This window comes from Electrophorus electricus, chromosome 16 (genome assembly GCF_041902795.1).
Source record: "Electrophorus electricus isolate QZ-2024a chromosome 16, ASM4190279v1, whole genome shotgun sequence".
Classification (NCBI taxonomy): Eukaryota; Metazoa; Chordata; class Actinopteri; order Gymnotiformes; family Gymnotidae; genus Electrophorus; species Electrophorus electricus.
The window spans coordinates 16,900,412-17,044,590 of NC_137512.1; the positions used below are offsets into that span (position 1 = coordinate 16,900,412).

The 144,179-nt window shown below is 40.1% G+C and overlaps 1 protein-coding gene across 2 annotated transcripts; it reads right to left on the reverse strand.

Annotated features, from left to right (window-relative positions):
• Window positions 1-21,625: 21,625 nt before the first annotated feature.
• Window positions 21,626-114,041, reverse strand: fstl5 (follistatin-like 5). 2 transcript variants are annotated; one of them, XM_026999290.3, is made up of 16 exons: window positions 113,727-114,041; window positions 101,773-101,914; window positions 95,678-95,711; window positions 82,510-82,758; window positions 65,581-65,777; window positions 63,703-63,823; window positions 51,394-51,560; window positions 45,648-45,768; window positions 41,715-41,876; window positions 40,600-40,734; window positions 34,718-34,744; window positions 34,386-34,504; window positions 31,876-32,025; window positions 29,174-29,281; window positions 28,514-28,638; window positions 21,626-24,120 (listed from the first exon to the last, which is right to left on the reverse strand). In XM_026999290.3, the coding sequence occupies exons 1-16, from the start codon at window positions 113,747-113,749 to the stop codon at window positions 23,418-23,420; spliced, it is 2,583 nt and encodes an 860-aa protein (XP_026855091.1). In that variant the 5' UTR covers window positions 113,750-114,041; the 3' UTR covers window positions 21,626-23,417. The 2 variants fall into 2 exon arrangements, with proteins under 2 accessions (XP_026855091.1, XP_026855092.1); XM_026999291.3 differs by having other exon boundaries at window positions 95,678-95,708; window positions 113,727-114,040.
• Between the last annotated feature and the right edge of the window lie 30,138 nt (window positions 114,042-144,179).

Sequence of the window (144,179 nt, forward strand, 5' to 3'; positions counted from 1 at the left end):
ACAATGCATAGGAAGGTATGTACCATACATAGGAGAATATGTACCATGCATAGGTCATATTTAAAATTAGACAGACAAAGACAAACATAAATTGGAAATGCTCAGAGAGTCAATGACATGTAATTAATTTAAAATAATTTCATTCAGGAACTATTGATGGATCATTGGAGGGTAAGGAGCTAGATACTGCTTTCCACCCACATGTATCGAGGCTCAATGGACAGCACTTGACCTTAAAGCAGGGGGATGACATGGATGTTTTCCAGCCAAAAAATGGAATGTTCTTGACTATCCATGTCAACCACCTGACCTGAATCCAGTCGAGCATTTGTTTCAATTAGTGAAGACAAGAGTGAGTGAAGGCAAAGGATCCCCCAAAGAGACAGGCACTGGATGAAAATCACAGAGTGAAATGACCAAGAAAGTGCTTAATGTTCACTCACAGGCTTTAGGCTATAAAATGTATACAACTGAACATGACAATTTTATTTAAGAGTGTGTTATCATCCCCTGAAATTGGAAGGGAATATATATAAAAGAGCTGCAGTTCTATATGGTTCAGTGTAAATAAGATTTGAAATACAGCTGATGTTCCATACTTTAATTTCAGTTTCATTTTAATCTAATGGACTAAGTGCTCAGCGCTGTGTAAGTTACTGCTCTGTTTGGGAGGAAGTCTAAAAGACAATGTGCTAAACATTTGCTTGCTTGAAAATCATCCAGCATGAACTTGGCTTAAAGGAATGTTTCGATTTTTTAATATATATTTTTATTGAGAAGAATCGTATTAGGTCTACATTGTGAAATGTCTCAAGCAGACAATTTGGCAAACAACGTGCATGCATTTTATGAAAACTAGGAAAAAACGAAAGAAAGGAGAACGATAAAACCCTACATCGAACAATTGAAACCCATCCCAGATGAGGCATCTGAACGGTCTTCTAAACCATCATAGCCTTGAGATAAGAGATCAGACATGTTTTTATTTTACATTCATTATTTGTCTATTTATTTATTGACTGATTGATTGAGTGCAATCAAGGTTTATTGTAGCAAATGAAAGCAATGAACATGTGAACCCTGAGCCTAGAGCATGTTAAAACATTTAATTTCAGTCTGGATGAGTTACTGGTTCAGAGGTGTCTACTGCAAACCTTGTCACTTGCATAAGATTCAAAGGTTATATTACTCTGTGTTATCAAACAGTACATATCAACACAACTCTGTTCACATTGCTCTCTCTCTATCCCTCTCTCCATCTGTTTCTCCCTCTCACTCAATTTCTCTTCTCAGAAATGAGTCCCTTTCGCCTGTTAGTGCTTTCTTTGATGTTGTCCTTTGGCATGACTGAGTCCTCAGAGATAGATTTTTCTCACAACAAGCTCCACGTGTAAGGGTTTGTAGAAAGATCATGTCCTGCCTTTGCTTTGTGCATTCTCCATGAGGTCCCCCCTCGGATTGGGCTTTGTTCCTTAGAGGCCCACTGTTATGGCCACGCCACCTCAGCTCAGCCCTGTGCCCACTATCGGCTGGCATTTGCGATGAGCCTGGAGACCTGCGAGGTGGTGAGGTGGAATGAGACATTGCACTGTCAGCATGTTGCGTGCACATTGCGAGCTCAATGCGAGTGTGGTGCGGTTAGGTCAGTGCTATCTGAAGGATCGTAAAAGGGGCTAAGACAGGCATGGCAGGAATGGGCCACCGGGCAGAGTGGAGGAGGATGAGGGTCAGAGCCTTCTGCCTGTTGTGCTCATAAAGCAGACAGGGGAATTGAAGTGCAGATTGTGTCGGAGATAGTTACTTTCACACCTGGGCGGCTGTGTGGAGGAAAATCCAGACAAGGCTGAGGCTCCAGCTGCCCAAAAGCATATCATGTCTGTTAGCTGTGCAATGCAATAACTGACTGTGTACTTGGAGGCAGTAATCAACATGCACACATATTCCCCACACCTATACAATCACACATAAACACTCCCAACATCCATGCTCTACACACACACACACACACACACACACACAAACTCTCCACATCCATATTCTACACACACATACACTCCCCACACCCATGCTCTACAAACACACACACACATACACTCCCCACACCCATGTTCTACAAACACACACACACACACACACACACACACACACACACACACACACAAACACACACACACATGTCCCTGCTGGCTTTAAGACTGAATGACTTTTCTGTTCATTAATATTTCACTGGGCAAATGAACAAACAGTCTTCTGCATAGTTTACTTCCCCAGCTTTCAGCACATTGTAAATGATTTGACTCTAGCAGTAAATGATTCAGTATGACCAATTTGTGCTCCTTAAGCACTTGCAAAACTGAAAAAGCATTTGCAAGACATTGAACTAAACCATTTTCCTAAAGATTGTAACAAAAGGAACCCTCTTACCAAATGAAACATAATAGAACTGTTATACCAGTGCAGTGTAGAACTTTTAGAATATGTATGAATGATTCAAAACTGTAGTCAGCTTGCAGCAATTTTATTGCCCTGTCTCCTAATGCATGCCGTAAAGAGGCACATGGCACACTCTGTGTTTCCTTTGCCAGCAGGCTGCATGTGCCCTTCGCAACTTGTTTGTAAGGCTATAGTCACGTCCTCCTGTAGGGCTGGTGGCTGTTTCATGACGAGAAAGGATTTGCATGTTTCGTTACCTGGTTGTGATTATAACGGGAGACCATTTCCATTTTACAACTGAACAGCTCAGTGGATAACCAGTGAGAGAGAGTGACAGAGAGAGAGAGAGAGAGAGAGAGAGAGAGAGAGAGAGAGAGAGAGAGAGAAAGAGAAAGAGATTCCTCTTCTCTCATCATCCCACTATTCATGGATGATTCTGGCCACCTGTTCTTTAACTCTAACAGTCATCACAATCATTAAAACAACACCCAGAAGCTAAGACTCAAACATCAACAAATAACTGGTGGCTTAATTCTCATGACTAATTCTGCTTTATTGTGAATATAAAACAATTATTTTATATTCTTACTGGTTTTAACTGTGATCAGTGATTACTAACCAACTGTTGCATAGGGGAGCATTCATTTTCTGAGTACATGGAGCTGTCCATGGTCCTAACATTTCAGCATACAGATTCTTAGTCTATCCCCACTTTTGCTTCTGCTCTCATTCTGCTCCCATAATACAAAGCTGTGACAGATTATCCATATAGTCCTAATAAAAAGCATGCCTGTAACAAGTGAAAGCCAATAGAAAATGAGAAAGTAAAGAAAATTATAATAAGCTACAACTTTATTTCATTTTCCAAAGGAATGCCCTCTGCAAGAGCAGAACACAGAAGTGGAGCCTGGAACATGTGAGTGCTCAGAAGCAAGTATGGCAGCCTTCGTCCTGCTGTTAGTTTCCTTCGCTGGCAGATCTAATTCCATCTGGAAATTAGCCTGTCGATGGAAGGCCAAGGCAGTGATTGCACCTTGTGCTCACTTGTCCCTTTAGCCATTCATTTCCAAGAGCATGTTGCCTTGGGCCTTAGCAAATGTGTGCTGCATTTGTACCAGTGTATTTATATGGTGCTAGGCACATACATGGTTTGTGTATGGGCGTGGGTTTGTGTGTGTATGTATTTGAGACAGAGAGACAGAGAAAGAGGGGAAGAAAGTATGGTGCAGGAAAAATGAAACAGAAATATGTTTCATTCATTTTTTTAACATTCAAGTGTGAAATGCAAAATTACACTTGTCTGGAAGGTACTTTAAAAAGAAAAAAACAAAACTACCCCATTTAAGCCTTCAATGTGAGACTAGTTCAGACCTTTGCCAAGCAGATGCCATACCAATCAAGAGCAATGACTCATCAGAGGACCATTATGCTTTGGAACAGGCAGAGAGGCAATTAGCTGACAAAGGGCAAACAATTACAGCAAGAGCAGAGGTACTCCAGAATCTGGCAGCTGTATAGGTTGAGCTCCTCAGTGTCTGATGCCCTGCCCAGGGTCGCAGCTGGAGATAAGCAATAGCACTGGTCAGCCACAGCATCACACTGTTTTTATTTATTATAATATTTTGTCCCTTCAGAATTCTTTAAGACTGTTTCTTGGTACCATGTTACATTTAGACATTTTTGTTGAAACATTCATATTTTGTCATAAAGTCAAGGGAATATAATATTAAGAATTTGTATATAATTCTAAGGTTATTAAAGGTTCCCTTTTTTGCAATCACTGAAGATTTGTTTATAAAAAGATTTATTTATATATTAATTTATAACACACTCTCTGCTCACACCTAAAATGAGAACTTGCATTCTTCTACATACTTTTAAGGGTGAATCAGAAGAAAAAGTGCACAAGTGTAAACAAGCAGCAAGGAAGCACTTGGGATGGTGTGTGGTTTGCCATCCACAGATGCTTGAAAATATCTGGGAGCAACGTGTCAAGCCCGGTTGGATTCATTTGCTGATATTCCCCATCCACATAGCAGAAGAGATAACAGAGCTTTGCCTCTGGTTCTCTGCCACTACCTCACAGGCTTGATCCAGGGCCACACTTGCCGATTCACCTGATCATGGCTGAGAGAGGTGTTGTTGAAATACGTGGATAGGGGCCTACAAGTCAGCAAGCTACTGGTAACACTTGCCACAGGATAAATGATGACCCTGTCTTAGCCTTTACCAGGAAAATTAAAGCACAAACTTGCTGAAAGCAACAGAAACACAACACTGGATGGCAGAATTGGGGATTCACAATCATTAAAAATTAGCGTTTTATATAAGCAGGGCAAGAATGCAGTCAGTTAGCTACATTTGAAAAAAAGATTCTAGACAGTAACTTTCCTTGCATATAGTACATTAGTTTTTTTTATTTAAAACATTTTCTTTTTATAATTGGTTACATGCTTAATGTATTGTTCAGTACGGAACAATAACGGCCTCCATGCTAACGTCCTCCTTCGTGTGCTGGTGATCATCATGTGGTCCCATGTTTTTGTTATTCTGTTCTCCTCTCACTTTGCCTTATGTTTATTCCATTCCCCTCATGTTGCCACGCCCCCTTACTGTTCCAGATCACGCCCCCTTACTGTTCCACACCAGCTGCACCTGTGTCTAGTCCAGTCCTTAATTCCCATGTGTATTTACACATCTCTGTTCCTCCCTTTGTAGTTGGTTTTGTCTGTTGTTTGTGTGTCTGAGTTTAAGCTCAGTATTTAATTTAGCTATTATATAAAAACAATGATAAAAATGAATGCGACACACATTTGCATCGTGTCCAAGGGCAACGTCACAGAAGTTTTGTTTCACTTTTTTTCAGAATTCTTTATATAGTTTGCTTTACCAGCATGCAAATGCGCACACCAGTTATTCTAATCCCCAAAATGCACTAAATACAAAATATAATATTCAAACCCATCTCAAAACCAATGCAGTCCTCAAGAACAAGAAAAAATGTTACTTCCTAATAAACAATTTAGTCACAAGCTCTTATTACATTGCATTTTATGTTCTCTTTTGCAGTACATTTGGGATAAAAATATTCATATTAAGGAGGGACATTTGATTATGTGGATGGTCATACTCATACACCTTCCACCTTCATGAGGAAAGGAATAATTCTGTGGGGTTCAGGAATGGAGAGTATATTGGGAGGAAAAAGACAGACATTCTATACAATACTTGTCAAAACTTATAGATTGTACACGTGCAAACATGAAGTAGTATCTGCTAATTCTCAGTCCTGAATTTCTCTGAATTTTATGTTATTAGTGATGACCATATCAACAAATACAGTTTCTTGTTCAGCAAAAAATCTACCTCTTCATCCAGTGGGATGTAACTGTTGGGTCCGGATACAAAAATATAGAAAAAAATCATTCAGAATTCAAAATTAATTTTAGAAATCTGCTGTAGTTCAATGTATTACTTAATGTACATTACTTATTGGTTTGTTGGAAAATGCTCCCAGTAGAAGCAACTGTACAGTAAGGCAGATGTGACTGCACTCTCAGACCTGCCTCTCTCATTGTGAGCCCATGATTTATGATGTCATCAATGTCCATGTTGAACATACGAATAATATGAAACACTGTTTACCGAGATCCTAGTGGCACTGGATAGAAACCACCTGGATAAGTCTTCATCTACATTTTTAATCAGTTGTGAAATAGGCATTTGCACTGAAACAAAAATGTAAGATTTTACTATATAAATGAAGAAATCCCTGTCTCACTCAATTTTACCGTATGTTTGATTTTGAACTTAAGTTGAATATCAAAATGGGGATGTACATTTAAAGAGTTCTGCTGGTCTTTGAGTGAGAACAATCAAGTCAAGTCAAGTTATTTACCTAGCACTTTTTTTTTTAACAACAGTTGTCATCACAAAGCAGCTTTACAGATGTCCGATTCCAGGCCCTCAGTGAGCAAGCCAAGGGTGACAATGGCAAAGAAAAAATCCCTAGAGCAAGAGAAAGAAACCTCGAGAGGAACCAAGACTCAAAGGGTGGCCCATTCTCCTCTGCCCGACAAAGGAAACTACAATAGTAACAATATAAACAATAAGGAGCAGAATAAGTAGTGAAAGAGAGAGAAAAATAAATAAATATAAAAATGAGAAAATAAGCAATGTCTAATCTGGTTTTCTAGAAGTCCTAGTCCAGTTCAGACGATGTGCATGTGTCCGAAACCCATCCCACATGAGAACGTCCATCAAGGGCAACAGAGAAGTAGTTGGCTAGGGTGGAGGTGTGGTGGGCAGTATGGGGCATCGGGGGTGGAGGGAGGAGCCATGGCAGCTGAGATGGGTTGAGGCTCAGCAATATCATGACATCAAGGGTAGGTGTACCTTGGCAGAAAGAGTGAATAGATTATTAGACATGTCCTGGTACAATAGGTGTTAATTTGGGAGCTATAATGTGCAAAAATACACTCTGGCAGATCTCTGCCGCTCTCAGTCAACAAACCTGAGCGACAAAAGAAAGATGAAGTGACAGCATAATAACACCCCAGTTTACCAGAACTCTCAGTGCCCACAGACCCCCAGATCTACACCTTTACCTAAGATGGGACATAGTTAATAACATGCCTGACTGTACAGATTTCAGCCTAGCTTTAAATATTGAGTGTGTCTGAGTCTCAAACATTGAAAGGAAGGTTATTTCATAGTGTGGGAGCTCTGCCCCCTGAGGTAGATATTCTTATTGTTGGTACTAGTAAAAAGCCTGTACCTTTTGATCTAAGCAGACGTGGTGGATTCGTAACTAAGGTGCTGTGGGGAAAGACCGTTCAGTGCTTTGTAGGTCATTAGAAGTATTTTAAAATCAATATGAAATTTTAGTGGGAGCCAATGTAACATAGCTAGGATAGGAGTGATGTGATCAAATGTTCTAGTCATAGTAAGAACTCTGGCTGAGGCAAAAGTGATTCTTGAGACAAGTAGATATTGAATGTATTTTGTATGCAAACATTTTGTCAAATGATCCACAGTTTGGTCTACTTAGTGTAATGTCCAGTGTAATGTCAGTTGTGTGAAGAGTTTTGAGAAAGTAAAAAACTGTAAAAAAGTATCAGCAAGTCCATCAGCACTTTCATCACATATGTTTCCCACACATACACAAAAAGATGAAGAGCAGTTATTAACATAATGGTATGTATGTATTCTAGTATAAAATTCTGGTTTACCAGGAAACAAGACAACTAATTACTTAAAATCTACATTTGCAATAATGTTAAAATTTTGCTTGCTGGGGAATTCATAACTGACAGAAGGGTAATGAAACATCTGGACAGAAAGTGAGTTCTTCTGCTCAGATTACAATTTTTGCTGTGCAGCAGTTTGAAAGCTTCTTTATTTTGAACTGATTAGAATTCATCTCTGAACTGACCTCTGGAGGCTAACCAAAAAGGCAACCAGGGGATCAATTTGATTCCCTCTAAATGGCACGACAGATGCTAGTGGCTGCTTCTGTCCCTCACCATGCAGTTGGTGATGCTAAAATTTCCTCTCGTGTGGTTCTTTAGGAAATTGGGTGATGTCTTCCCCTAAGTCAATGTGATCTTACTGGTTTTATTAATTAACAACTGGTTCATTCAGTGAGCATTACAAATAGAAGATTTTCACGTAGGGCATATACCTGTATACCTGTATCAATCTTAGTACACTGAACACAAATTTGATTCCATCTCAATGGGATTTTCAATACATTTTTAATACACTAATTTAGAATGTATATCATCTACCTCAAGACCAATTTAGCCAGAGGTCCTGGGAATAAGTCAAAACAATCAGCAACAAAAGTAACTAAAAAACATTCACTAGCTGGATTTGAAAATAATGAAAATAATGGGTTTGCTGAGATTGCTGAAAAAGTTTTGCAAATGTAATAACTCTAGCTTGATTACTGCTATTCATATATCCTTGCTGAAAGCTGTTTCTGCTGTGTGGTGTTTTCATAGTATGTTTCACAAGTGATAGTTATGAGGAAAGGACAGAATCTGTGAAGAAGTGTCATTTTTCAAATAGTCAAAATCTGTATTTTTCTTAATGAAGATTAATTCAACATATTGTCATGTTTCATTAGGTTTGATGTACTGCTAGTCTTACAGATTAAGGCATCTGGCACTGTTATTATCCAGACCTGAAATGCACAGTCAGATTTAATAACATTTTTCTTGTGTGTCAGTGATTTCTCATGGTCAGCCCTGCTTAAAGACGTATGAATTGTTGTCCAGTGCTGAAACTGTTTTACCATTTTACTAGTATTTCTAAATCCATTTCAATAGTTCCTGCATAGAAATGTGTATAGATGTCATAGACGTCCATTAAAGCCTTTCACTTTTTCTGTATAAATCACCAAACATTTTACATCTATAAACATCACTGTACCATCATTTTATGTTATAATGAGTTGGACAATAAATAGTAATTGCATACTGCTATGTATGGAAGGGAGTATGTATGCTTACATGTAAAGATCCTTCATCTTCACTACAGGACTCTGCTGTGGTCTACGCTCACAAAATTCACTTCATTTTGTTGTGTTTGACAGGTCACCTGCATCACGTCTCCCTGCCGGCACCTGCTCAGTACTGACCTGTGTAATTCTGCTGATCATAGTGGGCAGCCGATGAGACACAGAGATGTAGGAAATGCTTTGAAATGCTCATATCAAAAGCTCTGGCGAAGATTGCTCATGCACTAAATTACACTGCCAGTTACCTGAGTCATATCCACCTACGGCTCCACAGGTAATGCCAGAAGTCAGCTCTCACAGAAAACATGAAGAATAACAATGTTGGAATTCAATTACCAAACCATATCAGGCTCTGAGTTCAGTAGAGTAGAGAGTGTTTAAACTGTGGTTACACTTTATGAAATTCATTCCACTAAGCATGCCAAACAAGACTACCTCTGTATCATATAACCTGTTTTAGCCCTTTCTCCAGACTTCCTAGACATGCTGAGGTAAAGTTATCATATCAGAACAGGTTAACAGAGAGAAAATGCAATAAGAAGCTGAGGGGGAGATACTTGGATGGACTGGAGCTGTTTGTGGTGAAAAATAAGGTAACATCTGAAGTGTTCTGCTCCATTGCTGTTGGATGAACATGCTGGTCAAGTATTGCTTGAGAGAGAGAGAGAGAGAGAGAGAGAGAGAGAGACAGAGAGAGAGAGAGAGACTGAAAGAGAGAGAAAAAGAGAGGGTGATGGAGCATGCAAGAGAAAGAGAAAACAAATGGGAGAGAAAGATAAAAAGACAAAGAGAATGAGAGAAAGAATGAGACAGAAAGAGAGGAAGAGAGAGGAACAGAGAGAGAGACCTTGATTTGTCACCTGTAGAGAGAAGGATGGATGCAGGCTGAGCTTTGGTCAAGGTCTGGAACATTCTCTGTCTCTCTTTCACTTCCCCATCTCTGTCTGGGTGTGTGTTCTCTAAAGAGTTGAAATTGCTGGAGGCCAAAGGGTCACCAAAAAAGGAAGAAAAGTGATTCTGCATTCGGCAACTTTTTATTGATTCTCCTTTAAACTGAGTCAAATCACAGGCAAGCCATTTTCTTCCTTTGTCTCATTTTGTTCTCGTATCCCCCTCCCTCTGTGCTCCCTCTGCTGCTGCTGGATCAGTAAGCCAGTGCCCCAGCCAGTTTGGACATCTGCATGGTTGGATGGCTGAGTCAAGAGCCTGGCCTTCTCCTCTGTGCTCGCCGACATTCTCTGCAGTGATAGTGCGGCATGGTGCTCAGAAAGATGCAAGGGCATGCCCAGATTCTGCCCTCCCCGAATGGTACCTCAGACATGCAGGAGGGAATCTGCTGCAAGTACAGATTCATTCCAGAAATATGTGACATGGAAATGTCTGGCAGAGTCAAAGAACTGTCAAATATCAGCTCAGCTGAGGTTTGACTAGCAGCGGGGTGGCAAGGCTGTGCCGTCTGTTCAGTGCAGGGATGATTTGACTTTGGGAATACAGTATCAGCAATAATATTACAGAATCAAAGTAGTAGTAGAGTGTACAAAGGACAAAGAAGCAAATATGAATGTAAAATGCTCACTCCAATTGTCCTAGTTACAAATACATTCTAAAATAATATCCTTTAAACATTATCTTTTACATTCTGTTACTGACTTACTATTTGAGGTTCTGCTACCTAAAATTTTAAGGTAGTTATTATTTTTTTAAAAGTTATGACCATTATCGTAAATGATTTTTACAGCGTACAGTGTAAATTCACTCCAGCAGTTTGGCAGAGTAAAAAAATCAGATAAATTTAGTATATACATAATGATCCTATCAAATGGAAACAGTGTTGGCCAGTCACAATCAAACATGTAAAAGTGCAACCGAATAAGACAATTCAATATGAAATGACTATAAATGACTCCTTGTAAACAAACTGATATCTCTATAAGGTTGATGCGAGGACACAGATGCATTGTATAACAAAATACAAAAAACTCTTATCTACAAGCAAATATCTAATGAAAATGTATTCTTTTTTTTGTACTATAATTCTTTACGAGGTTTATTGATTCCACGACAAGACTGTCAGAAACATTCTTTGGAAACTACAACAAACTGAATGTGAAAAGTTTTATGCGAGGCCAGGAAACCCACATCCACATGCTGTGCAGTGAAATGAACAACAGACTATAATGTTCAAGGCCAGTCTTTAATTTACTGAGCTCCAATTCAGTTCTTCAAGCAGATATCATTTGTAGGAAGTATTGTAGTCTTACTGCAGCTCATTGTAGTGTAGTTGCATGCCATGATTCCTGAAGAGTTTTTCATCATTTCATTGAGCTGAAGAGATGTCCTCAGAGGAGCACCTAGATGCAAATGCAGTCATCACAGAGGAAAAGAATTTAGGCTCATTTTGAAGTCTTAAATTATGCATATTTAATCCAGTCATGGTTTATTCATCACCTCACTATGCTTTTAGTCCAAAACAGTGCAGAAATTCATCTTAAGCACAGCTTCTAGAGTTCTCAGTTAAAACTTTATAGCACATACTTTCGTAAGTTTTGGGGTCTGACAAATAACAATAAGAATAAGGCCATTAAGGAAGCAATAGAAAAAACAACAACCACTAAAATCTTCCAGGAGGGTTACTAGACATAAAAAAAGTTGGCACAGAAATGTGATTTTACACTTCCTTCATCTTTACATAGAGAGTCTAACATCTAAAGCAGTGTTATTAGCAGTTTTCCCTGGTCAGGATACTGGTCAGAATGACTACCCTGGAGGGGTTAGGATGCTAGTCAGGATTGCTACCCTGGTAGAGATAGGGTACTGGTCAAGATAACTACCCTGGCAGAGTTAAGTTACTGACCAGGATAACTATCCTGGTAGAGATAGGGTACTGGTCAAGATAACTACCCTGGCAGAGTTAAGTTACTGGTCAAGATAACTACCCTGGCAGAGTTAAGTTACTGGTCAGGATAACTATCCTGGTAGGGTTAAGGTACTTGTCAGGATAAATACCTTGGTAGAGATACGGTGCTGGTCAGGATAACTACCCTGGTAGAGTTAGGGTACTGGTCACGATATCAGAACAAAGTTGCAAAGGCTGAAGAGGCTGTATTGAGCTTTGGTTCTTCTTTAAAGATTTAATTCAACAATTCCTCAGACTAATAGCATAAATATTTCCACAAGAAATTTAAAATGTACGTTGGAAAGAAATGTACATGAGAATTGTACATGAGAAATGGGAATGAGAAATGTAGAAAGAGAATTTTCTACTAGATTAATCACTTTCATTTGCATGCAGACTGAAGCATTACATTAAAATACCATAACTCAAGACATGGATTTATGCAGAGCCCATTCCATAATCTGGTTTAACTTTGTTTTCACACGTCTTATCTAAGAAAAGTTTTAAGCCTTTTTGTGAAGTTTGTATATTATTTTAATTTTGTGGACCTGCAGATGAACTATGCCTCATATTTCTTTTCATTAAATGCTGCTATCACTATTACGCCCATAGGCTCGACATGCAGTTAGTCTTTGGGACTGAAACTTCAGGATTTCAGCTGAAATGAAAAGCAATTTTTACAAATTTAAGAGAGAAGAAATTAAGTAGAATGTGGCAGGGCTAGGTCACTAGGGCACTGACCCCCTTTGATGAATATGCCTATTTCTTTAGAGGATCATGTGACTAAAATTAGCATATAGACCTCTGTGTGTATGTTTCTATGCTCATACAGACATCTTTCTCTCTCTCCCTCTCTCTCTCTGTGTGTGTATGTGTTTGTGTGTGATATAAATGCTCCAGGGAAGGGTGATGAGCCAAACCAGTTCATTGGCTCCTTGGCAGCTCAGGGCCACAGAATGCAAAGTTATGATGGAATACACAACCACTTCCAGCGTGATATACTGTGGTAGGATGGAGCTGCACTTGAAAGATGTTGTCATTGAGAAGATAATATACTGACTGGTGAAGAAGATTATACCATCTCTGTAGTGGAATCAGCATTGTTGAGTGAAATCCAGCAAAGAGAATGGGATTTCTCTCTGAGCATATTGTAATATAAACCCCATTACATAAATGCAGGCAAATGCATATATCTATTCAAATGTGTGTGTGTGTGTGTGTGTGTGTGTGTGTGTGTTTGAGAGGCAAAGAGGCAAGGAGACAAAGAGATCTTGCATATGTTACTCCTTTCTAGAAAACGAGTGAAAAAATCATGAGCACACTTCACTAAAGCCTTCAAACCTTCCTGTATCTTATCTTATTATTCTCATATAGAGAATCCTTATGCTGAAATATCGAGACACGCCTTAGTGACAAATGAGCTCTATATGACAAAGATCATCAATTAGTACATTTCTGATACAAGCAATCATCTCTTTGTTCACCAGTTGCTTATTCTATAAGTTAATGATAAAGTAATAACTTTATGAAGGAGCTTGTCTGTCCCTGTTCACTACAGCACTAGTTAAACTACTAAGCACCTTTTGAGAGACTGAATCTTTGAGAACAACTTCAAATATAGCTTGAGAAAAAAATCGCTCCCTCTTTGAGCTTGTAAAAGTTTGTATAATGAATTTCTCGAACTCACATTAACTTTGTAGAGCAAGAAATGACAAGACCCCTCAAAGCTAACTCTACTTTGTAATTTTTCTGTCTATATGATGGATAAGAATTTGCAACCTTATCTAACTCTCTAGGTGCAATGCATTTAATAATGCCAGTAGTCTTCATTGCCTTCATCGCGCAGTGTTATGCCCGTGCATGGACATGTGTTCAACTTCTTTAGCAGATGGTGTATTTTATCCAGTCTGGGATGTAAAATGGATGAAAAGCAACATGTCAGGAGCACATTTGACTCCAGGGTTATGCAATGTGTTTGACCAGTGGAGAGTGTGTGTGTGTTTGTGTGCATGTGTTTTGCCCCGGAATAGTTTTTCAAAGCTATGTGCATATTTGAATGCCTGCCTGCACTGCATTGACTGACTTTAGCCAGGTGATGTTTAGTTTCACACAGACAGATTTTGCAATTCTGCATGCTTTTGTTCAGCTCTTCTGGAGTCCATCATCCTGTAGGCTCTTTCACTGGTGAGAAATGAACTTCCACAGATGTGGAAGTAAATGTAGAAGATGTAAGTAAGATATGGAAATAAAACAAAGAACACAATTGTTGCTGTGCAGCTGAACTATTTAGACATAGCAAAATGTCTTTGTTTCGGGCTAGTAATACTGCAGTGCTGAAGATCAGCAGGTTGTCTCCCTAGTGACTCACTGTTAGTCAGTTTGTTCAAAAATAGGTGTCCATCCAAATGAAGCATATGCACTGCTGAGAATGTAAACTTTTTGGGATTTAGGATAAATATGCAAATGGTGGTTGGGGCAGCTTTGATGTGACTCGATTTAGTACATGTCTGAATTCCCTGAAAATTGCTTGTGCCACAGCAAGCATGTTACAAATGAGTTACAAAATTAATTCCGTTTGGATGCATTGTATAGCAGGGCTGAGCTTTCAAGCACCATTATCTATTCACAACTAAATGTCCAGAAACACATAACTTATAAAGAATTTTGCAGACAGTGTGAGGATGTATGTGTGTTTCTGTAACAATGTTTAACTGTCCTTCATTTAGGCATCTCTCTCTCTCTCTCTCTCTCTCTCTCTCTCTCTCTCTCTCTCTCTCTCTCTCTCTCTCTCTCACAGAGTGGCCAAGGATGGCGTGTGAGACAGTTTCTGGATATCTGTCTGGCTCTGCGCACACTGGCGTGAGTGGCAGCTGAAGGAATCCTTCCTGACCGACGCCCGCCTGGCATGTGCCCGACCCAGACTCGCTATGCATGAAGGGCCCTGTTTGCTCTCTCTCTCTCTCTCTCTCTCTCTCTCTCTCCTCTCTCTCTCCCTCTCTCTCTCTCTCTCTCTCGCTATGGAAATTCTATTTGATTTGTGAGCCAGTTAGTGCATGGCTAGCTTCTGTACACAGCCATGTTAAGAACTGAGTGATGGTGCAAACGTGCACTCTCTCATCCATCTCCCTGGCCACCCCCTGGCGAATGAGAGGATGGATAATTTGTAACCATGACGTTCCACTGCAATGCAATGGAAAGGGGACACGTGGAAAAAACAAAAAACTGAAGGCTCCTGTCACCACAAGTTTGATTTGCCCAAGGTTGTTAGGAGGGTGTTAGCATACACCCTTTGGCCAGGTAGCTTGGTATGAAAGCTTTTTGTTTTCTTTAACTTTACTGGCATCCAATTAAAAGCCCGTTGAGCCCATATGAGCAATGCTGCAATAGGGAGAAACAAATATTTCCCCTCTGGATTGTCCCTGACAGGTGCTTTATAGCACTGCCTGCCTTTAAGTGCACACAAATAAAGACAACTTTGAATTGACATTAATCAGTTTGTATATCTAGGAAAGGTGTACATCTGCCTCATCAGCTCCTACTCCACAGGGCTGCTCTCTGCTTCCCACTGTGATGATTGGTAGTACTCTGTCTGCACTGCTGCTAGATCCTCACATACTGTGAATTCCATGCCACTAGCAGTTTCACTCTATTTACCCAACACACCACAGCTACACAGACACACTTTAACACCTAACACTATTTACCTCCCTGCTTCAGGATCCATGTTCTATTACTATACATATTCATAGTATTTAACTTAGAATTATTTACATTGGGACATTGCTCAGGGAAACTTGGCAGTGGTGGGGCTTGAACCAGCAACCTTCCAATTACAAGTCAAGTATTTTAATCACAAAGGTACCATTGCCACTGCCCAGAATTATTGTTGTTTGTAACCAGATCTTTGTCTTATACAGTGTTAAACAGTAGTCTGTTTTATAGGGAGTTTTTTTACCTTTACCACTTGTGGAACCAAAATTTTGATTACGATGTACATTCGCATATATATAAAAGAAGAAAATTGAAATTAATAGTATCAGTTCACCTTGTTGTTTTCTCACATACATCATCTTAAAAAATATTTAACATCTGATACTCCAGAGCTTTTGGTTCTAAAGTAAAATTTAATTATAGGCAACTTCATGCTAGTGACCAGACTGGAAAGTATCTTGAAGCTTGTCACTGTAGGCCTGTAGGCACTGTTCATTTGTTCCTGGTTGACTCTGACAGGCTGGCTTCCACACCTGCATGTTCTTCGGCACTTTTATGTGTGATGAACAAAGCGGCAGGGCTGGGTGGGGGGGGGGGGGGGGGGGGTTCTTTTCTCCAGAGCTTCAATGGTGTGCTGGACGTCTGCTCCATTACCTGCTCCTGATTGGATCGGAGCTCACCTGCAGATGGCCAGGGGCTCTCAGTACACCAATAACACATGGCACCCCATGAGGAGGACCACTGCAGGACTATCCCCTCACATACGCATGCACAGATGCACAGAGACACACACATACACGCACACACACACACATGCAGCCCATCATGTACATGCACACAGCAGGCAAGGTGTGTTACGAGAACGTGGAGGTGAGTGCTCCAGGGTGGCTAGCAGCCATTTCAGCAGCTTTGATAGCACTGCGTAGAGGAGACATGAGATAGCATTTTGATAGCTCTGTATGGAGGACATATGAGAGACAGAGATACAGTTGCAGAAAGAAGAAGAAAGGGAATGGAGTGAATTCAGGTTTGGCCCCTGGTGACCCTCCTCCCCATCAAGATGCTAAAGAAAGCGGAGTGAGAGCAAAGTGCGGTTAAAGGGGCGATGTGTTCTCAGGTGTGTCATTGAGACAGTGGAGAGGGAGGACAGAGACACAGTGCTGATGTATGAGCAGAAGCAGACGTTTAGACACCATGTATATCCCATAGACAGAGGGCAGCTTTATGGATTAAGTGCCAGAAACAATCAAACCTAGTGGGATCTGTTGGCTTTAGTCAGTGAAAGCTAGCAAATCTCACTATGTTTGAGTTGCCCATGACCAGTCTCGAGAACGTAAATGAATGGTCTTGGGCTCAATATCATTTGGACTCGGTCTTCTCTTGGTCTGAAGTAGGCTTGACACCTTTTCAACAAGTCAAAACTAGACTCTCTTATTCCATTTGACTCACCATCAATGTTTTCCACCTGTACTTTCATTGAAAAACAGCAAGCAAATAGACAAATGGAAGTCCAAAACCACACACCTGAACATATAGTTCAAAAATGGACTGCCTGGTGAATCTTGAACTTTTATACTGTCATTATTGGATGTCAACCCATTAAAACAGAATAAAACAGTCCTTTCTCTAAATGCTTAAATAAAATCTGCAACTGAGATTGGAAACAGGGAGCAAGAAGTCACTGTTATTCTTTCATTATCCAATCAATGAACAGGGTAACAATAGCTAACTGGGAGTTGAAGGTTTGGTATTTGGTATAGCTACATTGTTGCTAACTGAATTTTCAGTAAATGCTAGGTTATCTGGCTATCTATGAGTGCTATCTAGTGAGCTGACACTAGAATAACAGAGATGCCAGCATCCTACTGCACCAAAACCCCAAAATTTCTCAGATTGTTACAGGACAGTTTATATTGTTTCCTCGGTGTACAAAATGCGATTAACATGCTAATCTCTTGATATACCAAAAAACTGTACAATGGTTATTGATGAACTTAAAACTGCTATTTACACACCTCTGTGACACAAAAACAAATAAATGCAATAGATTAATAAAAAAAATGACTATTAAAAAAAAATTACTTTTTCACTTGCTGCACCACTTCTGTCCACCATCTCTAAACAAGCAGGGTGCTGCTATCCATCATGGGAATGCATCAGCATATTTAAGGTATCGAAGAACTGAAACAGCCTTCTTGTTGGGGGTCTGCATTCATTGATGTAAAATGCTGTATGAGTGCTCACTAGGTATTGAGACAGATCCCATATAAATAACTGACATAACATTCAGTGCAGTCATTGAACAGGGCTCCTTGAGCATGGGTATGCATCAGCATCTGTGTGTGTACTATAAATCTAAACAGTGGCATTGAATTTTTGAAACTGCATTGCATGAGACACTGTATTCAGTGTGTGGTGGCCTTTAGCTAACACCTTCATATTCATTACAATCTTGCAGTAAATTCAACTGGATCATACTGAAATTTCCCCAAAATTTCCTTTGACCCTTCATCATATAACATAATTTTATTTATCATAACACGTAAGTTAACACGATAGTCTGCTGTGTTGACATGACATTTTGAATGCCATAGCATTGCAGCAAATATTTGATGCCACATTTATTATTCTGTCTTTTCAAATGATAATATATTTCATGTAATTTAAGCCATGTTATAGTATTCGTATTATCTTGTAGATGCGTAACTATATGTCCTCAACAATGTTATTATCTTTACCTGCCACCAAAGATGTTATCTGTAGCTGCTTCATACGTGCCTCTTGGAGGAGTATTTAGTATGGGTGGGCTTCTACCTCAGTGACTGTTTAGGACAATATTATTACTATTATTTATTATTATTATTATTATTATTATTATTATTATTATTATTTTATTTTTTATTTTTTTATTATTGCTGCATGTTTTATAATAGAGTTTGGGCAGCTTTATGTAGAAATTACTAGTGGACATAGGCAAAAGACACACTGTGTATTGTGTTAACTACTCTGAGGCTGGACATGGTGTACTCTGAAAGTAAACATTTTAACAATTCTATTTGAGGAATTCATAGTGGATGTCATTATTATTATGTATTGTTCATAGTGTTGTTATTCATAGTGGATGTTATTGTTATTATGTATTGTTCATAGTGTTGTTATTCATAGTGGATGTTATTGTTATTATGTATTGTTCATAGTGTTGTTATTCATAGTGGATGTTATTGTTATTATGTATTGTTCATGGTGTTGTTATTCATAGTGGATGCTATTGTTATTATGTATCGTTCATAGTGTTGTTATTCATAGTGGATGTTATTGTTATTATGTATTGTTCATAGTGTTGTTATTCATAGTCGATGTTATTGTTATTATGTATCATTCATAGTGTTGTTATTCATAGTGGATGTTATTGTTATTATGTATCGTTCATAGTGTTGTTATTCATAGTGGATGTTATTGTTATTATGTATCGTTCATAGTGTTGTTATTCATAGTGGATGAAACTTTTGAAAGGAATAATATGAAGTATGCTCACTTGGTGGCTGAGGTGAGACAAAGTGTGTGGCAGGTGCATATAAGACCAGTAGAGATTGGTGTTGGAGGATTTGGAGCCAAGTCTGCCACATCACTGCTTGTGCAACTCTTAGAGGCTGTAAATGAAGGGTAGCTGTGAAGGAGTTATCAGAAGTAGCAGAAAGGGCTAGCCAGTGGTTGGGGATCAGGAGAGCACAGACTATTTGGTGTAATGCACCGTAAAGGTGGAGTGGCTGAGGTTGTCGTTTCATTGTGTCATGTGGTAGATCCAGATGGAACCAGTGGCACTGCATTAACAGTGCCAGTGGCTTTAGTCACTGGGGAGGCCAGGATGGCTTGCTAATATAATAGGTAAAATCCATGTGGACTGGCAGCGCTGAGTATGCATTAACCGTGCCAGTGGGGCTAGGTACAGCCTTAGTCACTGGGAAGGTCATCATGTATTTTATGGGTTGTGTGTGCTAGTGGCATAGTGCATAAAGCCCGTGTGGAAATGGTGGCACTGAGAATACATGAACATTGTCACCAGGGAGGCGAATTTGAGTTTACATTTAAAGAGGTGTGGCTTGGTTTAAATGTGAGCTTTGAGGGGTTGAAGCTGGGTGCCAGACCTCACTGTTAAGCCTTCTGGAGGTGTCATGGGCTTAATTCAGCAAAACAAAGATGAAGGGAAGTTTTTAAATGATGACCTTGAGAAGAGCTTGCAATATTGTGACTGCTGGAATGAAGAGAGTAGGCAGGCCCTATGTGACGCTCTAATGGTTTAACATAGGATATTTTACATCTTATCCCGCATATATGTACAGTTACAATTATTATTATAATTTTTATTATATAGCTCACGCTATGTGTGTCTTCCAGTGAGAGTACGCTAGTGCAAGATGGCTGGTGCTATGTGTCAGTTTTATTTGCTTTGCTTTGGATTAATTTTTTTTTACTGTTTGGTTGATTTTGAATATTCATTCGTTGTCTGGGGAGTTTGACTCTCACTGACAGAGAAAGTTGGCTAGGGACTTTCTCTGCAGCTCAGAAGTTAGTTCACTGCTGGTTGGGAATCTAATTGTCCCTTTACATTATGGCTTACATGGATAGTTTTAGAGGGAAGATTGAAATATTACTGCTATGATTTCAGTTAATAATAAAAATGGGTGTATGTTGGTTTATATTCAATTGATTTTATGTGGTGTCTTCTGAAGGTTTAGAGAAGAAGGGTCACAGAATAACCTCACCATCATTCCAAATATTCTAAGACCATATAATAATAAGTAATAATTTTAGGCTATTTATTATTTAATGTTTTAATATATTTTACAAAATATATTATAATGAATGTGTCACGGACTGCTCCTCCCCTTAAGCTACGCGGTACGGCCCACCGCGTGTGGGGGATACACGTGTGTATTGTTTGTGTTGTAGCCACCAGGATTGCACACACGTGTACAGGATTATGTTAATGTATCACATCTATTTAAAACCCTGTCCGTATGTGCTCCCATCGTTGGTCATTGTCGCTATGTGTGTGTGTGTGTGTGTGTAATTAGATCTGTGTAGAGGTAACGTTGGTTTGTGTAGTTTCTGTTAAATGTACGTATGTCTTCGTTGAATGTTGAATGTATGGTTATGTTTATTGTGATTGTTGTATGTGAGTGCCACTTCTGTTTCTCATGTCTAGCGTCAATAAATGCTTTGCACAAAGGAGGAAGTCTGTGCGTCTTGCTTCACGCCCATCGGCACTCGGGCCAGATATAACGTTACAGAATGTACATTGAATTACAAACTTTTTTCTTTTTCAAATTATTTTTTTTTATTTTATGAAAATTTTAATCTGAAAAAATTTAGACTAAAATTTAGTCTTGGTTTTGACATGGACTCAACTTGTAAAAGTCCTGGTACTGACTCAGTGTCCTGTTCTTAGTCTTAATTTGGTTTTGACAACAATGCCATTTCAAAGATGCACATTAAAGAATATTTTAGTGCTTTACATTTGGTCTTAGCTTTAATTTAATTTATGATAGTCCACAATCTAATTTCATTTCACCATACAAACCTCTGTATTATAATGTTTTGCATTCACTGGACTGACATCTTCATGTTGGTAATGATGTAAATGCTGTAATTGAACCTAACAATCTCCTTGAGGCATAAGAAAGCGGTGATCTGCAAAGCAAGATTCAGCTTCTCTAAATAATCCTTGTTTTTAAACAATACAATAAGTGATCACTTGGAGTTTTCAGTGCAGTGCCAACACCAGTTTACACACTATTTTCCAATATAGGTCTTTAAAGTCAGGTCTCATTATGTCAAATAATGAAGGCATAATTAAACCATTGACCAGTGGAAGCAGTTCCCTAGAAAAGAAGTGAGCATGCTCATTAAATTTCACAGTGTTATGAGCACATAAAAAAAATCACATTTGTGGATTTAAGATTAAAATGGATTCACTTTATCAGTTACCATTGATTATTTAATTTGAATTCTTTCTCAACTTAATTTGTTCTAGTTAGAGAAAAGAGAAACCTCAGCCACTATTTCAAAGTTATAGGCTTTATTTAACTGCCAAAATGTCAAGCATGACTTCTACATAAAGAACAAGCACACGAGTTAACATACATGTGAATGTAATCTCTGAATGTGACATCAAAATGTACTGGTTTATTTGTGAAACAAATGACAATGCAGTTTTATTTTGTTTAGAAAAAAGAGGCAGGAAACTCAACTAATTGAGGCCTGCAAAGACAGTTAGGAGGGGAATTACAGAACTGAACTGGTGTGAAGACACACACACTTCTGCAATCTGGACACACCCTCCTGGTGTGTGGATACACCCATCTGGTGTGAAGACACACCGTTTGGCTATGTACATAACATAAATAAAGTCATTGAGGGGGTTCTGTGGGTGTATGAAGAAAATAGGGTCGAACAGTGAAGATGGTTGCCCAGTGTTCTTTAAATTCGAATATAGAAAAAGTGAAACTTCACAGAGAAAAAGAAATCATGTCCAGTTACTAAAGAGGACAAAGAATAAAGTCAAAGAATTGACAAAAGCTCAATCCAAGCTCATCCTCCTGGTCTGAGTGTCAGTGAAAATGCATAGACTCTTGCAGCCGAGGAGAAGATTTAATGTCACGTGCATGTGTGTTTGCACTTCCTACTAACTACACTAAGAATATTCCTCTGGCCAAGCTGCTGACCTCATTGGGGCTGGAGACCCCTCTCTGAACCTGCCAAATTAAGGATCACCACTTATACAAACCTTGCAATGTACAAAGCTTGTCTAATACCACACCACACTAAATAGCACACTGTATGATTTACTGAAAGCCAATCCTCAAGCACAATAGTTATGTCTCTTCCTCAGGCTGTTCCCTAAATCCAGAAAACCCATTAGATTCTGCTATCTTCTCTATCAGCCAGTAGCTTTAATCAAAATGATTTGTCAGACTAGCCTTAAAGCCAGCCTTAAAGTTTCTTCTGATTAATCTTAAATCCAAAATTGCCTGTATCGACAGACTTTATATCTGTAATCGAACAATTCTACTGACATCCCTACCATGCCCAAACCTGTAGCAGTTTAAAATAGTCATGCAGGATTTTAATGGACATTTTGGTCTCCACTTCAAACAAGGACAATCTCTTAGCAAGAGGCCAATTTAATAATCAAAAATGGCTGAGGGTTGGTGGGATTTCAAATGTATAAACAGGTAGAATTTATGTTTTTCTCTCCCTACATGCAAAGGCCATGGGGTGGGGGTGGGGGTCGGGGGGATTATCAACAGTCTCAGGTAAAATAACTGATTTTATTTTTGTTCTTGTTTTCAGTGAGTATTCCTTCAAGGCACAGGAAAAACATTGAGCCCAAATATATTGTAGGATTTGGGTGGGAAGGATTTACTGAACCAAAGATGGTTTATAATGTACCAAAAATGGTTAGCCATATATGTCTTTTCTTTGATATCAATTTTTCTAAGTAATATCATGAATTTTCTATCATTCATATTGATTTACACATCTATAACCATCCTGGTGTCTCAAAATAAAATTATGTTTTACTAAATTTCTTTATAAGACACTAGGGCTAATTTAACCTAATAGCGGTGTGACGAATTGTTAGCTGTTTTACTCTGAAACCTACCCACTGTATACAAAAACAAGCATGTCCCGCTCTACTTTTGAATAAACATCCCTTGTCTGATACAGTGTTTTTAAAACAGTCAATTTGATAATTTCTTAAGGTTATTTGAAATTTATTTTCTCTCAGTAAATTAAACACAGACCAAATTCAGTGCAACTGTTTTTCCATGATGCCTCTTCACATGTGCCCTATGCCTCCCCCACCCACACTACAGTATTTCCCATGGGCACATCAGTAATTTCACAGTTGAGCTTGTCCAGACGTGCATCCAGGATGAACAGGGAACTCTGTGAAGGGGTCATGAGGTACTGTCCAAAAAGGCCACTCCCGGTCATGACCCTGTTCCGGCGGTCCCAGTGCCACTGTGCTGCTGGTGTGGGCTGCTTTAGACTCTTCATCATTTTGACGTTGCCGGTGCTGAGCTCCACAAACAAGGCGTCCGTCTGCTGGCCAGAGCTGCCGAACACGTTGTACTGGTTGACCTCGGTGAACGAGGGCATGAAGGCCAGGTCGGACAGGTGCAGGTTGGTGTGGATGTCAAAGGGATGGCCGATCTCGCCCCGGACAGAGATGCGCTGCAGGCGCATGAGCCCATTGCGATCATCCACGCTGACGAGGTAGTGTCCGTCGGGTGAGACGTAGGGTGTGCCACTCACATCCCCGTTGGGGCCTATCACGCTGTCTGTCACGCCATCCACAATCAGCTGCGGGCGCATGGCGCCGGTTGAGTCAGGCCTGCAGTTGATGAAGTAATAGCCACCCAGGTGGGAGTAGGCCAGAGACTGCGGGATGCAATCGTAATCCCACAGACTGATGTTCTTCACATAGGAAGTGGTCTCAAGATCAATCTTATGCAGGGTTGGCTCATTCTTATGGATGATTATTCCAAACCTACAATACAAAAGATATTACTTATATGAAGACATTCCTTATATCCCTCTGTTAATGTCATTTAGAGTTGACAAAATTTCAAATAATGTAAGTTTTAACTGGCTGAACTGTTTAAAGCTAAGATCAAAATCTGCCTTCAGGCTGCATGCTGCACTATGCCTTCCAAAAAGTGGCTCTGTAAAGGTATCTAGTTCTAGTGGGACTCTTATTGATCAAATCACACGTTGAGACAGACCAGGTTTAACCAGTAAGTTTTAAACTTTTGGTGAAAAGAAAACCTCAGTATTCCCTTGTCTTCAGGGGACTCACAAGATCAGACATGTAAGGGACTTCAGGTCAAATCTCAATCATGCACATATATTAAAACTGCAAAAAGGCAAACAGCTAGGGCCATTAGATACCTCTCCCAGAAGAATGTGTAAAACCTGCGAAGCAAAAGTTAGCGAGAGAAACGTCAAGGGGTGACAGGTCTTACGATACCCTGAGGTCAGCTCTGCCATGCACAGTGAGCCTGGTGTCATTCATGGGATTTGCTGTGCTTTTGAATGTGGCTGATAACTGGGTTAGGCTGAGCTGACACAAGTGTGCGCTTTATCATTCGTGGTGATGGGCTTTATTGATTGGCTGAGACTCTCTGTACCTGGATTCCACTGGGTGTCCATTATTACAAAGAAAAGGATGCAGTTATAGGGTGACTGTAGATGTGCTAATGCAACACATGCCATGTTACACTAGTAGCCAGGCTCTGGGGTTCCCTTGCTCATATGTCTTCAAATATCAACTAGTCACTCGCTATATGAGAATATACATCATGCTGTTTGCAGAATCAAACACCAGATGCATAGCATGAACCATAAGTAACCATGGGTCTCACAGTGTTCTTATCTTCTAGGTAACGTTTTTTCAAAAGTTACTCATGTGGAAGTCCACTGAATGAACTAATATAAACCTTCATGCAATACAGAAGTTCAAGTCTGATTGTCCCCAGGTAAACATGCTCCAAAGTGTTCTGCTGGGACACCATGTATTACAGTTTAGCTCTGATACACTGAAGTTCCTTTCTGATAAGCCCTTTCTCTAAAGCATCCTCTCTGGTGAATAGGAAGCATGGAATTATCTGAGCCACCAGAGCAATGTAGCAGGAGCGCACCTGAAGCACGAATTGCTCCTGCATTGTAACCTAATGTTCTACCAAGAGGTGTGAAAGTGGTATTGCAAACAGGTACACAGTCTTGTGTATCTGCTTCAGTTGGATAACTGAGTTTTCTTCTGACAGCCACCTAAGGCCGCCAAGGCAGTTTCGAGTGCCTATAGCTCAGGTGTCAGAAGAGATAACGCCTTTTATTTTGTATCACCATAAAGTCTGTCTATTCACTGAAAAAGGTTATAGCAAAGAATAATAAAGCTAGCTAACCTCTTTGCACACCTTCTTGTGTACTTTAAGCATCGCTATTGATTCTGCTGTTTATAAATCCCTGCAGGAGTGTAATTAATGAAAGTGATGTCCTCCCCTGCACATCAGAGAGCACTTTTCAGATGCAAAGAAAGTAAAGATTGCCTTCCTTTGCTGCAAGACCTCTGCTCAGACACCTTGCTTTACACATTTCATCAAGCCACTGCGGAAAAACTAATATAATCCTTAAAAAAAGGTTATTCTTAAATTAATCCATATGAAAATGACTTTCTACAATTAAAAGAAATCAGACAAAAAGACTTCTGTACAGTCTACAAATGAATTTCCCATTCACATAAGTCCTGATAGAAATATGACAGGAACTCCATGAATATAAAGAATGAGAGTTCTGCAGGGTGTTATTGCTCACTGTGTTAGGGAGAAGGTTTGGGGATCCTGGAGTAATCTGACAACCTGCCTGTAATTGCAGCACAGTTTTCCTTTGGTATATAAATTACATTTATTCATTAAACTGATTATATTTACATGGGCATATTTATATGGGGGCAGTGGTAACTCAGTGATTAAGGTACTTGACTTGTAATCGGAAGGTTGCCAGTTTAAACTCCACCATTGCCAAGTTGCCACTGTTGGGCCCCTGAGCAAGGCCCTTAACCCTTAATTATTCAAGTTGTATTCAGACATAATTGTAAGTTGCTCTGGATAAAAGCATCAGCTAAATGCTGTAAATGTAAAAACATGGGTTACATCATTCATAAGAAATTGAGACTGAATGAGCATTTGAAATTAACACCTTTTCTGAGCCTCAAAACAGATGAAAGATGGAAGGTTTCTAGGATTAGGGTTACTGGAATTTAGTCATTTTCATTGTAAAAGTCCTCTGGTGTTAACAGGTACCTTGCTGTTAAAGTATTACTATAATTGTTTTAACAAAATGCAACATTAATCATTATCTCAATCTTACCATGCAGAGGGAGTTGAAAAAGAATTTGACATGCCTTATGTGCTAGAGTTTTGACCACAAAGAAACTCTCCCAACAGTTTTTAGTCACATCTTTGGTCAAAAACACATTGGATGACCTTGCATATGTAACGGTGTCACCCCTTTCCTGCTGACAGCTACCGGCATTCGGCAGCGCACGTGGACTTATGTTGTGTTCTTGTGTTTGCTTCATCACATCTTCATCACATCTTGTTTATGTTCAACATCAGGTGGTGCATGTTCTATGTTAGCTGGAGACTCACGTTTGCTTCTCTTTCTTTCTTTTTTATCTGCATGTTTCTTTGCCTGTGACAACATCACCTTATTGACTAGAAACAGAATATAATGTGAAGCAACAGTTGTGTGGAAAGTTATTTGCTTTGTTTGGATTTTTAAAAATATTTATTTTTATAATTTATTTATTTTTTACCGAAGATACATTTGAATTCCTCAATAAAACAGGACTGGTTACTTAGTTTTGACAAAACCACTTAATAGATTATTCGAGTTCATGGAAACACAGCCAATAATTACTTATCCATTTAGAAATGTAATAACTTTACAGATGTAACTGAGTATAAAGAGTGCTAGTCCTTATCTGGAGTGCACTGTGATGCCTCTGCTACATTGCAGTGCCCTCGTTTAACATGGGGCTGTCCTGCATCTCTGAGACGTCCATGTTACCACACTGGGGGATGGACAGAGATAGCACGGCACTGCTAAATAGCATCACACGGAGTTGAAGTGTACTCCCAGGCTCTCAGGGAGATGTAGTTCACAGAGAATATGAATGAGCAGGACAATCTGATCAATGAAGAATCACTGGAAATTGTAGCCATTCCAAACTTTCCATACTACCTGCCTCTTGTGAATTTCTATGAATTTCTATTTGTGAGACTGTGTTTGAATACTTCTACAGGGCTCCTGTGTGTGTGTGTGTGTCTGTGCAAGCATCTGTGTACACATATGTGTGTGTGTTAAATGATTTTTAGGGGCCTGAGTTGAACAGGGAACTAAACTGGGCTTGTGTGCGATGTGCCACCTCACTGACACGAGTCCCTGATTGTATTCAGAAGCAAATCTGCAGCTCTTCTTTGGGGACCTCCTAACCTGCCCCAAAGCCTGCCACCCATTGTTGTGTTTGACAATCTCTCTGAGCCAGAGAACAAAAAGTAGGGGCTTTTGTGATTTGATCTGTCAGTCTCCTTGAAGCCATTGATTCATGAGGCCTAAGACCAGGGTTATGACACATCAAAGCTCATTTTAGCACCTCACAAAAGCTGATACACAGAGCAAAAATCAGGAGGGAAGGCCATTGGCATCAAGCCAGTAATACTCTACAAGCCAGTAATACTCTACAAGCAGCCCTGACCCTTGAGAGGCCATGGCTGCTTCAATTGGATTGGTCTGAAAAGATTTTAAATTGGCCATTAGTGATCCAGACTTAATTTATACCTTCAGTCAGGTAGGGGTGTGTGACTTATATGTAAACTATATAGTGCAGAGAAGATTTAAAATGTAATATCCACGACAGGCCTCAGTGGCTACAGGCCTCAGTGACTACAGGCCTCAGTGGCTACAGGCCTCAGTGAAACCAACCTTTTTTCACCAGTTTGGCTTATTTCTTGTTAGCATAGCAAATCAAAAGCAAATATCATCTGCCACCATTGGAAAAAAAAAGAAGATCAGAGGTACATGCTCAGTAATCTTCAGTCTGGATTAAATCAAATCAAATGAGATTTCCTTTTCCAGTCAGCTTGTCTTGTGTTGTTTATTTAGGGTTTAATCTCACCACTCTTGTCTCTGTGAGTGCTAAAGCTACTCCAAAATGCAAGTGACTGTGAATACATTACATGGGATATTAGGGCCTAATGTCAATCCTCTAGCATGATTCATGCAGCTCAAACCAGCTCGGCCCGACTTGGACACAATCACGGCTGCATTTTTGCAAACATGGAGGGCTGCTGTGATGCATGCCACACCTCTTTCTGTCCTACCTGATGTGTGTGACGGTGAGGCTTGAGGAAGGGATGAAGAAGTCATCCACGCTGTCGAAGCGACGGCCGACCAGCTGTGTGTGGATGGTGTGATGGGGCGTACTGCCGCTGGCCTGCTTGATCACCTGACCCACAGAGAGAGGATCACACATTCAGCACAACATTACAAAAGAGCGCGTTGTGTTGGTGCTGGGTTGACACTTTGCTGGCAGTTTGCAGTGGCGCAGTGGCCATAGTTATGAGAGCTGTCTTCTCAGCGTGCGCTCACAATGATGAGGTTGCGTCAGGGATGCCATAGCTTAGAGCTTTAGTCAGGGCAGTTATTTCAAATGTGCCTCCATGGGGACTTCCTGCTATGCTAATTCAATCACAGTTCATCATTTGTGGCCGGCCTGAAAATGTCAGCAAAAATCATTAGGGGACTGGAGGAGGATATTGGGAGTGCTTGACAAGAACATTCTCCCACTCATGTTTGAGATCAGCCTTTAACAAGATGTGATATAGACTCAAATGGCGCTGAGTGACAGATGTGAGAGCCAGTAGCAGATGTGGGGATTAAAGTTAATTTATATCATCAAGAGTACGAGTATGGGCAGGTGGGAGAGGTAATCGTCTACAATGTGCAATATAATATGGGATAATATACAATTTCTTCTTAACCTGGAGGGTTGGGAAGTTCTTCTCCAGATCTCCCCAGCTCAGAATCCATACTTGGTCATGAGATTTGTCATAATGGAGCATCACTGGGACCTTGTCCGTATTCACAGTCTACAATAAAAAAAATTGAGTCAATCTCTGCAATCAAGAATACATTATTCACTGCAATGGAGCCATCTGTTATCAAGAAAAAGACAAAGTCATAGAATTCGATTAACAATTAATTGTTGACTGTTCATTAAAAAATGAGTCATATCATGAAAAGTAGACCATTGACCCTCATTCATTCTGAACACGCAGTTCTCAAGGACTTTAGATCATTACAAGGCACAGAGAACCTTGGCCCCTTGTGTTTTAACATTCTTCACACCTTCCATATTTTTCCATGAATTTAGGAGGCACTCAGCCTTGACACAAAGAAAGCATTTAAAAGAACAGATGGAAGTTTTTTTTTTTTAATTCAATGTGTTCGGTTATGGAGCCATGTTTTGTAACAGAGTGCTAACAATTACTCTGAACCCATACTCAATCACTCACCGGTGGATTTTCTTCACAAGAATGTCAAGCCAAAAAGCATTTTGTGTGTGTGTGTGAATTTCAGACACCTCTGAACATATACACACTGACACTAGAAAATCCATGCTTTCACACCCAGAACCTAAAACAGCATTCTGCTCTTTTCACTGCCATGAACCAATTGCCATGAACATTTTTGACAGTTCAGAAAAGTGTTAAACAGGAATTTAATTTAAAACACCTATGGGGAAATGCTTCTAATCAAAGACAATTTTTACAAAGACCAATTTGACAATGTAGGATGGAAAGGACATGGGGAAAGTGATACTTCCTGTATAGGCTGAAGGAAATGAAAGTGTCTTGACTCAATGTGAAATCCATGCATGATCCACTCATCAGTGGATCAGCAGTTCCATTACATCTTTCAGATAGATTAGACTGGAGCCCTCAGAGATGGTCCTCTCTGAGACTTTCAGCAAGTCTGCTGAAATGTCTGGAGATTTTCATATGTGATATCCATATCACAAAAACCTGAGATATCCAGACATTTTCAGACATGTCAGATCCATATCACCAAAAACTTGAAATATCCACAGATTTTCATATATGAAATTAAAAAAAAATTGAGTAAACCTATGACTGCTACATATAATGAAATTCAAAGATTTTAATGTTATGTGCTCAGTCTTTGATTGTTTTGGGCAAGTCCTCGAAGCACCCCCTTCTTTCTTCCATCTTTGCTGGATCAGGTGGCTAATTAGCACTTGCTAATCTCAGATAATGAAGCCAAATCTCCAGGTGCCCAAATAACAAGCCCAGAACTACAACAAAAGGCATCCTGAGGCTTCCTGGGCAAAGCTGTCAGGGTGAGAGACACCTGCTGGCACCAATCAGGACTGAGAGAGACAGCTAGATTTATCCACCTGGCATACCTGCCAGTTTCCTGCCAGCCTCCTCCCTGCTACTTCTATCACAAACACACTGGCAATACCTCTAAGCCAAATGATGTCATAAGATACAGGCTTGATTGATATTCTAAGACAGACCTACTGCTGTTTCTGCAAACCAGAAATCACATGCTTGGCCAGTATAACTCCACCCCTTTTCAGCTTGTGAGTTTTTACTTAGGCCCACTCAGGTATCAAGATTTGCCAAAGGCTTTCAGTCTTTAGGAAACGTTTCCGTTTAAAGGTTTCACCTGAGAAAAGTCAGCCTTTTCAGTCTGATGCTGAGATTAAAAGCCTGCCAATCCAAGAGCAGACACGTTTCCAGTTAATGTGATCATCAAGAAATGGTGCATCTTTTGCAAGGGTGGAGAAGAAATCTATTGCTACAAAGCTGACATTCATATCACTGTCACATGTCATGTCTTGACAAGTTAGGTCGACTCTAGCCACCAGCAGACTCCGTCTCAGCCATGGAAGCAACACACATCATTCCCAAAATGCAACAATAGATACAGATACAAACAGTCAACAGAACAGAAGGGTTCCACAACAAGTAAAGCTTTCAACACAGCATGTCTGAGTCTGAGTCTGATACTAAGATTAAGTAAGCAAACATAAAGCATAAAGACTAGGGTTTCCCACCTGCAACACAAGCATTTGTTTATGTTATAAGACTTGAGGAAGAAAAAATCCAAACAAAACAACTGTAGCTACACAATCCTCTAAAGATTCAAAGACTCAGAAAGAACTTAGACTTGTGTAACACTTTTATGAACTCGGCTAAGTTTGAAGGCTCTCACTTAGGACTCAATACTGAAGAAATATGTACTATGTAAAACCAGTGATTACTTACAGTTCATCCAAGCACATCTCTCTGTCTAACTGAGAGGTGATTTATGGTTCTCACTGACACTGACGATACAATGATTACCATGAAAATCAGATGCTTGTGTTTACAAGAATAAACTAAAATTCAACTGTTTTTGTAACCATACCATGAGCTATGTTGTAATGGGTAAAAGAAGCCCATTAGATGTTAGAATATGTCTGAGAGAGTTAAGCAAAATATTATGTAGCAACAGGCATACACTTCAAGTAATCATCACACATGAATTATCCAAGAAAATATCACTTCTGTTGTCAGTGGACCAGACTCCCAACAGTATCATTAGACAACTGGAGACAAGATATGCTCCCAGTCCACTGTTAGTAGAAGTAATTATCATTGATTCACTGGCTTACTTGGACAGCCTTCTGGGATTGGATGTCTACAATCAGCACCCTGTTCAGCAGCGGCTGGGTGGCATAGATGAACTTATCCTTCACATTTACGGCCGACGTCCACACACACTTCTGTTTGTCTTCCCCCTCCACTTTCGGGCAAACCTCCTCCTTTACAAAACAACAAAAGTCAGAGAATCAGAGAATTATAAATAATGTGAACACTGTTGAATCTTAAGGCAAGCAACTCTCCTGTGGAGAAAGACTAGCCCTCACAATATTTCTGTGAAACATATGGCAAGGTGTATTCAAATTCTCCATGGCCTCTGTTTGGGTACTGCTGAATTAGGAATGGTGCTGTGTGGAACTCAGGGGAGACCACCTGCTCAGATTTTAGATATTTAGCTGAACTAGAAATTTACTTTTAAATGGCCTAAAGTTGCTAAAAGAAACTGTAATTATCTGCTACTCAAGCTTTGATAAATTGCCAAAATAACAAGGAAGAGAATCAGTGTGTAAGGGCATCGGTACTGCTTTGCAGTAAGTTGATGCAAAGCCTAACTTCAGTGTTCTTAATTACTGTTCTACTGCTGTTCTTAATTACTGTTCTTGTGCTGCTTGTGAGTTATGTAGTATCCTTTTGCTTTTTTAGAGTTAATATGATTACTGACAGCAATCAAAATTGCCTATCAGCTTTTTTACTAAAAATAATGGTTCTTCACAACCCCTCAGGTCTTTGTATAATGTGTTATATCAACTGCTATTGTTCCAAACTGAAGCGTGCCAGAATTACACTGGCCCAGCCATGACTTAGCCTGACAACACTTATGTAATCCAGCAATTCTAGTAAACAGATGCTCCATCATGCTCCTGTGGTCATCAGATGAGTGAGTTCTCACCTACTTAGCAGAGGAGATTTGTACCCCAGGCACCTCCAGTAATTCACCAATACACATCAGCATGGCTTCCGCAATTACGACAGAGCTCCATGCGCTTAATCAATGCCCTACCTACTGATACTGCACTGGCCTAATGGACTTGAAGAAGCTTGAGGTTTCTGTATTTATGTAAAGCTGATGCGGGATACCTCAAGATGCTATTGTCTTCAACACTAAATAGCAAGTAGAATGGCTTTAAATGGTACGATCTGAGAAAAAAGCTTAGAAAAAAATAGCTACTGTGATGTTTTGTACCAGCTATTCTCCAACAGCTCCTCAAATCTTGATATAAATTACAGAAGGTTTTTAAACCACAGACCATCACCAATTTCTATGGATGGCACTTCTGTACTTCCCCATTCACTCACTGTGCTGCTGTTAACAGTAATGAACTTATCCATCAGCATCATAATCTATTAATGCACACGTACTTGAAAGTGGGAAGTGGAGAAGGAAACATCAAAGTCGTGGCCCATCGGCAGTGCTGAAGAGGAACACCATTGTACTTCTCCTTCAGTGTTCCTCCCTAAATGCCATTTTTGTGTCGGCCTGACATCATGGCCTGACGGGTGTTTCATGTCCTAATAAAGCCTGCAGTCCCTCTCAGGAGACTGGTGATCAGCATTCACACAGATGAGATCCACAACACCACTGCCGCCTCATCATCAACGAGCGTCCTGATCAAAACGCTCATTTATGAACATGTGTAACTCTTCTAGTCATTACTACCTACCACAAAACGATGGAGACAGCAGAGGTAGATGCAAGGAGAGAAAACTCTGAAGAGTCAGAACTGAAGAGCCATGTTACTACCTTGCCACGTGGGAGTTAATAGTATGTCATCTTACAGTGAGCTCGAACCTAATTAGATTGAGCTGAAATCATGACAGAGGAGAAGTTGCCATCAGATTATTGCGTGTAAACTTGGCCAAGATAGAGAAAGAGCAACATGATTGCAGAGACTCCAGTTGGACTGAAGGTCTTTGAACACGACTCTACATGAAAAAGACTGGCTGCTCCTGTGGGCCTCCAGAAAGACAGATTCGAGAACACTCTATGTTTTCTTGCAGGACTTACACCTTTCATTTTTTTGTCCTCAGCCTCACTCTTCACCTTGCACCAAGTATTTTTGTTTTTGATGCTTGGCATCTTTAATTACCACAGCTTTTAAAATATTGTAGCGTGTACTGAACAATTCATGTTCTAATAGAAAATAAATGATTGGGGAAAAAAATCTTAGGTTGGGTTTTTTAAACACACAACTGTACTCAAGGTGAGGTAAATGGATTACTCACCATATTAATGCACTTATAGCTCAAACTGGAAATTAGTGACATCAAAATGTAACATCCTCAAACCCATCACTGTTACTCACTACCTTTTCGTGTATGAAATATTACAAATATATATCACACACAAAGTTTCTGTGAAATGAAAGTGGTCTGTTTGTAAACAGCCCAGAGCAACACCCATAAAGTTAGTTTAGTAGTTTATTCAGAGGTGATCCGCACAGAGGACGAGCCAGGGGGTTCCTTCTTCTCTTTGCAGAGAGGATTTAAATTTAATGTCTTTTTCTGTTATGTGAACACTCACCTGCAGGCTCAGGAGCTTCTCACTGGGTTTGATGTGCCTCTGGATCTCACATGCAACTGGCTGAATAACTTTGATGCCATCTTCATAAAAAACATAGAACATATTCCCAATGCCTAGACCTGGTGTAGGAGACAAGTTACTGCATTAGGCAATTATAGCAGTAGCATCTCAGAGCTGCTCCCACTAGGAGACAGAGTAAAAGCTGAATGTAAGCCACTTATTTTTATAATTGTTAAAAATGCAAGAAATTAAACTTTAATTGGACATAATTGCTTGTGGAGAAATTACAACATGCAGTGGAATGATCAAGCTTAAAAAAGAACCTTACATACCTTCTTCCCTCCACAGAATATTTGCAACTACAAGAGAGGAAAGAGAAAAGCATGAGAAGGACATGAGATAAAAGAGAAGAACAGAAGAGAAAAGAAACCATAAAATCTAATGTTGGCAACCTTCACCCTTACATCTATATAATTTTTTTTCTCCAGATCTCTATCTGGGCAGGACAAATTATTACAATCATCTAAACCTTGCAGACTACATTGTTTCACAGTCTGTGTGATTGCTAGCTCCACCCACCAGAGAGCTGTATTTTATATGACAGAGGTAATTATATGCTGCATCCTGACGTGATGCATTCAATCAGTGTACCCTCATGAGCTCACAATCAATACAGTGCCATCAATACCATGGTAACAAATGCAGTGCTATCAATGTTTTATACAGAGGTTAGCATGCTGAGACCTTAAACTCACACACACACGCACACACACATATATTCACAAATAAATAATCTTATTTTACCCCCTATTCATATACTGTAACCAGTATGAAACAGTTTTTATATTAAAATTAAAAACTAGAATTACTCATTTAAAATATATCAAATTGGTTTTCATGGTTCAGGTGGCTATGAAGAATGACATCAAACTCATGGCACAATGACCCATAAGACTAATGAATTGTTCCTATGGAAATCTTTCCTCATAAAGTAAATAAAAATAAAAATGCCAGAGACAACAATGGCATTATATATGGACAATACATTTGTCCGTAATATTCTGCTAATGAATATACCTCATTACCTCATTATCAAAAAATGACCACTACATTACAGCAAGAGCAATAATGGATAAAATCTTGGTTTGTGTCATTGTGGTGTCACACTCTTCCAGACTATAGCCATGTGACCTCAGATTATTTGTCTCCTTCTCTTTTCTGCCTAATTCTCTTTCTACTTCTATCTCCCAACTGTTTGCAAAGCAATCTTCCATAGCTCACGATTCTTATCTAACCCATAGTACTCTCTCTCTCTCCCTCTCTCCCAATCTCTATTCCTCTACAGGTGTTAAAAGAACTGAATTGCTACTTGAATAAATTTCAGGTTTCAAAAGTGCTGATTCATTGTCTATATTACATATCTGTGCATCCATTTCCACAACGATGCTCATTACAAGTCTTATGAGAGCACAAAAGCTAGAAGGGAGGATATTAACGGCATATGAAAGAGAAAAGTTGTAGGGAAATAATTGTGTTCTTCCCCATTGACTAACCAGCAGAATGGCAGATTTAAGAAGATCAGCTCTGTGTAGTCCCAATCCTCTCCAATAACACAGGGTATTGATGCTATTCATCACCAGAGATGGAGACTGAGAGCTCTGGCCATATACACAGCTCATATATCACAGGGCTGCTCATCCGTATTTGGACAGCAACAACAAGGGCACCTCTCTGCCCAACCTGCTCTGAGTTTTGGAGAAACGAAGCCCAGCAGCAAAAATCAGCTCTCTCAGGCACACACATTCTGAACACCAGGAATGCACCGGACATTTGTTTATGCAATGCTTTGTCAAAGGTACCAGTGGTCAGGAAGTCAGTAGGGTGAGGCACCCTGCCACTGCATACCAGTCAGAAGCCAGTCAGATTGCAATTAGCCCTGCAAAACGAATGGAAACTGAATCATGGCAAGTGTCTAAGGTCTGTCTTTCCCTTTCACACTAAATTGCACATTTGACTAGTGAGACTGAATGAGTAAATAAGGCTGCTGGTCTTACATCAAGGAATGCAAAATGTCCTACTTATGTCTACAGTTAACAAAAGAAGAACTAGCTCCACTATGTGAAGTTCTGGGTGGTTTCCCTGGGAAGATATAAAAATAAAAAATTAAAGGTTATTTGGTTATATATTTTCAAGCTTAATAAACAATGTTAAGCTACTGTTGGCTAGATTTGCTTTGGGCACAGAAATTCTGAGATGCCAAAGACACAATAGAGACATTACATGGTAGCTACAGAGAATTTCTACTGAGAAATTTTACAATTAATGTACAGTTGAAAAAGACTTGTGATTGAATTCTGATTACATCTGTTCAAATCTCCCCACTATTGCTTAAGGTCCATGTGTAAATGTACCAGTGCTTGTTTAGGGGGTAATTTTACTTGAGAAGCCTAACACACCACCACTTGAAGCCAAAATAAGCTGTCTTAAGAGACGTCCAATCCTACTGAGTGCCCGGATACTAGAGAACTGAAGAATCTATATAAGGAGCCCCTGATTTCCGTAGAAATGCCCAATGTGAAGCTGTGCCAAATGGATCCTTCTCACCGTCTGTGACACAGAGTGCCGTGTCAGGTAGACAGAACGAGTGAAGGTAAGTAATGGTATTCTTAGCCAGCAGTGACAAGCTTGCAACTTAACCAATGAAACCTGCACATCACAGAGGAAAAAAAGATTCCAGTGTGTTCGGGTTGGCTATGCAGGTTCACCTAGGTTCTCTGATGCACTGAGCAAACTGAAGGACTGCTTTAGAGCAGTCATTTGAACCCACTCAAATTGGTGATATTCAGAAAACACTTCAGTTCTTTTGATTTAGCTAGCGATTTCTTTTACCACTGAATTGTATATGCAGTTCTGTGTTTTGTGCTTCTTACATCATACACAGAACATACACTCAAGACAACTAAAAATAATTTTTGCAGTTTTTGGCCTGTAGCGCCAAGCCAGAGAATCCCTGACCCTACTTGGTCCTCAACACAGCTTCTTAAAAAGGAACAGGGGCTCTTCCGGCTGTCAGGAAGCCTGGGTTATGACATGGGGCAGTGGAGAACAGTGGTGGGTACATCCAGCATGCCATGGTGGGTGACAGCATGAAACCCCAAATTATAGTGTGAGGAGAGATGATCTTGACAGCAAACCTACAGCCAGAGAGGAGAATGACAGTGAGGGCCAACTAGAAGACTGTTCAGACTTCGGCTGTGATAGGTTGACAAATGACTGGCGATCTTATGGATTTTGGGAAGACAAAAGCCATGTGGGAAAGAGAATAATTCAAATGCGTACTTTAGGGGTAGTCTATATATATATATATATATATATATATATATATATATATATATATATATATATATATATATATATATATATATATAGTTCTGTGGGGGATTATTAAAAATTTTTCATCTGCCCCTTTTCTGTGTTTCCCTCTGGATTATAACTCACCTTGGAATTCTATTATTCATCCGCCAACTCAAGTGCTATGTTTTTGTTGCTGTTGTTGTTGTCTGCAGCTTTTGAATAAATGATGTTTACCTCACTGCCTTGAGGCCATGGAGATTTGCTCTGCAAGCTAGGGCAGTGACACTTCCTCTGCTCTTCTGAATAGATGAGCACAATTGCACCTCATTTCAAATGCACCTCATTTCACCTCATTTCAATCATATCAAATTGTATCGCGTGTGTCTGCTAATGAGCAGATAAAAGCAGATATAAACAAATCAAACTATATAATTTTTTTAAATCTAGATCACAGCAAATAAGACTTTAGGAAGAAACATCTATTTTGCCCTCACAAAATAGATGTTTTGTATGTGACTTTATAACATTTTTTTTTTTTTAGCATGTGCTGGTAGTAAGGATGAAAGAAGCAGAAATGCTACAAAATGAGCTAAGACATATAATATGATGTGTTACTGTCAATCTGGTAAGTCTTTTAAAACTGTCCACCACATTTTCCCTGGATACATGCAAGTATACTGAGCCTGTAACTAAGGCATTGGCAGTATATTACAGAAGAAAGGCAGTCCCAGAGTCCCAGAGTAGTGCACTGTTCACATCTGTTTGCCACCACAATTTCTGGTATGTAATGCGTTTGATCTCTTCATGTTATTGCTCTTCAGAGATCCACACAATACTCACTTGCTGACCACAAAGTGTACTTAAATAAGAAAAAGATACAATTTGCTTTTTGCTTTTAAGCAGGGACTATCCACATATGTAATATGGAACTCAGAATATTGGCTGTTGAGCAATACTAACATGGAAAATTAGTGGGCTAAAGTAAACTTTTTACTTATAATATCTCCATTTATTAGTATCAAATGATTGTCAGCTGAAGCCCACTTTGGATAGAAGTTGATAAACATTTTAGTTAATAAAACAAACTTATGTGTTTATTTGAAGATATCTTATCTGGGATGTTGGAAGTAGCTTGCATAGTATTCACAGCCATAATGTTCACAGGAAAAGATCCAACCATATTATCTGCCTAAACGTGAGAGGTAATACATGATGTATCTCATCATCCAAGATAGGGTTGACTGAGAGTCATATATTATCCTAGGCATAGGCTCTTGTCTTCACACATTAGAAGTAATGTGTAAAATTATCTTCAGTGACAGTACTGAAACCCTCTTCTTATCCATAGAGACAGTCAAAGAGACAGCTATATATCTATTTACACTCTATATCTATATATAGCTATATATCTATATACACACTACAAAAACCATAAACATTATGTGCAAAGGTACATTTTAGTCAGTGCAACATCTAAACCTTTGTAATAGTTATAAAATGACATCAGAGAAGTGGCCAGTGATGATGGCAGTGTTATTAACAGAGCCAGGAAGAAACTTGTGTGGACCAGCTGGAGGGGGAGTCCTTACATCAAAACAGACATCAAAGGGCAAAGATTAGCAGGCTTCAAATGAGAGGGGCAGGGATTGTAAAGGGGGAATGATCACCCATGCATTATGCATGCAGGTGGAACATGGGACATGTCTCAAGCTGCCTGGCCTGTGTATGAACTTCCTTCTGTTTGCGCATTATCAGGTCACAGCTCTCACATCCTCTCACATCCGCTGAACTACAACACCTAACCTTCTGAACTCTGTCCATGGACTACATCTCCCAACTCCCTTGCAATGACAACCTGAGGGAGGATGGTGTGCCCTTTGACTAAGACCAGGGCTCCTGCAAAACCCACCTACATCACTAAACACTTCGCATAACAACAACACCCTTTGATCTGGTCTTTGGAATACATGTCCTAAATCCAATAAGCTTAAAAACACTGTTTTACCAGTTAAAGCGTATTGGCACCCACATTACTTCTCTGACTACCAGGCTGCCTCCTTGTTCTTGCATATGTGTTTTATAAGCTTTTAAAAGAAAGATCCACAGTACACCACTGAGTGGTAATGGCCTGTATGCCGGCTAATGTGTACAACACATGGGACAGTGTACATTTGCAACGCATTGCTCCCTTCAAGGTTCAATAGAGACCGATACATAGACTAATTACATCGTAAATACTGCACCTATAGGAAAAGAAATCGCACCTGTTCATTCAAGAGCCATCTGCTAGGAAGAGCTTCAGTACTTAAGCAGTGCATAAATCCAACATTAGCGCTAGACTTAAAGCACACCCCAAGATAAAAGACACTCATTTGAACAAAACCTGACAACAAGAAGAACAGTTAGGGATACTCAGGCGACGAAATTGCAGTGAACGTTATGCTGTGACCTTTCACACATTCCTTACTTTACTAAAAGCTTTAGTTTTTAATTTTTAGTTTTTAGTTTTTAGTTTAGTTGAGTTTAGTTTAGTTGAGTTTTAGTTTAGTTTTAGTATGGCTCTGTATGACTCTTAGCATGTCTTTATCTGTGAATGCCCAGTGGTAAGCAATTACTTTAAGCATGAGGTACTGATATTTATTGCTATTATCAAATTACAGTTAGAGCAACCACCACTTGGTCTGTATCATAGGTCATATGAAAGAGAATATCTGATCACTGGGCTTACTTGAATTCCTGTTCTGTTACATTTGAAGCACATCAACTATTAACGCACAGTTGGCTAAATAATACAGAAGCACAGTAAATATGAAGCTCCTTTATAGGAAGAGTTGGAAAGCACATCATGACTTATACATACGTGTCTTCCGGGCAGAATCCTCAACGAACAGAGAGGAGATGTCTTCATCCACCCCTGCTTCATTCCGGGCGATGCAGGTGTACGCGCCCGTGTCCTCAAAATGAACGTTGCTGATGTGAACCTCACTCCCATTGGCTATTTAGTTTTAAGGAGAGAAGGCACAAAAGTGAGAGACTTTCTAGAGATGACTTAATGAAGAAAAAATGTTTTCCTCCAACATCTCTTTGGGATGACTCCCATGCCCACAGAACTGAAGCAATTCCATTTCAGTAAACCCCTCTAATGGGATAGAGAGTGCAGTTTTGATAGCACACATAGACTTCATGCTGTTCCCAAGTTGTTGCCCTGGGTTTGGTTTGATTGGCTGGCTTTGTGGAGGAGTACCATTTTCTCCTAGCTCCACTGGGAGGATTCTTGGCTTGAGAAAAAGTGAGAAATATGTCACAATATATAATGCTTTATATATAATGTTGTGCAAATAATGCTGTATATATAATAGTGTATGTATAATGCTGTATATATATATATATATATATATATATATATATATATATATATATATATATATATACAGCATTATACATACACTATGTATCTTCCCTGGAAATCTGGTGTACTTGTGTCCTGTGCCTCTGGAAACCTTGTGTACTAACCACAGATACATATATATTTACACTCATGACTGAAAATAACATAAACTTTGTTGGTACAGCATTTCCTGTGTTGACACAAACAAAAGACACTTGTACAGTAAGGCAGATCCATTGTATGCATACACGAATGGTATATGTAACGTATGATTTTTGTCACTGCAGTGCTGGTGCAGGTCCTGGAGCTATGGGTGTGGGGGGTGGGTGGAGTTCACATCTAAATTCTGAGGAATCCTGAAGGAGGCAAAAAGCCTCCTATTTAAATAGTTGCATGCACAACCCTGTCTGATTAGCTCTATATAAGTAGTTACAAATTACTGGTGAATTAACTAATAATAAAATCCATAAAAAGCATTTATTCATATATATGGATGTCCAGTGGAGAATTGTTTCTTTAATTTTACCCAAAACATGATTGCTATAATTAACATTAATAGCAGTAGTAAGAGCAACAGTCTAGTTTACCTTGTAATGTGAGTTGCTTGGAGAGTTTGGTGGCAATGTCCATGCCATTCTTAAGCCAAGACAGGTGTGGATCAGGAATGCCCTCTGCATGGCATCTCAGGCTGGCAGTGACTCCAGGCTCTCTGGCCTGGCTCTCAGGATACACCCGGATAACAGGGGGAACTGAGGGAGAGGGCGGAAGATAGCGATAGGATAAAAGTGTGTGTGAGTGAAAGAGTCTGGAGGTGAGTGAATAAGTATGTGAGAGTGTTGGGTTAGATACAGGAGTGAGAAGTCTCTAAAAATATAGTTAGGTGAGTGAATGAATGAGTGCATGAGTCAGTGATTAATTAAGAGTGTGGGATTAATTCATTGAGTGAATGAATTAACCCATGAGAGGTTATGCTTAGATAAACAAGAGAATGACTGACTGACTGAGTCTGTGAGATGGCAGGGTTTTTTTGGAGTGTGTTGAGTATGGTGGAGTATGTGTGGATGAGTGAGTGAGGACATGAATAAGGCCGTCTGCCTCTGCCCTCTCATGGCCTCCTGTTTACAAAGAATGAAAAGAGAATGAAAGCCTCTTTTCTGCACTATATGCCAAGTCCGTTTGAAATTCTTGTCACAGAGGAGCACAGTATCAATGATGCACCGAATGCTCTTCTCTGTCCTTTGTGTGTTACCAAATCGGCTCTGTGTGCACACTGGCCCAGCAGCAGACAAGCAAATGAGCCAGATAAATAGAAGAGAACACTGTTGTTGAGGAGCCATTGATTTTTAAACCAAGAACCATCGACTTTAGGAGCTCTTTTAAAGGAAGAGAGGTGTGTGGGGGAAAGGTGGCAAAAGAACCAAACAATTAATCATCTTTCCTTCATTTAGGTCCCTTTCCATAGAATCCTTCTCTCCAGAAAGAGAAAGGTGCATTTGGGAGTTCATGGGAGGTTGTGGTTGCAATAGAAAAGCAGGAGGAACCTGGCATTCATTTAATGAAAATGTCGAGTACACAGGCCTAAAAGCAGGAGTTGTGAAACGGTCTATTGAGTAAGTCACCTTCATCTGAAAGCCTGACCTCCAAAGCTGACACACACAGTGGGAAACCCAGAGAAGGGCCAGGCCAATCACGTGAGGACAGCTAAGCCTGGCACGGGCAGGAGGTCAGCGGGGAGGACGCACTGGTACGCAACAGACCGGCGTGTGTGATGCTTGAACGTAATGTGTAACATTAGCATCCTGTTCACACGTGTACCAGTGCCAGCTATAATTGAGGCCAGCCAGGAGGAATGAGGCAGAATGATGTATTAGACTGAGGACATTTGGAGGGGGGTGTGTGGTCCTTTTTTTCTCTATGTGTGTTAAATTGGGACAGTAGGGGGTGGGTACATTTTCTACCATCTGTTACTGCTTCCTGTCTCCAAAAGGTGTGTGTGTCTATGTGGATGAGGAGACAGACAGAAGCAGAGACAGAGACTCAAATAGATATATACTCTATATACCTACCGATAAATACTGTATATAGACTAACAGACAGACAGACAGAGAGACAGATACAAACATACATACATACTGTACAGAGACAGACAGATAGACACATAAATACTGCACATAGGCAGACAGACAGATAGACAGATAGACAGATACGTACGTACTGTACAAAGACAAACAAACAGAGAGACAGACAAATAGACTCCAAGATAGTAGCTGTGTCTGACGAGAAATTAGTAGCCATCTTGGGGAGCATGTCGAATATATCAAATCATTTATTCAATGATTCAGTCACTGACAGAAACATGAAAACCAAGACTTTTTAGCATATACATTTTGTATTATCAAGGCAGTTATGAAGAAAATTTTCAGATTTTCTAAAGCATGTAACGTAAAATGATCAAGCAGCCCAGTGATTCAGTGAGGTATTCATTACATCACACTTCAGTTACCAGTCATGCCATTGAAGTTGCTTGTGCAAGTATGTGCTGAAGGAATTAAAGCAGCTACCTATTGGCTCATTAGCTGCACGGCTCTGTCTAATACAGGAGGCAGTGGGCTATTCTAGTTTTCATGCTTCTCCTTGTCTAGTTGATTCAGTAAGGAAATTCTTTACAAAGTCTTGATCTGTTAAAAAACTACTTGTGATTAGGCCACGCTTATGAGTTTAGGGAGAGAAAAACAAAGAGAGGAGAGAGAGAGAGCGAGAGAGAGAGAGAGAGAGAGAGAGAGAGAGAGAGAGAGAGAGAGAGAGAGAGAGATTGTTTTGATTATGTTTTAGCTATGGTGCAGTGACTTACTGAAAAAAAGAACTGCCTTATTTCTCATTGTTTATGTTTATCATTCTTCAGTCTGGAGTTGAATTAAAATTGATTATGCTTCATTATGTTTTTCAGTTTGACAACAGGGCTGTGAAAGATGAGTGCGTCCTCCTGAGTGAGTGTGTGTGTGTGTGTGTGTGTGAGTGAGTGTGTGTGTGTGTGTGTGTGTGTGTGTGTGTGTGTGTATGCGTGTACATGCACGTGTGAGTGTGTGTATGTTTATTTTGCATTTGGCACCCTGCAGTCTCTGACCCCTGCTGTGACGCTGATTTTTTATTCTGATGAATGTTTGTGTTCCTCATGAGAATGTGGGTGTATTCTTATGGCAGCACGCCTCGTTGTGCTTTCACGTGGCTGAATTGCTCCGCTGCACAGCAGTGTTGTGTGGCATGCTGCTGCAAACTACAGACTGCTGCTGACCACAGTCACTACACATTAGGTCACTATGTTCTCGTCCCAGGCATTAACCTTTTTTCCCCCCATGCTGTTACACTGGTTGCTGTTTTCAGTGATTTAGCATATTCATAATGTAACACTTAAGGCAAGACTCAACACTAGGCAACTATTCCACGTTAGATGGAAAGGGTAATTGTGTCAATTGTTTAAGCTACTAGGACGAACGTCATGAATTATTCAGAACTATGGATCAAAAGGTATTCCTCTGCAAAGGATTTAAGTTACTGCTTTAAGACTAGACTAAGATACTCCAGCATACATTATGTAACAGTTTCCATAGCCAAACGGCTTTGGCAAACTGGTGCTGTAACAGAAAATGACCCCCTTGGTATATGTCATGACTCCTGCATGTCATGCGGTGCATAATTTAGTGCGACACTGGCGGGAGACCTCAGTTCCCTCCCTGGCACTCTGCACAAAAGGGGGGGTGACACGTGTCATGCTAATTAACTTTTCCTTCCCTGCGTCCAAAATCAATGGCCTGACAACGGCTCCCAAGGCTGGCTAATTTGCTTTTCGGCCAATTAAAATGTGATCTTAGCGTTAAGCCCACTTTGATTGGCATGAACATTATAAGGTCATTAATAACTGGAGGCTGCAGCATGTTATGGGATATCACTGCATGCTGACCAGGCAGGTGGAATTTTTAAGTGACAAAAAGGTTCTTTATAAAACTTTTTGTACAATGTTGTAGTCAGACACAGAACTGCAAATATTTATCTTTTTCTGTTTTCGCAAGCTTCCTTAATTCAGGCTGTTACTTTTTAAAAATTTGAATATCACATCATTTGTTATTTTGTGGTGAGATGGAAGTGTTTTAAATTCGACATCAGGTGTGGTTCTGCAAAGAATGTGAGAGAATGAAGTGATCCACTGTACGTCTCAGAACACACAGGTGTGACAACACAACCCAGTCTGGGGTTTACTGATGCCAGACATACAGCTCAGTTTCTCTGCTATGCTGGATTAAAGAAAATGCCATTTTAAGCAGTGGGCTACTTTGATAGCAAGCAGTAGGCAGCAGTAACTACCAGTAATAATATTCAGGGGAATTGAGGGTGCTTTTTCATCATTATAGTCTGCCTCGTCTTACCTGTCAGTTCAGCTACCTGAACATGGAATAATGAGCTCTGTGAGTTAGTTTTGGCTATGTGCTTTTGTATTTCTGTATGTACTTATGTGCTTTACCTACCATTAACCTGCAGGGTGTGTGTTTGGAACAGCTGTTCATATCCATCTGCATGGCAGGTATAGTTGCCCATATGAGTGGTGGTCACCTTGGTGATGTAAAGACTTCCATCATCTCCAAAGTCCTAGAAATAAAGCACATCAACCTAAATGAAGTCATCGTTGCACAATAGCTAGCAGACAAGATCATGCCTCAGTACAACAAACAGCATGAACAACAGTAAGATAATCTGCACTTCCAAAACACTCCTGTAATCAGACAGATAAACAAATGGAGACAGACACGGGCAGCTGCAACACATACATCTGCATAAATCTGGGAACAAAAGTGCACAAGCATAATCAAGCATCTTAATTATGGGGTGCAAATATGCGAAAAAATGGATGTTGTTTTCACGGATATATATATATATATATATATATATATATATATATATATATATATATATATATAGTAAAGGATAGGCTTTAAGAAGTTATCTTTGTACAGAAATTTTATTTTGTAAGTTGTTTTGTGTGGTGCAGTCAATTTCTCCTATCTGATAAAGGAACAAAACCAGCCAAGAACAGTAAGAGCAGTAATAACAAAATGCGTGCCATTGTACAACCGCCAGCCAGGCTTTCGAAACCCCCCCAAAAAAACAACCCTCCCTAGTTTCTTCACAGGACAAAAAGCACAATGAGACAATGAGCCCTGAGAGCTAGATCATACAGAATTTCTGTGATTTAAAAGACAAAGAAAATTCAGTGGAACGAGTGGAACATTGCATGCAGCTGAACAGAATCAGAGAGTGACAGCAAAGAAACTCATTCCCTCAGAAGAAGACAGCATGAGTCCAAATGGCACCTAAAGCCCCAGAGCTGTTTCATTCATATGTACAAAACCCAAGTGCTCCCGCAATGGGTGCTGTAACGCGCAGCCGTCGGGAAGCCATTCAGCCATTTTCTCGGATAACTACTTTCCTCATTCTCTCCCCTTTCTGATTAGATCTGGATTTGATTAGGCTGCAGCACCCCGAGAAAACAAGTATGGAACCGCTAGATTGAAAATCTTTTGACTGTTTCATTTTTCCCTCTATTCTTCTCTTCATTTTCTTCCACGGTGTGGTAATTGCAAGCAGAGATTGAGTTCGGCCCAATATTGCATGCAATTCCATTAATTTAATACTGAACTTTTTTTTTGTGTGAGTATATACAGTCCCAGAGGCAAAATGCCACACACACACACACACACACACACACACACACACACACACACACACACACACACACACACACACACACATACACACACAAACTCAACAGCCACTTTATTAAGTACCTACTGTTTACCTGTACCTTTTATAGCCAATTGTACCTTTTAGAGTCAATTTTACCTTTATAGCGATTTGTAGCTAAGCTTTTTAGTCCTTTTATTTTAAACACAATATACTGTAATTAGCGGTAAACTACTGTTGTAGCTGCAGTAGGAGTTTGAATATTAGTAAAACTGTGGAGCATTCTAACATTGACATTTTCAAATCAGTGTCCAAGTCAGTTCTTTGTGCCAGATTAGGTCGGCATAGTCAGCAAAATGACAGAAAACAGTAATTGAGTAGGACAGTGGTGGATGTAGGGAAGTGGTAGGTATAAATATAGTGCAGAACAGGGGTGGGTGTAAGATACAGAGCAGCACTGGTGGATGTAAAATACAGAGCAGGACAGTGGTGGGTGTAAATATAGAGCAGGACAGTGATGAGTGTAAGCTACAGTGCAGGGCAGTGTTGAGTGTAAATATAGTGCAGGACAGTGATGGGTGTAAATATAGAGCAGGACAGTGATGGGTGTAAATATAGAGCAGGACAGCGCTGAGTGTAGATATAAAGCTTTTTAATGTGCTGTGGGTTTGGCCTTAAAATACTGTGGGGATCTGATGGTCTATTTTGTCAGCAGCTCAATGCTTTTCTTTTACCCTCTTAAATGGAAAAAAAAACATGACAAAACACTCTCTCCTCTCCTCTCCTTCATACACACTACATTACTAGGTGGGGAAAAAAGGGTAAGCTGGCTGAATATTAATGGATGGCAAGCTCACTAAAGACCAACTATGGCCTCAGGCTGTCCTGTCTCTTTCTTTCCTCTCTCCTCTGCCTGACCTAAGCAGCACTGACAAAACATCCACGCACTAATCTACAATAATGTGAGTTTAACACGTGTAGAAAGAGAAAACATGTGGAAAGCAGGTATCTGCCCTGACCCTTGCACCCCCACAGATTCCCCCAGGCCTCAGGTTGTGTTTCAGGCTGTGGGCCACAGAGGTCTAACGGAGCCTTGGGGTTTTGTAAACTCGCAGGCGTGCAGACCAGCGGATGGGAGATTAGACCTACATGTGAGGGGATCTGTGGGGAAGATGGGAGGACCACAGCAGGTTAACACAGATCAGGTTCACAGTCCTCCTTCAGCACTCACACAGGACAGGGTGAGACCTGTTCTTTTCTCACTCAGAGCAAACTCTCTAAAGGTCATGGCAGTGAGGTTATTTTGAACAAATCGATAGTCAAGGCTTTCACCACTAACATCTAGTCTACTGTAAGGCTCCTTTTTACTTCTGTACTTGCAAGCAGAAGACACATCAAGTCCCAAGTGCTGGACTTTGAGTCCTAAATAAATTTAATGAAATTTCAACAACAGCCAACTATCAGTGGTTTATTAAATTTACACATACATTTTTATGCTTTTTAAAATGCATTTTAAGCAAATTATCTTTGGGATCATGCCAACCCTTTTTGTGCCCACCCAGCATGGACACCTCCCATATTTCTCACAGATTATCTGGCTGGAGAACTTTGCTGGTTGCTGGGTAATGCAGATAATCAAATTAGACTAGCATCATTTTCTGGTGGGATACTTGAATTATTTTATGTTATATTGATGTTATGTTATTTTAGCATATAGCTTCCATGCTCCTGTAAAACCAAAAGTATCCCAGCACAGAAACGAACATAGTCCATCTTTTTTTGAGGCCAGCCCTGAGGTGAGTAAAGGTAAGGTAAAGTATAGGACAGGGATATTGGCCAACATTTCTTTTGGAGTGTCCCTCTTAGATGGAGTGTTTTCCCATATTTCCATGCAGGGATTTGCCTTGTGCCTCTGACAGACCCTTGCCACTCATCATCCTGAGCTGGTTCTTGTTTCAACCTCAGTTGGCTTGTATAAATATATATAGTTCTTTCTCCCTGTTGCATCAAATTGCTATACTTGTTCATTGCATTTTTTGGCCTTATCCCTGGTTTGTCTTGAGTGTCTTAGTCTGTCTATTTTGTGTGTCTTTTGGGTTTTTTGTGTATAGAAACATTTGTGTTGAAATTATCTGGCTGCTCAGTAACCTCTACTTGATGATCATGCTTCTTAGAAGGCCAGTTTAAAGAGCTTAGCCACCCTAAGGAAACAACCATTTATTAAAAAAACAAAAAAACAAAAAACAAACAAACAAAAAAAACCCTTGCTGTCACTGACAATAAATTCCAGAAACTGTGAGACCAGGTTGTCTGAAAAGGGAAAACTGAAGCCGGCTGAATTGCTGCTCCTCATTAAAGTCCATTGATTTCCTCACAGGTTGTATAAAAGTCATGTTGTTTATACAGCCTGCTTAAATAGTCAGCTCCTGCACATAAGTTATCCTGACAGAGCATAATGGAAGGGGTCCCACATTCCAGAAACACAGTTTCCCAAAGTTTCTGGACTTTCAGTGAGCGATCTCGCGCTGTGTGTAAAGCAGTAGAGACCATTTTGAATATGGTTTCCATATATTGAGCAAGCAGGTCGAAGCAAGGCTGTGCTGTCCCCTGGTGCCTTCCTGAGTGGATGGTAATGGGCCCAGCTGTGCACGGTGATGCAAGATTCCGCAAGAGGCTCTGCTTTGGCGTTTAACGTGCTTAAATGGCTTTCCCTTCAAGCACTGTTCAGGATGATCTGGAAAGCCACTTGTTCTTTCTGGGCCCTTCACGTCCTCGGAGACACATGGACACTTCAATCATCCCCGGAAGCACATGGACACTTTCGTTTTTTAAGGAGCAGCTGTGCGGATCGATGTGAGAGAGAGCTTCAGAAGAATGGCGTAAGAGCAGAGGTGTGTTTCTCCTGCCATTGCAGACTGTAATCCATAACAAATGTGTCATAATGGCAGGCCAACCCAAATGTCTCACAACAATTCAGGTCATATGGGAAGTTCAGAATGATAAGTTTATGACAAGGGGTGAACTGGTATTTCTTATAAATTCCTTCACATAAATTCGACTGCACCAAATGAGCCAAATTGCTCATTTCCTAGTGAGATCAGGCTGTCTATACTGTATTAATTACAAATCAAAATGGCTGATGGATAAGCGAGAGACTGACTGAGCATGGCCTAGCTGCAGCCTGGAAAAAGGAGGGTCTGCATGGCAATGTAAAGCACTATAAGATGTACTTCAGGGCCTTGAGGGTTTGTTTCTCCTCAGTGACTGATTCCAGACCAGCTCAGCCTGACCCTTTGGCATGCTGGATGGAGTTTGCAGTGCTTTGCACTCCCCAAGATTTCACAATTTCATATTTCAGCATCATGTCTAAGGCTTTAGATTATTTGCAAGCAAGGGTACAGGAAAAATAGGAAGAGTGTTAAGCAGCTTCAATGCTCTTTCTGTGTGTGTGTGTGTGTGTGTGTGTGTGTGTAAGTGAATGTTCTCTGAGGGCCAGGGTTGAGGGGTGTGATGGGTCCAGAGACCACTCCATCAGTGTGCTCCTAACAGAATTTAGTGGTTTATCAGCAGGAGAGGACTAGTGCTACCTCTGACTGCAGTGTTGACTCACACACAACAAAAAAACCCCACACATGCTAGAGCATGCACACACATACACATGCACACACATACACACACACACACACACACACACACACACACACACACACACATGCATACACACACACACATGCATACACACATGAGCCAGCAACACTGACACAGCCCCCCCCCCCACACACACACATTTAAACAAAAATGAAATCCTTTACATGAACACCAAGCAGAGCAAAGTCCTAGAGTGCTGTGACCCTTTTACTGGTCTCACTGGAGCATCTCTGCGGAGCTCTCAGCAAGCATCGGTACTGCACTGGCCTAAAGCTTTCTTCTCAGTGCTGGGTCCTGGCAGTCCAACTCAGCCAGAGTGAAAGGCTGCCAAAACCACTCCACTCTCCTTCAGCACTGTCCAGGAAAGCTCTACTCATTTAGTGCACTCCTTTAGTTAAACAGATCCCTGGCGAGTGTCACGAGTGCACAAACCTGCACCCTTGTTTGTACATTACACTGACTCTCGCGGATGCTCGCTAATGGCTGTTCCTCAAATGGTATTTATCTACCCCAGGCATTCTTGCTGCACTGCTTTTTGCTGACCCAGGGAACACTGCAGAATGGTGATACATTTTGTAATTTTGTATCTATTTTCCCTTTTTATCAAGGCTTAGGACTTGGGTTTATTTATTTATATACAGGGTTTTATCATTATAATAGTTAAGTGTATCTCATAGATATGGGTATGTATAGAAGGTGTGCAGTATTTTGTGGTTATGTTATATATCAACGTTAATAAATCATATGGTGACACACAGCGATTAATGAGAAGCTGCCAGAAAGCCTGTCCTAAACACCTTGCCCTTAACAGATGCCTGCGTAAATCCGCTGCTTGGTACTCAGTCCTAGAGTGTGTGTAGTGTGAGTAGTGTGAGAGTCACCCACGTTGATGTCCTCCAAATGCAGCTGGTTGAGGGTGTGGTTATTGCGTCTCCAGATGATTGATGGCCGATGTTCTCCCATGATGGCACATGTCAGCACGACACTCTGACCCACTGTTACTGTGGTGATGCTCAGTTTCTGCTCCTCAGCCAGACTCAGCTGATATACGTCTGAAGAAACAGAGGAAAAAGGACATCAGGGTGTGTTTGTGGGTGTGAGTGGGTGCTTCAACACTAAATCTGTTTTAGCTTTCAGTTTTGCTATATACATTAGTTCTTAACATGACACCTGCTTTTTTATGTAAAATAATTATTAGCTACTCTTCAGGTTTGTGTTTATAGCTAGAAGGCAAGGCAAGATAAGCATCATGGTATGTGTGTCTGTACCACTAGCTCTGTGTATGCTTGTATGTGTTTGCATGCATGAATGTGTGCTACTAGCCTTTTACAAATAAAATTACCTCAAATGGTCATTTAGTAATCACACAGTAGCTCAGTTTACTGAGATACAGAAGAAACATGGAGCCTTCCTCAGCTACTGAGCTTTTGGCAAAACACTAATCAAAATAGTCAATAACGAAGGTAAATTATCACGATTAGTCCCTCCCAGCTTCCATGCTCTGTGTTTTCCCTGTCTTGTGTATTTTAATTCCATTCCATAGTTTCGTTTTCTCCGGCCCTCGTTTGATTTTCCACACCTGTCCCTTGTGCCTAGTCTTGTTAAGTTCATGTATTTAAACTCTATCTTGTTGCCTGTGTCTGGGCTGGTCATTGTTTATGTCATTGCGTTTATGTGTTTATTTGAATGTGTGTGTTAGGTTCGTTGGGTTTGGTTGTATCGAATGTTTGAATGTTGGTTTGTACTCCGTGTATCCTGGCCTTCATGTTTCTTAGACCCGAGTTTTCCTAGCATCTTTTGTTAGAGCCTGATTCCCCTGTTTGCCTTCATGTGTTATTGTTTTGTAATTTGTTCTCGTACTCTCTGTGTTAGCTCTCTATGACGCTGGACTACCCTAACGACTAAGACTCTGCATTTGCCCCTAATGAACCTCGCTCTTCTCCGCACATGCGTCCGCCTCCTTAGCGCTCACCGTTATATAAATAATCAAGTACAGCATACACCAGACAATCAAAACAGAGTACAAAAAGGTACATAAGTTTCAACTGTCACTTTGCCATAAGCATAGTAGAGGTCTTGGAGAGTTCTGTTAAAGTAGTTCTGAAAGCATTTAATGGCCAGGCATGATGAGAGTCTTTGGGATCAAGACCCAGGGTGACATTATGAGGAAACAAACACACCTGCAATAACTTCTCCACCAACTGCAATGACTTCCCCACCTGCAATGACTTCTCTACCACCTGCAATAACTTCTCCACCACCTGCAATGACTTCCCCACCTGCAATGGCTTCTCCACCACCTGAAAGGGCTGCTGCAGTTTTAAATACCTCTGCATATCTAAAGAGTACTCCATAAGATGCTTTGACTATGTATCCCTCAAAACATAATGCATAGATTAATGATAAACGTCACTGAGTTATTAAACTCAAATGTATTGAGTTTTTGTTTGGGCAACTATTCAAATTTTGCTTAGCTGAGAAAGGTAGAATGATAACGAAAGTAAGAAACCCACGAGGCCTAAACTGGTACCTCCTCATGGATGGCTCAGACACCATAAGATGTTCTACTGGCATTCTAAATGAGGTTTTTGACAGGCCTGACCGAACACTCAATAGCCCATTAGTAGATAATGTTAATTTTTTTTTTTTTTTACATTTTATTTAAAGCTCCACACCCGTTACATTCCGATCCCTAAAACTAGTAACTGAATCCTATACAAATGAAAAGACAGCTTCAGAAGTGGAATTTGATTAGAATGAAATCATTGTAGTCTTTGCTGGAATACCAGTAAAGGATAATTAAACAGAACATTAATGATCTTTTCCAGTGAGTCAAAACAGCACCATCTGATCCAGCACAGTCAAAGCAATTAACAAAGTAATTTCTTGTGCTACAACAATTTGCTGGACAAAAGTACATGTCTACTGGGCCATATAAAGCCTGCTACCTTAAATGAGCACAGGGCTTCCAGCTTTCAGAATGACAAATCTACTCTAATGCCACAAGATGGTGAGAAACAGACAGCAGGGTGAAATGAAAATTCTGCAATGCAGAGGTGATACATTGATGGATTACTGTTTCCCCTTTGAACATATAGCACTTCATTGGCTCAATATCATTTCCATAAACAAACACATGCATTATTTAAGATATTTGGCAGGGCATAATTAAATTCATGCATATTACACACACACACACACACACACACACACACACACACACACACACACACACACACACACACACACACACACACACAGAAATCATAGCTAATCAAGTTGAGCCAGGACCAAATGAGAACAGTGGCTGGTGGGTATCTCAAATGATTACAGAATTATGAAGTCTGTAAATTATATGGCCAAGCGCAAGACAATTGTGCGTCTTTGCATATGAAAAGTAGTTTTGCCTTTCTTCGCCGCACCCTCATTAAAAGTTAATTTAACAAATTAGCTGATTGTGATTCCTTTTCATTGAATTTCCTGCAGCTTGTGGGGGTGGGGTGGTGGAAATAATAGCACAGTATTTCTCTGCATCTCCAGTGGCCTGGATTTCACATCACCTTCCCTGCTGCCCCACCCTCCAGCAGACTCCTGACTAATCAGTGCAGAAGAAGAACAAAGGACCAATGAGAGGAGATGGAGGAGGGGAACATGCTCAGTGGGGCAGTGTGAAGTGAAGGCATCAAGCAGCACCATGAACACCTGCACTCTCTGGCTCTCTAACAAAGAGGGTTTCCACCTCAAGAGCTGGAGTAAAAAGGGTTTGCTGTGCTGCACTTGCTGGGAGGCAGGCAGCACAGCTTTCTGATGAGTGCCCGAGACACAATTAGAGCTATTATTTTGAAATACAGTGAAAAGGAATTATGTGGATTTGAAAGTGAAACCCTTTTTCTCTTTAGCTATCACCTAAGTTTAGGTGATGTCAGAAACTGATGGTAAAAATGATTGGAAGTGTAATTTGCCTTAACAGCATCTACAATAAACTCCTCCAAACAAGCTTTATAGTGTGACTGTGTGCGTGCGTGTGTGTGTGTGTGTGTGTGTGTGTGTGTGTGTGTGTGTGTGTGTGTGTGTGTGTATTCGTGGAAGAATGGATAATACACTGACACTCCCTCCATCGTTCAATAATGCCATTCAATTACACTCTCTTGTATTGGTCTGGAATTTGCTGGGACCTGTCACTTCATTCAGCCTCCACCTCTTGGGATTGAAATGTGACCATGTGAAGTTATGGGAGTGTTTAAGAACAAGGGGAAAGGACAGAGAAAAAGGGAGAGTGAGATAAAGAGAAAGAGAGAGAGAGAAAGAGAGAGAGAGAGAGAGAGCAGAGCAAGAGAGCAGTTTTTCTCACAGGAGATGGGAGTAAAAACGACTACATGCCAGCAGAACAGATCGAAGTGAATAGAAATGAGTAAATGCAGGGGCGTTGTGAGCTCGGCCGTTTCTGATATATGCTGGGGAGCAGCGTCTGCAGAGTGCGGCCCTTCATTTAGAGCGCCACATGTAGGAGCTCTAAACGGCAAGACTCTCCCTGAGGACAAACCTGCCACCTATAACCGCAGCACATAATTAAAGCTGAGCGGTAGAACAGTTTTGATTTACTGTGGCCTCTTTCTCTGCTACTGAATGTTTGTGGGAACGTACATCACTTTTAGCAGAGAGAGAGAGAGAGAGAGAGAGAGAGAGAGAGAGAGAGAGAGAGAGAAGGGATGTGGGTCTTGGGCTAACATTAGCTATTCGTAACCCACCTTTATGAAAATTGTTAAATTGCATGATTGGAACCTTTCACTTGCTGTTTTTTTTTTTTGTTCTAGGGTCATGCTGGCATATGCTGTAAAACCAGTACACCTCCCCTATTGAATCTCATTTGAAAAGTGCATAAAATTAACATGCAGTAACTTCTGAAGAATAAATATAAAACCAAATGGCGGCACAGTACTCTCTACTCAATCTCTACTCAATCTGTCAAAGAAAGTCAGTAAAGCTGCTCAAATGATAACATATGACTGCAACATACTGAGCCTTCCTAGTAAACTAGTTGAGATATCAGCTAGATATTGGGTCAAAATAATATGGTACACATCAATTACTTTAACAAACTCCACATTAAGCTTCCTAACACAGTTCCAGAAGCTGCTTAGAAAAGAATGCTCTCATACAGGCTTATGACTGTAGAGTCTTTCTGCTGTGAAACAGCCCAGCTGCTTTAGCTAAGCAGTTTTTCACTTCTTCTAACGGTATCTGCAGGTAGTTCTTGAGTTGCCTGAGAAATTAACCAATTTGTAGTTCAAAGGCAGTGTTGAAAGCTATCAAATGTTCTTTTGAATTAAAAAATTCCTTTAAAATGAGACCATCTCTGTCCTAATGTTATGTCCTGTGATTGGCTTGTGTAGTCTCGCTCTCTTTCTTTCTTGCTCTTTCTTTGTTTTTCTGTCTCATGATTTTTCAGTTGCTTTGTATTTCGGATCCCACGTCTGATTCACTGGATGTAGATTCCACTGGAATAAAAGGGCTGCAATGACATGGATCAAAGCTCTTCCTCCTCTCAACGCTCCCATGTTCACCAGACCAGTGATTGCACTGAAAAGTGTAACTTGACAGTGAAAATCTATATTCTCAGCCTAGCCCAGGAGAGGAGGAAATGACGGCTCATTTTGTTTTTATGTTTTACATCCATTTATGTTTGGGAGTTAGGGAAGTTTCGTGATTCTGTTTTGTCTTCATTAGATTATGTAGGGCTTTCTACTGGCTAGTTATTTGTCTTACCTGACAAAGAGGAAACTAAAAGATAAGAGAAAATAAATATTTGTTGGTTAGTACTTTGGAGTTGTTGTCTTTGTTTGGCCTTGCAGTGGAAGATCTGAATTTTGTTTTACTGGTCTAACTAGATGGGTTATAACACCTAAATGAATGACTCCCTGTACAACCACCCTTATGTTAGCCATGAAATGTGGGGTATCCAGACATTTTGATAACAATTCTAGTATCATAAAATAAGTAACAGTAATATCTAGATGTGTCTCTCTCTCTCTCTCTCTCTCTCTCTCTCTCTCTCACACACACTCTCACACATATATATATATATCTATATCTATATATATCTATATATATATATATATATATATATATATCACACTCTCACACATATATATATATATATATATATATATATATATATATATATATATATATATATATATATATATATATATATATATATATAGAGAGAGAGAGAGAGAGAGAGAGAGAGAGAGAGAAAGATCACACTCCTCTATTGTCCATGAGTGTCTTGTATTTGTTCCAGTAGCCCACTTTTCATCAGATTGCCCTGGTCCCCCAGCATCTGCTGCAGACCTTCTTGACCCGGGCATCGTCTGAGCCAGTGTGACTATCTTGTTTCAAACTTTCAGATGCCCTGGTTAGATAGTGAAGTTAACAGTGGTTCCTGTGCTAATCAGAGCACTAGGGGTTGTGACCCCCAAACTGGGAGAATGGCTCCAGCAGATCCCAGGAACAACATCTGAGATCTCCGTCCAGAAGAGTGCAGTCCTGGGAACGGCTAAGATACTAGTAAGTAACAGCAATAACAATATCTAGATGTCCTGGATTTATCTGTACACTAATTAATTAAACACATCAAACAATCATTGTGTTCCTGGGGAAAACAGGTTGTCCTCTTTTCCTAGCCTACTTTAAACTGGGCTCTGTTATCTTTTCATGTGTACTATAAAAATTCTCCAGTGTGCGTGTGTGCATTCTCCTCTGTGCGTTCTGCAGAACATTGGCCAATTCACTTGTCTCAGATATACACCTCCAGGCTCCCAAGGAGCACCAGGCACCAGATCCTTAACAGAAGGTAAGAGGGATGTAAACCCCCCCCCCCCCCCCCCCCGCCGCCTTCGTGGAGTGGATTTATAATCTCATAAAGTTACTCTGATTGTCGAATCTTTCAACAGCTCAGTGGCACTGGCTGGGATAAAATCATTCCTGAGAGCCAATCAGTGTGAGTGACGGCTGTGAAGAAGGCTGAACAAAGGCTGATTTTACTGAGGGTTCCAGTGAATTCCACCATGGCCAGCATCCAATCCTCTGGGGGTGCTGCTGTATTAGCATGCTAGCATAACACACAGGTGTCTAATTGTTTTAATTTCGTTACATGAGGGATGGATGGGAAAGCCAGTGCAAAGCAAGGGCTTCCCTGAGGTTTCTGATGTACGGGTGTGCTTTGTGCGATGGGTGAATTTGTGCTGGCCGACGCCTTTTCCCTCTCTCATGATCTCACCTTTGCCTCCTCTCATCTCTGCATTGGTGCCAAATCTTAAAGAGCTTCCACGACTTCTTATTGAAGCCAATTTTGTTTCAAGTGAAGCGCTATTTCTTATCACACAGTCCTTCACTGGCAATGACACTGAACAGTGTGACTGTGTGTGTGTATGCGAGCATGCATCTGTTTGTGTGTGAGAATGTATTTAGCTCTTTGTGGGAACCCCATGTCCCCATGATGAAAGCTGTGATTGATAGGGGGACATTTGACTTTTCTCATAAGAGAAAATGATTTCATTTTCAGCTTTTATTTGAAAAACTCAGAGCCATGAAATTTCCTTTTGGTTACTTAGTGTAATGATTGCCCGAGTGCTGGAGGGCGCGGAACAGGACGCACAGACTCCCTCGACTTTGTGAAACATTTAATGACATCGAACATATATGACAATGTTGGCACTCAAATGTAACATTAGCAGTGAACGTAAACAACACACACACACACACACACACACACACACACACACATATATATATATATATATATATATATATATATATATATATATATATATATATATATATATATATATATATATATATATATATATTACACTCCACTCTTGTCCATGAGTGTCTTGTATTTGTTCCAGTAGCCCACTTTTCATCAGATTGCCCTGGTCCCCCAGCATCTGCTGCAGACCTTCTTGACCCGGGCATCGTCTGAGCCAGAGTGATTATTTTGTTTCAAACTTTCAGATGCCCTTAAGTTCCCAGGTAGAGGACCTGAGCAGGAAAAAGAGACCAGCCAGAGGTGTGTGTGTGTGTGTATGTGTGTGTGTGTGTGTGCATGCGCAGTTATATGTGTATGTGTGCGTATGTGTGCAGTCATGTGTGTATATATGGGGTAATGGATGGTGGGAGACTAAAGCATATCAACACTGTCTAAAGAAAGCAGTGACAATTCTGAGCCCACAATGCTGGCCATAAAGCCTGTAATTGTTCTATGTCTCCACTTTAGGATTTTAAGAACATTGAGTGTAAAGCACAAAAACAACCCTTTCTGATGGAAAAATGTGGAAATATGGAGAAGAAACAAATCAACATCCATCTTTCTCCCCACTAACTTCAGTAAAAGTGTGCGTGCGTGCGTGTGTGTGTGTGTGCGTGTGTGTGCACTGAGGGTAATGAAACCTTCAGGCACAGTGAGGAGTGGCAAATCCAGCTTCCCCTGGTAGAGTGGATCTCTTTTTGACATAAATGAGCGTGCAGGTGGCAGCTGCATGCCTTCTAACACTGAGTTAAATGGCAGTTTATTAGACTTCACTTTAAATTTGCAGCCACAGTTCTGCAAGAAATAGGAAACTTAATTGATGTATTTTAATGCCAGTGATTTCTACCTGTAGAAGCTATATTATATAGCTTGAACTGCAGTGCTTAACTCACACAGAAGACATGTTGGATCTTCAATCTTTGATTTTAGAAATATCACTTATACCCTAATCTTTTTTTTTCTAACTCTGCAAACACTTTCCCTGGGATCTGCATTAGCTGTAGTTCACTTTTGGAAAACTGCCACTTCTATATGGAGGTTGAAAATCCTCAAAGTGTTATGGTCTCAGTCGACTGGCACTGCTGGGCCACCTCACTGCAGGCGTCCAACCTACTGCGAAGTGCGAGGAGCCATTATCTGTCCTGATGCTGCCATCTTTCTGCAAGCAAAGCTGCTCTTTGCTGCAGTCAGCCCTTAAAAGTCCCATGTGCACTGCTTGCCTTGAGGTGAAGACAGGGAACTGGCCCCTGGGACCTGTAGACTAGGTTTGGAGTAACATTGCTTGGTGGTTCCTGAATGTCCTCTTGTGCAAAGACAGGCAGACAGACAGTCATGTGCAAAGTGTTTGATTTTAGCATAAAGGGAAAATGCCACCAATAACCAAGGACATTGGCAGAAATCACAGCATTTCTTAATAGCATTTTATTATTATTATTTTTTTTACATCTGATGCCTTTGCACAAAGCAGGATACATTCCATATGTACCATGTAATCTATGTGGAAATTCAGATTACACAGATTAAGATCTGCAGGCCCAGTCTCTGTGAAGCATCTTGGTCTTCAGTGCCCCTCTGGCATGCTGACAGCATCCATGAAATAGGACTGAACTGATACCTTGACTACTGGATCCTTTATTACAACATGGAGAAGTCATATAGAACACAGTGAAATATTATCTAGATTCCTTAAGTGTGTACAAGGTGTATTGCAAATGCTCGTTCAGAATAATTTCCAGAATCATAAACTAGAATCAAGCACTAATACAAGTTATCCACTCTGTGTAAATCGAGTACTAAATTTCAGTCCTGTACACAACTATATATGATACAATTATACATGATGCAAAGGCTGCCTACAGTTCCTTACAGTTAATCTTACTCCCTGTCCCTGTCACCTGATTCTCAGGTGAGGTCTTCTGTTTCTCGTGAAGCTTGGAGTGAACCCCAAAAACTCTGCAAACCAATACCAGGCCATTTCATGCCTTCATGGTCTTTCAGCCTCCATCCTGAGCCAGAATGATATACAGCCTCAACAGTAGAGTCTGGACTCCATAAACCAACTCCCCCGCCCCATTCATTGTGCCAACCAGTTAATCAGTCAACAAATCAAGATAATGCTATCCGATCAAATCTTTATTTTCAACTCACTCCATCAGACGGGGGTAATCTGAGATTAAATGCGTGATAAATGTAAGCGATTATGTGTTTTCAGCCTTCCCCAGACTGTTCAGTCTTTACATACATATAAAGACTGATCACTGCAAAAATAATTAAATTAAGTAAATAAATAAAAATTCCATGTGTAAAAAGTGAGTGTAAATGAATGTCTTTCTTAATATAGCAGGACAAGTATATCAGTTTCACTCTGCAGTTATAATTCAGCAGACGGCTTACAGCATACCACTGGGAAAAGTGATGGTAGAAGTGTGGATTGTGTGTGTTTGCGGGGAGGGGCAGTTGAGGGTGTGACTGATGAATTATTCATAGGCAGGATGTGTTATCAACACAGTGTTACACAAAGCATGTAAATTTTGAATATTCAACAAAATCAGGCAAATTGGGAAGATTTCAGTCTTCTTTGTTATGCAAAGATAAATGCAGGTATGGTCAGCTTCATATTAACATACGTTTGTATTGCAGGAGTATTTTCAGCTGTCTTGCATATCTCTAGATCCAGTGAAGAGCATCTAGCATATGTCTGGCATAGACTTTCTGATTATACAGAATATACAAAGAGTGCACCAGCTCATCAGTGTCCCCCTGCTACCGTGAAGAACTTGACTCATTCAATAAGGTAAATATCTGATTGAAGTACTAATCTGCTAATCTAGAGAATAAGACAAAGGAAAATTTGTTATGAATGCTGTTTCTGAAGGCCTAAAAATTGGAAGAATTTCTGTGAAAATGTCAAAAATGTCACTCTTCACAAAATGCCACCCATCAGAAAAATACTGAGGTTCATATATTGAGATCCGGGAGGGGTTATAATATAAACTGTGTATGTGTTCCTTCTTCTGTAAACTCCTTTTATGTTCTCTGATGGTCATCACCATGAGGAGGAAAAAGAAAGAAGGATAAATCTTCAATGAGTGAACCTGCTGACACAAAGCCTTCTGTTCATTGTAAGTTCAAGCTTTGAAATATAAATAGTGAATGACTCAGAAATATACAAAGCACAAAATAACAACTTTTCAAGGGGTGAAGAATTGCTGCTCATCCCTTTTGATGTACTTTACCTCAAGGGCTGTCGCCCCATCACACACACACACACACACACACACACACACACACACACACACACACACACACACACACACACACACACACACACACATCTCAACTTCTAGCCAGATTTTTTTTCTTAAAGGGCAGCTGCCTGAAAGCGGGAATGAAGCAACATGCTTCATTATGCGTTTCCTCTGTCTTTTCTCTGACTTTCTGCTCCACACTGTTTAAAACCCTTATTAGAAAGTGTCAGGCCTTGCTGAATGTCAGAAGATGCTGAATGGATTTGAAATGGCAGAAGAGGATGAGTGTGAAAAGAGAAGACTATAAAACTTGCAGATCGGGTGTGTGTGAGGCAGAGAGCAGGAACACACATATTTCTCCCGCAGCCTTATTACATAGGCGTCTCTCTCAATATTTACTGGACTGTTTACTGTTGAAAGTGACAGTGTTCTTTGTGAGGAATCAGACACGTTCAGCTATGGACCTGAGGTGTGCAGGCCAAAACATTCGGTTCAATTCATTATTCAGCAGAATTCAAAATGTCAGCGTCAGACACCACCAGAATCTAGACCAGTAAGACATATAGTTCAAAGTCTTAGTCTTGCTTTAATCCTTCCCAAGTCTCTGTGCAGCTGTACTGCTGTTAGTGGAGGTTCTGCTGAAAAGCAGAACCACAAATTACAACATGGTCTAATATTAAGACAAGCAAGACCCCACACTAATTTCACAGTAATCAAGTCATAGGAAGAGCCATGGTCACTAAACTTACCCTTTGACCTGTTTACAGAGACAATGCTTAACAGATGCTAACTGAACCTTGAATCATAAAGTTAATTTAAAGGCTTAACTTTTATCCATACTACTCTAGGGGTGGGAACATCTCTCCAGGGAGAGATGGGAACAACACATTGGTAATGTTTTTATGTTTTTTTTGCTATCAGTGTATTCAATTACCTAAAACAGTGTTCAGTGTACTTAAAACAAACTCCAATAAGTTTTCTTTTAGCCTTATGTTGTGAATATAGAGCAATGCGCATAGCTCATACATTGGCCTGTTAGGGTCTATTCTCTCCTCTAATATTATTCAGAAATGTTAGCTGCTTCTTTCTCACAGTAGTCTACTGCGCAATTGCAAGTAGTTCCAAAATTCAAATCCAACATTTAGGTCTACTGATATTAAAAATATGTTCTGAATAAATATTAAATACATGAAGGCTTGTGTGACACTGCTCTGAAGTTCCCGTTTGTGAAAAGGAGATTTTATCAGGGATTCTGAAAGGTAAAATGATTGCCTGACAGACGTGTGCAGCAACCACAGCTGAAGTAAGTAATTCAGAAATGCTATTGGCAACACTGTGCCTTGAGCCATTATAAATAATTGGAAAGCAACAATAATTTGTACTTCAGTCTAGTGAAAGTATTCACATTCTACTTTATGGGATGTAGATTTACAGTTCAGTTGTAGTTTAATATTTTTCTGGCTTTTCACCTGAAGTTGTTGAGTCAAAATCTTCGTGTGAACGGCCATTTATTTTTGCCTGGTGCAAATGTTGTACACGCACTGGCACTGATGTGACAATCTGTCTCTTAAGATGCCAAGATGCTGCTACTATGGCACAACAAGTGTACGTACTGAAGTCTGCCATAACAACACATGAAATAATGTACTGATTTGTGAAGGAATTTCAGTAAAAACTTGTGGGAGTGACAATTGTGCAAAACACCTGCGCAGAATCCTGCATAGAAATTCAGGCCCTGCTCTATCTGCTGTCTTCATCCATTTCAAAGGCCACAAGCCCCACAGAGACATGTCACATAACACATTTAAGGGACGTGTGTCTGGCCCTGTGTGGATTTGAGCTGGCCTGTAAATGCCTACTACAGGGCTGCCCCTTGAAGTCTAGAAAGAAAGCAAAGCAAAGCAAACAAGAGCATGGGCTTTAGCTTCAGGCTTTTCACTTTTAATTCAGTGGTGTCCGCGTAGAAACAGAAGCAGGGACCTTTGGCATGGCCCCTGCCCAACATTCGCAAGATCTTTGAGATCTGCCTTGAGCAGTAACACAGGCTCAGTGCAATTGGTGCTAACTCAGCAAGGGAGCTCATGTGTGGTTTTCTGATCATGGTCATGCGAGCATTTTAAAGGTGTTGCTCACCAAAAGCGGCATAGAACTCATCCTTAGTCAGGTGCTCGTCATCGTCGATGTCGTTGTATTTGAGCAGGTCAAATAGTGTGCACTCCGATGCTGACTTACTCAAACCCTCCTGTTTGATGACCTGAAGGACAGAAACATTAGTCCAGATTTATCCTACATATCCTACTATATGTAACTTTGCAAAGAAGTTATTGGAAAACACAGATCTTGCAGCATTGCTCTAATGTTACAAAATATACAATGATGAAGAACCTGATCAATTTATAGTAACTGTGGCTTTATACTCTTTACCAATATGGGAAGCCTGTAGATGTATTTCTTGTTTTAACTCTGTAACCTACTATTTTTTATTTAAACTATTGATGCTAATCTGCCACTTGTGTGTGTGCCTACAGAATCCTCAAACAGCAGTTTAACAAAAATCATAATCAAAATCAAAATCATAATCATAATCATAATCATAATCATAATCATAATCATAATCATAATCACAATCACAATCACAATCATAATCATAATCATAATCATAATCATAATCATAATCATACTCGTAGTCATAATCATAATCAAAACCAAAGTGAATGATGACAAAGTGGCCTGTGGTACTGTTGCATTTTTAGAAGCTATGATGCTGTTGCAAGATTTTAAAAAGAAATAATAAATAACAACACAAAATAAAAACATGAGCTACATTTTCTTCTTTAGCAGAATTAACATTGCATGTCTGATGTGTTTGACAACAATACATGAAGCACAGAATGCACAGAACACAGAACATTTATTTTGTCTTTTTTCCAATGACATAACATAGAAATGTGAAAGCAAATAACGGGAAAAAGTTTCCCAGTGAGGTTAAACATAGTAGATGGTGGCTGCCAGAGGGCTGTTGGAGGTGGTTCGCAGGTGGAGTAAGGGTGGCGTCTTTGCCCACGAATGGGAATGTGACTGATTGTGCCACCTGCAGTAGAGCTCTGTGTGCACGTGTAATGACACCCCCCTCAGGATGGGCCCCACAAGGAGAATGGTGACAGAGACAGTTATGAGGTGCACCGAGACATGCTTACCCACACAGTAATTCAAATGAATGCAATAAAGGCTGAGCGGAGACTCCCGGAGCAATCCGGAGCACTGAAGCCGCAGATATGCTTTGCATCTGCCCATCCCCTTTGAGAAATTACAGACAGCCTAGCTATAAGTTTGTTTGATCTTTTCCTTCATTTTTAGAAAGGAGACTTGAAATGTTTTATACCATAGTGGCCAATAACCCACATGTTCAAAACTGCATTTGGATTTTCAAGGCAGTTTACTCAGTGTGGCCAGTCAGGACATTTTTTCTAGTGTGTAAACCCATACGCAAAGCATCCCCCAGGAGAATCTTTTCTTTCAGTCCTTTAAAGGAGACACATCTAACTTTTTTTGTCACACTTAACACAGTTCCCTGTGTTCTTTGAAAGACATCTGTTAAGTGTACCAAGAAGAAAACACCCTAATTTAGCTTTTGTACAATGTGTTCTAGCCTGTCATTTTCTCTGCTGTGAAGAAAAGGTCATTTTCTGGATGCTGATTTTGTATGCTAATGAACGCTGCTTTTATTGTTCACCTCGGGTTGGGGGTGGTGGGTGGACAATGTGCAGTGATGGAGAGATCAATAGGGAACTTAAACAATCAGCAATATGTGTGTATTCAGGTGTGGTGGGATGTTTGCACGATGTGACACCACACCTTAGGCTGATGCAGGAAATGTTTTCCCAGTCCTCTTTGGCGTTTTTGGTATCGTATGAAAAACAAGAACTGTGATCTGATCTGAAATCAGTATCACAGGAGTTTAATAATCGTGATTGAGATCTTGCATGCACTTGTGTTTTTGATGTCGCTCACCTGGGAAAGCTCGCTGCTGTCCACATGTCCACTTCCATCTGCATCAAAGCGTTTGAACATCAGGTCCACTGCAAACTTCCTGGAAATCATGTCCTTCTCATAGCTGTCATGGCTACCTGGAGCTAGGTACTGCTGTGTGTGTAGGTCCAGTACCTTGGTTTTTAGCTTCTTGTAATCATTGTGGTGACAGTTGTCATCTGTAGAGTGGAGATGAGAAATATGAGGAGCACTGAACTATATGAAAAAACGTAACATAGAGCTTTGGTTCAGGATAACTGGTCTATCTGTGTCAATCAGAAATCTGGGACATAACAGGGTTGTTGACATTAATTCCTAACTGTATAGGCTTAACAGAGGATCTTTATGATCATTTACTTATTTTGCTGACAATTGTCCAAATCTAAGCTATTATTATTTCTTTAAAGTAGGATCACTTTCACTTCTAAGACAGTTGAGGATTGAATATAGGGCAGTATAGCTTTCCCCCCATATTTTAACGATATGAATCACAAATGCTTTTGTTGGGATTCTCTCTCACTGCTAATATTGGCTTCAATCAACATGCCCATCATGCAAGAACAAAAAGCCATATTATTGTTGATCAGCCATAGAATCACTCAGTGTCACAAATAGACAGCAGGCAAAGAATGGCATCATGGGTGATTCTAGCAATGACATGTCAGAAACAGGCACAATAAGTGTGTTAAGTACTTGAAATTTGTACAGCTCAGTAGCTAAAAAAAATGGAACAACTTGTCAAGTGGTGCTTCAAAGCAACTGCAACATTTCCATCATTACCTAGACCTAGAGGGTGGGGTAGTTTTTTTCTCTTTTTTGACACTAGCTTGAGCTTGGAAGATTTGAGTCACTGCTCTGTCTCTAGGGCCCAGGGAAGAGAAGGAGAATAAGACAGTAGGAATGAAAGCAGAAAAGACAGGCAGAAGAGTAGCAGCTGGCTTCTCTGGATTGTCTGTGTTGGTTTCACTGACAGAGTTCAAGAATGTCAGAGTTCGTCTTCACACGAATGCTTTACCTGATCCTGCTTCTGCTGCTGTGTGTGTGGGTGTGGATGTGATTGTGTATTTTTGTTTTTTTGTGTGTGTGTTATAACTGGTGGTTGTATTTTGGGGGAGAGGTGAGTGTGTGTGTGTATGTGGGTGTAATATACACAAGACGTTTGTATAGATGTTCATGGATTTGTGCAGAATTAAGCCCCACAGCACCACTTGTCATGGAATAGTCCCCACTTTGACAGCCCTGAGTGACAGAATAGCTGCTTTCCTCACAAATGATAAAAAGCATGAAAGATAAATGGCTGACTGCCCCTCCCACTGGGAAGATGAAGGTCAAGAGTGTGTGTGTGTGTGTGTGTCACCAGTGCTGTACACACTTACACTTTGAACATGGTGAAAGAGTGTAAATTATGGCACATATTAAGCTCTTTCCATGATTGAAAACTCATGGTAACATTTGTAATACTGTGACAGGGGTCATCAGGGGTGCACTCAAAGATCAGTTATGCAGACAGTGAAATTGCCAATGTTGAATTAATTAGGCGTTCCCAGTGATTTTACCATGAATGCACATCATTACCAGAGGTGTCAATTTAAGGTCCTGCAATGATCTATTGACTTTCCAGCACACAGACCTGATGAAGGCAAAGGGCCAAGTGGCTTCTAAAGTTGTATAAAAATATTACAGCCATTGCACTCACCTGAGTGATCTTTTACTTCAGATAACATTATGGTGATAAAAATGTTTGTTTTTATTATTTAACATATAAAACATTTCACATGCTCTTATTAACAGATGTTGATAAATAAATGAATAAATAAATAAAATAAAACAAGTAAATATGTTAATGCTGAATTATATTTTACTATATATATATTTATAAATGGGGAAAGCAGCTCACACAACCTCCACAGAATTGAAGCCAAACTGAAGTGTTGCTTCAGCTGGGAACTTTATCATAGTGCCTAACAGATAAACATCCAAGTCTGCTAGTCAAGGTCAAGGAGTTTTTAACACATGTAAAAACTTCAAAATACATTTTTTTTTGCTTTGTAATTCTACACCATTTTAAGTTATAATTGCGCTTGAAAATCACCTGTAAACACACTGAAACATATTCAAGCAGACTTGCTCATTTAAAAAATGACCTTCCAATATTTCTATATAGTATAGAGCACTTAGGGGTTCCTCATGAATGAATTCACCACAGTGGGGAGTTATGGTGTCACCTCTGTGTAGGGAGGCAGATGGCAACAGCTCATTAGTACACACACCGCCATGTCCCCAGACCACCACCACCACACACACACACACAAACACACACACACACACACACACACCCACTGACACACAGGCCATCTAGCCCACATGGGAGAGTGTAAATAAGTGCATCGCTGTTCATCATAAATCCATCATTGACATAGTGGTTTCCCTTCTCTCTCATTTCTGTCAGGGTGTGCTGGGGTGCATTAACCCTGCAAGTAATGACACTATATCCAGCATTGACCCTGTTTCACCCTACGGCGTGTCCCTGCATAACTCAAGGTGTGCGATAACATGGTTCAGAGCACATGTCTGCAGTTGTCTGGAGTGACCTGTGATACAGTCATGAGCTCTGTGCTATGGCCGGTTGCTCATCCTGATGGGAGCTTGGGTAGTTCCCTCTCTCACTGAACCTTGCCTAATGGAATGACCCTGTTAGTTGCAAGCAATCCCATGAACAAACCGCACTGGAAATACTATCAGACACTATCAGGGTTTCTGTAGTTTGCCAACAGGTAATAGAACTAACTGGTAATACTTTACAAACTTTACATTACATAGTGTAATATACTGAGCAACAGTAGGTAACCATATTCTGTACTTACATAATGAAAAGTAGAGAATTAGTGCTCACAGTAATTAATCAGTGTGTACAGATTCACAAACTGTTGTTATATAATGCTACATAAAGTCATTATGCACATACTCATTATAGCATATTGTAATTAATGGTTGGTACAGTTATGGTAACTGTGACAGAATTTATGTAAATTTTTATCTGAATTATGAGAAATGTGTCTGATTTCAGTTATGTAATCTCTGATATAATCAAGAAGGAGCAGAAGAGCACTGTGAGATGATGGGTAGTGAGTGGTCTCAGATTTGAACAGTATAGGGTGACAAGGAAACACCGAGCAGACTTCAAGAGTCCTTACTCCAAATGGTGCCAGGACAGCCATATTTTAATTGCTGATGGGTATAAAAGCAACTTTGGCTAAAACATTTCCATGCCAATTGTGAGAGCAGCCTTGAGTGATGTGTTTAAATGTGAGTTTAAATTTCACAGGAAATGCGAAGGAGCCAGTTGACCCAGGAAACTTTCTTTCTGGAAGCAGTGCAAGCAACTGCATTTGTCATTAATTCAAATGGTTGGTGAACAAATACATAGGCTCCACATAACTCTGCCACTGTCAGATTCTGTAAAGATCTGTGTCTACTAATGATATGTTTCATATATCGCACTGGATTGAGCTTTGTGTTGCTTCTCTCAAGAGACCATAAGAATAACTTAATAAGGGAAACAGCTTTGGGGCTTATATTATTCCACATTGATGGTCTGGTTATAATGGAGACTTTGAAAATGCTGCTTTCCTTTGTTCAGTATCAGGAACAAGCCTTTGTGTACTTGAATAGTATCCATATTAAAACAAAGACATGCTTCTAAAGAAAGTCTGATAAACTGGGAAAGAATGTGATTTGCCATCTTCAACTACTATAATACACTATCATTTGCTGTCCATGAGGGGAAAGAGAACAGATTAATTTAATGAAACTCTCTTTGACGATGTAGAGCAGTGGTGCCAACCCACTGAGCAGGACTACTGAAGGGATGGGGTTGGGGGGGGGTTAAGACTTGGGTTAAGTACTCAGCTCAAGAGCATTGCTCAGAGGAAGCAGAATCATTACAACCTGCAAGCTTCTTGTGCTGCAGTATGACAAAAAGCCAAGCATCTCTGCTGTCCCAGGATAGCAACCGTGACAAGCCTGGTGTTCCAGGATGGAAACATGACAAACCTTACGTCCCGGGATGATAAAAATCCTCCTACTCCTAATGCAGAGCTTTCTTTTTCCCTCCCTCTCTCTTTCCTATTCCTTTTTTCTTTTCCAGTGCTCTTGCTTTTTTTTAGAATATCCCTACAGGTCAACAGGCTGTGTTTGAAATCTGGCTATGTATTATTTATGGTATGTTTGTAGGTGCTGGGACTACAAAGCCTCAGTCCCTCCACCAAGCCTGGCCACCCCACTGTGCCAAGTCCCAGCAGAGAGCTCCATACATTGCGTACTCAATAACAAGCTCACCTGCCTGAGGATATATTCTCGAGTGGCACATCTCTGGCTTTCTGCTAGGCCAGTATTCCAGTTCCCCCAGTATACTGTGCTGCTGTAAGACTTTGCTTTTAGCATTTACCCTGGAGGTGTGTAATTTAAATGATGCTGTGTTCCCACTTTTTAATTTTTTTTAAAATCTTTTCCAGCATGGTGGTGCATGTGTGTGCTCCATAGGCCGAGTCACCCTCTCCCGTCTACACTGGCATTATTGCTGCTGCCTGCTCTGGAACTCGGCTTGGGCACTTCTCTTTCTCTTTTTCCTACCATAGGTTTTCTTTATTCTGTTCTCCTCCTAGCATCCCTTAATCTGCGGCCCCTCTTTTCTTCAAGGTAGGAGCGGCTTTGAGGAGCTCATTACCGCCAGTAGACTGGGCTCAGGCTGCTCTTCACACACGACATGACAGTAACGTTAAAAGAAGTGCACAGGCTTCTTATCACTCCCCTAATCCTGGAACAGAACCATACTCTCTCTCTCTCCTTAAGTCTGTCTGTCTTTGAATCTCTTTGGATGCTGTTGTTCTTCATGGAGCCCAGGAGAGGCTGAAACTCTGCAAACCAAAACAGGGCCATTTCATGGTCCGTCTACATCATCTGTCACAAGAGACAGAAGTGACTCTCACTGAGTGTGCTGTATTCATATGGTCATTTGTTTCATAATTTACTCAGTGAAAAATTAACTTCAGAAGACAGACACAGTATTATTTAATGACATGATAAAGTAGTCCTCTAATAATAAATCTACACATTTCAGGGCTGTAGTCTTATTATAACAATAAAGTACATCACAGAAGTATTACGTGTGAAACATTTCTGGAAAAAAAACAAAAAAAACCTGTCGCGCTACTAGCTTCGTCGTTTTCCTCCACGTGACAGACCGTGCACATGGCGTTTGTTTGTTCCGGTGTGTCTTTGACTTCCATTTTCCTTAGGTCACCCCGCCCACTTGTTAACATGCTCACCTGTGTTTAGTTCCCTATTCATTATTGTGTGTGTGTGTGTGTGTGTGTGTGTGTGTGTGTGTGTGTGTGTGTGTGTGTATTCTCGTTTATTTTTTCTTTTGACTGCTGGTTGTTTCTCGTGTTCGTGAGAATTTCCATGTACATTCCTATTGTTATCAATATTTCTGTTTTTTGTTTTCTCGAGTGCTCTTCAGTTTCATTGACTTTGTCTTCGTCGTTTTGTGTAGCTCTGTTTGTACGTCTTTTACTTTTAGTTTCATTAAACGGTTTTGTTTAAAAACCTCGACTCGCTTTTGCGTCTTGCCTACGGAAGCTTATCAGTAAGAAAATGTAATTCGCAAACTGGCAAGGTCACCCTAAGTTTGAATTTAAATATTCCACTGGTACATGCAGGGTTGAGCTCAACATTATTTTAATGTTCAATAATTCCATTAACATTTGTAATTTGGTGGAATTATTTCATTTACACACACTTAGTTGCTTTGAGTAGCTTTCCCAATTTGAATGGACATCATTCGACAGTTGTCAGAATGGTGAAAATGTTCACCGTATATGCATTTGCACTCAATGACAACGCATTCGAAATGTCATTATCAAACTCACCACCATGCTTGAAAGATGGCAAAATGCAAACAAACAGCGCCCCTCCTCTTTGCAATAGCATTATCACCCTTTCTGAACTCAGTGTGTGTAAAAATGTTTGTGAAAACGCAAAATGTGCCGACTACGTTTTTATTTTCATGGTCAATCAGATTCCATAGCTTTCCACCTCAGTCAGCTACTCAGGACGTTACAGCAGCATGCTCAGTAAAACAGGTGACTTTTTTTTTTTAAAGATAGTGGCTGATGATTTACTATTCCTAATTATGGCTGACAAAAACTGAAGTTTTTTTTGTGCACAGGTATTTCTATAGGCTAATGATAGCTTGCATAATAATATTACAGAAGTCTCTCTCCCAACAGCTCTTTGTTGTGAATTTACATTTTGACAAACAGTATTTAAATTGGTTTATGTGTAGTTTCTGGGAAAGAAAATATTTGTGTTGCAGTCTCTTTGGTTGGCGTGATGACAACCTATATATAGTGTGTGTCTTAGCTGCTGTTTTCCCAACTTACAATATAGCTGTCTATTGTTAGCTTTAGCTAGTTTTTTTTTTATATAGAATTAATTGTATAAATTCAGTTATAGCAGCAAATATAAAAGCATTTTTAATTCAGACAGTATCTTAAAAAATATGTAATGTGATAAAAATGAAATTTAGCAAGCAGTTATTTTTCCAAGAGTGCTGACCTAGCCTTTTATACCACTGTCATTTCACAATATTTGTCTTTAAAATAAGATAAAGGATGCAATCTAAATTCCTTCCTAGGATTTTGAAATCACTCCACAGTTAACCTTAGTGTTTGTAAGTGGTGGGAAACGCAATGCTTTGTGTCACTGAAGGTGGCTGTCATATATTGCGCACTGTATTTGAACATTTGGTAACACTAAGAAGCACTGTTTAGAAGACTACTGTTTCCATATCTTATGTTGTGCCAGAATATGTTTCTTAATTCTCAGAGCATTTCTCAACAACTTTTTAACAGTGAGGGTAAGAATTGTCAGAGTGCAAAATGTCAGCCCAAAACCACCAGTGTTAAAATCTATCCTACAGTTCTAATTTACTGTCTAAAGTGTCCAGTGGTACACAAATGACCACTGTATGTGTTAATTGAACAGAATTATATTTATCTGGAAATATTGCCTTTCATGTTTTCATCTATATGAACCTGACACAAAGAGAAATGACTGTGATTAATTTTGACAAAGCCAGTTCAGAATACACGTGCACACACCCACACACACATGCACGCAGGTCTGTCTCTCAGCTGTGTTAAGGGAGTTTTTTTTGTTCATTTCATACCCCTCTCTCCCTTTCCCTTCTTCTCTCCATCTCTCGTGGTGTGAAGTCTGATGGATCCCCCTTGGTCTTCATTACTGCAGCTCTGTTCGTAAAGTGGGTTCGCGCGTGACCAGGAGACAGAAGAGATATTGCCAAGATCATACCAGCAGAGACAGACAGAGAGAAAGAGAGAGAGAGAGAGAGAGAGAGAGAGAGAGAGAGAAAGAGAGAGACAGACTGAGAGAGGGAAATATTTGCACTAGAGCTTCTGCCTCCCATATGTGCTGACATGATGGTGGATGAATGACTTAGGGGCTCAAGAGGAAAGGCGAGATATTCCTGTAATCAAATCAGAGCAGCAAAAGAGAGGGACATCATAATGAGGAAATTATGATGATAAATGCTGTTTTGGTTCAGTTGAGGAGTAGAGGAGGAGGAGCAATAAAAGATGAAGAGAGCTTGGATAAAGATGAGAGAGTTGTGACAGAAAACATGAGCACTGTACGTGTGCACCATAAGAGGGACATGATCATAGAGCCATGCACATCTCAGGACACTGTAATTAACTAGTATGCAAAATTTAAGAAATTCAACAGCAGTCTATATTAGTGATACAATTTCCTCCAATAACCCACCTAGACAGAGACATTGGTCAAACCTTTCATTATTATGCTGGTCAGCTACAGTGTCTGGTTGGGCCATCTGAACCATGTGAGGTCAGAGGGCATGTGCTATATGAGGGGCGGGCAAGTATCGGCAGAGCACTCACTCATGGCTCTTAAGCAAGCCGCTTAAGAAGGGCTCTGGTTCAGATTGATGAAGCCGTGGTGAAGGAGCCAGGTGCCTCACCAGCAGAGGGGCCCCACCCACATGCAGTGCAGGTCTACAGCCAAATGATAGCACAAGCTTGGCTTTTTGTTTTTGTGCTGCTTGTACAAAGAGTGTCCTTAAAAGCATTGACATAGAGGACCTAGAGGTTGATAAATAATTAAATAGGAGCTCGCTCTCTCCATCTCTCTGTTTTCCACCCAATATCCCTCTCTTATCTTGGGAACTATGATGACAACAGACAGCCACTGAAAAGAAAGAGGGAAAAAGAATAAGTAATATAATATTGCTCAATTAGCTGATCAGTTATTCTTTTGTGTGTTTTTATAATAAATATCCAGTAAATAACCAGTAATAGATTAAATGTAACCTTAACATGATGAGAAACCATTAGTAAATGTTCATATTTTCTGTATCTTTTTGAATTGCATCTTGTTTACTGCTGTATCCCAGGTTGATGGGTTAATGGGCTGTATGTCCTTTGCCAGTCAACAGAAGAATAATATGCCTGAAGGACCTTAAATGGAATGGCTATTGTGTGACAATTTTTAATGTGTGCATGCACACACACACACACACACACACACACACACACACACACACAGTTTCCACCACTACAAAATCAACAAAAGACCATGATCAGTAAAAACTGTGAGCCTTTGATAAATAAATAATGTCTTCATTAGGTATGCTCTCTCGTTCTCTATAGGAATGGTTTAAATGGATGAATAATACAGTTACAAACTGATTTTATACTGATGTGACCTTCAGATGATAATTAATTCAAGAGCTCTATTTGTATAATAAACAATATTAATTCAGTATGAATACAATATGTATGTGTAGATGTCAATATATATCACTTTATAATGTACCTACAGAGCCACATTAAGTTTATTACAGTGAATAATATATTAATTATCAGGCATAGCAGTTTTGCAGGTGTTTTTGAACATTTAAATGTCAGTGGGAGGAACAAGGATCCTACAGTACCCCTCTCATGTGGATTCCCTCGTAAGCGCTTTTACTCTGCATTTTCCAGTTGTCCAAGTAGCTCCACCCTGGCCCCACCCTTCAATTTACTCTACCTCTTTCCAGTTAGTCCCCATTTAGTCCCACATATTGATACCAACTACATTCATCCTCTGGCTGCAAGGTCTTGTGATTTTCTTGTGCAATTCTAAGCCTCTGTCAGTCCTAGCTTTTCCGTATTCAATTTGTTCTCATTATTTGATGGTGTTTTGCTGACTAGTATGGATTTGCCTGCTGTGTTTGGAGCTGCTTTGTGTATTGACCCCAGCATGTTATCATGACAATGATTATTGGTTTCTCTCTAAATATAACCACACTCTCACCACATGTAGCTGACAGCCTCTCATGTGCTAGTTAGAGTGGCAAAACCCTCAGTACAGAAATCTGAACTTTCTGCAACTTCACAAGGTTGCGGGGTGGATGCTTCCTGCCACATATGCTGTGTTCTGGGTGCATGCCAGAGGCATTAAATGATCAGGCAACCTTTGACCAGCGATTGGCATTCCAGTGGTACTGTGTTCTAGTCCAGAGCACATGCCTTGGGCAGATCTGCTATGGACAGAAGTACCTGCATAGTCATCTGCAGTAATATCACATACAGACAAGAGTATGACCTACTGTGTTGTTCACAGTTGGTCACTGCTCCTCAGTGCTGTATTGTGATATAAACTGGCTTTTTTGGCCAGGATGTGTCCTGGAACATGGTCCTGACTGTATATGTGCATTTTCACTTATTCAAATCTAGTGCTGTGTAGTTTCCAGATAATACACTGAATATTAACACACTTGGTGTGCAGTGCATGAAATGCAGTTATCTTTAACACAACAATAAGCAGTAAACAAAGAAAATAAGCAAGAAGAGAACAGAATCCCCCTTCTTAGTGCTTCTGCTGATGTTTATCTTGTCACAGTGTTACTGCACACATCAGGAGGGCTGATGCATTAATTGGCCAATCTGTAATAATTAATTATTTCATTTCAGGAGTCACGTGATCTTTACCCATTTTTCTGTAAAGCCTAATCACGTGCTTTGAAGTGCACCATTAACATGTGCTCATTACTGGAGCTACGTGCACTTTGCCAGCTGCCACTGCCAAGCTGGAGAAAACCGCGGCATTTTGTCTTAGGAGATCAGTCCCACTGGTCAAAGTGTCACGAGTCACATGCTTTTTATTTTCCCACTTCGAAAACAAATGACACAGCCATCACGCTGTGTGGAAAAGCCTAGTCTTTTGAAAAGCAGTTGGCCCTAATAGTGAGTGCTGCCTTTCGGCTCAATGGAAAGAAAGAAGAACTACAGCTAGACTCCCACTGCCAGAACATGCGTGCTTATCTCGGGTAAAAGCCACTGCATTCCTTTGTGTGCACTCCCATTATGTTTTCATCCACCCCTGTATCTCCAAGAACTACAGAAGTCCCTCATTCTCACATGCCTCCACATTCTTATTCCATATTCTCTAATACCTGCCATGTTTTAATGTAGTCATTGAATAATTCACAGCAGCTACTGAACAACTAAGTAAAGCCTGGAGTTTGAGAAGTTAACCTGTTAAGCTCCCTGACTGGCATGCTGTGCTCCATCAGAGAAGAGCAACGCATTGCAAAGCTGTCTAGATGCACACTGAACAGTCTCACTTGTTCCAGAAATTACACTGAAAGCACTTACAGCTGATTAATTGCTTCATACCAGGTAGCTGAAAACATTACAAGGTAATGCAAGCTAAGGTATTTCTATGTGTGCAGCCTTTCTTGGAGAGAAATAATATGCTTAAAGTGATGGACTAAGAAACAGATGTCTGCTGTATCTCTGAGGTGACTCCCATTTGCATAAAGCATTTGAAAGCCTTTTAAAAACATCACATTCTAATCACGGTGTCTCACCAGACCAGAGGCTTATCCACTGAACCTCACCTTCAGGGAAGAGTGGCCAAAACAAGAGCTCAGCTCCCTTCTTGATGATGCAACATCACAGCCTTAATTTGCCTGGTCAGTCTGTGCAGTTATTCTATTGCAGGTATTAGTAATACGAGCAAAAGACAAAACAAAACCCAAATCAAACAAACAAACAAACAAACAAACAAAAAAACCCTCCCAAGCTCATAGTCTACAATAAAAAGGAATTTTCAGGTATAGTTTAACTTTTCAATTCTAACTTCCCACTAAGGCCTCAGTGGGGATGTTACACAACATAAAGAGCCCTATAAAGCAAGGTGTTTGGGACCATGTAATGAAAAGTTAAAGGAAGAAAAGCAGGCAATGTATTTTAAAAAGTGCAATTTCTATTAAAATCTGCATTTAGCCTTGTCAAATGTGTCTGCTTTTCAGGAGTCTTCCACAGTAGGAGCAGTTGGTGCGTTGGCTACCCAGGCCCCTGATGGGCACTGACGGGAATGAAGCTTAGACCCTGACTTTTCTTTACATTATTTTTTCTTTGACTACTGCAGTACCTTTGTGAAAAAAAGGTTTTCATGCTCAATTATGCATCCCCAACACATACTCACATCGCACTGAAAAAAAAACCCCAAAAACAAAAAAAATCAAAATATACAAGAAGTAGAAATGCACATATTTCATTTATGATGAAGTTATCAGAGACAATGCCTTAAACAAGCACAGGTGATAATGCTTCAGAATCACCACATGACCCTAAAACCATCCATAAAACCTTTAAAGCCTGATGCAGTCTGCTTTCGTTTATCTATCCTTGACCTCCACATGATACTGCATTTCCTGGCTACACTAAATCTCTACAAGCCCTACATTTTGAGGGATGTCAGTCATTTTTCTCTAGTCAATCCCAGCTATATAGTAGGCTGACTGAAAAATGAGACAGCAATTCAAACAGGGAACGTTTATGTATGCTAAAGATAATAATGAGATAATGATGCAACTTTATTTTGACAAGTGATGGGAGACATTGCAACCAATCTCATACCACTATATCAGTTTCAATGTAAACTGTCATGCATTTGGTACAAGTGCCACATTTTGCTAATCTTCTGAATAATGAAGATGAGCTCAGTTGACATGTATGTCATTCCAGCAGGGCAAGATTGACCAATTCTCAAACCACTTCCCTTGCTTCTCAAACACTAATGATAGTAACTGTTGGCATCTAGCTGAAGAGTCTTAGCAGACCATTCTGAGTTTCGATTTTCCTTATGATATAATTTCTGCCAAAGTGGGTCATTGTCTTTCCCCATAAGATGCAAAATATATCCAACCATCACTACAACTAAATTCACAAAATTCATCTTCATCTCATTGCAATAAGAAGTTCTGGGCATCCCATCTATCCACTAATGTGCACATGTATATCTGCTATTATATGATGTAAAATTCATGGGGCAGTTAATAAAATGGCAGGAAGCTTAAATGGAAAAGAACGTCCATCAAGAGAATGGCTCAATTAACAAACGTTATGCCTCCACTAACTGTCTTCTGTCCTGTGTGCCCTCATTCTCCTGTGTTTGTAGAGTGAGGAAGCAGGAGTTGTAATAGACCATACTGTTCTATCCTCATTTTTTCAATGGTTTTAGCTCAGAGACAGCACATTGTACTCTTTCTTTCTTTTCCTTTTAGTTCAGTTGCCACTTTCTTATTGTATTCCTACTGCAAACAAAACTGTTAAAATATTCAATTTAACAATGCAGTATCAAACTGGAACTACAAGAGCTCTAATGTCCAACAGATTTGAACATTCAGACTACCAATGTTTGAATGTGCTATGTTCTTGTTCTATAAGGAATTCCATGCTTGTCGTGCTCTTTCTATCACATTTTATAGCCTCTTTCTCTTGTCTTTACCACCCTGCCTGAACATGTGCAAGTAAAACCCAAGGATCTGGTTCAGTGATTAGCAGTGCTAAAGGACTTTGCTTCCACATTCTTTGGTATTGTCCAGAGCATTTGCCCTGACCAGAGTGATACTACTTCAATCTTCTGTATACTGTGCTCAGCTGAAAACTTGACATGGCAACTGGGTTGAGACATTAAAAATGCCTTTGTTTCTGAGAATCACTTATTAGCTCTGATTATGATTCCACAAAATCCACTGGAAACATATATTTGAATATATACGGTTTTAAATATAAATATTTAAATATACGTAAATATACGGTTTTAAGACTTTTGTCTGTGAATTGAATGTAGAGTCATTAAAATAAACAAACAAAAATGGAGTAGATTGCAATAAAGTCAAAAGCAGCACAGTATGATAAATCTGAAACACTAGAATCATGCTGAACATGAGCCAGAGTTCTTGCAAGGCCATGCTATTCCATACAAAGCATGCGGAAGAAATGGGTTTGAGGGAATTTGCCTGTCCTTGTGTTTCCCATGGTTGCAGATTTACTGTGGTAAGGTAAAACTCTTCTGATGTGTATGAAAAGCCAAATACATAAGCAAAATGCATAAGCTCATAAGACACAGAAACCAATAGACTGTGATTATGAATTTCTTTCACCCTCTCTCTCTCTAATTCCATGTCAGTGCTGTTTCACCAGAAAAAGACTTCTAATTAATTGTGTGGAGCTGTTGTACTTGCAGAACTGCAGTATTCTAAGAGTTGTGCAAATTATACCCAGAAGACAAAATTGAGATAATCTCTTCCAGAAAACTGTCTATGATGCCACAGGCTCAAAAATGAAAAGTTAAAAAACAAAAACAAAATAAAACATAAAAGGTTGGAAACTTGGCCAATGGGCAAACCCAGATGGTTGATTCAAAATCCTAGTGAGGACTTTTTGAATCTGAACTTTCCACCTTTGATTGCCTCAATGGTGGACGTATATGCCTTCTATGTTTCATAAGTTCATGACATCTTACAAACAACTTACGTATAAGCCTAAAACATAAGTATCCACATGAAAGTGGAGTGCAGAGAGCAAATTTATGCTTGACAGAGCTTCACTTAGAGAGCCCACCCAAGAGAGACCGCAGACTCCCTAGAATCTGCGGTCGTATGAAAGAGATTGGAGTAATACGGAGAGAAGAATGTACCTATAATATAACAGTTAGTGTCGGTGTGTCTCATGGCATAGTTTCTGAGCCCCCTTTAAAAGAGATGAGACAACCCAGACTCAAACAGTGTATGGATTAGAGTCAGACACTTCAACATGCAGTCTCATTTCCCTGGTGGAAATATACATATGGCGCAATGAGTAACTGAAGAGGAATAATTGCAGCGTCTGTACAGTTGGAGACGAGCACATTCTGGGATTTTTTTGTTTGTTTGCTTGTTTCCTGTAACAGGTAACACGTCTTGCACTCTTGTTCTAAATTTGTCTGTTGTTTCCTACCATGCAGGAAAAAAAGAGAAAGAGATGAGTATTGTTTCGGTCTCTAAAGCTAATCAGGTTGCTGTTCATGTGGGGCACAAAACCACTTCTCACTAGGAATCACATAGTGTAGTTCACCAACTTTACAGACTATACCCCCACTATGTCCAAACACTCATACCACACCACATCCCTACGGGCAGGAATTTTGTGGCTCTCTCTCTCTCTCTCTCTCTGTGTGCAGCAGTTTTCCTGCTTGACCTTAAAGATGAACATTTCATTATCAAGCTTCTGTTTCAACAATACTTTATATGGTGGACCATTTATACATGGTAATGCAAGCAGCTACTTTGCTGTCTCAGCAAAAAAGGATAGAAAAGGCTTCATCTCTGTGTACAGTGAAGTGTCAGTCCAACTATTTTAAACTAACGTGCTGTGTCATACGCAGAAGGGTTTGCCTCATTGTGCACTGAGCTCTATCGATATCAATATTTACCAGTGCTGGCTGTCGATTCAGTCAAATTCCACAGGGGCGATGGAGAGAGAATGTTGCAGAGATGGGTGTGGCTTTCATAGAGGGTGGGGTTGCAGGCACAGAAGAAGCCGTTTAGCATGCCTTTACTGTGCACATAATTGTCCACTGATGAATCAATCAGAGATCAGAGATCGCTGACTTCAGCACATGTGACCCTTCCTATTAGGAGGGACATGACATTGAGTGCCATTTAATTTTCAATTTGATTTAATATGGCATGCTGTAAAGCCAGTAACTCAACAGAGAGAGGGAGAGAGAGAGAAGGAGAGAGAGAGAGAGAGAGAGAGAGAGAGAGAGAGAGAGAGAGAGAGAGATGGGCATGAAAAAGGAGCGATCAGAGGGGTCCTGAAGTGTTTTTCATCCAGAGCAAAATCCCTCAATCAGAACCCATTTGGAGATTTGACTGACAGAGCCCCCCCATACACTCTCTATGTGAGATAAGAGAGTGACTGTACAGAGCATGAAAAATGTCTGGCACTTGGTGTTCCTGCTAGGGTATAGATACAATGCAAACAGCAATTTTTCTCCTGTTCACTTAGAGATGTCTTCAGTGCACTTGGCACTCAGAACCCTAATCAACACACAATTCTTCTCACATCTGGACTAAAAATAAGGAAACTGAAACAGGGATATACTTGCTTCCACAAAAGTCATTATGAAAGTAATGATTGAACTGAGAATGACCAGCAGTAATTAGTTTACATTTTTTCTCACTCTAATTAAAGATATTTTCAGAGTGAAACAAAACATCACAGCAAGGCTATTAAAGTGAACAAAGTGAACATCATTTTCAAACATATTTTAATTTAAAAACTTAACTAGTTAGGCAAATTCTGAGTTTGGATGGCATGGTTATAGAGCAAACAGGTGCTGGGAAGCCTATTCTGACACTTCTGCACAAAAATTGAGTCTATGTGATTTGACAGAATGAGGAGGTGCTTGACTGAATAGATGAGTGAGGATTTTTTGGGGAATGAGATAACAAACCCCCCACCCCTCCTCCTCCCACACCTCTCCATTCCCAGTGTCTATGCTACATCTTTTCTTGACTTTAGAATCTCGCTCAGTTCACACTTTTCTATCATAATTGGCCAAATGTCATATAGACAGTTCTGCAGGCTCATTGATAGGGTTTGATTTGGGAGCATAGGCTGAGTGAGCTGAGCATAGAACTGAGTGTTGTTCAAGGAGCTCTGATTGCCCAATCCCACTGCAGGGACACTTCACTGATCTCAGAACAGGCTCTCTGATTAAGAGCAAAAGGAGTGCTTCTAATCCCTTTGCATTCAGTGATTTGTTAGTCAGCAAAATTCATTAATAAAAAGAAACAGTTTCCAAATCATTAACATTAATAAACTAATTAACAATTCAATTAAAACTTAATTAGAAATGGAAAGTCTATTTAACATGTCTAAATTTAATAAATATTTCTGGCAAATAAGGCAAAATATGCGTTTGAGTATTACTGTTGCAAGCTGTAAATTGCAAGTAAATGATCCTCCTTCCTTGTCCACAGTATTAAATTATTTGGCTTTCCCAAGGTTACACTGGCAGTAATTTAGCCTTGTTAAGCTCAGCAAAGACCTTCCTCACTTTAAGCACATAGCCTAGCAAATATAATTTCCAATTCTAGATCAAATTATGACTTCAAAAGCTTATTGATATTTCCATTGTGGGGTTATCAGTGTAATTTATTCTCCATCAATATTTAAAGGTGTAGCATGAAATAATTATTAAAGTTATTTTTAAATCAGCAAACCTTTTTTTGCATGTTTCTTTACTTCTACTAAATTATTGCATCTTTCCCATAAAAGTTGCTTGACATTTGTTCATAACAAATGTGTTGCTACTAATTGCTTCTTTAGTATATACTTCATTTCTGCATGTATCTTTTCCCCCACGTTCTCCATTAGTTTGACTGCCTTTGATTCCTTTTCCCTGATGCAGAACTCGTATCAAAAGCTTAGCCCTGGGGAACCAATCCTTTCCTCCAGGTCTAGATATCATAACTACCTCCTTGGTTCCTACCTTTGTAGAAGCACTCTTCGCTGTGCATGATGGTGATCCTCTGGTGGGCCAGGCATGAGGCTCTGTGCAGCTCACAGTGGTTCTGGTAAAGTTTGCCATCAGATCCGCACACAGGTTTGTAGTGTGGCTTGCAGTGCTCCAGACACTGGCACAGACCCTGGCCGGTCTCGTGCTCCACCACGCAGTGCTTCCCCAGACCACAGTATTTATGCTCACAGGGATTTGCAAAGCCATTCTGGCCAAAAAACCCTGCAGAAACACATAGGAGACGAGATTTGTTAATGAGAATCTGTTCATGTTAATGGTATGCCTTGTGTAAACTGGGTAAAACTGTTTCTATGTTACATATATTAGGCATTAGGTATTAGGCATATGAGTATGTGAGACCAGAGTGTCTTAATGGCACACCCTTTTCAAAACGCTGAACATGACAGACAGGCCCTCCTTAAAAGTTGCACTTTCCACAGTTCAGAGATCAAAGAAAAAACATTTCAAAAGTGCTCAAAGCCTTCAGAAAGACAATGCTTTTTACCCTTCTTTCTCTGCTTTTAGCCAAGATGGGTTACTTTGGCTTACACAACGTGGAAAAACTAGTGGCCACTGGGTTGGAAACATCAGACCCGATCATTCGTAAATAGATATGACAGGCAGAGAAATACACATATACAGGGAAATAGACTCTGAGATCACTGAACCAGGTAGAAAGAGCATCAGTGATATGGTGGCAATCTCAACCAAAGATCACCAGCTGGTCAGCCTGCCACAGACACCAAAAAAGGGTGAGGCTCCAAAACCAGCTCATCAGTTTTACAGCTCTGCTCCTAACCCCAGGTCTCTTCCAGGCAGCATTATCCATCCAAGGCAGTGACTCTGAAAGAACGGCCTGTTTGGGGTATTGACAGCCATGTTTGGCAAAGGAGGATGTCAATGGCCAAGATTCTTCTCACACCTAAAGTGTACTTATCTCTTACCCCAATCCTTTTATTCCAAAACTTTTAACTAAGATATGTAGGTCTGTGAACCTCTTTTACAACAGAGACAGAAAGTGTAGATGTTCTTCAAACAATAAGAAAAAAGTGAACAGTATTCTTTAAAAATAATTGTAGAAGGGTCAAATGAACGTTATGTCAGCACAACCACATTCAACAGCAATTAGACAGGCATTACTTTTGAAAATGTTTATATTAGAAAACAGTATAAATGATGGATTGGTGGATTTTTTAAAATAGATTTTTGGTATGAAGTATTAACTGTAGCACCCTAAACGTTTAAAGCACAATTGAAAGGAGCAATGTGAGATGGCCAATATGTGTAGTGGTAAATTACCAAGAAACCATAAACATATGCTTTGCAAATAAAATCACATTTTCTTTTGTGTGTGAAAAATGAGTCCAGTGTGGTCATTTCTTCCCAGAAGGCATTACTGGAAGCTTATCAGCTTATGCTAATCAGATCAAACTGTCTTTTCATACAACATCTGCATTCAATAGCCCATTACATAAGTAAATAAATAGTGTCCAAATGAAAAATTGTTCAGCAGTACACATTTGGTACAGTGGTAAATCTGTTTTGGAACTTTGGCTGTGTGCAGCAGTAGAGATGTGTACTGATCACACACACACACACACACACACACACACACACACACACACACACACACACACCCTTGGGTGAAATCTGCATAACCATGGCAGCACAGAGCGGTGCTGGGAATGCACCTGGGAACGCCTACCCTCAGGGAGTTTATGCTCTGCCTGGGCTCACTCCCGTCTGGGCCCTTAAGGAAGCACTCTGTGGTTTGGGTTGGAGCTGTTATCTCCAGTGCACCCTGCTGGTTGGGCACGTCAGTGTTTTGTTTTGTGTGGCCTAAATAAATGCAAACAATTGCTGCGACACCATGAAGGGACATGGTTCGGTTGTGTTGTTTTGTCTGGCTGAGGAAGTTAACAGCAGCTGAATGTTATGACTATTAGAAGGGCTGTAATTTATTTTGCTGTAATTTATTTAGTGAGGCCACAGCAGGGATGCTATCACCATTTGCTTGCATTGTTGGCCCTTGCCATATAAACACTGAATGCCTGCGAACCAATGTACTCACACCCCTACTGTTCCTGCTTTCTCTGGATGACTCATTTTTATGCAAGTTACAATCAGTTCAGCTCATGACATTAAAGAAATGTTATAGCTCTCTATCTGTTTAATTGTTGTGAAATGCTATATGAAGGGACCAGTCAAATGATGCCATGTATCTCTTATTCAGTTAGTTAGTTTCTGCTTCTTTTTATCCTTATCAGGGCCCCCAAAAGGGCTCCCACAGGGTCTAATCCTAAAGACAAAAAATCTGAATGTCAGCAGCAGGGTCGGCAAAGGGCAACAGAGACTTCATTGGAATGCATGCTGTGTCAGCCTGCAAGCAAGTGACATCGAAGACAAATTACTAATTTAGCTCTAGTGATTTGTTATTGATGGCCAAACTGTTGAAGTGTGTGTGTGTGTGTGTGTGTGTGTGTGTGTGTGTGTGTGTGCGTGCGCGCGTGTGTGTGTGTGTGTGTGTGTGTGTGTGCTGTTCGTTTTAGAGAGACGGAGACAGAATGATCTGGCGTTAGCTTGATGATGGGCTTGATGTTGGTATTCCCAGGCACTACTCTTCCTCTCTGAATAGGCCTGAATTTGTGGCAGTCACAACAGTGACACCACTTTGCTAAATCATTGGGTCAGAGAGAGAGGTATTGTGAGTAATCAAAAGTAATTGGAAGTAATCATAATATGAATGGAGGTACGCAGAGAAAACATCTTACAAATAGAAAGAAAAAAGCAAGTGCATGAAGTGATTCATTTATAAATTTCTTAGTATTTGTTATAGCACCATTCTGATTGGATACATGGGCCATGTATAGAAGACCAGCACAATCTCTGTGGTAATTTGATTTGTTCAAAGAACACGACTGTGTTGTATTTGAAGCAGGCTTCTCCTCCCAAGAAAGAAGGGCTGACTCCATCACATTAACACTACGTGTCCTGATAAGATGTCGACCTGGACAGAGAGGATAAATCGGATCCCGTCACTCTAAAGGCCAAAGCCTCCAGTGCAGCCATGGGTAGACTTGGACTTTTCCTTCAGACTTCACCCATGGCTGCCCATCTCTCTGCAGGAGTCAGTACAGAGTTAGAACTTGAAGGTATCTTATTCAATCATAATAGTACTCAAAAAGAATACTAATAGAAGCAAAAACTATAGGACTTGATAAACTGCCATCTGCCATATAAGATACACCTAGGCCTTTACATGTGTAACTCTGATACATTACCATCAGTTACAGGGATTTTATGATGACCTTGATATTGGTACAGATTTTAAATGTATGGAGCTGCATATTGGATACAGATATGCTGAGGCGGTCCAGGGAAAGGAAATCTTTTACTGCAGTTGTGTAAATATTCTCATCTCCAACTGGCTTTGGCAGTCTAAAGTCCTTTAAAGCCTAACTGCATAAGCCATTGTGACTTGATCTGAGCACCGCAATGTCCCTCATATGGCCCCTCTATTCCCCATCATATTCTCCCTGAGAGGCAAGTCTTGGCTCATCTGGTATTTTCCAAAAGTGCAACAGTGGGGACCTTGGGAATTCTGGGTAATGTAGTAAACAACATTAGGCAGTTTTCAGCTACACTCAACACAGCCTGTTAAAAAGCCCCTCTAGGCTCCATCCATTAGCAACAACAGAAAACAAATCCCGACAAATGGCCACCAAACAATGCTACAAACTCTACATGAAAGAAACAAGGCAACACATGACACCACCACCTAATCCTACATGACACCACCACCTAATCCTACATGACACCGCCACCTAATCCTACAAGAATATTCTACCCATTACTGTTCAACAACACATGAGTGAGGCGTTATCTTTCTGGAGGGCACCTGTATGATACCAGTTACATTTTATGATGTTGCTATTGTGGGAAAGAAGGTACATGCACAAATCATGTCACTTTTGCCTCAATGGTGACTAGATGTCACTGCAATTTTTTTCTCATCGCCTGAGTACAAAGTTGTAATGATCTAATTGCAAGCCACAGTAGCAGATTCTACAATACGTATACACACACCTTCACATTGTTTTCACAGAAATCTCTGAAAATATATGAGAATGTTTATGTGCAGCTAACTGACTCCATCATTTGCTATGGATTTCACATGAATATGTTTGGTGGATATGGGATTCTCAATATAAGAAGTGCTTTGAAGTTTGTTTGAAGAACTGGAAATATGTATAAGGAATTGCAACTGATGAAAAAAATCTGCAAATTATTTTATTGCTGATCTTCAAGCTTAAGCATTACAAACAGGGCACTGCACTTTTATTATGAGCAAACACTTGTTGATATTGAAAGTTTGCAGCTGCTGGAGTGATTTGTCTGTTTTATGGTGTTATCTCTGGCCAAGTCCTATCTGACAGGTATATTTGTAGAAATAAAATGAGTTGGGCACGGCCAATTGAAGAAGGACCTGCAGGTAGACTTTTTTGGCAGTGTGAGTCGGTCGGAGACTGTGGCACTCTTCTCTTATTGCTTCAGCTGGCAGACTCAAGGGCTTCCCCCACCCTCACACCCCCATACCATTTTCTTTTGAGAAAATAGCAGCACGGAAGGGAACAACTTTAGGACCACACACCATACAACTGAAAGCACCCTCTACCCTATAAAAAAGTGCACATGTGTGGGCATATCACATGCTGCCTTACACTGTGTGCCCTGCTTTCCTTTTTGCACACCAAGGAACAGCCAGGGGGTTCAGACTCTCATTCCTCACTCTTGTAACTTCATATCCCTTGTCCTCTCATATTAATTTCAGTGTAGGCACTGAATAATTGACAATTGCTTCTGAATAACATGCAACTCATTCTCATTCCCGAATCATCATGTATTGAAGCTTGCGCAGAACCCATTGGCGTCAGTATATACACACAGAAGGTGCCCTTTTGCATCAGTTTCTGACATGCATGACAGTCCCATAGACTTCAAACATATGACTAGTTGCAAATGAGAATGAGTTGCAACATGCCTTAAACAACTAAACTAAATAATAGGCCTAAAGTCTGTGTTATTCCTATTTTATGGGTTTTCATATATTAGCTTCTTATTTACCATTAGCCACACAAGTTTTAACTAACAGCACCTGTAGGCCTATCTGCAATGTTCTGCAACATCAAAGGTGGAATTTGCAGAAGTGTCAGAAGGGTGATAGAGGGACACTTACACCATGCCATCTCCTATAAACATACCCTGACAGAAACAGGTCCTGGAGTCAAAGAAAGCAAGTGATTTTTGTAATGAAGAGAATAAGTGCCCATTACAATGGTACTCTCAGTAAAAAGTCCTCTTTGTCAGGCATTGCTGTGCTTGGCTGCTTCCAAAGTCCTGACAAACTCCAACTGCTAGTTCCTTTAGTATTAAGTTGTCTTCAGTGGCACTGAGCTATTTTACATACCATGATATCTTTATTGATAACTGTTGTTTTCCTGTCAACCTTTCATTTTCTAGTCTCTTTAACATACACTCAAAACGTTAAGCACACTTATTACTATAACTGAAAGTCTTAATTTCAAATTCAACTCACTAGTATTTACTTACATAAACATGCATCAAATAATGAAGTATGAAGTATAGGTAAGTCTATACACTAATCACAGGAGAAGGGTAAAGCATGTGTACTCAACTTTTTGCCTACAATTTCTTGACCATGAATTTATTGTTAAAATACAGATTTCTGCAGAGTGAGCACTGTGAAAAATGACAGGTCAATGCCACCAATTATGGCAGAAAAAATTGCTCTGTCTTTGTGGCCTGTGAATTTCCTATTCACAGCCACCATTTTACTAAGCTTCCACTGGTACACCATGGGACTGAGAGTAGCAATAGCCATAATCCAGCAATTATATAACAATGATTTGCCCAGTGTTTATCTCATCAGCTTCAGTACTGCCTCATCAGTCACAGAAGAGAGACAGCGAGAAACAGACATACCTACAGAGAGAGAGAGAGAGAGAGAGAGAGAGAGAGAGAGAGAGAGAGAAAATACTCTTGCATTAACACACATGAAGAGAGCATTCAAATGGATCTCTCGGTGCACCTCATCTAACAGCACCCCCCACCAGCTGGTCCAGAGAGAGAGAGAGAGAGAGAGAGAGAGAGAGAGAGAGAGCAATAGAAAGAAAATCACACATACTGTAGAGAACCAACAAAGTTCAACTATATCATTAATTATTCATTCAGTATGAATGAAGAAAAAATGCCTACATTAAAAAAAGTATGCAATGAGTACATAAGCTCACAGCAGTTACACCTGAAAGATCCAGGAACACAAGTATGACCTCTACTCTTTATTTATGTATTCTTGCAGCTTCAAAGGGGGCTGCCTATTTATAGAGCAGTGGACAAGGCTCTGTTCTGGGATACAGAAAACAACAGCAGATGTGCTAGTACTGCATGTTTGAAAAACCTGTGGGGGTGGCGTGTCAAATGTAGGCCCACTGTGGTTAGTGAGGAAAAGGGAGACAAGCAGAGGAAACAGCCTGAGGCCCTCTTGGCTGCAGAATCAAATTAGCATTATGCTAACACAGGATGAGTGTTAGCTTGATGCTGAATAACAATCGATTCTATTACCATTAAACACACAGGGAGTCTAAGTATTTGCACTAAATGTACTAAGTGCACTTTTCATCTTTAAGTCTGCTCTTTGCTTGGGAAAACAAGTATTGCATGTTCCTAAACATCTGACTGAACATCTGTTGAATGTCTACCCTAGAGAGATAATCTCCCTCCTGAGTATTTTTGATTCATTACCTTCGAAGTACAAATCCTTTTGTTGAAATTAGAGCCCCTCCTGTTTCTCTAGCTTTGCAGCTCATGAATATTCACAAAATGCAAATATTGACTTTTCTTGCTGTGCTGAAAGTCTATCTAGGAGTTAAATTACAGGTTTGAATATTCACAAGGTTTATAACTCACCAGATGTTTTCATAGTCTTACTGATGATTTGAACCTTCCACAGAACCAGCTGTTGCCAGGTTGATATGTATAAAATAAATTTTAAAAGAGAGAGAGAGAAAAGGAAATAGAGACAAAGAGAAAAAGAGAGAGCAAGCCTTGGGCATTCTCAGACTGTTTTAAATCAATGAGGTAAAATTCAGCCCACTGGTTCTTCTGAGAACCAGAATCTGCTGTTCTCATTTTCAACAAGCTTCCATCACTTTCATAACTGTTCAAATCAGCTTCATTTTCAGTGTTTTTATCAGCTTCACCATCATTGCTTTCATCAACTGTATCATCAATGCTTTCATTAGCTTTATCATCAGTGATTTCATCAGCCTCCCCATCAGTGCATTCATCAGCTTCATCAGTGCTTTCATCAGCTTCATCATCAGTGCTTTCATCAGCTTCATAAGTTCTCACATAAGTTTCATCAGCACTTTCATCAGCTTCATCATCAGTTTCATTATTTCTTGCATAAGTTTTATCAGCACTTTCATCAGCTTTATCCTCACTATTTGTATCCATTTCATCATCAGTGCTATCATCGGCTTCATCATCAACCTTTTGATCAGTTTCATCATCGAATCTTGCTTCAGCTTCATCATCAGTGGTTTCATCAGTGTCATCATCAGTAGTTTCATCAGCTTCATCCTCGGTGGTTTCATCAGCTTCATCATCATTGCGTTCATCAATTTCATTATCAAGCCCCTTCAGTGTCCCCTGGCACCCCACACACACTATCCTCTCTCTTAGTTCTCTGATAACAGAACTTACTCAGAGCTGGCAAAGGGATCATATATTAAGTTGTTGTGGGCTGGCGGGATGGGATGTTACCGCCAAGCCGTCAGGGAGTCATCAACGAATAATTGTGTCTGCAGAAATGACTGCAGCATGGTGGAGCACGGGCCACTGCTGATCTCTCATACCGCATACTGCTGCTCTCCGTTATTAAACATGGAGTCAAATCCCGCAGGGGCAACATGACTTCAGGATTAATGTACAATTTAGAGCCGTACGTCTGTAACCCTGTGAATTATTCAAACCAGCCATCACTAAGAAGAGGCTGTCTCCACATACAGATTCATGCATTATGCCATAATGGCGGTTTTGAAAAACCGTGAAGAATATCTCAAAGGAAAGTTGGGATATTATTGCTTTTGTGAGATCAGCACAGAATGTGGCATAGGAGGAATAGCATCTGATTGCTTTCCACTTCCTGAAGGAGAAGGGGGAAGGGCTGGGGACTGCCTTTAATTTCGGGATGCTTCCTTTTCACTGAAACTGTTGGTCTGAAAATACGACACATCAGAAATGGACAAAGTGCTGGGTATGTCAGAATCAATTATTTGGTACCTTGTTGAGGCAAGAGTATACTGGTAACCTGGTGAAGTGTGGTGGTGCCCACAGAAACCCACAGTAGGTGATGATGGAAGAATACTTTCAGTATTTATACTTTTCAGTGAAGAAAAAGTGCAGAATAAGAGCACTATTCATGATTTAGATACAAAACAGCCTGGTCAGAAGAGGCTATAAAGCATTACCAGGGATGTATCTGCTGATGACCGCAGGCCACAGACTTTATTACAGTTACTGAGTGCAAAGAATTTGCAGCTAAGCATTGAATATGAGAGCTGTATTTAAGGTTATGTTAGATTATCCAATTACATGTAGTTCTCTACAATGGAGAGGCATGTATTAAAAGGTATAAAATATTATGATTGTAATTGTATAGAATGTATAGAATCTATATTGTATTAAAACTTGTGTAATACTATGCATGCATTCACATTCACTATTCTCAAAAAGATGAGATTCTGCACATTATCCTTATATGTGTACTGCATCATTTTAAATTCAATATAAAAAATACAGAGCCAAAACCACAAAAATCAGTGTCAAAGTCCATTTACATACAAACATGTCTATGTGTTGAAAGTCCCCAGAATGCATATGGGGATATTTTTTTGTATCATGCAAGTAGCTCAGTTCCCCTTAAAATGCTGTTTTACTGTCACCACAGAGGTATCGCATTTCTAGTCGCATCATGGTGACTGTTGACATGCCAGCCACTTCATTTCAGATTCCAATTACAAGGCATTCTGGAACAGACAACATACACAGGAATATCTTGCTCTCTCTGTTCCCAGTTTTGGCATTCAGTTTATTTTAGCCTTCATGTGCTGTTGAGACTCATCCATCTAAGTGGATTCTTTCATATGGCCGACTGTCCATGGGCTGAATGTAGAAAACACACTACATAATGTTTGAAATCCAAAATATTATGCCCAGTTTGTGGGGCTGCAGTGTAATGATCAGCTATATGATTGAGTGGCTTTTAGAGGCATGTGATTATGCTGATCTTGCAATGGGAAAAAAGTGAGCTTCATTTCACATTCAAGGACACTTAAAGAATCAGACTTAAAAACACTTACATACAATAACATGGAAATTGAATAATTAAAAGTGCATTTAAAGGAAATTTATGCATATGATATTAAGTGAAATGACAAATCAGGTAGTCAGGCAATTAATTCTCATGAATTTTGTTAAAAAAGAAAAAAACCTATTCTTTATACTTCTCAAACTGACACAGTCGGCAGCGACACTGTCAAGTTCTTGAAATTATGATCTTTGGCACTGAATATCTGAGAGGAATATAACATATTTCAATATATTATTCTAGCATTATGGTTGAAGAGAATGTGTTTTCAATTAATTTGTTACATATAGGAAGTGAATGAATAATGAATGAAGATTAAAAATGTATTTTAACAATATTAATTTTCAGATTTCATTGTGCAGTCTGCAACCCATTCACTTGCCCCCCAAGTTTTGATTGAAAGCAAGTGAAGTGCCATCTCTGATGGTATGGCCTAATTGCAGTAGGTGACAGGTACATGTGTATCGGCTCAGTGCTGGGTGCTGTGTCTGTCAAGTCTTCAGGGAGCCGTCTCCGGATAATTCTGGGAGAAATGACCACAGTCTGGTGGAGAGCAGCCCAGTCCTCTACTGATGCTCTTATGAAACCCAGCAGGTAACTGTGACTTTAATGTAGAGCTATACTGCACATCTGTTGGACTGGGTTGCATTTCAGCTCCACTCCATAGCCCACATGCACTCTTATACACCACATGCACACAAACCCACAAACATCCACACATCCACCCCCCCCCACACATGCATATATACATGCAAATGCACATGTACACACACACACACACACACACACACACACACGCACATTCTAAGAGGCTTTGGCCTGAAGTATGAGCATTCGATTAACTCTTCAAACTGGGAGGAACCAATAAAGAAATCACAATAAACAGATGCACTCCAGCCCTCTTTCATGCCGCACAGGCTATTTTGTCTTCAAATTCTTTCCCAAAAAACAGAGCTGCTAATCCGTGTTCTCTCCTTTTGAGCTTATTTATCTGTCCCACAGCAGGGAAGGTCTTTCTTGGTGCATCAAGCATTGCAGCGTAATAACACGGTGAGGCAGAGGTACCCCACTCATTGTTTAGGAAGAGACTAATTTCACTAAATCATTAAAATTCCAGGGGTCATAATGTAGAAATCCTGCAGTGCTCTCCTGGCCTCAGTAGTGCAGGAAGGAGGAGAAAGCTGTGGAAGGAAGAGTAAGTGCATTAAACTGAATAGCTGGCGACAGGTGAGTCCGCCCTTTTTACGATAATGTCCCCTCTCCGATTACAGCTTTGACCTTCCACAATTGCGCCGTAAGATGAGCTCTTCATTAGACTTGCGATTAGCTGCCGTCTGAGCCCCTGCCAGGGTGGAAATCCGTTTGTGCCCTACCCTTGGCCGACGCAGGAGGTGAGGAGCGGCGTGCATTTCTCACACCTCAGGACGGCTTGCTGCTCTCCCTGTGAGCACTTGGCTTGGTTCTGGGTGCACGGCGGGACGCTTGCCTTGCTGACGAGCTCTGGTTCCAGGCCAGCCCTTGATTTACAGTGTGGTCTGGCACATACCGATTTGCTAACATGGTCTTTAATGTAGCTGTATGTGTGCACAGCCAGCATTTCTTCATTCAGGCTGGACCATGCAGTTACATGCCAGTCAACTTCAATTTTGCAGGAAATCATAGAAACACATGTTAAATCCTATGGATGATTAAGGTTACAGTTAATGGAGGATTTTGTATTTATAATTTTCATGCAGACCTACTGGTGTATTATCCAAATGAATTTAACTCCTATAATGGAATTTTATTTGCTTTTTGAGCTATTTGTCAGAGGAGTATATGTATGTAACATTCAGTTGCATATCCATAGGTTAACATATTTTGAAATGTTTGTCTAACATTAATGACACTGTTACTGTCCTTAATGCTGAATGCTGCTTAACTGCTGATTACATAAGTACATCCTCATGCTTAAGTGCTTCTTCTTCTTGCTGTTGGCAGTAGCTTGATGTGGTTTCTCAGTGAGAACAGTAACAGCTGCTGTTTTCACACTAAAGGCAACAAAAAGCACACTTGGGGGGGGGGGTAAATAAAATGGACACTTCACTTGCTTTGAATACAATTATGAAATTAATTAGGTACTTGAGTTGCTATTTAATCTGATGCTTTTGTATTAAGGTATTTTTAAGTGGCTACATGAGCATTTTCCATCATATTTTGTTTTTTGTAGCCTTCCACATTTTGAGTGCATGAACAATCCCATCAGGCACAAGGACAGAATGTCCTCCTGGTTCTTCTATACATCAGGTGTGTTATTATCAACTCTGAGTCATTCAGTGTGCCCGGTGGGTACCAATGACCTTCTCTCTTACCATTGCATGGCAGTGGACATTTTGTCTATAGTGTAAAAGGACAAAATATCTTCCTGGCTGTGGTACATCACATGTGTGAACCTGGTAGGCCAGCATGACCAAACTAAACCCACTGTGACAGGAGGCACCTCTACTCATTCCCCTGCCTTGCTTTATCAGTCTTGTCATTCTCCCACAGCTTCTTTTGCGTGAGAAGCAGGTCCAGGGGCTCCAGAAGAGACATGCACCTCTACTTGCCAGGGCAATGCCTGTCATCGCGCCATGAAATTCTAGCCCTTTCTAAGTGTCGGTATTCGTCCTACACAAGGTGTCCTCTTATGACCATATGTGACCATATTTGGTCTCCAGAGAGAAGGGAGAAGAGCAGAGATGTGACTGAGGGAGAGAAGATTTCGGAAACACACACATCTTCTCCAGGGTTGAGTTATTCATAAATACAGCAGGGACACACATGCAAGGAATATGAGCCAAGGACCATATGTCTGAAATTTTTGCACATCTGGCAGCAGTAGATTAGAAATAGTGAATGGATTCTCTCTTTCTTACTCTCTCTTTCTCTCAATATTTTTCTTTCTCTTTTTCTCTCATCCTTTTCCTCTTCCTCTCTCCTCCTCTCTCCCTGTCTCTCCCTTTCTCTCTCTCTCCTTTTCCTTGTCTCACATTTTCTCTTCTCTCCCTCTATCCTTGTTGGTCCCTCTGTTCTTCACCTATTCCATGTCCTTATTCTGTTGTGCATTTTGTCAGAGTGAGAGTGCGTGGCTCTTGCGTTTCCATTTCTTTTTCCCTCTGCCCACATCTTATTGATGTAATGGAAGACTTGAGGCATGTGATTGCATCTTTCTCACTCACACACACACACACACACACACACACACACACACACACACACACACAAACAAACACATACATCCATTCTTGGCAGACACAAACAAAAAGTAAGATCTCTCAAAGTAGTATAAAATCAAATTGACATTAATCTACAGGCAAAAATATCTTTGATTCCCTCCAATATGTTAGCATTCTATAATTTATTATATGTATTTCAACCACAGCACCTGTATCAACATGCTTTCCAATGTCATCCGTAAAATGAACAGCTTCAAGCAACACTCAACAACTTGAGCTGCACAGTCAGGACACATGGGAATAGATGAGAGGATGTAAAGGCTGTGGGCCAGAGAGAAAGAGAAAGAGAGCAAGAGAGACTTAGAGTGAGAAATAGATAGATACATACATAGTCAGAGATAGAGAGATGCAAAGAGAGAGAGAGAGAGAGAGAGAGAGAGAGAGAGAGAGAGAGAGAGAGAGATGGAGAGAGATGGAGAGAGACAGTACATACCCTTACTCCGCAAACTCTCTGGGATCCTGTCCTGCTGGAACAAGAACAGAGGAACGCAAAGTCATAAAACATGATGCAGAGACGTGCTCTCCAGACAGCTTGTCAATAGCTCTCTAACAAGTCACAGCCAGACACTAGACACCTTAACATGTCACAAGTTTTACACCCCCCAGGGATATTAGCCAGCGGAGACATGTCCCTGTGAAAAAAAAAAAAAACCACTCAGCAGCAACACTCATTTAAAGAGACATGTGGTTCCACATCAATTTTTGCTTTTCTCTCAAGGGCAGTTGCATAAAATTTATAGCATGTGATTAAGCTTGTCCTATAAATACCTATTTAGTTGTGTCATAAGACAATGTTATGGTCACATGAGTGCTCCTGAGAGGAAGTCTTAGGTCTCAGGCAGTGAAATATAGCTATTTAAAAAATATTGTATTTTTGCTGAACGCCGAGTCAGTGTTGTGCATACCCTGCATTGAGAGAGCAGTAATCTCATTCTCCTGTTTTTATACATACCGTCTGAGGCAGATTTAAGTGGAGTGGGGTGGGGTGGGGTGAGGCAGGGTGAGAAGTGAAGTGGGGTGAGGTGGGGTAAGGCATGGCAAGGTGGGATGAGGTGGGGCAGGGTGGTGTGAGGCAAGGCAGTGTTAGGAGGTTCAAGGCTGCCTTTATCTCTAAAGGGTAAAAGAAGCCTTTACAACTCCTTCCTCTATCATTGCCAGAGACAAAAACAAATGGTATGTGCTATAGTATTTTTAAATGTGACTATTTCAAAGGGCAATGCTGTCAAATTATTTACCTCCAGGCAAACCGTATTTCATGTGTATTAACAATCATGACCCATTATGAGGGCATTAAAAAGCCCAATTACTGCAGGTGCTAGCCTCCTCTAGCAGCAATCTGCTGCCTAGCCAGCACAGGAAGGACAGTGGCATAAATATTTGATACTCTGATTGCTGATATTCATTTTTCTGGATGTGTAAACTCCAGGCACATGAGGAATGAGAAGAGTTCTTTTTTTCAATCTTTTGCTCTCCTACTTGTAGAAGAGCATAATGGAGTTGATGCATAATGCAGGAAGCCTAGAGATAGAACTAAAGTGTTTCTGCTGTTACTGGTAGAGAGAGAGAGAGCGACAGAGAGAGAGAGAGAGAGAGCGACAGAGAGAGAGAGAGAGATCTATCATTTAGAGTGGTCAGAAACCACTGCTATTTGTGTGGGTGTGGGTATGTGTGTGTGTGTGTGTGTGTGTGTGTGTGTGTGTGTGTGTGTGTGTGTGCAAACACCCATAAGGTATAAAATGGGTAAGAGACTTTGGGTACTTTGACAGGGTACAACTGCTTCAAATTTAAAACACTATAATGTGTGATGTGGTGTTTTGTAAGTGTTGAGGACAGAAAAAACCCCCATCTTTCTGGTGTAAAGTTTCATATATAAAACCCAAGATTCAAGAGAAAAAAGAAAAGTAGAGAGAGGGAGAGAGATAGACATACACACAGATAGAGAGAGAGGGAGTGATAGAGGGAGGACACGTCTAAAAGGATTGCTGACCGAATCTTTCTGTAATTTGGTTTGATTCTTCCTTTAATTTCTCATTTGTTCAAAGTGAATAACCAATTATAATATTTTGTATGAAACAATTATCTCTATGTACAAACCTCATAAAGACAGTAGTTCAACAGGAAACCAGTAATTAGCTTTGTCATGTAAAAAATCAGTAACTCTGAGCTTTAGTTGCTGACGTGAAGCATACATTTTTGATTGTTTTGGTGTGGTGGAGCTTCATCTATTTTCCCCAGTAGAGCCTGTGTGAAGTGCCAGTATGTGGGACAGAAACTGAGTTGGCTACCACGTGCTTCAACACTTGACTTCATCACACCCACAAATCCCCTGTAGCCCTTTCACCAAAGCTGCCCTCTCAACAAAACTAAAACCTTGCTCCCTCTGACCTTATTCACCTCCAGTCCAGTGTGACTGAGGCAGGTTATGGAGTCTGATACACAGCTTGACCTCTCCTTCCTCTGTCTGTCTCTCTCTCTCTCTCTCTCTCTCTCTCTCTGTCTCTCTCTCTCTCTCTCTCTCTCTCTCTAGCTTACTCTTTTTTACTCTTTCTCTGTCCTCACTCGCCTTACTGATAAGACACAATTAGCATTAAAAATTCATCGGCAGATAAAGGCAAGACCTTAATTACTTTTTTTGATCTGTAAAGACCTATTCCAGTCCAGATTGATTGGGATCCTAGCAAATGCACCTCTGAACTTTTCTGGTGTTTTTAAAATGCCTGCACCTCTATCTGTGAACGATAAACTTCTCAGAATTCATTTGGAGATATGAATAAAAGGAATTCAATTAATCTTTTCTTCTATGTGCACCTGCCAATCTAAGCTTTTTTTTTCCTCTCCCAGAGTTGCTCCGCCTGTCATTTTATGCTTCTGTTACATTTAAATCATCATAAATGGTGGGTGGACTCATATATGCCCTTATGAATGACTGGCATAAAAGAAGAGGCAGGGCTTTGGTGAATGAAAGGGCAGCTTTGAATCTCCAGCTATCAGATTGGGATTTGTCTGAGCTGGACAAAGCTTCCTACCATAAACTGGGTTTGAAGATTCGAGCAGAGGTAATGAAGTCACTGCTTGTCTGTTTCTGCATTGTAAAACAAATTCAGGCCCCTCAGACCAAAATCCCTGCATGAATCAAAGTTCTCCACTCAACCCTGGAGCTTCCTGAGAGACATCCTATTTTCAAAGGCATACTGGATGTGGGATTTTTGAATAAAAAGTTTTAGACGAGAACCAACAAAATCACTTATGCTGTCAAAGGAGACTTCGCATCAGCTCTTCCAATCCTGATTGGTGCTCTACTGCTTTGGCCCTGCCCACCACAGCCTGTTCATTATTTTGGTCTGTATATCCAGCATTGCTACAGTGCCTTTGCCTTGGCATTTCTGAGCTGCCATTTCCAGTTCTTTGGGTTCCATGTAACTGCATTTTGTGCTCTGACCTTATCTGACTGTTCTCATCTGTGTAATTATGGGCTCATCTGGAAGTCTTCTGCCTGCTGGTGGTGTATACTTTGGATCCTGAAAAAGTGCAATGGACTTAGAACATGAATCCAACCTAATCCTTCTCCCCTATAATACATATGCACATCCACATCCCTTGTATTACATACACATTTAAGGATTTCTCCAGGTCAATATTTTTCAATATATAAGAAGGTAAACATTTAAGAATGTATCTGTATGTCAGCATTTTAGGATTTGCATTACACTAACACTAAAAGATCTGTCTGGTTTAACATTTCTTAAACTCTGCACATTGCATTTTGATTGCCCATTTGATTGCTTTTTAAAAATCTATTTATTTATTTTTTAATTTTTTAATTTTTACATATTTATTGATGTCTTACAAGAATGGAGAAGGAATATAAGAACAGAACGGGATTATATAGATGCAAAATCAGAGACGGATTATATAAATGTAAGAATAGAGAGGGATTATATAAATGTAAGAACAGAGAGGGATTATATAAATTGACAGGCAGCGTTAGAATGGAAATAGAGCATATAATGGGACTCAGTATAGAGACTGTTAGCCTTTAGATGTATTGTAAAAAGTGAATCAAACGTAGATTCAATTTTCCTCAGTATGAAGTCGCATAGATTTGAGGCTGAGGTAGAACAGATTGTTTAAACACTTGGGGTGGGGTTGGGGTGAGAGTATGTTCTTTCCTGGGCAATACATTTTCTGCAGCACACACTATATATAGTGCTGTACTATGTTAACATATGTAAACATATGTGTCCTATTCCAGCCTTTTTTGCATTACACCAGGCATTTAGCATTCATTGTAATTATAGCTCTTTCAAATCCAAATAAAGATAAACAAAATATGTCCTTATTTAATTAACCATTTTCAGTACTAATATATGGGTCATGGAAGCACTAATGCACACTACACTGGGTTGAATTAATGGACATTGCACTGCGTTGAATTAATGCACACTAGACTGGGTTGAATTAGTACATACTGCACTCGGTTAAATTAATGCACACTGCACTGTGTTTAATTAATGCTCACTGCACTAGGTTAAATGAATGCATACTGTAATAGGTTAAATAAATGCATACTGCACTGGGTTTGAATTGATGCACACTGCACTGGGTTGAATTAGTGCACAGCTCACTGGGTTGAGAATTCTTGATCACAGACAAATCAATGCATTCAAGCCTCAGTGAGTAAATGTGTGTGCAACAACACTGTCTTTTTTATCAACAATTACTGATTGTTGCCCTGACAACAGAGCCAGTAGTGAATCAAAAGCAGCACAAATTAAGGAAAGAGTGTGTGTGAGAGAGATTTTTATTCTGGCTGTAAAGCCACATGATTCCTTGCATTCCAGCTTTCAACAAGATCTGTTTAAATAAAATCATGAGGGACTTTTTTTTAGTAATGTGTAACCCATGTATATAATAGCCAGTGATACTAAGCCTACTAAATTACTGAGTTGTGTTTAATGAAGAGTTCTGAAAAGGCAGACCAAGTTACTGTAAATAATTTTTAGCTCATTTTGTTCTTTTGTTCTTTATTCACTGCCTAAAGTCAATTTAGCTTATAATACTCTTTATTTCTACAATGTGTTTATGAGTTTATGACCAAACTCATGTGCCTGCATGCTTCAATGCTGCTATAATATCTATGCTTCTACTGTAACTAAAATATGCACAGTCCATACAATTTTGCTATAAGCAGGAAGTGGACTGAAGTCCACTTGTTTCAGTCTGATCTGCAGTTGCATTTGTTAACTACACTTGTAGGTCTCCTGTAGGTCTCCCGAGATGACATGCTTATAGCCATATTTCACATTACTGAAAGAGAACTAATTTTCTCTAGGAATTCTTTACAGATTTGCACTCTACCATTTTAGAATTCATAGCTAGACATATTTCTGCACAGCTAAATGAATTCTTATTGAATGTAATTAGAATTTCAACCTTGGTAAAGGTGATGGATAGAAGATATCTTGTTTTATTTCAGTACAGTGCATTACTAATTTAGTGATCGAGGAATTTATACAAAAATGTCGACTATCTACTATAAATGCTTCTTCGACTTTAATTTACAACATATCTTTGTGCTTTCTCTCTGTAATCTCTTGCTCTTTCTCTATCTGTATTGGTCTCTTGTGTGTGTGTGTGTGTGCGTGCGTGTGTGTGTGTGTGTTTGTGTGTGTGTGCATGTGTGTGTGGTGTTGACATGTGTACTGCAATCAGGCAAACAGCAGTCCTGTTTATTCTATCTACTCTATTTGAAATGTTCTTTGAGACGACACTGATCATTATCTTCAGTTAATTTGTCGACATGTCTAATCAGCTCTCTGAAGCAAGACTTTCACTGAGAAATGAACAACGTTTTTTCCTGCAGGAACTCTGCAGAGTCTTTGCCTCTTTTGCCTCACTCCAACTTCATGGCTGAGTTCGAGTGTCTGCTCAGTCAAGGAAATGCAGGCTGGCTGTTTCATGTGTCAGTGTAGCTCTGTTTGGGGGTGTGCTCCCTCCCCCTGGCTGAGGCCTACCTCAGTCAGAGGTCAATTGATCCATTACCTAACATGGAGCTTGGCCAGGTTCTCCGCCATGCTCCTGCGAGTATGTAGGGAGAAGAGTGCCAAAGACGGAAGAAGCTCATTAGAGCCTTTCAGAAAAACAAAAAGCCTGTCTCCAGGTCTCTGATTGTGTGTGACAGTGTACACACACAATCAAAACCACCACCGACCCACTACCTTTGGTGGAGCAGGTCAATAGACATCCAATTACACAATACCACTGGGCAGTTCTGCTTTGAGATTATAGCTGTTGCTTAACTTTCCCACTTTGCTGTGTCTAATAGTGATCCAGAGCTGCACTTATAGATATGATGTCTGGTCCACTGGCGAAGGCTTGTACTGTAAATCATTTTGCGCCAGCGCAGACAGAAATCAAAACAGAGCCGTTCAATGGGCTGTTGACTTCCCTGGTAATTAGCATCATACTTGTGGAGGCTGGAGTTTCCTCTTGTTAAAGGAAGGATAATGGAACAAGATAGATCAATACCTTGTGACGGAATCTAATGAGCGGTCGATAGGCCGGAGCAGCGAGCCCATCCGTGTTGGGCCGAAGCTCCGCCCCTAGGATGCAGCCAAAGAGCAGGAGCGCTGCCCACCACCACCCCCCGGAGCCGCTCATTGGCTCTTTCCTGTAGGGAGAAAAAACACAGAGATAAATAAAAACAACTACACCAGGCTGGGAGTCTCAGCAAGCACCCTAGGCTTGATAGCCATTTAGCTACAGATGATACATCAGAGGTGGGGTGATTAGTGCACTTGATGGGAGCTACCACTCTGCAGAGTTTAAACTAGCACAAATTTAACAGCAAACGTGTTTACATTGCTGGGCTTATGCAGAAGCAGAACTGAAGTGTTCTGCTTCTTTCTTAGCTGTAATGTGATGAAGGAGAATAACCAAGTGCTTATCACCTTTTCACTTTTGTGTTGTGATCAATACAAAAATGATCTTCAAAAATGATCTACTGAGTTTCTAACAATGTAACCTACATGACATTTTGTTTTTCTCCATTCCAAGACCTAGTGTGAGATTATTCATATAACTGGTTTAAAATTATAGCACAAAGACCGACCTGGAGTAAGTTTTGTTCCCTTGTAAAAGCTTAGTCCCAATCTTTTGGCCTTTCTTGACCATGTGTTATTACCTCATTGTAAGTCACATGATTACCTCTGTACCCTCTTCATGACCTAAAGTGTGAACAACTTAAGTTCTGAAATTACTTATGCAATATGTAGCATTGGAACAGTTATAAAACTCTATGCCTCATGGCAGGTCATAAATTAGAATTTACAATGTGACAGTGTTTCTTTTAGAAAAAGAAACAACACTTGGGACTTGAAAAAAATAAAAATAAAAAAATAAATAAATAAATATATATATATATATATATATATATATATATATATATATGAATGAAGCTATTTCAGAGAGAGAGAGAGAGAGAGAGAGAGAGAGAGAGAGAGCTAGCTGGGTTAACATCATCAGATAAGAAATCTAAGCATGCATGGATTTGAATTAACATATTCACTGGCATACTAATGGCTCATAGAGACCTCACCTAGTGCAAATTACAGGGTTTATACTTTCATGCTGAAATCTGGGAGTGTTCATTCCTTGGAACAGACAGCAGACAGGGCAAATCAAGGGAGAAAGGACATATTTTTTAGATTTTTCTACTTTTTTATTCTTCGGGACTAGACATATGGTGTGTGCTCACCATTTTGTTAAGTGTCATTTTTTTGTTTCCTAGTTTCGATTTTTCTTTCCAATTAATCATTTTTGTTTGAATTTAGTGATAAGCTTCACAAAATTTGCTCCTGTCAAACAATAGCTGAATAAATATGGCAGTGTTTTAGATTTCTTTTACCTAGACATCCTTAAATAGTGATATAAAATGTCTCACACTATCAGGAATAAATTACAAACTAATGTAATTAATAATTATATATAAACCATTATAACAAAACTTGGGGCTTTTAACATTTTTTCCTTGTCATTCCTTTCCTTCTATATGTTTCTTCTATATATAAAAATGTCAATATTCCCTTGTCATTCACTTTTTTGAATTGCATTCTATTCCGTGAAATGTTGAGGTTATTTTTAGTCACCTCTGTGTAAGGCCTTTCTCTTGAGCATGTTTGTTTTCTCTCTTTTCTATGATTTCATGCATGAGAACATATTCTGCTGCTCAGAGACAGTTGCATGCAGGGTTACAACACATTGGTATCGTTATGACTCGTTTTGCCAATTTTCTGCCCTCCATACCTAGCATTGTACAATGTGGGAAGATTGCAACAACAAAATGGGACTTTCATGTAAATGAGCTAGAGCAAGCCATGGTGGCAACACTTAATCTGCTACAGCAAACCTAGCACAATAATTTGATAAATTCCTGATTCCACCAGAAAGCACAAGGACAATTCATGCTGGGGATATATAGCAATTGCAGTAATTTGTAGATTAATGGCTCTGGTGCTCACAGTTATGATATAGCATGGCAATTGACAGTAATTGTTTCAAACAAGTATGCAACTTGCATTTTTTAATACTATAGATCAAAAACTTAAATATAATGAATGACTACATGCAATGTTTCCTAACAAGCTCCACCCATCTAATGTACGAGGGGTTATGAGAGGTGGAAATAAGGTGGATACTCCAACTTATTGCTCCATAGTTTTCTCAGAGCTGTACCACCTAATGTAGAACACCGATGTGCTATATCTGACATGCGCTATTGTGATTAGAGTAGCAGTTTAAAATATATGCAATGAGTAAAATGATTGGTGGGGAAAAATGTTAATTAATCACTACATGTCCATCCCATGTCCATTTCACTTCCCCTTCCCCAATCCTTCTGTGATGTGTTTGCGGATATATCAGCAAACACTGTGAAAGTCCTTATGTACTTGCAGCGAGTTGTGGCAATTACGTTGGTCTGTGTCAATCCCTGGAGAAGATAGGACCACATGTCTCTCATTACCTGTGTATATGTAGGGGAGCCCACATACATGCACAAGAGTGTTTATGCACTTCAGCTCAGGCTGAAAATAAAAGTTACAAAGTATAATCTGACAAAATAAATTCAGCACCACTTACGGGCTAATAATGTAAATAAAGTTACTCCATGCGAGAGGTCTAGCTCCTTTATGCTAAAGTCATGTGTGCACCACTCTCTGCCCAAGAAAGGATAAATGAAATTTAAAAATACACTTATTCACTTATTATATTTGTGCTATAAAATTTGAATGTAAAGAAAAGGAGGAGAGGAGACGTAAGACAAGGGCAGTGTGGGATCAGACCAGAGAGGTGTAGAGTGAAAGCTGTGTCAGTCTACAGGGACGGTCATCATAACTTCTCCTGGTGGCCATAAATCAGTCCTGGCATTGACTTTTAAATGAGAGATCTATCACTCATAGTGTACACAATGCATCAAATGGAGACGGTTTCCCAGCAGGCCATGCTGCTACAGGCGAAGGCTCTCCCATGCTCTCTCAAAAGAGGCGGTGAGAAAAAGCACACAGACAAAAGCACTTTTACCATCGTTTAGAGACACGGGGCAAGTGAGGGCAGCAAGCAGTCCAAAGTCAATGTTACATTTCTCTCCTGCTAAACAAGAAGGCAGTGGTGGATATGTGATTCCGTGAGCCTATGCCTTGGGCTAAAAGTGGAAATGTACTGAAAGATAAAAGTGGAAATGCATGTTATCTGATTTAATTCATTATTGAGAGAAGCACTCTGAACTTTTCACAAACCTCATGGCTTTTAAAATTATGCTTATAGAAACTTGATGAAGAAGCTTAGACACCAAGGTCACACTAAATCACAGTATCTGGCTCAAATAATTTGACTGCCATGAGGACTTGGTTAAAGTACCTCCTTTGTACTTCTGTTCTCAGTATTTGCCATTAGACAATGCTGTTTCAAACAGCTGACAGTTCTTTTATGCTTTGTCACGTAGCCGACTCATCATTTTTCACCAGGTTTGGAACTTCATGTATTGTTAAACTTTTTATTATCAGTAGAACATGCTAGTATGCATCCTATATATTAACCCCTTAAATGCAGGGTTGTTTCACTAACTGTACCTACTTCAGTTCAATGGTAATGTGGCACTTATATATTGAACAGGGCATCAAACTACCATGACAGTGTAAAACCATCATTTTTTTATTGACAGAAAACAATACAAAAAATATATATTTTGTTATATTTTGAGATATTGACTGTTACATATTGAACACAGATTGGAGTTAGATGACTTAATTTCTAGTTTGGTTATTCAGGAATTGGTAAACAGATATCGATAAAACTTAATTCACCTCTATTTATGAAATGTACGTTTTATAACATTTAAAAACATTGACATTTGCTCTAGATTGTCAGGATTGATATAAATGTATTTAATGCCCTACAGGGGTAAACACTGGAGGGGTAAACATTGGGATTTAACTTCCATACCCTGTTTGTCTTCTGTCCAAGGTACCTACTACCTTGTCAAGGATTTGAACAGCAGTCTTCCTGCCATGTCTAACAGCAGAGTAAACAAGCTCAATCACATTCACAAAGTTGGAACCTTTTTACGTTGAAGAGACGACTTCAAGAGTCCCAGAAGATTCTGATGCTGCCACAGACTGCTGGACGCAAAAGCAAAGTGACAGCATTTTCTTTCCTTACCTCAAAATGTGGCCAACACTTTTGGTCTTATGAGACAACCTAGTATATATATATATATATATATATATATATATATATATATATATATATATATATATATATATATATATATATATATATATATAATTTATTTATTTATTTATTTTTTTTTTCTCTCCCATTTAGGATTAGGATTATGTTCTCTCTAATCTGGTTAAAAACCTAGGCCTAGGATGACCACATGTCATGTGACATGCTATTCTTTTCAGACCAGAAGTGTGTGCTGGTCACATGCTGCACAAAAAAAAAAAAAAAATGTGTGTGTGTGTGTGTGTGTGTGTATCCACAAAAGAATAGCATGTCACATGACATGTGGACAGCCTAGGCCTAAATTTCTAACCAGATTAGAGAGAGCATAATCCTAATCCTGGCCCAGGGAGGACGACCCATGAATGTCCTTCAATTTTTCCACTCAAAGTTGTGCTCCAAATGTCAGACAGATAACAGAGCACAGGCACAGGCACACAACCACAGATGAGAGCTGAGATAGGGCCTCATGTGAGTTTTGCCCTCTGTCTGCATTTGTGATGTCATTACTTATTATTCCAAATCCTTTTAAATGGGCTTGTTATCGCCTCTATTCACATATCTCTCCCAATTCAGAAAATGTGATTACACTGTGCTTTGAACTTTGTCATGTATGACGTATCTCCCTGCCAATCCTTTTGTTATTCTTCTTTTCTCTTAATTTTTGAAATGTCAGTGGTTTAGGAGCAGAGAATTTATAGAAACCCAACACACACACACACACACACACACACATTTGGTAATAGTACATGGTTATTATTTATAATCAAATATGCACCTACATATAGGTCTAACAATGAAGATAAATAAAGGCTGCCATTGATTCAGCAAGTAGTGGGTCCTCAGTAGTGATAGCAAGACCACAAGCCCTAGTGCTGTTACAGAAAATAAATTATGATTTAAGTAGAGAATCTCTGATTTGTAAAGAACACTGTAAATGTACATGGTACATGAAAACTCTCCAGCCCTGATATTGCTCACATTTAGACTGTTTCATATCTCCCACTCTGCTCCCACGTTTCCTCTTCCTGGAGATGCTTACTTCCCACTGATCATCCAGATGGAAGCTAAATAACTCTTTAAAGACATCTTTCTTTAAACCTAGTACCACATTTCTAGGTGCAAAGCAACATTTTCATATACTTCTGAACTGTAGCAATGTGGGTGACAGTGCCACTGCATTATTGTTCAATCAGTGTATTGTTAAATCACTGCATTATTGTTAAGTCACTGCAGTATTAAATCAATTGAGTATTGTTAAACCAGTGGAGCATTGTTAAATCACTGCATTATTGTTAAATCAGTGGAATATTGTTAAATCACTGCAGTATTGTTCAATCAGTTGAGTATTGATAAATCACTGCATTATTGTTAAATCAGTGGAGTATTGTTAAATCAGTAGAATATTGTTAAATCACTGCAGTATTGTTAAATCAGTTGGCTATTGTTAAATCGCTGTATTATTGTTAAATTAGTGCAGTTTTCCTAAATCTCAACAACCAGAAACTGACAATGCCCTCTGGAATCAGAGCTGGGCCATATCAAACACTGGATCAAGGTGATTATAAAAGCAATGTTTAGAGTCAGTCTGAAGAAATCCCAGAGGTATTTGCCCACCCTGGATGACACACGGCTGTGGCCTGCTTTCAGTGTGTGCCGTGTGTCCTGCAGCAGGCTGGGGAATAACCGTGGCAGGCCTGGCATAAACGGTACTCCTCTGGGGGTGCAAGCCCCAGGAGCTCTCCGCACGACTCAACCCTCCTTGAGGGGGTGCGGCTGTGTTTTTGGGAGGTGTGTGAAGCGAAAATTAGGCCAGCAGCAAAGGGTGGTATGAGCAGCAGCAGGGCACCGGGGGACGGCACTCGGCTTGCTCATGCAGCGTCGGCTGAACCCGCGGAAGCCACCAAAAAGCTCCCCCCACTTATCCAGCTCAGGCTTCTTACACAGCTTCTTACACACCACTGCCCAGTGGGAAAGGGCAGGAGCTTCTATGTCCTTATGGAGAAAATTCGGGCTGCATGGTGGAAGTAGCGCTGGACTAGAGATATTCGGGCGCTGTTCTGTTCCCAGTCCGAGACAATCCGCATGGGCTCTAGTGGCTGGCTAATCACTTTAGCATGACACGGGCTCATCTGCAAGCCCCTCTCTGGGGATCCCCAGGCTTTGATCCCTGTATGCTGCTCTAGACCTAGCCCTAAAAAAACAGCCGCCAGGAAATACAAATGCAGCTTCTACTGGCACCGAGATGGAACTCTATCAGATTTATCCGACCCCTCTCTGACACAACAAAATGAATCATACTATTGCTCATGCTTGCGCCTTTTTTTTTTTTTTTTTTTTTGAGAAAATGGAATCTAATATACACTCTTGTAGCTTTACCAGGGAACACTGCTAAGTTGCTTTAAGTAATAAAATCTAGACTCATCTGTCCATTATGACACTATTATGGCAGTCAGATGCAAAACACAGCAAGCTCTGGAAATGACACGGACTGCGACTGGGATAACAGACTGGCTGCTAAAGCACACCTGAGGCCCTCCAGCACACCTGGTCCAACTCATTAAGAGCTGATAATGAGCTGGTTGAGCTCAGTCCCTTTAAACTGTGCAGGAAAGTGGATTCCCAGGACCAGAAAAGCCCTGATGTGATGCACAGTGAGGGTTAAAAGCATCTTTACCTGATAAGCGGTGTTCAATAAATGTGTGACTGCAGTGCCCAGTGGAGGTCAGATTAGATGGAACAGCCGATCTGCCGTGCCTGTCACATTAGGAAACAGCCAACAGAAGCTGAAGCCACACGGCGCCGAGTAGATGCAGCAACAGGTGATTGGCTGCAGTCTGAGCCCATTAAAATGCAATGCTTGGTTGGACAGATTTGCAAGGCTGAGGTGTGTGCACCATGCTGACAAACACACTTTTATGATGGAACCAGGGGTAGGGGTGGGTGGATGACTCGTAACCAACAGTAACACGAGATGTATTACATGATACCGCAGTGACCCATTGAGGATAACGTTTTTGTCTGGAGCCTGGTACTGTGAAGTCACACTGACCAGAGAAGACATGCACTAAAAACCACACTCAACACACATTCGCACTCACACTCACACACACACACACACACACACACACACACACACACACACACACACACACACACACACACACAAAACAGAACAATGAAACCAGACAGCAAATACACACATTCTGTCTGTTTTGAGACCTCAGATGATTCATTCCAAGAAGCAATGTTTGTGCTCATAGTTTGACCTTGTCCTCCACTCACCCTCTAAAGATCTTCCCAGTCTGTTGACACGTATCAGATATGTCACCATTAGCACTTTGTCCAAAGACACAAGCTTGATCAAAGAGAAGTCAAGGCATTCGATCACCCATAACGCTCAGCAGTCTGTGCTGTCAAATACAGAGCAAAATCCCCACCAAGACTTCAAATGCCAAAAAACTATAAACAAACTAACCAGCACCTATTCAGAAATTTTACTCAGCAAAACCAAGGGCTTTTCAGAGAAAGCATTATAAATCTTTTGTGCCAAGTTTAATGGACTGATTATCGACAACCTGTTAATCCACTTGCTTTAAGAATGTTCTACATGAAGTCCTTGTAGCTTCATAAATCATTATATCTGTGTCCATTGGGAGGTTCATCTTTGTACAGCTTTTATTTTTATTGTTACAATGCAACAAATGATCTATGAACAAAGTCAACAACACATTCAATCTCCTACATTCTGAATTCATCAGCCAGGCATTCTGAAGTGTTATGCTAGGCAGCATCAGTACTACATTTTGCTTTACTGCTCTTCTGCTGAGCACTCTAGCAGTACAACTGAGCAGAGTATTTTAGACAATCCCATCTCAAGAATGAGTTTCTCAGTTGCAATTACATTGCTAGATAGCTTCTTGCAACATCTGAGGTAAAAAATTCCACTTCCTCATTTGAAAAAAATCTATGACATATCTCTTGTCTGCAGCCAGCTGAGATGTGTTACTTGTGGATGCTGCTTGTGGATGATTGTCCTGACCCAAATGATCTGCAGTGTTGGGAATCATTAAAGAAGCTACAAAATTCACTCAGCTCTGTGATGTTTCTTTCTGTGCTTGAGTAGTCTGCAAGTTGAGGAGAAATTGGAATATGTGTATAGTAAATCTGAAATTGTTTACCACCTACAGTGTGCACAGGAGATTAGTGTAAATAAATCATTTACACTGGAAGACCATTCATAAGAACTGCCCTCAGTTTATCAAACACATTTGTTTATACAGATAGTTGCTAAATTATCATTGTTACTTTATGTACATTCATTTTTTTGATAATTATCTTTCTGAGAAGGTACTCAACTATCAACAGTGAAAGTGTATGGAAATCTTTTCACTCTTTTGTTCACAATTCATTCTTTTTATCTTAGCATATGACACACAGATAGACGTTTATCTTATACAAGAGCTATTAAGAACTTCACTTTGAAAATGACAATTTGACAGAAGAAGAAAGAGTTGGTAAATCACTGGCAACAATTTTTTAATCTTTTTGCTTTAAAAAAGGTAGACTTTATAATACATTTCATGCTGAATTCAAATATGCTTTTAGAATTTTTCTATCATGTATGTTTTTTAAGTGACAGGGCAATTACATTTTACATTAATTATATATTATTTATTCATAAATAAGACTATTATTACACCTTGACCTCAGGAACATCCCTCTTCAGTGTCCAGCAGGAGTTTGCCAATATAGAGGGGATTCACTTTCCTTGGTACCACTTTTCCATAGTATACATAATGTTATGCAAGAACACAGAACAAAAAAACCTATGATGATAGATCAATTCTGAAATATTTGCATTGAATCAGCATGCAAAAATACATAATGAACAGATATGTTTTGTAGGAGGTGAAATTAATGTTAACCAGTATATTATTTTGATCATGAATGACTTCACATTGACAGCACATGGTACATTAGCTTTTTCTACTACTACTACTACTACTACTACTACTACTACTACTACTACTATTGTTATTGTCTTTGTTGCACTCCTTGTTTTTATTATTACCACTTTCAAGGTCACCAGATTAATTTATGATAAAGAGCATTATAATTTTAAAATTACTTTATGACATATTAAGAAATAACTCCAAGACAGCCCCTTGTGGCACTGTTTAGCCACATAAAAATGGGCTGTGCATTCAAGCTGCATCATTATACTGCAGTTCACTCAGCCACAAAAGCAAATGTCCGCTCTCCTTCAGTGCACATCTTCAGAAGCCAAGCATGAACCTCACGCCACTCCTAGTTTATAGGCCTCAGTGGAAGAATCACCTGCCTTTTTTTGTTGATTATGCTTGAGCTTTTCCTCTGCCCTATGTTCAGGCAAATCAGAGAACTGGTGCCATATATTAAGATCCACTCACCTGTGCGATTTGTCAGTGATTGGACCGGTTCCCAGTAACATACAGTGACTGATTACAAGAGTCTCTAACTAGAATGGCATGGAATGGCATGACCAACATATTAAACCTTTGCAATGAAAAATATACATGTCCATGTACTGTTTTTATGTATTCTACAAAATCAAGACAATAACATAAAGCATTATTGCAAGTTTTACTTTAAAATGAACACATGAATAAAATTGGGCTAAATAAAGATTATTTAGCATTTTAATGTCATTTTAATGTAAAGGCTGTATAAAATCAAAAACTAAAATAACTGATTACACAAAAAGGGGAAAGGGCTGATAGATGTTTTTTCATCTCAAGATCTCTACTGTTGAAGAGCTCAGTGCATCAAACTATAAAATGGGAGAGAATAGTAGTCTCTGCAATAAATTTAGATTACAAAAAGAAAGACAAAATTTACTTTTACATCAGTGGGCCCTTTTTTCATTGCAATTGACAATCTCTCAGTTGATTATTTATTTTCTTCATTCTGGGACCATGTTTCGACATCTCTTTATGAGTAAGAGTTTTGTAGGAGACATCAGTATTGTGACTTGATCTCTTAATAGCACTTCAGAGTGCAGTATTTGAGGCTACATTGTTTTGGGTGTTCGTGTCTGTGGGAGTGCACGCCTTGCGTGCCTGAGGATAAAGAGAGTGAGAGAGCCTGCGTGTGGGAGAACGCATTATTGTTTGTTGTTAGTACGACTTCTCTCTGCATGCACGTTTGCTGGACAGCTTTTCATTGCAGCTTCACCGCCCAGCACTTCAATAGTGGGCCTTCGGTGAAAAGACTAGAGGCTGAATGTGCATCTGTATGTATGTGATGTAGAACTTGGTGCACATTAAATTCAGTCAGGCATGAAAGCATGGGGACTGACCCTCACTGACTTCTCACACATTAACCACAAACCTCATCTATCATACACTGCACAGGGGAGAAGGATCCACCTCTATTACCCCAGCCCTAGCAGAAGAACCCCAACTGGGGGTAGAACTTGAAAAAGAGCAGCTATTTGACCACTTAGCACTGGGCCGCATAAAATACACAAACATGTAGCCTACATACAAATGTAGCCAAAAAATAAATAACAAATCAGAATGTGAAGCTGTTTCTGATAGGGGATTGAAGCCTACATTGTAGGAAAACTTGATATTACAATTCCCTATGAAAAAAAAAAACAGGTCTGAACTCAACAGTCAACACATGTCAGGTCAGTTGAATACAAGACTTCAGAAACAACACAGATTTCACAGAATGGCAGCGGGGCTGATAAAAGAAAAAAGGGTGCGGTTTATTTTCCTGTTGTGGGATGCGCGACTGAGAAATCTCCTTACAGTACAAACTCACTGTAAATCAGTATCGCTGCTAATGCGGAGTGTAAATGCTATTAAATGTAGCAAGAAACTAAAACAAAGTATTCCCTTTCAGAAATGTTTATCCACCTCAAACTCACCTCCCATACGCTGCTGTGTCCAAACACAGCGAGAGGGGTGAAGAGGAATACCGAGGCATAAAACTGTCGACAGCTATTATAGTGATAATTCCGGTGTGACCTTTATACGGAAACGGAGATTGAAAAAACGAAAAGTAAGGAAAAATCACGGAACGCACTCCCTTATCGCCACAAGAGTTGAGACTAAATGAATCCGCGCGTAGTATAGAAAAAGAAGAATATAATCCTTGTGCAAAGCAAAGTGTTAATCAGGGATTAACGATGAGGAAAAAAGAACATGCCAAGTACAGTGCATCATTATCGAACGACTTGAAGTATCGCTCATGGAACATAGGTTAAATAAATGCTTAATTTATTCGAAGAAGGTCCTATTTTACCGCATTTGGGCTTTTTTTTCAAACGCAAGTCAAACTTGGCTCTACTAATAGTACTAATACTAATGGACTTGGTTTGTTCAACTTCATCGCATCCGATTGCTCTCCGTTATCTTACTGCTCTAGTCGGATGTCTCTTAGCTGTAGCTGTTATGGTTTATGTAACGGGTTAGTCTGCGTTTTCGTGCTTTTAAAAACAAGTAGCACATACAGAATCATAAAAACTGTGTTTTTGTAGATTTTCGCTTCTTCCCATTGTTGCCCGCTCAATATTGTATTCAGGACCGGCCAACATTAATAAACGCTGTTTTTAGACTGAAAATGAAAGCTTTTGCCACTGACACGGACCTATAAGCCCGATCTTTAATAAGACACATATATATGAGAACATAAATAAACAATTTATTTACCTGTGTGTCCGACTACAGATCATTCAGATAGGTAATCCCGAAAGAGGTACTCAAAAAGAGTCTCACTTCAGAACAACAAATGTAACTGGTGCGGAAAGACCCCAGTTCCGTTTCTTTGTAATCGTACTTGTCCTCGTAATGCAAATCCCTAAATGAATTTATTAACAAGATTTATGTATTCCTTTTCAAAAAAATATCCTCCCTCAATCGAAGAGTAAATCCTTGTTTCAGCACCACTGGTGGAGTGGACAGCTCCGCGTAAAGCGGCTCACGTCTCGCTCTCGGGTCTTCAGCGCCACTGAGGAAAAAGCGTAAGCCCTCACCTACTGGCTGCGTCCCGCTCGGATTTACATACAATCACACAATCAGCCAATCAGAAGCCAGTTTTAAGCTCCGGCAAGTGAAAACAGTCAGATGCAAAGAAAGAGCTCATCCGTTTAAAAGATTGTCCTTGACTGAGTTTGAGTGGCGACTGTACCCCGACGCGTTTGTGTGTGTGTGTGTGTGTGTGTGTGTGTGAGAGAGAGAGAGAGAGAGAGAGAGAGAGAGAGAGAGAGAGAGAGAGAGAGAGATAGATCGTGTTAGTTATAAAGATATGTGTTTCGGTAGAGCCTGCAATTTCACAACCGTTGACATACTTACTAGTACTACTTCTAACTTCTATACTTTGTGTGAAAATGTAATACTCGTGACATCAGTGCAATTTTGAGTAGGAATTGAACTTGCAGCAATAGTCAGCATTCTGTTCCTTCCGATATTCCGAGGCATATTTTTGCCGGTAGCTGTCGAACAGCACGCATCAATTACATATTACTTCAAGGACATTCAACACGATACTTATTGTAAACATGTCAGAAACGGAACTGTTTTTAATCGCAAGTGCTTCATTGTAGCTTAGTATACGAATGTGAGCAGGATATGTCCCTGCACTTAATTAAACTATTCCAAGCATATGACTATTCAAGCTGTCAGGATCTGTCTTCACTGTGGCGAGTTCTTTGCTGTGCTTTGTACTTCAAAGCCATTACAAACCTTGGTAAAATCTGTCGTAAGCGGTTATGGTATGTTACTTTTTAAATAACGCAATGACACGTGTAGACAAAGCAAAGAAATTACTTTGAGATCTCTCGAGGGTGTATCCAGAGACACCATAGCATCTCCGTTCAGTTGTTTACAATCTCATAGCTCTCATCTGTCTTATAAGCACCGTCAGTTAAAAGGAAGGAAGAAACAGACAGAAAAGACTAAATGTGCTTGCCTCAAATTGATGACATAGGCGCATTCAGCATAATGGACTTGATCAAAGTGCGTACAAAATAAAAGTGATGGTGAGAAAGGGGAAAATGTGACAGGATTTAATAACGTACACAATTCAGCAAGTTAACTGTTTGAACACAGCTCATAAAAACCACACACACACACACACACACACACACACACACACACACACACAAATAATACTGCATAATGTTATTTGTAACAAAACTGCACTTGATGTGTTCATACTAAGTAAAGGTTATGTGAAGTGATTATAATAAAATAGTAAATCAACAAATCAGTAAAAAAATGAACAATTTACTAACATATAACAATAATTAAATAACAATAATTAACTGAAACAAACGGTAATTTACCATAAGCTTTCAAGTTCAAAGGAAATAATAAACTTTTGGTCTCTGACATTTCCCTTAATGAATTTTAAATTGCCTTTATATTTATTTAATCAATTTCTTGCATAATAGGAATTCTGTATATCTTTACTTGATGTTCATTGCATGTCAACCTTTACACTTTAGAAAGTTGGCTCTTAGTGTTTTGCCCCTTACCCAGTGAACATGACAGTGTGAATCTCCTGAGCTTCTGGTTACCAGCTCTCTGTCCCATATGAGACAATGAGTCACCATGAAAAACATGAATGCCCAGAGAGAGTTGTGTTGTCAACAGCTGCAATTAGATGTGCGTAGCCTTGGTGACCGGGCAAGTAATGAGACCAAGGGGAGCGGAGAGGGAGTTTGCTTGAGCAGCCTCATAGGAGTGCTGAGGATCCAGGTCAAATGATAATAAGTGCAGAGAGCTCCCAGCTGCATCGAGGACAGGGTTTGGCCACTAGACACTGACACTCAGGGTACAAGGCCCATATCTATCTATCTATCTATCTATCTATCTATCTATCTATCTATCTATCTATCTATCTATCTATCTATCTATCTATCTATCTATCTATCTATCTATCTATCTATCTATCTATCTATCTATCTATCACCACAAAACCCAGTTTTTATTAGGGTTGTTAGACTGGGATTGGAAACACATAATACAGTAAACAAGCCTTTGGGAGATGAAAAATGTGGGAATGTATCACTCCCATTATCTCACTTTCTAATCACACCATTCACATGCTGCTGTTCTTCTCTTTCCCCTCACAGTTTCTTTAAGTGTTTCCCCCACATTGGCATAATCTAATACATTATGTCCTTGTCTTACTTCACATTTCACTCTACAAGGGGAATGGAGTACCATTATTTTTTTTCTTTGTCTCTGTGGAAGACAATGTCCCCCAAGTACACTTTTTCTGAAGACACCATTCAGAATTTTATTACCAGTGTTTAACCAGCACATGTAAGAGGGTGAGAGAAACTCCTGGACACAAATCTCATGTTCAGAAAAGAGGCTATAGATTAAGTGGTGATATCATATATGAGCCCCCTGACAGTCTGACATTTGGTTATTTTCATTTATTGCTCATGGTTCAAAATCTCATGGTTTAAAATCCTTGGTTTAAAAAATTCTTAATACAAATCTATTATGAAATTTAAAGTTGATATGTGTTTTGTTAAATTCAGAACATTCATGTGATTCACTTTAGGTACATAGATGATACAAGGAAGATTATAGGAATCTATAGGAAGATTATTCTACAGCATTGCAATCAATGGCAAAGGGCATACAGTATTTTACAATAAGCAAAGATTTTGTAGCTACACTGTAAAAATGTTTGTACTCTCTAAGCTTGCACATTAAATTGCCTGGTGGTAAATTAACAGTTATAGTGTGCAGCTAGACAATAACACACTCTGTAAGAAATCATTCAGAACTGGTGTTCACAATTTCTTAGGGTGTTTTGCTCCTCTCTGCCATCTCATCCCATAGGCTGGCATATCTCTGAAATCGCTGCTGGCTACAGTCCCATTACAGTCTGATCGACTTCACTTGCTTTGTTATTTATCTATGGCCTCAGGTGACCTCAATGTACTCAAATTTTTCAAATTCAAACAGTCAAGTTCACAGGTCTAGATTTGAATCTCTTGTGGCCATTCTCCTTTGGCACAGCATGTTTGTCGAAGATGTGATGTTCATCTAGGAAATCACTCCTAAACATTTTTACTAAAAGTATTTTACTGATTTTACTTATTTTACTAGGTCTGTCCATTTTGAACCTGCACCAGATCCACACATCTAGATGTCAAGGCAACAGAAAATGGGGCTAAGTAATTGTCACGGGACGACCCCCCAAGTCACGTGGTATGGCCTGCGCTTCACTGCGCGGGCAAAACGAAGGAATGACCCGAGAGAGGCAGACACTCTGCCTCTCTCCCTGTCTGGTGAGGGTCTCCCAGGGGGGAAGTTCCTAGCCCGCCTTGTGCTGGGTGGGCACCAGGCGTGGCTGTACTGTGTCTTTGTATGTGTAGCAGCCCGGAGTTCGCTATCCTGGAAAGGGAAGCATCGGGAACCTCGCCCCCAGGGAGGGGTTGTCGGGGAATGTCTTGAGGTGCTTACCGGACTGCTCTGAGGGAAGCAAGGATCCTGCCTCCCTCCCTCCTGTTGAGAGGTTTCCTGGGCCATTGGTTCCTGGCCCACCTTCTGTTGGGTGGGCACCGGACATTGCCATGGCATGTGTGTATGGGTTTGCACATGGCACCTCGGGGTTCACAGTCCTGGGAAGGACACGTCGGGAGCCGCGCCCCTTGGAAGGGGGTTCTGTCACGGGACGCCCCCCCTCCCCACAAGTCACGTGGTATGGCCTGCCGAGTGCAGGGGGTTTCACCTTATTTGTAACAACACCCTTTGTAATTGTACACACCTGCACGGGGTTTAATGTCTTGTCTTTTGTCTATTTAAATCTCCGATTGTTTGTGTACTGTGTTGGTCATTGTTAGTCTGCAGTTGTACATTAATACCTGTATGTAGTCCTTGTTAAAACATGATTGCAGTCTGTGTTTAGTTAAATGTATGCGTTATGTCTGTCTCTATGTGTGTGAGTGCCACCGTTATTCGTATTGATGTCAATAAATGTAACACTTTATCGAGGGAGGCTGTGCGTCCTGCTCCACGCCCTTCGGCACTCGGGCCAGCAGATTCGTTACAGTAATGCATGTCATAAAAACTCTGTGGAAATAGTTCTGAGATTAGTTTTCTCCTATTGTTGAAGAAAACTACTACTATGCAATGTTTATAATACAGCTCCAGGAATGATTATTTGGAGAGAAAATCTGTAGGTAAACAGTTAAAATAAGCAATATAATGGATTTAATTCAATTACATAATCGGTTATAAAAGGTAAATTCAGTTCAGTTACATGTTGTTGATATACTTTAAATTAGACTGATACTTCTCTAACACCCCTTATATCAGAGTTATAATTAAGTCAAACTTTATTTATCTAGCAAAAAGCTCGACACAGAAATCCATGACACCTTCCTTGCACTCTGTAGCCCAAATGCAAAATCAGCATTGTTGGAGACATCAGCATTGCTGCTATAATTCACTGTTACCAGCAAATTACAGGGTCAGCTTTTCAATCACAACAACCATGTCTTAACATGATGAATGAAAATGACCTCGTTATCAGGCTGCAAATCTGTGATGCAATCATACAAATATTGCTCCCTACAAAAGAAATACAGGTGTGTTTTATTTATTTATTTGTGTATATATATATATTATTATTTACAAATACTGCCTGAGGAGTGCTTCTCTATTATTTCATTTCACAGTCTGGTTCATGCTGTTAATATTAATCCACTTGCCACAAACACAGGGCATCGAAGGCTTATACTGTCTGGCAATAAACAGGTGGTAACCTAAAATAATAATATTACGAATTCCTGAGCTGAGCTAAACATTTCAAGCGAGTGTAAAATGTCACAGATTGTCACCCAGCTGCTTCATTGCATGATTCCATGTGCACAGCTTCCAAGAGGGGCCCCAGAGTTCTGAATGTGTGAGGTCTGCAGCAGGTGCTAGCAGTCTGCCTTATTAGTTGGGCTACTCGGAAGAAGGGGCCTGGCCAGCAGTCTGGGCTTTCCACCACTTACTCTTCTCGCCGATTGTTTGTTTACAATTGCAGAACCTTAGTTAACAAACACAGAACAGTGCCTGCAAAGTAATCTGAAACATGCTACAATGAGTCTTTTATTCTCTTTAGTCCCTCCAGGTCATTATTTATTTATATTTTGTAATGATTGTTGAAATCCCCATTTTGCTCCCTAAATTGGCAAGTTGTGATACTGGAAGCAGTGAGGGAAGGAGAGGCGAGAGAAAGGCAAGAGAATCTTTATTCAGCTTGACTTCAGCGAACTCGAAACAAAAAGGCTGACAAGGCAGCAGTAATAACTCAATGTATAAGTTAAGGCAGGAAAGACGGGGCACTTCAGTGAAGGTACAAGCAAACCCTCCAGGCACAGGACAACTGCACCAGCGGCAGGTACCTCTGGGCTTAAATAACAGGGAGAACAAAAGAGGACAAACAAGGAACAGGTGTGTGCAATAACTAGTAAGTGGGTGATTAGGACCATGGCAGGTGTGCTGTGTGTGCATGTGTGAGGGAGTGGGCGTGTCCCTTCTGCGGAGTGCCTGGCACATCGTGACACAAGTAAGCATCTGCATATTTCAAATACATGCTTGGACCCATGCATTATTTCTGTTGTTTGTTAAGAATTATTTGATTGAACTTGAGGCAAAAATAAACAGTCATATAGTGCACTGAAAATGGCATGATACCCCATATGACAGCTAAGATAATGAACCAAACACCTGTGATCATAGCAGGTGTTTTGATGTACTGCCATTGTGACTCACTCTGAGTGTCCTGCCATGTAAAAGGTACAATAATTTTAATTACACACACAAGCACATGCTTGCACACACACACACACACACACACACACACACACACACACACACACACACACACACACACACACACACACACACACACTTCTTTCAGCAGTAACAGGAGTTAGAAAGAATAAAAGAATATGTCTTTACAAAACACATTAGAACAAACCAAAGCCTAATACAGCTTCTACACAGTAGAAGACTCCAGTACACTCAACCATCTGAGTACCACATTCCTGGCAAATGTGCTGATGACAACTTACAATTGACTGTGAAAAAAAATAGCAGTAAGGTACAGCTATGGGGTAGGTCAGCCTAATAAAATGGTGTTTACATCAATTATTCATGTCTCTTCCTCTTCTAGGACTGAATCTACCTTTAGGTCTGAGTTTCCAGAAGTTCACATAGACCCATACTAACCAAAATCTCTCTTCTCCAGCTGAGTCTGTAAATTGTAGATGCTGTAATTGTAGATGCTGTACACTTTCTAGTAAGAGTTTCTAATAAAATATTCCTCATTCCTTTTCCACAGGAGTGGTTTACGTCAAAACAAGGTTATGCTCACTGAGGTGTTAACAGTGCTAGCCTTGTTAGTACATGCACCTCATGCTCCATTTTGCAAGCAAACAAACAAACAAGCAAATAAGAATAAGAATATTTTCTCATCTGGAACGTAGTGGTTCCAGGTTAAATCGGTTGAAATCTGACAACTGTTTTCTCAGCAATGCCAGTATTAAAATGAATGACACTACACTCTGCTGGAGAGAGAACCCTGCTGGAAAGAGAGCTCTTGTGTGTCTGTGTTTGTGTGTGTATTTGTGTTGAATGAAGCTGAATCTTGCTGTAAAGGCAGCAGTGGCCAGTGGACCTGTTTTGGGCAGTTTCTGCTTTCGACTCGTCTCTGTTTCCATCTCCCATAAGCACAGCACTGTAAAGTGCCGAAACTAGCTCAGCTAAAACTGCAGGCCTGAAGGAGCAGAGGCTGAGGGAAGGCTTTATTACTGCTTTCTGCGGCACAATTTGCTCCCCATAGGCAGATTTGCCCTAATGACAATGTGAATAGAGGCCATCAGGATTTCATGCATGTAAAAGGTTACAGGCCTTAGGGCAAAAAAAAAAAAAGCCAGAGTCTAACAACCACAATTTAGGCTAGTCTAATCTTCAAGGCACATGTGTTTGTGAATTGGCATATTTCATGTTTCAGTGTCATACAGTGTATCGTTTTTGTGTACAGTTCACATTCCTCATAGGTAGTACAAATTGTTCTAGCTAGAGCTTCAGAAGCACCTTGTTTGCACAGCTGATGAAGGACCCCTGTCTAAATTGTCCTGTTTCTCTGGGAATCTTGTGTACGTCACTGTAATTTTGACTACCTCTGCATCTTTTACTACAGTATGATGTGGTTACTCCCTCACATCTTCACTTTGTTGGCATCCAGATAGCCCATTTGTCCATCTCTTACAGAGTTTGTGTTAGTCCTCCTCTGGCCCTTGTCAGTGGTTAGTTCCAGACCATATGACTGCTGGTTGGATATTTCTGAGTAGAAGATTACTCTCAGCAGTGACAATGACACTTGTAAAAACACCAGCAAATTCAACAAGTGGCCAGTGAGTATAAATAAAATGCAGGTGTTCTAATGAAATGGCTGTCAAATGTATTTGTTTATGTTTACTTATTTGTCTGTTTATACATGTTTAAGGTTACCTTAGCAATCTGTGCAATGGAAAAAACCCTGGACAAACCAGTTATTAAAATGTCTAATTACACAGACCCATGATATTTTGAAAAAAATAAAACACTTAGAACGAAATAATATAATTAAAGTGTGCAGCTTAATCTGGTGTGATCAGCATGTGTTTCTATCTATCTATCTATCTATCTATCTATCTATCTATCTATCTATCTATCTATCTATCTATCTATCTATCTATCTATCTATCTATCTATCTATCTAATCATCAGTCGGTCAGTCTAATTATCTATCTCTCTAAAAGACTTTGCTACTTAAAACAGATAAACTTGAAAACAGCATAATTATACATGATGATTCATGCCCATTTAATGACTGAAATTTGGATATTTTTTCCCTTTAATCTGACACTTGGTCCATTAGGATTAAGAGGGAGTAATTGAGCTTCAGATTTAAAAGCTATGCCTGCAGTGTCGTCGATAGGCTGGCTTGTTATGCTTTAACGTGCATTATGGACCCTAGTACTGTACTTAAGTGTAATTGATTACAGCCACAGTGCAAGTTTGGAAACAAAGACCCTCTCTCCCTAGTCTCAGAGGCACATTAAATTCACATCAATCAGAACTTTTAGAGTTATGAATATTTTTGCTATAGTCCCTGAATGGCAATAAGTGGTCAGAGCTGAAGGTAGACCTGGTACAGCTAGATTCTGAGCTGAGGAATACTTCATACCACATGGCACTGCAGGTTCACTGGGATGTTCCTCTGAGTGATGCTCTAGCTGGTGGGATACTGCATACATGGGTTATATGAGCACTTCACTTTCTCTGCTGAGCATGCAGATTGCTGCATAATGGGAAATTTAAGCTATGCAGGTGACTACATGCTCTATTTTCACAGCTCTGATTGGTAATGGGGAGAGTCTTGGTTCAGCAAGGCTTCAACTGAGAGAATGTGTGTGTGTGTGTGTGTGTGTGTGTGTGTGTGTGTGTGTGTGTGTGTGTGTGTGCATGGTGTGTATGTGTGCGTGTGTGTGTGTGTGTGTGTGTGTGTGTGTGTGTAGCTCCCCTGGTAGAGCATTTTCTGACACACAACACTAAGGTTGTGGGTCTAAAATTTGAAAATGTAAAATGTGTACATTGGCCTCTTTGTCAGCATTTCACATGATTATTGGTTTATTGTTGCTGTCACGATCACTTCTTCAGTCTCATTCTCTCTGTATTTTAGTTGTTGGTTTGTTTTGTTTTGGTTAGTTTCTTTGCATACTTATGTGTTTATACAATAAATAAACATAAACTCTATAAATAGTTCCATTGTTACTAAAGGGAAATTTTATAGTTAAACATTAAGGTGGAAATATTTAGGACAAAACAGTTAAAAGTTCAGTTGGTATAGAATTGGTATAGAAACTTATTATAGAGATGTCAGGTTTTTTGGGGACATCAACTTCATAATGAGAATGATAAACAATTTTTTGTTACTTAAAAAGTGTCTGGACGATTAATTTTAATATACTGAGGTAGCATAAGCATAATCTGCATTATTTTATGAAGTTCAATTTGTAGCACATTTTTATGAAACCTGGACAGAAATTTAAAGCAACAATTTATTTGTTATTCATTTATTTTAATGATCTGATAGTGTCACGGTAGACCGGTACCCAAAAGGGAGAGACACGCCCCTGCAGGACCAGGACCGTGTCACACACTTTCCTCGGTCACAATCACCTGACTTCTGACAGGAGACACCTGCCCCTCATTGACCTGCATGTGTATTTACACACCCACAGGTTCGGAAGGACGGGGCTGCACATTAGTAGCCGAACGACGTGAGCCTACTGGAGAGAAGCTACTCCGCTCCTACCTATCCACTAGACTCGGTGACGCGACACGGAAAAATATGAACAATAAAGAACTTGTAAATGGAACTTCGTGTCTCGCTTCCTCTCTGCCGCCCCAGTCACAGATAGCAGCTATTATCACAGCTAAAATATGCAAAGAAAAAGTGTTTGTCAAAGCAAGTATGAAGCACAAATATTTCACAAAATAAACCACAAGCCTTTATCAAATCTTCATAAAACATTATATCAACCTTATGTATCATATTAACTTTATTTAATTTTAATCACTTTCTTTTCTTCACTCATGCAGTTCTTATATACACCCTCTTGTCAAAACCAGCATGGACTAATTCATTACAGATTCACAGCCCCAACCACATGACCCAAACAACTGAATTGCAGTTGATTGCGTACAAGCACCTGGCTGTGGTGAGCGATGCCGGGGGTTGGTGAAGCACCTATAAGGCCTTCCTCTGTTCCTTGGTCTGTGGCGGGCCGATAACATTGATGAGCCTTTACCTTTCAGCCTGCCAGGCAGAAGAACGTGCCAGAGAAGACAATGGGCTGAGAGGCAGAGAGAGCATGGGAGGCAGAGGGAGAGAGAGAGAGAGAGAGAGAGTGAGAGAGAAAGAAAGAGAGAGAGAGTGGAGGATGACAGACAAACAACTAAGTGACCTTCCTTCACCACTGATCACCTCACTCGCAGTCATGTTCAGAGATGATTACTGATGGGTTGTTGCAAGAACTGCTGCCACTCCTTAAAAGAGAATGCCAATTGTCCTCTACTGTGATATTAACTTTTTTTTTTTTTATTTGTATGCTGTACTGAAGTGTGGCAGTAAATGGTAGAAACACACACTGAAACATTGACAACTACAGCAACAAACCTGCAAGAGCACATACATAACTGACATGATGTTAACTTCAGACTGTGCCCTTGTGTTACTGAAATGGGTATGAGTGTGTGTGTGTGTGTGTGTGTGTGTGTGTGTGTGTGTGTGTGTGTGTGTGTGTGTGTGTGTGTGTGTGTTTGTGTGTGAGAGAGACAGAGAGCAGGTGCTGGCATCTAATTTACCTTGAAACTGTCAAAGTTACCCTTACTAAAAGCTGACAGCAAACACCTCTGTCCTATCAGTGCAAACTGTCCACGTGCTTGTGCACATATGTGTACAAGCAAATTCCTGCAGTAATTGCAGGACATTTACAGGTATGTGTCCAAGGGCAATTTAAAATGAATAGTCAAAAACAAACTGTGGCTGACATGCAGTCAATTAGCAATTGATTTTAAGTCACCTATAGCTGGGTCAGAAGGTGAACCAGTGCAATCTTGCACCAGATCACAGAGAAACGGAATGGGTAGCACACAGCCAGACCTGACAGGTAGGGTTAAAGTATGTGTGTGTGTGTGTGTGTGTGTGTGTGTGTGTGTGTGTGTGTGTGTGTGTGTGTGTGTGTGTGTGTGTGTGTGTGATTGAGTGAGTTCATGTGTGTGAGCTGCTGCCACCTGCCTTCCTACACAAAGGTGACATCATGACAGGTCCCTCTGACCCTACCCTCCTGTCCTTACAAATAACAAACCCATGCAAATGGGTAAGGCACTGGCCTAATTCAGGAGCACACTTTCTCATTAACATCCCTGGGAAAGTAGCAACACTTTGTAAGCATACTTATGGTAACAAATCTATTTGCAGAATGTGATTAGATGCTATGAAACCATGTCACATTTGGAGGGCTGTTAATGGTTGAAATTTTTAAGAGCTGGATCCTTGGTAATATAAGGGCTTTCTACAGGCTGTTATGAATAGATATATAAGCAATGTGAAGAAATGATTAAAACAAAGAGGTAAACAGTAAAATCTGCATACAGGAAATATGCATGCAGGAAAATCCTTTACCATATGTTTTCTCCATTTTCATAACATAGACATGAAATCTGCATTACAGTGGCATGGCTGGCCCATTCCTGTTTATTACCGCGCTGCTGTCTCAGAACAGCACGTCAAGCTCCACACCAGAGAGCACGATCATGATAAATGTGCTCTCTTAGCAAATTCTATTTATTTTTTTATTTTTTGAATGCCACAGTGTTCTCACGTATTTGATTAGGATGGGATTGGAGTTTCCTCCTGTTCCCTCTAGCCTCACTGTTCAAGGCGAATTTTTACCTTCCTGTTTCACCAGATTGGTGTCTGACAGAGAAGCACTTCCCTGGGCATACACATCCTGGCTCCACAAGCGACTTCGCAGCAAGCCACATGTGACAGGCAAAAGAAATGAGTGCATATGTTTCTGTGTTTGTGTTTGTGGACTTTTTAGGAGAAATTCAGAATGTTCTTCTCATATAAATGGAAATCAATATACTGTATTCAAGCTTTTAATGTAATCCAAAACATTAATGTTTTTAATGTAATCTAAAACATTCATGTAAAACTAAACCAATTATTTTAGTGGACTATTTAGTGTGTTCCAGTGCCTGGTCCACCTCAGGACCCCTGTTCTACACCTGTTACTGTACTCCAACATCTAGCACACTAGAATCAACCCATAAAGGCTTTGATCATTACATGAGTTGAATGAGCCACGTTAGAAAAGATAAAACACAAAAATTTACGAGTTCAGGACAATGACTGAAAACTATTTATGCAGTCTGAAGCTGAGCTTAGCCTGGTAAAGCCAGACTTGATTTCCAGCCACTGTGGATTGCATCGACAAAATCAGTCTTGAATAGAGGGAGTGGAATTTCAGGGAAATTGGGTAGGGCTGTTTGAGTGACATCAATGACTTGTTTGTGGCAGGAAATGACTTGTAGGTGAAACGATGTACCACACCCTGCGCGTGACAGGGGAGGGCATTAACGTCTTGATGGCTCCCGGTGCCTGGGGGAGGTCCTGTGACCTTGGGAGAGAGTGGGAGAATTAGCCTCATCCCCCGCACAAAACGACAGTGGTGTGCTGCACCAGAACAATGAAGTGCAGAAGGGAGAACCTGTGGTGATTAATCGTTTGAGGAAAATGCTGGACTGTGGGGGGAAAAATGCTCACTCTAACAGTGTGAACTTCTTGTGCACACCAGCTGTGTGTGTGTGTGTGTGTGTGTGTGTGTGTGTGTGTGTGTATGAGAGAGAGAGAGAGAAATGCTTTTAGAGGTTATTTAGGGCAAATTCTATATTTGCCAAATGTGCAATATTGTACAAAAGAAGGCCAAGACAGATTTGTTGTTTGCAAAACGCTATTATGAGCATTTTATTATAGGTCCAGGATTATTTATAAAGCTCTATTTAGCAGGTGGCCTATCTCCCTGTATCTGCTCCTACCTAATCCACAACCTGTGTTAGGGAAACCACATTTCAATGAAGGACCAACTTGCTCTGGTTTATTTACAAGGCGCAGGAAAGAAGATACACGAGAACCTGATTTCAGGCAGTGTAGTCAGACAGACCTTTGATAGAGAGTTGTGTAGCGATTTGCAAGAGTGGGCATAACTTTACATATGTTCTGCCTCTCTCTCATGCTTACTCCATCTTTCTCTCAGTCTTAAGGACAGCCAGCAGACATCAGACCTTCAGGCAGGCATATCTCTGCTGGAATGCAACAGCATTGCTGCAGGTGATGAAATGGATAAGTGGGGATAGACTTGGGAATGGCAGGGGAGCAGCTGATGGCTCAGAGGTAAGTCCACCTTTGATGAGTGTGAGATATCAGTCAGGCCCCCTCACTGTTTTTTACAACCATGACACACACACACACACACACACACACACACACACACACACACACACACTCATAATCCACTTGCAACTTTGTGAAGATTGCCATGCAATGGCAATGATTTCCTACAATGGAGGCAATGATGCACTGAGCAATCTCCTGCAAGATTCGAGTGAGAGAATCAAGATGGCAGCTTCTTGCTGCTAGGTGACAAACCAAACAAAATTAAGACTCCACAAAAATCTCGTAAAACATCTTTTTTTCTCTCTCTGGAATTGCACATAGGACGTCCTGGAATACTTCCTGGAAGAATACATTGACTACTACTACAACAATTTTGTCATCATGAACAAAGATTAAAAAAGCAGACAAGGATAAAAACAAATAGAACCAAACACCCCCTGGTAAGTGACCACGACCACCCAGCTCACCGTAAGTAACAGAAGAACCAGTATCACCACCCTGTGAAACTGAAGTCAGTTATATCCTGCTTTCCGTCAATGATAAACTATCTGCAATGGATGCCAGAATCTCTCTGGTCGAGATATTGCACAATGAATTCCAAGCATTCTGTGAAAGTCTAGAATTCAGTCGAGAACAGATTGACACTCACTAAACAAAACAAAACTTTAGAACACTCAATTAGTGAACTCACAATTCAACTTTCCATTGGTCAAAAAAGAAAAACAAATGAAATAAACAATACTGGACTTACAAATATGTAGTATGAGAGATAACATTGTCCTCTATATACACTGCAGATCAAAATTAGAGAACAACACACAACTTCCTAAATGTCAAGGTCACTGTGTAGTTCTATGTAAATTTGTCCTAACATGAGTAAAAGAGCAGTATTTTAAGCTTATTTCATGAGTTATATATATTCTAAAGCACAGTATAAAAAACTTAAATGAGATAATTGGAAAAAACACTGATTAAATTTAAAGAACACTAATTTCCTTAATTATCTGACAAACCCTATTTAACTGGCAGCCTAATGTTCCAGTTTTCACTGACTTTGCAAGATGGTGATCTGTTCCAAAGTGACTGAAACCCTCTGGCAGCAGCTTGTCCAGATGAAGGCCAAAGGGGTGACTCTATCAGCCATAGCAAGATAAGTTGGTCGTTCCAAGTCTGTGATTTCTAGAATATTGCATCTTTACAACATCACAAACTCATTCAAGTCCCCCAAGAAGGCTGGTCGCCCACAAAAGACAAATGCAAGAGAGGACAGGATAATGCGGAGAATCTCCATAGGTGATCAATTCAGCACTGCAGCTAAAATTGCTTGCCTGTTCAGCACTGAACAGGGTAAGGATCTGTCTCATCATAGTGTCTCAATGTTTAAGAATATTTGGACTGAAAGCCCATTCTTCAGTGACCAAACCTCTCATTAGCAGAAAAAATTAAAAGGCTAGACTAACCTTTGCTGAGGAGCATGTTGTGTGCACAGAGAAGTGGTCCAGAGTTCACTTTAGTGATGAAAGCAAGTCTAATTTATTTGGGTCTGATGGGAAACATTATGTTTGTCGATAAACTTGGGAAAGACTGAACCCAAAGTGTGTAAAGAAGTCAGTGAAAGGTGGAGGAGGAGGTGTCATGGTTTGGGGAGTGTTTTCAGCAGCAGGAGTTGGACCTCTCATACAGTTAAATGGCAGAGTGAATGCAAGTGTGTATCAGAACCTTCTTCAAGATGTGGGTCAACAACACGACCCATTGTCGCTAAAGTCAAACACTCAACATAAAGAGCTTATTATTACCAGAGGTAGGGAACTGAGGCACTGAGTTTGGCATTGGTGACCAATTCCCATAGTGAATAGATTAAGAAAACTGTTTGCTATTAGAAAAGAAGCCAAACAGGAATGAAAGAGAAAACTGTTATCTCTGGATAAACTGTATACTGATGAGATGAACTGGGATAAAGATATAACTCCTTGGTTATACTAGTGGAACTCTAGTATGTTATTTATTTATTTATTTCCCCCCCTCTCCCTATATTTCACTACTCCCACGCACTCGCATATAAGCGTACAGTCAAGCAAAGCACACACACATAGTAAATCTTATTTGCAAGGCTATATTTTAGAAGTATTCAATGCACCAATGTCTCAGTATTGTTTTTTAATCTTTCACAACACTTCTCTCTTTTTTTAAATGTATGTATCCTTCTGTCTGTAAGAAATATCTTAATGTTAACTTGTGGTGTACAGTGTATACTGTGGTGTGAAAATGTTTGCCCCTTCCTGATATCCTTTTTTTTTTTTGTATGTTTGTCACACTTAAATGTTTCAGATCAAGAAACAAATGTAAATATTAGACAAAGATAACACAAGTAAACACAAAATGCAGTTATTAAATGAAGGTTTTTATTATTAAGGGGAAAAGAAATCCAAACCTACATGGCCCTGTGTGAAAGTAATTGCCTCCTAAACCTAACAACTGCTTGGGCCACCCTTGGCAGCAAAAAATGCAATCAAGCGTTTGCGATAACTAGCAATAAGTCTTTTACTGCTCTGTGGAGGAATTTTGGCCCACTCATCTTTGCAGAATTGTTGTAATTTGGCCACATTGGAGGGTTTTCGAGCATGAACTGCCTTTTTAAGGTCATGACACAACATCTCAATTGGATTCAGGTCAGGACTTTGACTAGACCACTCCAAAGTCTTTTTGTTTTTCTTAAACCATTCAGAGGTGGACTTGCTGGTGTGTTTTGGATCATTGTCCTGCTGCAGAACCCAAGTGTGCTTCAGCTTGAGGTCACCGAACAGATGGCCGGACATTCTCCTTCAGGATTTTTGGTAGACAGCAGAATTCATGATTCCATTTACCACAGCAAGTCTTCGAGTTCCTGAAGCAGCAAAACGGCCCCAGACCATCACACTACCACCACCATATTTTACTGTTGGTATGATGTTCCTTTTCTGAAATGCTGTGTTACTTTTACACCAGATGTAATGGGACATACACCTTCCAAAAATTTAAACTTTTGTCTTGTCAGTCCATAGAGTATTTCCCCAAATGTCTGGCAAAACTGAGACGAGCCTTTATGTTCTTTTTTGCTCAGCAGTGGTTTTCGTCTTGGAACTCTGCCATGCAGGTCATTTTTACTCAGTCTCTTTCTTATGGTGGAGTCATGAACACTGACCTTAACTGAGGCAAGTGAGGCCTGCAGTTCTTTGGATGTTGTTGTGGGTCTTTTGTGACCTCTTGGATGAGTCATCACCGCACTCTTGGGGTAATATTGGTCGGCCAACCACTCCTGGAAAGGTTCACCACTGTTCCATGTTTTCGCCATTTGTGAATAATGGCTCTCACTGTGGTGTACTGGAGTGTCAAAGCTTTAGAAATGGCTTTATAACCTTTTCCAGACTGATAGATCTCATTTGTTCTTAAATTTCTTTGGATCACAGCATGATGTCTAGCTTTTGCAGATCTTTTGGTCCACTTCACTTTGTCAGGCAAGTCCTATTTAAGTGATTTCTTGATTGAGAACAGGTGTGGCAGTAATCAGGCCTGGCTGTGACTAAAGAAATTGAACCCAGCTTTCCAAAGATGTGATAAACCACAGTTAATTTGCTTTAACAGGGGAGAGAATCACTTTTTCACACAGGGCCACGTAGGTTTGGATTTTTTTCCCTTAATAATAAACCTTCTTTTAAAAACTGCATTTTGTGTTTACTTGTGTTTTATCTCTTGTCTAATATTTAAATTTGTTTGATTTGAAACATGTAAGTGTGACAAACATGCAAAAAAGATATCAGTAAGGGGCAACACTTTTTCACACCATTGTACTCATCACTCACACACATACACACATACACACACACATACACACACACACACACACACACACACACACACACACACACAATCACACATCAAAGTAACCATCCCACTTGATCAATTAGTTTGACTGTACCTCATATTCTTGCTTATCAGGCAATTTTACAGCATTTACATACATGTAGTAATATTGGTATTGCCAGTAGCACTTAACACTTTAACATGTCTCAATTAAAATTTATTACATGGAATGTATATGGTGTTGGCTCTCATGATAAAAACAAAGTATTCCACTCCATCAATCAATTAAAAGCAGAAATATGCTTTATACAGGAAGCTCAAACAACAGATTCGAACCAATACAAACTGAAATCGGATGATCACAAACATATATTCACAGCCAATTATAATTCTAGACAAAGAGGTGTAGCTAATTTAATAAACAAGAGAATCCCAATCGTACACAATATTAAACCAAGGATGGTTTTATTAGAATAAAATAACTAAAATACTTTTACCATTACTAATACCTATGGTCCAATCACTGATCCTTAATTTTTTCATGAATTTTTCACACAGGTCCTAACATATCAAACTCTCCAGTAACAGGTAGACATATTTATACAGTTTTGGATTAATCTTTAGACAGAATAGCTCACTCAAAACTACATGCAGCTGAAAATCTACAGAAACAGAAAATGGTTCATGCAAGATTTGGGTCTTGATCATAGCTGGCGATTAACACATAAAAAAACAAAGGTTTTACATATCACTCATCAGCACACAATTCATATTCATGCATTGACTACTTTCTACTTTGCAATTCTATAATGTCAAACATCTCACATACACAAATACACCCAATTACAATTTTGCCCCATCTCAATCATGTGTAAAGGAAACCAACAACATAAACTAACCTTCAGATGGCACTTTAATCCATCATTACTCAAAGATCAGGAATTTGATAACTCTAATAAAAGACAATGGGCCTCCTTTCTAGAAACAAATGATTCCCCAGAAATCTCACCATCACTGTTATGGGAAACTGCCAAAGTAGTCTTAAGAGGGAAAAAAACATTGTATGCTACATATAAGAGAAAGAATCAGAAAATAAAGTAAATTTAGAATCAAAGATAAGTGAATTAGAAAATATGAATATAAATGGTCCATCCAAAGAAACCCAAAATAAACTTAAACACCAGTTAAAAAATCTGAAATAAAAAAATTAATTCCTGCTACATAGACTTGAAAATATTGAATTCCTCAATAAATCTAGAAAGTATCTAGCAAATCTCCTTAAATGAAATAAATAAAAGCAATAATCCCAGTCATAGAAACCATAGAAAAAGGATTTTTTTTTTGTTTGTTCATTCCATCCACTTCTGGGGAGCCATGTCTCCTGTTTTATCTTCTCTTGCAGTAACTTTCTCTATCTGTTGCCTAAGGCCACTGCTGCATTCTCTATTCACATGTTAATGGTAATAATTTAATTATGAAATAGTTTGGATTTACTAATAATAATGTAAGCGCCATCAATGCAGAAATACAGAATTTCAAAGGGTCCTTGAACAGTTTTACTGTTAAAGCCCCTTTAACTGTTGTCTCATGCTGTCATTGGAATTAAACCCTCTCTTCATTTATGCAGCTTCAGTAGGAATGATGTAATTCATCATGTTAGATATTTAGAGAGTGCACAAGGGCTGTGAGTCAGTTTGTTAGCCCTTAACTGAAGGTGCTGGGAGATGCTGGCCCAGTCTATCGCCAACCTAAGCAGGGAACCTTCAGTGGATAAGAAAACAGCGATGGACTGATGTTTTACTATATTGACATGGCATGGGCTTGTAAGAGATGGGTCATACAACAAATTATGGCGAATTATGTCATTTAAGGAAAACACTGGAGCACTTAGATATTTATTATGGAAGGGATCAAAATCTAAGAAGGCCAGAAACAGAATGTGGTGTATACAGAAACAGAATGTTGTGGAGTATAATAAGAGTAACTAATAATTGTGGAGTGTTTTCAGTGGCATCACTATTGCTAAAACCCACTTGCAAGTGCATGGCTGATGTCCCTTCTACATACGCATGTGAGGTGTGGGTGTGTGTATGTGCATGTGTGTGTGTGTGTGTGTGTGTGTGTGTGTTTGTGTTTGTGTTTGTGTGTGTGTGTGTGTGTGTGTGTGTGTGTGTGGTGATGGGGGGGGGGGGGGGGGGTTGGGAAGAGGTATTCTCCCTCTACTGCCAATCTCCAGATGCAAAGATAGTAAGCAAATGCTAGAATGAATGCAAACAGCAGCACGGGCCCCGAGAGACTCTTTCTTCATTACCCAATACACGTTCACTATACCACAACACAATGTAAATTACTCTCTATTTAATGGTTATATTGTCAAAGGAATTATAAAATGTCTCTCTTATTTGTGTTGTGTAGCTCCAAGCATATGTAAAAAAATGTACAACATTAATATTGATGTGAATATCGCTCTGTAACAAAATAGGTTCTCTGACCCATTAACTGCTCAGCAACAGAGCTATTCCTTTAATTGTGCTTCATCTCTGGGGCATGTGTGTTTGTGAATGCCTGCGGTCTGAGATGGCTGGTCTATGTGAGCTGTGGAGGGCTTAGCTATACTACTCCTCAAAGAAATAAGGACATGCGATGAATCATTGCTTATCTCTCAGGGTCTTACATTTGCTCTGACTTTTGACAATTCTTTTTTCTGAACAAAACTGAATATATTTGACTTCTCCTGTTCTGTTTATGCTTTTTTTGTGCATCAATGAAGCTTCATTCACCTATCAATTTAAACCACAGAAATATATTTGGGTGTTACACTTGACGTTAAACTGCTATGCCATTTAATTGGCCCAGCAATGCATAAAGGGCCATAGGGAATATACTTGCCAAAACTGCAACAAACTTAGCAATTAGCAAGCTTGCCACTCACAGTCCCTGATGTGGAACGGTTCATTTGGTATCTGTGCGCACCATCTATCATATTTAAGTCTGATGTCTCTACCGCACTGTAACTCATTTGAGATAAACTCTCATTAATCGCCTCCACTGTTAAGTGCTTCACATCAGTCTTTGCAGCACAGGCATCTGCATGCTAATTTGTTTCACACTGGAATCCTGATTGGAAAGGTTGAGGCGTGGCTATCGGTGCTTTTGTTTTTGAGATGTCAACAATGCATTTATATCTTCCTCCATGAATCCGATAGTATTATTTAGAGTTCTAAAAGAGTTTTTTAGAGTTTTAAAATTGTTTACATTTACAAGTATAAATAGTTATTATTAAGCAAGTAAACAAAATGGATACTAATCAATTTAGCTACTAATTCAACAAAACTGCTGTTAAGTTGCATTTAAGAGCCAAGCTGCATGTAACTGCACTAACTATATTGCCCTCTGAATGGTATTAAAATAATCATAAAAGAAATTTGTGGTTCTCAGTGCAACACATGATTCACTACACAAAATTAACTGTCTACAGGTGCTACAAAATAACATAACAATCAAATAGAGAAAGAAATACCAACCTGCACAGCTGCAAATTTGTAGTATATTTCATTATACCCTGCCCATTGAAAATACTATTATCTAACTGGCTAGCAGGTGTCCATTACTTTCTTACATTGAGACACCTCTAATTTTAATAATGGTCTATGAGTAACCATAACAACAATGAGTGTGGAGAATGGAAGTTATGAAATGACAAAATAGCTTCACCTTCATCTTGTATGTTTTTTTTCTCTCATTTTAGAAAATTATTCAATTACACCTTTCTCTGTGTGTGTGTCCATGCACGCATGTGTATGTTAAGAAAATTTCAATAATATACATTCTCAGATGAACAATGGTCATTGTGAAATTTAAAGTTTAATTTAAGATGCATTTCAAGAATTCTTTAGCAACCTAGCATAATAATGCTACACAGTGTATAAGATAAAGGATGCAAGATTGTTACAACACATAATTAATTTATTCTACTGAAATGTGTAGAGGCAGTAGGCTCTCCTATCAGCATTTTTAGTAAATATTTAGCAAGTAAAACGTCTTACATCCAGAAATGTAAACAATTAAATATATTTTGTTTTTTGTACATATAGATGCCATGGATTTTTATTCTATTGAATACCTGACTGAGGAAGAAAAAGCAACACATAGGATGACTTGTATCTTATAAATTCTGCTCAGCTGGGTTAATAGCCCAGAGAACTCGTCATCTTCCTTCTGTTTGCTGGTTTGCTTTGCAGCTGATTTCTTCAATTCTAGTTGTATAGATAGGACTTGATGGCTCGAGCTCCTAGCAACAGTCATAGGTAGCAAAGTGTCTATCCTTTTGTCCAGACACTGTCATTTTCTGGGGAGGCATGCTGTCATGACTTATTGATGAATCTGTGGTTTGAGTGTTTGAGCACAAAGTGAAGAAAAAAAATGTTTTGATATTGTAGGCCAACCCCTGATCAATGAACATCTGAGGTTTATGGTAATAAGCGTGTGATAAGGGTTCTGAAATGCCAGTGGTTACTTTGGGCCCTTCATCAGAAATGGTCAGTGCTAGGACTGTCAATCAATGCTCTTCCTAGTGTGGATCCATGTTTGTATGTGGTGTCTTTTGATTGGTCAGTGGTAGGAAAACTCTGCTCTTGGTCAAGATAAGACTGATGGAGAGATGGAGTGAAGCAGAGAACGTATCTGGCTCAGACCTGGTGGACCAAGTAGTTAAGTTTGGAGAAATCTTTCCTTTGAACTCTCTCTGTCTCCCTCATTATTTCTCTTCTCTCTCTTACCCCATTTCTATCAGGAAATGAGGAACATCTGAAGACAGTAAAGGGCAGAACCAAAAACAAAACCAAAGCCAAAACAATACATACAAGGAAGCTGTTGCCATAGAGTTGCCATAGAGATGCTAGAGGGGAGATCATGATGCCAGCTATAGTTTTATAGGTTGCTGAAACAAATTCTCTGTAAAATATTAAATCTGCTCTGTGCACATTTGCTAGAATAAACCATAAATTACGCTACATAAATTAAACTAGTAAAACTCTGGCCAAGCAATCAGAAACCTACACATTTGGTTACATATATTCTCATAATACATGTAGCGAGGTGATGGATAAGGTGTGGTGTCCCTTTAAGAGCGGCACAGGGCAGTGATATCTCCATTCTGCCAGACATGGAGACAGCCAAGGCAGAATATAGGGTCTAGCAAACTGTTATGGAAGTGACTGTTTTAATTCAGAGCCATTCTCATCAAAGAAAAAGTAGACATGTAAACATTTTAAAGAATACTAAGTTTTCTGTGTTAATAAACATCAGTAGTGGTAAATTATCCTGTTTATAAACTTAAAATAATGATATAAAACCAGGATGGAAAAGTTAACCATGTAGTTCATAGGTCATAGGTGAATTCTCCATGTGGTTAATCATGATTTTTGTTTTCTCACTATATTAGTCTGGCACTGCCCTCTATTGTACTGTTTCATGGGATTAATGTCATTTCATAGTGTTTCAGATTGCACACAGTGAGTTTCTGTCAGTTGTGATGCTTTGGACACTGAGTTGTAGGGAGACTAAATAACAGTATACAGTTATATTGTTCTCCTTATGTGGATAAGTGCACACAATTCAACAGTAAGCTAAACTCCCTTCAAACAAATGAGTCATGATATAGCCTCCAAGCTCCTGTACTTTATTGACCCATGCATTCATGCAACAAATGCATATAAGGAAAATAAGAATAAAAAATACAATATAAATAATCTCAATAGAGCTAAAGCTTGCTCATCAATATGAATCAGTACAAGCTCACTAAAGAAGACTATTGAGCACAATGGCCCACTGCTTATGAAACCTTTGTGCTACCAAGGTAACATTATATTGTAAAAATAACCTGGCATAGCCTTGAATGTTTATCCTGTGTGGTAGGAAAAAGCCACCTCCTTCCTTGTTAGGTGCTTGCATTGTTGTAAGATACTAAGTGTCATGGAATGCTCCCCCCCACGAGTCATGTGGTATGGCCTGCTGCGTGCAGGGGGAACATATCTGTTTGTGGCCACACCCTCCATAAGGAGACACACCTGCATGGGGTTTATCATTACATGTTTGTCTATTTAAACCCCAATTAGTGTGTGCCTCGGTGTGGGTCATTGTAGGTGTTGTTGTAAGTGTTAATGTTTTGTATAATTACTGTTGCTTAGCCTTTGACATCGTTATTAATGTTCATGTTGTTAATGTAATAATGCTCACTGTTAATGTGCCATCGTTTTCTTGTATGTTTTAGGTCATTAAATGTCTTTCAACGTCAAGGGGGTCTGTGCGTCCTGCTCCGCGCCCTGCAGCACTCGGACAGTCACTAAGCTGTTTGAAGAAGGAATTTCTTTCTTTGTTTTGTTGTTTTTTTGGGGTTTTTTTTTGCTTCTATGATCTGTTTAATTATAGTGTTTAATTATAAATTATAACTATAAATATATAGGCTAGTGTTTAATTACACACACACACACACACACACACACATTATATATATATATATATATATATACACACATGTACATATAATGCCATAATCAAGTGGCTAGCATAGTATACAGAAATATTTATGCCGAGTAGAGGCTGGAATTTCCAAGGTCAAAGTGGGATACATATTCAAAGGTGGTGGAGAATCACCATGCTACAATCCTGTGGGACTTCCAGATAAAGACAGGCAAAATGGTAACGGCTAACCAACATAGTAGTGGTGGACAAACAGCATAAGGTGGCCGTAGTGATAGATGTAGTAATCAACATCAGGAACAGGGAGCACAAAAAGCTCAATAAATACCAAGGGTGAAATATATATATAAAAAATATCCCCCCCCCACCCTTATATATATATAATATATGCACGCGTGTGTGTGTGTGTGTGTGTATTCGCGTATTCGCCTTTGGTATTTCACTTGATGTCTGTGGCTTCTATCTCCTCCTTTGGTCAGTTTATGTCAGTGGGGTATCTGATGGCTGGTAGAGCATAGGTGTTGATAGCCCAGATTTTGCTTTTCCCATTCAGCTGAGTTCTCAGGACTTGCCTCACTCTTTGTAGGTAAACTGTAGCTGCTTTCCTTGTAGCTTCTTCATGATTCCCATTTGCCTGTGGGATTCCAAGGTACTTGTAGCTGCCCTCAACATCTGTTATGCTACCTTCTGGTAGTATGATCCCGTCTGTTCTAGCAACCTTCTCGCTTCTTTTAACCATCCGACCACACTTATCCAGTCCGAATGACATTCAGATGTTGTTGCTGTATATCCCGGAGAGATGGATTTGTGAGCTGATGTCTCATTCATTTCTGGGATATAGCTTGTTGTCATCCATGTAGAGGAGGTAGCTGATGGTTGCTCCATTCCATAGCTGGTATCCAAAGCTGCTCTTGGACATGATTTCACTGAGGCAGTTCAGGCCTAAGCGGAGCAGCAGTAGGAACAGGACATCTTCTTAGTAATTCCCACACTTGATAGTGACTCATGTTATTGACCTGAAGTTGGCCTCTGGGGTTGTCTTCCACAGCTGCATTGAGTTGGTTATACAGCCTCAAGCATTCTAGAATCCATGTGTGGGTTTGAGTTGTAGTCAATCCAGATGGTTCACAGGTTGGTTTGTTTGCTCTTATAGTCTTGAGTGACTATTTTGTCCACCAGTAGCTGGTACTTGGCTCCACTTGTGTCCTTGCCAATGCCTTTCTAGGATCAGCTCATGTATTGAGCCTACTCATCTAAGCTGCAATGATGCTTGACAGGATCTTCCATGTTGTGCAAGTTATTGGCATTATTGTTGTGTGATATCTCCTTTTCCAGTATTGTTCAGTCTTCAGCTTTGTTCAAGTTCAAGTTCAAGTTTGGTTTATTTGTCACATACATAGTCATACACAGTATAACTCGCAGTGAAATGGTTGAGAGTGCTCTGTCCAAACTGAGGAAAAAGAAAACGGGTGCATTGAGAAATATATATTCTATATATGTACAAAAATATATTAACAATGTATGTACAATATATGTATATTATGTTTATATACACAATGTACAATGTATATGGTTGTGTGTATATATATGTACACAATGTACAGAATGTACAGATCCATTTTGTAAAATGGCATATTTACAGTTTTTGTTACATGGTATTAATAGAATATCTATATATATACAGTTATGCTACATGGTGGTGGTGGTCCCCACAGTTTATCAGTTTCCTTGATTCAGGGCCCGAATGGCCTGTGGGAAGAAGCTCCTCTTCAATCTCTCTGTCTTGGTCTTCAGGGAGCGAAAGCGCTTCCTGACCTCAACAGAGAGAAGAGCCTATTGTTGGGATGGGTGGGGTCCTTCACAATCCTCCTGGCCTTGGTCTGGCACCACTTGTAGTAGATGGTCTGCAGATCAGGAAGTTCCGTGTGAGTGATGCGCTCTGCTGAACGCACTACCCTTTGGAGTGCTTGTCTGTCCTGCTTGGTGCTATTCCCAAACCAGACTGTGATGTTCCCCGTGAGGATGCTCTCGATAGTGCAGGTGTAGAAGTTCCCTAGTACTTTGGAGGGCAGTCTGAAGTCTCTTAGGCGTCTGAGGTGGTAAAGACGCTGACGAGCCTTCTTTGCCATGGAGCTGGTATGGCGGGACCAGGACAGGTCCTGCAAGATGTGAACACCAAGGTACCTGAAACTATCTACTCTCTCCACTGTGGTTCCACTGATCCTCACAGGTTGGTAGTGCTGCTCCTGCTTCTTGCTGCAATCTGCAATCAGCTCCTTTGTCTTACTGACGTTTAGAGGAGATTATTTTCCTGGCACCAATTTTCCAGGTGTTTAATCTCCTCCAGGTAGGCCCTCTCATCGTTGTCCGAGATCAGGCCCATGACAACGGTGTCATCAGCAAACTTGACAATGATGGTGGAGCTGGAAGTGGCTGTGCAGTCGTAGGTGTACAGTGAGTAGAGCAGGGGGCTTAGGACACAACCCTGAGAAGCTCCAGTGCTGAGGGTGAGGGTGGATGAGGCACTGTTGCCCACCCTTACCGATTGTGGTCTGTCCGTTAGGAAGTTGGAGATCCAGTCGCACAGGGATGTATGCAGTCCTAGATCCTCCAACTTAGTAGTGAGTAGGGAGGGGATGATAGTGTTAAATGCTGAACTGTAGTCGACAAACAGCATTTTAACATAATTTCCTCTCCTTTCGTCCAGGTGGGTCAGTGTGGTGTGGAGCAGATGTGCAATTGCATCATCAGTGGAGCGGTTGTGGCGGTATGCAAACTGCAGTGGGTCCATGGAGGCTGGCAGTGAAGATGTGATGAAGTCTCTGACTAGCTTTTCAAAGCACTTCATCACGACTGATGTGAGGCCAACAGGGCAGTAGTCATTGAGGTCAGAGGGTCGAGGTTTCTTCGGGACGGGGATGATGGTGGATCGCTTGAAGCTGAGGTGGGATGTACACGGTGTTGATGATGACCGAAGTGAACTCCCGGGGAAGGTAGAAAGGACGAAGCTTGAGGGCGAGTAGCTCCAGGTTGGGTGAGCAGGAGCGGGCGAAAGGAACAACATTGGCATTGTTGCACCAGCTGTTGGTTACCATCACACACACTCCACCGCCTCTCGACTTCCCTGAATCTGCCATCCTGTCCATACGGTGAACCAAGAAGAACTCGGCTGGCTGGATGGCGTGGTTTGGTACCACTGGGTTCAGCCACGACTTGGTGAAGCAGAGGAGATTGCAGTCCCGAATGTCCCTCTGGAACTTTATCCTGGCCCGGAGGTTGTCGAGCTTGTTGTCCAGTGACTGGACATTGGCTAGCAGGATGCTGGGTAAGGGAGCTCAATGTTCCCGAGCCCTCAGCCTGTTCCTGACGCCGACTCGCTTCCCTCAAGGCCTTTTCCTCGCATCGCGTCCTTTGTTTTCCCTCAGGATCTCCGTCGGCCATCTTGGGTCCGGGGTTAGAGACGGCTTGAGGTGAGTGTTATGTATATTAAGAGAAATAAGGGCGTCTCTGCTATACGAGATATGCGTCGTGGTGTGGAGAGAAGGGCTGTGAAGAAATCAGGGGTAGTGGGAAGAGCGAAAAAAGCGAAAAAAGTGCCAGGTGTGGATGGAGCATTCGTGACGGCAGCCGACCTCACCGGCGCCATCTTTCAGTTTTCTTTGGACCCACTTTGGTGGGTCTGCTCTCGTGCTGTTACCGTGCTACCAAGAGAATACTTTGGATGGCATGTGGGAAGACATAGTATTTATTCTCCTGTCTTCTGCTTCTCTTTTGGACTCTTCATCATGCATCAGGTGGGCAGCTAGAGCTGTTAATCTTTTCTTGGCATTCTCCAAGGCCTCGGGTATGGACAGCTTGTTATACTTGTCAGGTAGCTTCATCCTGTATTTCTGAAATTCTGATAGCTGTCTAACTTCTATCCTCTCCGTGATAACTAGCTAACTTGCACTGATCTTGGCCTTCAACCTCCTTCTCCATGGAGAATTCTGCTCCTTGATGTTCATCTTGTAAACAAGCATCTCAAGCATCACTGTTGCTGTGGCATGTATGATCTGGTTGATGTAATGGCATGCAGGCAAGCATGAAGCAAGGCAAGGAGTTGGATACAAGTGCAGAGGGATTTCATTAAATGACAAAGCACAAAGAAAAAAAACATTAACCAGGGAGAGACACACAATGTAAGGGACCAGGCTAACAAAGATAATGAAAACTAGGGTACAGAACAGTATGAACCAAACATACCGAATGAACTGAATGAACAAACATGCCAAATATTCGACAATATACAGAACACGGGGCTTAAATACTAACACTAATCAGTACAAGAGACATGTGAACATAATTGCAGGTGAGGATACAAACAAGGGGGTGCAAAAGAACAAAACCAAATCAAGGAAGTATGTGGAAACAATAAGGAAAAAACAGAACAAAAAACATTGCTGTGGGAATTGTGATGCCAGGTAGGGGCACTCGTGACAGTTGGACTCAGTAATGGTCACAGTAGTGATTGACCATAGTGCTTTATTCACATCTTCCGGCAGCCTTTAAGGTACTTCACTTGGTCTTGGTAGTCTGCTATTACTGGTGCTCATCTTAGCACTGATCTTCAATCTCAAGTCAGCAGCTCTGGTGTTGAGCTTGGTGCATGGGTTCAAAATTTTGGTGTGTGAGGATTATATCTACCCTCTGTAGCATTCATGTTGTACCTTGACAAACTCTTAGTTGTGACAGCAGTTGCTGCTTGCGGATGTTGAAAAACTGAGCTACTAGTTGTTTTGGTGTTAGTCTAGATTTTGGGTTTCAAAGCATCCATAGTTCCCACATCTTTCTCAAAGTTCTATGTGTCCAAATTCTGCAGTATTTCTGCTGTTTATAATTTTTCTTTGTGTTATCACAACCTGCAGGATAATACCAGCCAGTAAGTAGAGATGTGATCAATAGATGAAAACCACTTTTCATTCAATGTCAAAGTCAGTGCATCAGACTTATCTATTCTTATCTATTTTGGTGAGGGCAACTTCTTTGACTACCTAGATATGGCCAAGCCCTCTATCAACAATGCTAACACAGTCTTTAAAGCTTACATATTGTTAATGTTTTAGTAATAATAATGTTGGAAACATAAAAAAAGCATTTGTTGAATACAGTAATGCAGTATGCAATAATCATTATCACAGAAATTCTCTCAAAGGTGACATGTGTTTCTAAGGTTTCAAGGTTGGCACATATGCTGAGAAGCAGTGCTGGCAGTTCTAGCCAAATGCTATAGGGAGCCTTGTCAGGCCATATGTACAAATGATGGGCAGTTCAATTTCTCTTCATTCAGCAAGAGACCACAAGCCTTTAGAGACCTAAACAATGAGTTTTTAGCTAAATGCTTTAAAAAAATAAATCAGCATTGTCCTTTTTTCTGTCCTTATGTGACCTTTAACTCGCACATCAACAGTGTAACTTGGATGCTTTCTTTTTCCCCTGTGGAAAACTGCATGAGTTAGCTCATACAACAACAATGCTGCTTTAAGATGCCGAGAAGCTGACTCTGTTCAATAGCCCATGCTCTCTGCATATTACTTTGCCACCTTTTTTCTGGTTTACCCATAGAGGAGCAGGGACAAACTGGGACAGCATGTTCCCAGTGCAAGATAAAGGTATGTTTTATTCCTGTGAGCCAAGCCCTGTATCACCTTTACACCTCTCTGCTTAATGGAGCCCCTCACTGCCTCTTATGGCCCTGCAGGATGGAGAATGAAACGTGAGGCAACACAGAGGCCTTGCTGTTCATCCTCCGTCGCAGTCCTGATGCTCCTTTTACACTCAGCTTGCTCCAGCATCAAGGTAATTACAGCCCGCCTCTTTTCAGAACACTCGGTCTGTAAAATTCAATCAGCAGTCAAGCAAAATTTCAATCCCTGACTCCCATATGTCGGAGCAGCAGGGCACAGGCTGTTAAGTCCTCCTTTTTTAATCTCCCGTAAAAACCCTGCACTTTCAGATCCCCTTGAGAATAAAACAAGATATGTTTTGCTTGTAAGGTGCCTTAAATCTTGGCCTGTGAAATCTCACATCCCTGTCTTGGGTAAGGGTGGTGGAGCATAAGCTATGCTCCCCTGTTTGGTGCTGGCTAACACCTTTGTTTTAGGCAAATGATAGAAAGCCTATCTTTAATATTAAAATACCATGCCTATCGGAATATCACAATGCTAATGCCAACTGTGTTTTCACAATTCAGCTAGTGTCTGTCTCTGTGAGGTTCCTCACATTATATATTACTAAACTAATAAACTCAGTAACTGTAATGCTTCTTTGGCTTATGCTGTTATGTGAGTATGTTCAGGCTTCACCTATGAACAGAAATTTTCAAAAGCCCTTATTTAGTTTTTAAAGTTTTCCATTGCTACTTAATCATATGAAGTGTTAGAATTGTACATGACCTTGATTCCTGCAAATGGTTATTTCTTTAACAGTATTTAAAATACTCCTTTCATAAGGTTTCATTTAACAAATTTTAAATGTACACAAGTGAAACAATTTATCAGTTTTTTTATCATTATCTCCTCCATTAATTTTGATCTTCTTACTAATATGGAGTACTGCAGTAAATAGTTTATGGGTAACACCACCACATAGATTGTCTAATACCCAGGGGTTTAAATTAGTGTTAAGCCTGCTAATCAAGTTTCATTGCAGTAAATGATTTCTACAACTAAACTGGAATCATTCTGCTATGAGTAGAGAAACAATGGTTTCATAACATCTCAGTATCTTGTCAGTATATTTCTCTGTCCTGTGTGGATCCATTCCCTGACACTGCAGAC

Coding starts and splice junctions, on each gene's coding strand:
- fstl5 (XM_026999290.3), bottom strand. CDS start 113,749: ATGATCTGTAGTCGGACACACAG. Junction 45,769..51,393: donor TGCATTTGGAGGACATCAAC/GTGGGTGACTCT, acceptor CTTTATTTCTAG/GACTTTGGAGATGATGGAAG. Junction 24,121..28,513: donor CTCACCGTCACACACATCAG/GTAGGACAGAAA, acceptor TTTGTATTGTAG/GTTTGGAATAATCATCCATA.